The 144,179-nt window shown below is 41.0% G+C and overlaps 5 protein-coding genes and 1 long non-coding RNA gene across 7 annotated transcripts; 4 read left to right on the top strand and 2 right to left on the bottom strand.

Moving 5' to 3' along the window:
* Positions 1-39,381: 39,381 nt before the first annotated feature.
* LOC108718450 lies at positions 39,382-45,355 on the bottom strand. Its single transcript, XM_041566781.1, has 3 exons — positions 45,325-45,355; positions 41,985-42,059; positions 39,382-41,034 (listed from the first exon to the last, which is right to left on the bottom strand). Exons 1-3 carry the CDS (start codon positions 45,353-45,355, stop codon positions 39,431-39,433), a joined length of 1,710 nt encoding a protein of 569 aa, XP_041422715.1. The 3' UTR covers positions 39,382-39,430.
* Positions 45,356-52,466: 7,111 nt separating this feature from the next.
* Positions 52,467-57,889, bottom strand: LOC108718649. Its single transcript, XM_018266972.2, has 2 exons — positions 57,782-57,889; positions 52,467-54,531 (listed from the first exon to the last, which is right to left on the bottom strand). Exons 1-2 carry the CDS (start codon positions 57,810-57,812, stop codon positions 52,922-52,924), a joined length of 1,641 nt encoding a protein of 546 aa, XP_018122461.2. The 5' UTR covers positions 57,813-57,889; the 3' UTR covers positions 52,467-52,921.
* A 10,002-nt stretch (positions 57,890-67,891) lies between these two features.
* On the top strand, positions 67,892-77,885 carry LOC108718647 (oocyte zinc finger protein XlCOF6-like). The gene is made up of 4 exons (XM_018266968.2): positions 67,892-68,016; positions 70,534-70,647; positions 72,551-72,643; positions 74,700-77,885. The coding sequence occupies exons 2-4, from the start codon at positions 70,560-70,562 to the stop codon at positions 76,847-76,849; spliced, it is 2,331 nt and encodes a 776-aa protein (XP_018122457.2). The 5' UTR covers positions 67,892-68,016; positions 70,534-70,559; the 3' UTR covers positions 76,850-77,885.
* Positions 77,886-81,800: 3,915 nt separating this feature from the next.
* Positions 81,801-89,224, top strand: LOC121394519 (oocyte zinc finger protein XlCOF6-like). Its single transcript, XM_041565698.1, has 2 exons — positions 81,801-81,954; positions 86,772-89,224. Exon 2 carries the CDS (start codon positions 86,784-86,786, stop codon positions 88,893-88,895), a length of 2,112 nt encoding a protein of 703 aa, XP_041421632.1. The 5' UTR covers positions 81,801-81,954; positions 86,772-86,783; the 3' UTR covers positions 88,896-89,224.
* Positions 89,225-95,994: 6,770 nt separating this feature from the next.
* LOC108718648 (oocyte zinc finger protein XlCOF6-like) lies at positions 95,995-103,967 on the top strand. Of its 2 annotated transcripts, none has more exons than XM_041565696.1 (4): positions 95,995-96,141; positions 98,483-98,593; positions 99,978-100,088; positions 101,192-103,967. In XM_041565696.1, the coding sequence occupies exons 2-4, from the start codon at positions 98,497-98,499 to the stop codon at positions 103,315-103,317; spliced, it is 2,334 nt and encodes a 777-aa protein (XP_041421630.1). In that variant the 5' UTR covers positions 95,995-96,141; positions 98,483-98,496; the 3' UTR covers positions 103,318-103,967. The 2 variants fall into 2 exon arrangements, with proteins under 2 accessions (XP_041421630.1, XP_041421631.1); XM_041565697.1 differs by having other exon boundaries at positions 96,062-96,141; positions 98,486-98,593.
* A 3,702-nt stretch (positions 103,968-107,669) lies between these two features.
* Positions 107,670-119,899, top strand: LOC121394518. The gene is made up of 2 exons (XR_005961737.1): positions 107,670-107,726; positions 115,341-119,899. It is a non-coding gene; the product is annotated as an uncharacterized LOC121394518 (long non-coding RNA).
* Positions 119,900-144,179: the final 24,280 nt, after the last annotated feature.

Here is a 144,179-nt window from a genome sequence, read left to right as displayed (position 1 = left end):
TAATAATGTTGGAACTGAACTTGCACCCCAGCTTTTACCCATAGGAACCAAGACGCACTAAGTTTTAAGCAGTTAGAAAATGAAACAAAGATTGCATTAGTCGATGTGGATAAATACAGGACCAGCTGAACCTTTTTGGGTAAATTTATTGGTGCGTTTGGAAATGTTTGTAAATAAGCCCCCGGTAAATTATCATTAATTCAGTCACAGTTAATTAGTGTCAAATAAAAATCATGGATAAAAAACATTGCTTTATATTGAGTAGAACAGAACAGAATCATTTAATATAGGATACAAATTATAAAATGAATAATCATTTCAACCTGGCCCTCCTCTATATCCCCTGGGAGACTGGTAAAGCCTGGGCTGATTGGAGGGAACACTCCTGTATTCCACCAATCAGCAAAGAGGAGTGTGAGTACGGCTTTTCAGAAACTAAGAGAAACCAGGGGTTTTTTTTTCAGCACTTTCATTTCTTACACACTTTCAATTTTTTCTTCTTGTTCTATTCTCCCTTTGCTTCCCATATTCCCAATATGCTCTCCCTCTCCTTTTCACGCCTCTCTCTTTTGCCTGCAGGCACCTCCTGGTCAATAGCCCTATGTGCATTTTATGGATCCCAAATCAAGCCTTTCTCAAAACTACTAGTGTGGAGCTGTGAGCTCCGCTGGTGGAAGAAGGGACTGGAGGTGCCTAGTACATAGAACCAGTTGGCTGGACCATGGGTAGAACAACTCTGATGGGTACCCAGGATTCAAGAAGGGCAACAAGCAAAAGCATAGGTTCACATGCTTTGGAAATTTGGAACACTGGTGCCAGGCAAGTCTATAGGCTGTTGGGCCTCCACTTCCAGACACAAAGGACCAAAAAGAAGCCCTTTTTTAGGGGCATCAGAACGGGATTGGGAGAACTGGAAAGCGATCAAGCTAGGAGGCTAGTCCAAACTTCCACTGCAAGAAATTTGTAGGAATCAGTAGGAATTTGCTGCATAATAGGTTTTCTGCCAGGGGTCCAGCTTCCCCCTCCAGTAGGGAGAATGTAATGTCTTGATCATTGGGGGATACATTTTGCTTCAGTCATCTTCCTTCTGCAAGACTGGGGTTTAATGATGGTGACCATGGTGACCATGATGGTGAGCAGGATGGTGCGGGTGATGAACTGGATGGTGCGGGGGATGAACTGGATGGTGCGGGGGATGAACTGGATGGTGCGGGGGATGAACAGGATGGTGCGGGGGATGAACAAGAGGGTGGGGGTGGTGAACAGGATGGTGGGGGGGATGAACAGGATGGTGAGGATGGACTGGAGCAGAATGTTGTGAAGGATGACCAAAACAACCTGGTTTGGAACAGAGGGGGCATAGAACAGAATAGATTAGTTACAACATGAAAAATGAATAAACGGACATTCATGGTATGTTGTGAGAAAGTGTACATACAAAAAGTATGCTGTACAAAAATCCCCATCATCCCCATCAGTCCTTGTCACTGAGGAGCTTCCAGCCTAGAGTCCCTGCCACATTTACAGGAACCAATTAACCTGTCTGTTTGTGTTTGGAAGAAAGTCAGAAGGAAACAAACACACACATGGGAGAACATACCAACTCCATGCAGATAGTACTTTGGATGGAGTGAACCTAGGACTCCATCATTGCTGTATTGCAGTTAGGGTTGCCACCTTTATAAAACATGAATATCGGCACCCCATGACATCAAGGGTATGTGTTGATGATGAAGGGGTGCACCAATGTTGTAGTTAAATTGTTATACCAGTTAGGTGTTGCAGTATCGACTGGATGGAAACCCTACTTGCAGTGCTAACTTCTCTAATACACGGTAAAACACCAGGATCACAGCACAATCAACAAGAAGATTTATTTGGAGATACACTGGTGCCCCAGACAAGGTTTCAGGCTTATCCAAGCCCTATCTCAATCCAAGTGATTATTGAGACCATCAGTGCAGTTAAAAAGGGTTCAACCCCACCCCTTTGTGTAATGTCATCTACTCTTCTTCCATAGGAATCTCTCATGGTGTCACATGACCACATAATCCGAGTGCACGGTTTAGTCCTTATTGTCCATACTAAATGCATAACACATTATAACCTGCCACCGGCATACATATACCACCAACATACATGTATATAACACACATATTTAACTCTTACCACCCATGTCTCACTGAACTCTGCACCAACACTGAGAATATGCAGAAACAATGGGTGATCTATCAATGTGCTACAAAGAAGATGAGAAACGTATTAAAATAACTATGATTAGGAAACACAATACAATCACACCGGTCTGCCAATATACAAAGCTGGGGCATATTCTCTATTTAGTCCCGTTGGCCACATGGTGTCTAATTCACAGATCTAAGATGTTTCCAAATGCGACGACACTCTGAGCTTATCTCCTCTTCCCTAAAGTTCTTCTACAATTTCAATCACTTGGAAATTCAACTGGCTTACATTATAGCAGGCCTCCAAGATAGGGGTGCCACCTGTTCAGTTTTGAACTAGACAGTGTGGATTTCACAAAGGCTCTTCCGAATTTCAGTTTAGGGAAACTGTCAAATAGTCCTGGAATTGGGCCAATCCCCACCACCATGTCATTACCCAGCCCCCTCATCTCACTGCCCCACCTCTAACTATAATCACCCCTCTTCTTAATGTAATCACCCTGTCCCTAATGTAAGTTGCCTCACCTCTATGACATCACTGCCCATATTCGAAGAAGACAAAAGGTGGCAACCGTACTCCAATGTATAGGTATATCCTATAGGTAGATCCCTTTGGGCTGATGGATGTGGATTAGTGTTATGATATGTTAGTTCCCCTTATATAGGCCAGCCCGTTGGGTCACTTCAACTAAATCTAAATTATATTCATGAATATTTTCTTCTCTGGTAACAGACCCCAGAGTGTGGTGATGTGTAAAACAACTCCCTTATATCACAGATATGTACAGGTGCACATTTTAGGCAAGTGAAGGTGCCCACCTTTGGGTGGTATCTTTCTTAAAGGAATCCACATAACCTTTAATCTATATACCCTTCAAATTATTCTCCTGTATGGCACCCTGGGGTTCTTGTATATTACATTTTTAAAAGATATTTACAGTATGAGCAACCTGTTTGCCCGCTGAACTGACAATTATTCACTTGGATTGTGTGGTCACGTAACACAAGGAGAGATTGCAGAGGATGACAACACATAAGGGGGGTTGGATACCATTTTTGGTGCAATTTTCACTTGCCCCCCCCATAAGAAGAAAGCCCAAATGTTGCTTGCGGATCAGCTGGTGGCAATTACAGGATTCCCAAATTATGCCAAATTAATCCATGACCCAGGGTCACACTGTATATACCAAATAGGGCAACAGCTTTATATGTTTTATGCCCAAATATTCATTAATGTTTCCATTTCAATATATTAGAAATATTATAAAACAATAACTCACCTCGTTTGTCCATGTTCCTTGCTTAGGGCCCGGCTCTGGGAGAGATGTGTGAGCAACAAGAGTCTGTTTTACGTTCAATGAGTAACTCTCTCTCTATATATGCTCTTTTTATCTTATATGATCTTCTTATCTAGTCCATATAGTTGTCTCGTGTCACAACTGAGATTACCATCTTCAGCCGGTTGTCAAGAAGCAAATAAACAGTCATAAAAATCATAAAATATTTTAATTGTATTTATATTTGTTCAACCTTTGCATCACACCCAGTTGGTTAAAAGTCAAGAGTAGGGAGAGTCAAGGAATGGGGTAGTCACTTCCTGACATCCAAGAAGCCTCTTAACTCCCAGAATTAACTCCCAACTATTAAAGGCAGATACAATTCTAAGTTAATGTTGTATTTCTTGTATCAATGATTCTAGTGACACAGTATGGAGGTGCTTCCTCTCTGCCTATAGGGTACATGTAGGTTAAATATATCCATGATAAAATAATATCCACAGGACCCAACTCTTTGTGAATGTCTGGGGTTGATTTCTGGTTGTATGTGTAAGAAATACTGCCGATTCCAGCCAACGCCATGGTCAAGATGGCGGCGCCCAGTCCTCCCTCGTGGGCGGTTCTGATGGCAATGCATCAAAACATGTGCAACGTCTTGGCGCCAGCGTAAAAATGCGCAGCGTCTTCGCTCAACGTCAGCATGTGATGCATGACGTCATCACTCTCGTTTGGTGAGAAAACCAGCCTATATAAGACGCCAGAACATTACAGACCTTGCCCAATTATAGGTTCATCTTATTGTGTTCAGCCCTCCAGGCTTTTTGGACCATTTTTGACGCTCTTGGCCGGGTAGCTTCTGCTTCTTCATGGCTGTTACAGATTTGCCAAGGAAATCAAAGTGCTAGCAAATACGCAGACTGGAATAATGAAGCCTACCATGCCGCATTCTATCATGGACTTTCTACTCGGCTGAAAGACAAGCTGGTCTCCTGTGATCTGCACAATCAATTGGATGACCTCATCGCACTGGCCATCAAGATGGACACCCGGCTGGGAGAACATCAGTCTGATAAAGTGAGAAATAGAATGTTTCAGCCCATGCTAGCCCCACGTTTCCAGCAACCCTTACTACTCAGCACACCTGCTGCTTCGTCTCCAATTTCTTCTGAAGAACCAATGCAAATTGGGGGAGTTCGACTCTCTGAACAAGAGAAACAGCGAAGATGTACGGCCAGGTTATGCCTGTACTGTGGGGGCAAAGCTCATTTTGCCTACAACTGCCTGGTGAAATAGGGAAACTCCAACGCTTAGGTAAGTTTGGGGAGACTAACCTGGGTGGAATTGATCCTTTTCCCCAACAAGCTGCTCACAGACTTCTCTTTCCCGTACAGCCTCAAGTGGCTTCAAGAATCATCCATGTGCAAGCCTTCCTGGATTCTGGTGCAGCTGTGAATTTCATGGACAGAACTTTTGCTGTACACCATGCCATACCCCTGCAAGCCTTGTCTGTACCATTACGAGTCCTGGCTATGGATGATAAACCCTTGTCTATGGCTCTCATCTCTCAATCTTCATTGGAGCTACCCTTTAAAGTCGTCACTCTTCACACCGAAAATCTGTCTTTCCTCATCATTGACTGCCCTTCTACACCAGTGATTTTGGGGTTACCTTGGTTGAGCCTCCACAATCCAGTTATCGATTGGTTGGAAGCTCAGATATATCATTGGAGCTCCTTCTGCCAACTGAATTGTCTTCCTCCAACACTCTTTGAAAAGTGATTACTGCGGCTGTAGATCTTCACTCCCAATATTTCATTTATCACGCCTTTGTATGATGTATTCAGTAAGAGGTCTGCTGAGACTCTACCGACCCACCGGTTGTACGACTGCCCCATCAAATTACTTCCTGGCACCAGGGCTCCTCGTGGACACACTTAACCTCTCTCTCTCCTTCCAAAACCAAAGCTATGAAGGAGTACATTCAAGAAAATCTTCAGGAGGGATTCATTCGTCCTTCATCTTCACCAACTGGCACAGGATTCTTCTCTGTGGAAAAGAAGGATGGCAGTTTATGACATTGTATAGACTACCGTGGTCTGAATAAAATCACCTCTACAAATCGTTATCCCCTTCCACTCATCTCAGAGTTGTTCGACCAATTGAAAGGAGCCTGTCTCTTCACCAAGTAAGATCTATGGGGGGCCTATAACCTGATTTGCATCCGAGAAGGTGACAAGCGGAAGACTGCTTTCAATACCAGAGACGGACACTATGAGTTTCTTGTAATGCCTTTTGGGCTCTGCAATGCACCCGCAGTCTTCCAAGATATTTTGCGAGACCTGCTAGGCCAAAGTGTTGTCATATACGTGTCTGGCAGAACATCGTCTTCAAGTCTGTGAAGTCCCCTCTCGTTTAAGAAAGAACACTGTTTATGCCAAGTTGGAAAAGTGTACTTTTAAAACCACCAAGTTCCCTTTTTTGGGGGTACATCATTTCCCAGAAGGGATTTGAAATGGATCCTGCCAAAGTCTCCGCGATCCAGGACTATCCTCTTCCAACTAGCACAAGATCCATACAGAGATTGAACAAAACTATGATGTTGGGAACCTTAAACTTTTGGCTGTCAAACTTGCCCTGGAAGAATGGAGACATTTACTAGAGGGTTCTACTGTTCTGATGACAATATTTAATGATCACAGAAATTTAGAGTATATTCAGACCCTCAAACGATTAAATCCCAGACAGGCTCGATGGGCAATCTTCTTTTTCCATTTTAATGTCATTATCACTTTTAGTCCTGGTTCCCGAAACAAGAAGGCCGACGTCTAGGAGCTTCATTCCAGAAGATCCCTGTATTAAGGACACTGATCCCATTGTTCTCCCAACTAAAATAGTGGCCACTTTGTTTCCCTCCATGGCTTCACAGATCTTGTCAGCCCAGTCTTCAGCACCCTCTAATACTCCTCTGGGAGTGGCCTATGTACAACCAGACCTTTGTCACTCCGTCCTTTGTCAGTCTCATAATTCCAAACAAGCGGGTCATCCTGGAATAAAAAAACAACGGATCTTCTATATTTTCTTGTCTGGTGGCCCACAATTCGAAAGGATGTCAAGGACTTCGTATCTTCCTGTACAGTGAAGATCTCTTCCCAAAGGGCTACTCCAGCCATTACCCATACCCTCTCAACCCTGGACACATCTAGCTATAGACTTTATTGTAGACCTACCTGCTTCCCTGTGTCACACTGTCATCTGGGTGGTGGTGGACAGATTTAGTAAGATGGCCCATTTTATACCTCTATGTAAGATACCCTTCGACTGTGGAACTTTCTAAATTGTTCATACAGCATATTTTTCGTCTGGATTTCCGGCTGAAATTGTGTCCGATAGAGGGTCCCAATTTGTTTTGGAGATCTTTCCGCAAAGCCCTTAACATTTCTCTTCAATTTTCTTCTGCTTACCATTCTCAGTCTAACGGCCCAGCTGAGCAAGTTAATGAAGCACTTGAACAATTTTTGAGATGTCATGTTTCTTTATGTCAAGACAATTGGGCAGACCTCCTTCCATGGGCTGAATTCGCTCACAACAATGCTTTGCATGCTTCTTCTGGAAGATCTCCCTTCTTCTATGTTTATGGTCAACATCCACTGGCTTTTCCTCAAGACCTGCTTCTCACTAATGTACCTGCAGCCAATGACCAAGTTGATCATAAGTTGCAACTTAGTGAAAAGTTACATTTCTCAAAAAAATGTTGCTGACAAGAAAAGAGTCCCTACTCCTCAATTTTCTCTTGGAGAAAGGGTTTGGCTTTCCACCAGAAATATTCACCTCAAAGTTCCAACTCCTAAGCTGGGTCCCAAATTCATTGGTTCTTATTGCATAATTGAGATCATCAATCCGGTAGTTGTTCGTCTTCAACTACCTCCTGAGATGCGGATCCCAAATGTTTTTCATGTATTCTTCCTCAAGCCAGCATGACGCTGGCGCATCAAAACGCGATGCATCAACACATAACGTCAGCATGTGACGCATGATGTCATCACGCTGGACGAAAACCAGCCTATATAAGACGCCAGAACATTACAGACCTTGCCCAATTATAGGTTCATCTTATTGTGTTCCTGGGTGTGATTTATTGATACTGATTCTGATTCTTGTTATTGACCTTGGCCTGTTAAATCGACTAAGAACCTTGCTGCCTGTATTGGCCCTTTTGCCTGGACTTTGATTATTCTTTTGCTTAACCCTTTGGATACCATGAACTGTGTTGGACTAGTTGCTTCCTCCTTGGTCCGCAAATCCTAGTGGAGCCTTCAGGCGCTGACAGTATGTACATGTTTACGAAACATAAACTGAGACTCATTCTAGTCACCCTATGAGATCTATGGGAAGTGGGCTGGAGGTCTTTTCTGGGATTTGGGAATAAATGCATACAGTAGGTAAGTTGTGCCATGGTAAGTCACTATTTATTCTAGATATAGAGCTTGGGTCATGTATAAAAGGTTGATATCTTGGTCTTTGGGGACTTTGTATTTAAAATAAGGTAGGACCAGCAAACATGGAGCATTGTGCCTGATTCATATCCATCCAATGGCCGAGTGAAAGCTCTGGTCTCAGTCCATCTGCCAATCTGTGTCTGTATTTGAAAAGTGAGATGTAGTAGGAATTTCTGACCACGGTCGGACTGGGCCGGGGGGGACACCAGGAAAAAACCTGGTGGGCCCCACCAGCCCAGATCCGCACCATGCCCTTGTTTTACTTGCTGTGACCTCCCTTGTTTGGGCAGGTCACAGCAAAACTAGTGCGATCCTGCACGCATGTGCATACGCGTGGGTGGTGAAGTAAGGGGGGGTATAGGTGGGCCCCAGGCCCCACAGTCCGACCCTGCTCCTGACCTAATTAACTAAGACATTAGTATCTCAGTCTGAGACTGAGGCAGTGGCGTAACTAAATATTACTGGGCCCCACAGCAAATTAATTTTAGGGAACCTAAAATATCCAGAGGTTGAAATTGCTCATTAATAAGGGCCTCATGGGCCCCCTGTACCTCCTGGGCCCCCCTGTAACAGCAGGGTCTGCTTCCTCTGTCCCTGGACTAAACTTTGATATGTTTCAGCCTATGATTAAAGCATTTCTAACCCAAAACGAGCCTTATGGGATACTAAGGTTTTGGCCTGGTAGTGAGGGTAACTTGTTATGGATAAAGGACATGTCCGCTAGTCTAAAGAAATGTGGGAGTGCCATCGCCTGCCAAGTAAAGGAAAATAAACAATACATAAAATTTTATGTGAAGTAAGGAGTTGTTGCTGTTAGGATGTGAAAGCAATAACACAGCTTTTATTGTTCAAGGGATGGTTCCTTTGAACAACTCTCAGTACTCAATTCACCGGTGCTGAAACTCATGCGAAGGTATCACAAGAGTTGTTTCTGCTGTTGTTTCTGTTGTGTCAGTGACCCCCATTTTGAAAGCTGGAGAGAGTCATAAGAAGAAGGCAATTCATTCAAAAACTATAAAAAATAAATATTGAAGACCAATTTAAAACTTGCTTCGTATTGACTATTCTATAACATGCTCAAAGTTAACTTGAAGGTGAACCATCCCTTTAAAACCTCTTTGCAGGAAAGATAGTGGGACCAGGGATAACAGCACAGTGCCTCCATCTAGTGGGCACTGAGGAATTACACCTCTGGGGAGTTCCACTCGGAAAAATAAACCACACAGTTTGTAGTAAACCAATATCACCTTATATACTGTAACAAGAAAAATAATAATAATAAAAATTAATGCATTTGGCTCCAAACCCAGGTTCCTGTTTCCACTTCTTTCTCACAGATCCTCTGGGGCTTCCAGCCAATCAGTTACTTCCCTGCCTGTAACCAGGCTTGATGATGTCACAGGCAGAACAGGGGGAAGGTCTGATACTCTACAGAATATTAATTTTAATCTAATGTAATATTTAATAATGAGACATAAATGTTTGGGAATAGGCTACATTCTACCAGGACCCAGAGTTTCTGTATAGCACAATAGAACAGTTCAGTTGCAGCATGCATAGTGCAGGCCCCCTCATTTCATACAATACAATAAATAAACTTCTGGGGGGGGGGGTTGGCCACAATTTTTTTAAACGAATGTGTGAGGGCGGTCCTAGCCACCAATGTTTTTTAATGGGGGGCCCTGACCACAATTTTTTTTAATTAACATGTGCTGCCTTAGTTACCAATGTTTTTTTATGGGGGGCCCTGACCACCAATGTTTTTATTTTTTATTAATGTATGGGGGGCCCTGACCACCAATGTTCTTTTTTTACTGTGGGGTGGGCAGACCAGTGGGTGGGGCTTGTGTTGGGGTCAGCACGGCCCAGGAAATGTTGTCATATGGGGCCCCATGATTTCTGATGGCGTCCCTGTGCGTAGGTTTCCTCTGGCCCCTCCAATTTCCAACCAAACTCCAACAACATACGGCTGCCACCTAAGATTGATCCACTGGTGCAGGGACTGTATGGTAGTTACTCCTCCGCCTGAGGGTGACACAGATATCATTCCTATAGGTGGACAATAATGTCAGAAAATATTCAGCTGTGCCAGTCCATCAGAATGGTCCCAACCTCACAGTTACCCCCTAAGCATAAGTGTCAGTACTTCCTATTTCATCTGGAGTTGCTCAATTTGCACCAACTTCCCCGGCCTCCAATCAACTTACATCATTCTCCCCAAGTTTTTCCACATGGACAGAAGGCAATATTCTAATTATTCTGTCTCTTTACACACTTGTAATAGCCACAGACAGCGGCACTTGCATTGCCATGACAGTGTGGTGAGTTTCAATGAAAAGTTACGGTCTGTCTTGTAAGCAGCTTCTCCTACTCCCTCACTTTGACCACTGGAGCTTAGAGAATCCAGCTTTATTTTTATGTGTAAGGGGCCCTGCAATGTTCATCTTTTGGGGCCCCTGAACCCCCATTATGGCCACTCTACGTACAGGAATTGGATAAAGACAATGGATTTGTACAGTTATTGAAAAACAAAGTGTAAATACAAAACTTGTCCCTGATGCACTAATTGGATTCAGCTCCATCATTCTGTTCCCAATTAACACTAAGTGATGTAATAACAGATTCAAAGTCTACTCCAGGTCTAACACCCACAACAACCAATTGGATGATTGATTACAAACCAAAGACCCATCAAAACCACACTCAGTCCTGCCCACATTTCCGCCAAAAACAACCTCAAAACTCAAAATCCCAATTGTCCTGGGAAAAAACACTAGTAGGGGCATATTTATTAATATAGGAGACAAATATCAGCGGTGATGTTGCAGGTAGCAATTAGATGTCAACAGTCAGCTACAAGGTTCTGTTTGGGGTCAGCCTGTTCCATCCTGAGACCTGCATTTTGTCTCAGAATGAATAAGTGTAGAAGCCAATCTGTAGTCCATATTCTTCCACATGCCTTTTCAGAGTGACTTTGGATAAAGTGGTTATATCTTTGAAATTTCATCTGTCACTCTTATTATGTGACACAAGAGGTCGACATACTTCATATTATAAATCACATTCACCTTCCTCGGCAGGGGCAGGCCCGGATTTGTGGAAAGGCCACCTAGGCCCGGGCCTAGGGCGGCAGGATTTTAGGGGGGCGGCATGCTGCCCAACCACACCCACATTGGTTCAAAAACACTGGGAATATGCAGGAGATACAATCATTTTTTAAATCCCCATTGCTCCGGTCCAGATGATGAAAATTTGCATGAATAAAGGGGAGGGGACAGGGGCGACAAATGGCAGTGGGCCTAGGGGTGCCCATTATGTAAATCCGGCCCTGAGCAGGGGGAAGCCAAAGAGAAAGAACATGTGGTGCCTCAACGTTATAAAGAATTGCTGACACCTCCTGGCTAGTAATGGAAGAATTTGTGCAGTTTTAATTCACAAAAAATGTGCAAATTTACAGAGAAATTTGCAAAATGGCAAAAAATTTGCTAAACAAAATGAAGTCAATGGGCATCAAAATAATTTTTATATGCATCGATTTTGACGCGAGCGACAATTTTTATACACGCGACTATTTGGTCCAAATGCATTTAAGTCATTGGGCGTCTGAATAATTTTGACGTGCACCAATTTTATTTGAGCAATTCATTTGCTTTTGGCAAAATGCGGAAAATTCACCGCAAATTCATGTCTGGCAAATTTATTTACCTATCATCACTTCTGGCCAAATCTGGAACTGCCAGGGGAACAGTAACCGGAATGGAAAAAAACTCTCCCTCCCAACGCTAAATTAGGCTACTGGCACCCAGAGAGATTTGTCATCCATGTTTCCGTGTTTAAATTTACACCATACTTTGCAACTGTCATTTTTTTCACAGGACAGTCCCAATTTTGCTCAACCCGCAGTTCCTTATTGTTACTGAAATGTCTCAACTTTATGTTTGATCTTCTATCAAAGTATAAATAGTTTATATATGTCAGTATATAGATATATTGGTATGAGTTTGTGTATTTATATATGCTGGGGTTCATTTGGAGGGGTTGAACTTGATCTCTGGTCTTTTTTTCCAACACAGCTTAACTACGTAACTTGGAAAATGATTTAATGTATTCGCCTGTAACTATGAGTTATAGTTTAGTTACTATCTGTATTGTTATTACTGCATGTTAATCACCTTACCATGATTGCTTTTTAATTTTATATTTGATATTCTCTCCCTCCCCTGCTTTTTTTTGCAAGGGAGTGAGAAAGGCATGCTGGTCACATGACCAATGTTCTTGGAGCAGGGAGGAGAGTTCAGTTTGGGTTTGTCAATGTCAGGAACTCCCTGGTTTTGAACCAGGGACCTGTTGTATTCCTGCCACTGTTCTTCCTGCTTGAGCCACAGGGGGCAGTGTGGCAGCAGCCTGACTGATTCTGAGTCTTGGGTGGTTCTCCCGCTCTTGCTGCTGACTCTGGCCATCCTTCTGCTCTGGCTGCTGACTCTAACAAATGTTCCTGGTTCCTGCCATTGCTCCAACTGGTCCTCTGGTTCCTATTGTTGCTCCATGTGGTCTTTAGCTCCTGGTCCGGGTGGTCTTCCAGTTCCTGCTGTTGCTCCAGGTGGTCCTAAGCTCCTGCTCCGGGTGGTCTTCTGGGTGGTCTTCTGGTTCCTGCTGTTGCTCCAGGTGGTCCTTAGCTCCTGCTCCGGGTGGTCCTCTGGTTCCAGCCTTTGATCCAGGTGGTCCTTCAGCTTCTGCTCAGGGTGGTTCTCTGGTTCCAGCCATTGCTTCAGGTGGTATTCCGGATCCTGACCCTGGCGGCACTTCGGCCTCTAAACTTGGTGACTCCTCAGCCTCTGATACCGGCAGCTCATTAGCTCTGGTTCCTGATCCTGGCTGCTCCTCAGCTACAGTTCCTGCTGCCGTATTACTTCTGCCCATGCTTATGTTTTCTTTTTGTTCCGAAATAAGAAGAATTAGTTCCCCCAAACCCCCTCTTTGTTGGTAACCTTGTAACTTTGGTGAATTATTACAATGTCCTTCATAAAAAGGTTACATCTTAACAATTCACAGAACTTTACAGCACTTTGGATGTTACTGTATCTGGGCTATAGGTTTACCGTAACCCTCCTGCCATATATCTATATAACCAAACTGACTCGTATAAGCCAGTCACTCGTATAATGGGTCAATAAAGTGATATCACGTATCCCTGAATCATTAACTGATCCCAACAGTGAGTGGTTTCCATTGATTTTTTTCTTGGTGGGCAGCAATTGATCTGCACAAAAATGAAAGCAACATCCCCCCCATGAGGAACAATGAATGAGGCTTAAGGGGGTCATCTGTGGCTGGTGATCACCACTATACATGTACATAGTTATTCTGAAATAAGAGTCTGAATAGTTCCCCTAACACACTCCTTGTGTAAAACATCACAACATTGTCCTTCATTAAAATATTTACATCTTTATAAGATACAGAACCAGCGCTCTCCAACGCGAAATCTGGTGGATACATAGGCTGAGACTCCTATCCCCTAATGGCCTTAACATAGATTTTAATTTGAGAGCCTTTTTAATATAAATATATCTTGAATTAGTTTAACTTTAACATGTTTCATTTTAGATGAATATAACTGTAATTTTGGATACATTATGAGATAAGCGATAATTAGGATTGGGAAAACCAAGACTTTGTGAACATACTGATAACGTTACAAAATTCAGTGGATTTGGACAATAATGAATGAACAGCAGCAGCACACATCATCATCAAGGAAGAAGCCCATTCAGCGAGAGCTGGCTTTGGTTTTAAAACTCATTTTAAAGAGGAACATTGAGGAACCTCGTGATTAACTACAAATTTACAAGCCAAAACTTCTATTAAACGTGAGTTTATTCAACCACCAGACACACTTCCAGCTGGTATGTGGGTATCTCCTTTTCATTTTTCTTTTTATTAACACAGTACACTCAGTTGATTGTGTAAAAGTATGTTTGAAATGTATTCACTTGGACTTTAAACATATTTATAGCACTGATAATGTGTGTTTGTGCAAAAGAAGCGTGAATCTGTTAAAAGAGAACGCTACACTATAGATTTTCTTGTTTTCCCATTTTTTTTTTTGAGGTACGATTGGTAACACTTTTTGGAACTTTATTTGACTTTGGAGGTTGGAGAGAATCTACACATTACTGAACTGGGAACTACACTTGGTTTGGGACTTTTTTATTTTGTAAGACACAGAACGTTACAATATTTTGGATTTTACTGTATCTGGGGTTTAGTTTTACTGTTACCCTCCTGCCATATACTCATATAACCAAACTGACTCATATAAGCCAGTCACTCATATAATATTTTATATTCTTGAATTATTTAATGAGTTGTTTCCATTGGCTGTTGTTTTGCTGGAAACCAAGAATGACAGCAACATCCCCCAGATGAGAAACAATGACCCCCCTGCCCGATTTGTAAGGGGGTCATCCATGGCTGGTGGACCCCACTGTAGATGTAGACTGTTACATTGTTAATTTGAGTTTAATAATGACAAGTGTTCATCAAGTTTAATTTTTCTTACGCTGCTTCAACTGAAAGTTCTATTTGTCAAGTCTAATGGGCCTGTCTTACAACATCTGTATAGATTATGGTTCACAAATTTGAGTGAAAATTACATTTTGGGCTAAGTTTAGGTTTTCAAACAAAAGGCAGGTGGCAGTAATGTGGGTTCAGGTACAAAAATCGAAAGGGGGAGGCAGTTTACCTTTAATTTCAAGTTTTTTAAAACATTTTCCAGGAGAAATCTTTTGCTGATTAAAGGGATCCTGACATCGGAAAACATGTTTTTTTCAAAACACATCAGTTAATAGTGCTACTCCAGCAGAATTCTGCACTGAAATCCATTTCTCAAAAGAGCAAACAGATTTTTTTATATTCAATTTTGAAATCTGACATGGGGCTAGACATTTTGTCAATTTCCCAGCTGCCCCTGGTCATGTGACTTGTGCCTTCACTTTAGGAGAGAAATGCTTTCTGGCAGGCTGCTGTTTTTCCTTCTCAATGTAACTGAATGTGTCTCAGTGGGACATGGGTTTTTACTATTGAGTGCTGTTCTTAGATCTACCAGGCAGCTGTTATCTTGTGTTAGGGAGCTGCTATCTGGTTACCTTCCCATTGTTCTTTTGTTTGGCTGCTGGGGGGGGGAAAGGAAGGGGGTGATATCACTCCAACTTGCAGTACAGCAGTAAAGAGTGATTGAAGTTTATAAGAGCACAAGTCACATGACTTAGGGCAGCTGGGAAATTGACAAGATGTCTAGCCCCATGTCAGATTTCAAAATTGAATATAAAAAAATCTGTTTGCTCTTTTGAGAAACGGATTTCAGTGCAGAATTCTGCTGGAGCAGCACTATTAACTGATTCATTGAATATAAACATTTTTTCCCATGACAGTATCCCTTTAACATTAATCTCACATTTACAGGTGTGAGCAAAAAGAAATACATTGTTTTTGAATTGTGGCTTAATGATGTAAGGGTTCCATTGTAAGATATTGCCTTTGTGGTTTTGATATTTTCTAGTGTCTGTTCATGTGGTCATGGCAATTGTGTTTTACCCAGAGTATATGGTAATGTATCTGTAATAGGGAACCAGTTGTCCAGGAAACTTACATTCCAAGTCACACCCTTATTCAAATTATACAAAGCGTTTCTTGGGGATGGAAGGGGGGCTGTATGTTGCTACTGGAGTCGTATAACGCATCTCTGTATGGGAGAAACTCACTCAACTGGAATTGGGCAAGTTGGGGGTTTTATCTTTGCGTCTGGTCAATATGGAGGTGATCTGTGGGGCAGGTGTCACAAACCTAATTGTGTAACTGTACATAGTGTAAATATTGTTTTAGTGTAACTGTAATTGCTGTAACAATTACTATTCAATGTATAATCATTGCACTATACATTTATTGGTGTGGATCTTTGTCTGCTTGGTCAAAAAAGTACTCCCACAACCCCATCTGTTTTTTTTTTTTGTTTTTTTGTTTTTTGCTTGCTCAAAAGAACCAAAACCCTAGTAAGAGGGGGTGAGGTATATTATTTTTATCATTATCAATATATCATAATGATGAACCGTACAAGCTTCAATGCTGTGGGATTTCCCTACCACTCAGTTGAACTGAAGAAGTTACTCCGATGGAGGTGAAACATTTCCAAGAAAAATCCAATTGCTTTAGAGTTAATTCTACTAGATACTGTTGGTTCTGATTTTGCTTTCAGTGCACCTTTTTTTATGTAGTAAAATATATCAGATATCTTAGATTTTTAACCTCATTGGTTTTTTATTTGCTCTCCAAAACCTTAAATAGTAGGTGTGAACTTTAAGAATGGTTATGGTTTTCATGAACCCTCTGCTTTAGCCCCTGAGCTTCTCCAGTGTTTCTGTTTTCTTTTTTTTATTACTTTTCCAATAAAGCAAATAGACAATCTAGCTGAATCATAGCATCCAAATGATGTACATACAATCTAGTTTTAAAAGCATTAGAATCAAAGTGAAAGAAACTGAGCACAACTGTGATACTGTCGCCAGAAATTAAAGAGACACAGTTGACTAAATTAAAGTAATGTAATCAATAAAAGAACAAAACAATGTAATGGGATGCAATGGATAGCAGTGGTATTACAAACAGCCTGAAACAAAGAAAAATAATGAGAAATATTACACTGGACATTAGGTTCAACCATTACAGCCATAAACAAGTTACAGTATATCTGTAAAAAGCAGAGAACTTGACATTTATGGCTAGCATCCACATGGTCCAAAAAAGGAGACCTGTTTTAAATGAGGTTCTGCAGTTTTAACCCTAATTGCTTCCTTCCAAGAAAGAAAATTTAACTGGAAAATAATGTCCTTTAAAGAAAGTGATACCTCTGACAACCAAAAAAAAGTAGATAACAGATTTTAATGGCAACAGTGAATAGGGATATTTGGTTAGAAAATATATTAAGCTAAAATTTAAGTAGACCCTCCGAAGCCCATTTTTGAGAGCCAAGATTGATCAAGCATAAGCTGAAGATTTTAAGATAGATAAACCTTTTCAAATCTAACCAAACTTTTCAAATTCTATGGCAACTTCATACATTTACATTAAACTCCTTCCATTTAGGACATAATAAGATTAATTACCTGAGCCGTTAATCTTGTAAAATAGTTTCCTATAACCCAAATGAACCATCTTAAAGTGCTGGACTCTCCAGTCTTCAGAGAAAAAGTGTAAGGCCAAAGGCCTCAGGAGTAGTGAGGACCAAGGGAGGAAAATAACAATGTCCAAGTTCGCAGTACAGTAGAGGATGAGACAGAAGAATGGTCAAAAACAGGCAACAAGATCAGTCCAGGCAGAAGAGGTTCGAAGTCGAGAATTCCAGGCAAGGGTCGGTACACAATAGACAAGAAGTTCGCAATGAATCACACCCAGGAGTAGAAAACTAAACCTATAATTGGGCACAGGCTACAATCCGGAGTTCCCTTATAAAGGCCCAAGTTTGGCGCCAATTTCGGACGCATCGGCGTCATGACGTACGCGCGGACGCGCTGACGTCGGCGACTGACGCGCTGACGTGTGCGACGGACGCCGGCGCCCATTTTTGACGCCGACGTCCATTCCGTCGCCGGCGACCAACCAGGGTGTGGGAAGAAGCTGACATCATCCGTCTGCGTCCGTGAAGACCCAGGGAGCCACCATCTTGGTTATCTGTGCCAGATTCCATTACAGTACCCCCCCCCTAGGGGGGGCCTCCGGACCACCTGGGTTGGAAGGAAATTGCCGGTGGAATTTTTGGACCAGGAGAGGGGCGTGGACGTCTGAATTTCTTACCCAGGAGCACTCCTCCGGGCCGAACCCCTTCCACTCAATGAGGTATTGTAGGGTGCCCCTCGAAATTCGGGAATCCAGGATTCTTTTAACCTCGAATTCCTGATGTCCATCCACCAAGACAGGAGCTGAGGAAGAAGAAGAAGAAGAAGAAGTACCTGCAGGTTTGAGCAAGGAGACATGGAATGCATTAGGAATCCGCATCTCTGAGGGAAGTTGTAGACGAACAGCCACCGGGTTGATGATCTCAGAGATGGAGAAGGGACCGATAAATTTGGGACCAAGCTTCGGAGAGGGGACTTTAAGATGGATGTTTCGGGTGGATAGCCAAACCTTATCGCCAGGTGCGTACAAAGGGGAAGGGATTCTTCTTTGATCCGCGAACCTTTTCTGGACCAGGGAGCTTTTTTCCAGATTGATGACCGTGGCGTGCCAAATGGCTGACATGTGGGCAGCTTGGTCGTTGGCGGCAGGGACATTGGTAAGTAATAAATCCTGGGGAAAAGCCAAAGGGTTAAGACCGTACATACAGAAAAAAGGGGACTTTTCGGAAGAAATGTGTAATGCATTGTTATGTGCAAATTCTGCCCATGGAAGCAGGTCCGCCCAGTCATCTTGGCACAGTGATACATGGCATCGAAGAAATTGTTCAAGGGCCTGGTTAACCCTTTCTGCTGCTCCATTAGACTGGGGATGGTATGAAGATGAAAATTGAAGAGAGACACCAAGGGCTTTACACAGGGATCTCCAGAACTTTGAAACAAATTGGGAACCACGATCAGAGACAATTTCGGCAGGGAAACCATGGAGGCGAAAAATGTGTTTAATGAACAATGAAGAAAGTTCAGGAGCAGAGGGAAGTTTTCGAAGAGGAGTAAAGTGTGCAACTTTAGTGAATCTGTCAATCACCACCCAAATAACAGTGTAGCCAGAGGAGATAGGGAGGTCCACGATGAAGTCCATAGATAAATGAGTCCATGGGCGGGAGGGAATGGGTAGTGGTAAGAGTAACCCTTTGGGAGGGGAACGCCCAGATTTGGATACAACACACACAGAGCAAGAGGAAACAAAGTCTTTAACATCCTTTCTTAGGGACGGCCACCATACAAGACGAGTCAGAAGTTCTGTGGTTTTCTTGACTCCAGGATGCCCGGCCTGCTTGGAGCTGTGGGACTGGACCAACATGGAATGACGGCGTTCAGGAGGAACAAAGGCAACACCAGGAGGGGTTCCTTCAGGAGCAGAAGATTGAACAGACAATAACTGGGAGGCCAAGGATGGAAAAAGAGCAGCGATGATTTTTGTAGGAGGCACAATGGATTCAGGGTCTTCGGAGATGGGATCTTCAGGAACAAAGCTTCTGGAAAGGGCATCCGCTTTCTTGTTTCTTGAACCAGGACGAAAAGTTAAGATGAAGTTAAAACGTGAGAAGAACAATGCCCACCTGGCTTGTCGAGGATTGAGGCGCTTAAGAGTCTGAATATATTCAAGATTTTTGTGGTCAGTGAAGATGGTCACAGGGATCGATGATCCTTCAAGAAGGTGTCTCCACTCGTCCAGAGCAAGTTTGACGGCCAGTAACTCACGGTTTCCAACATCATAATTCCTTTCGGAAAAGAAGGCACATGGATGCAGTTTACCATCGGCAGAGGATCTTTGGGATAAAATTGCTCCTGCTCCGATATCCGAGGCATCTACTTCAATGAAGAAAGGTTGGAGAGGTTCAGGGTGCCTGAGGATTGGGGCAGATGAAAAGGATTCTTTAAGGGACTTGAAGGCTTCCAAGGCTAGAGGAGGCCAATGTTGTGGTTTACCCCCTTTTTGAATAAGAGCAAGAATTGGAGCAATTTTAGAAGAAAAACCTTTAATAAACTGTCTGTAATAATTAGCAAAGCCGATGAATCTTTGAACAGCCTTGACACTGGTGGGGAGAGGCCAATCTTGAATCGCTGAAACTTTGGCTGGATCCATCCTGAAGCCTCGTTGGGAAATGATGTATCCTAGGAAGGAAATGGAAGAAACCTCAAAGGAACACTTCTCCAACTTGGCAAACAGATTGTTCTTTCGAAGACGAGAAAGTACTTCTTGAACTTGAAGACGATGTTGAGCAAGATTTTGGAAAAAAATAAGAATATCGTCCAGGTACACTACTACATACTGGCCCAGTAGATCTCTGAAAATGTCATTCACAAATTCTTGGAAGACCGCGGGGGCGTTACAGAGACCGAAAGGCATGACAAGATATTCGTAATGCCCGTCCCGGGTGTTAAACGCGGTCTTCCATTCATCTCCCTCTCTGACACGAATTAAATTATAAGCCCCACGAAGATCCAACTTGGTGAAAAGACAAGCCCCCTTTAGTTGATCAAACAGTTCAGAGATGAGAGGAAGGGGATAACGGTTTTTGATTGTGATTTTATTCAGACCTCTATAATCAATGCAGGGCCGCAAACCTCCATCTTTTTTTTCTACAAAGAAGAAGCCGGCTCCAGCCGGGGAAGAAGAAGGACGAATAAAGCCTCTTTGCAGATTTTCTTGAATGTACTCCTTCATGGCACTGGTTTCAGAAGGAGACAGTGGATAGATGCGACCCCTGGGAGGCATGGTTCCCGGAAGAAGTTCGATGGGGCAATCATAAGGACGATGAGGAGGCAAGATTTCGGCAGACTTTTTACAGAAGACATCGATGAAGGCTTGATAAACAGGAGGCAAAGAAGAATTAGAAGAAACGGATGAAACTTTAATAATAGACTTGGTAGGTAAACAGTTCTGTTGGCAAAAAGAACTCCAGCGGGAGATCTGAGAAGAAGCCCAATCGATGACAGGGTTGTGAATATTCAACCAGGGCAGACCAAGTACAATGGGAGTAGAAGGACAATCAATAAGGAGGAAGGACAATCTTTCCAGGTGCATGGACCCCACAATAACGGAAAGTTCATCGGTGGAGTGGGAAATTGTAGCGGAGGATAGAGGACGATCGTCAATCGCCAATGCTCGAAGAGGAACAGCCAGAGATCGCAGAGGAATGGAATGGCTTTCTGCGAAGACCTTATCGATGAAATTCCCAGCTGCACCGGAGTCAAGAAAAGCCTTAGAAGAGATCGACTGGGTTCCAAACGAATCTGCACAGGAAGGAGGAAGCGTTGAGCAGAAGATTGGGGAGAGGGACCAATTCCACCCAGGTAAGTCTCCCCAGTCTTACCTAGGTGTTGGCGTTTCCCGGCTTCACTGGACACTCATAGGCGAAGTGGGATTTTCCACCACAGTAGAGGCAAAGTCCAGCAGCCCTTCTCCGAAGCTTTTCCTGTTCGGTCAGACGAGCCCGTCCAATCTGCATTGGTTCTTCCGAAGGCAGGGAAGAGGAAGCAGGAACCGCAGGATTTGGAGAAGACTGGATGGGAGCCGGGTTGGGAAGGAGGGGTCTTTGGAAACGAGGAGCCAGAGTAGGTTGGAACCTGTGGAATCTTTTGGTTGGGGAGCGCTCTCTGTCGAGTTCAGCTTGAAACTCCCTCTGCCGAGTATCCACCTTTATGGCCAGGGCGACTAGATCTTCCCAACGGGATGGAATTTCCCTGGACACCAGATCAGACTTTATACGTATCGCCAGGCCGTTGTAAAAGGCAGCGTGATACCCGTCGTTGTTCCACGAAGTCTCTGCAACCAGGGTGCGGAACTCAATGGCATACTCCGAGACTGAGCGAGTTCCCTGTTGAAGGTGGAACAGGCGTGCGGAGGCAGCAGTGGCACGACCCGGAGCATCAAAGACCACTCGAAGTTCCCGGATGAAAGCTCGGGCATTATCAATAATGGGATCCTCCTTTTCCCATAGAGGCGATGCCCACTCTAGTGCCTTCCCTTGCAGACGGGAGAAGATGAAGCCCACCTTAGCACGTTCCGACAGGAATTGGCTGGGTGCGAGTGCAAAGTGGACCTCGCACTGGTTAACAAACCCACGGCAGGCTGTAGGATCACCACTGTAGAGTGGGGGAGCCGGAATGCGGGGTTCGGTGGCGTGAAGCGGAACCACAGGTGCAGGGGCTGGAGTAGGATCGGCAGGTGTTAACGCCGATAACTTGGCAAGAATGGTCTCCAAAGCCTGACCAAAGTGAGACTGCTGTACCTCATAGGACTGCATACGGGATGCCAGACCACGAAGCGCCCCACCGACATCAGGCGGCGCAGGATTCTCCTCCAACGGGTCCATGGCCCAATTATAATGTAAGGCCAAAGGCCTCAGGAGTAGTGAGGACCAAGGGAGGAAAATAACAATGTCCAAGTTCGCAGTACAGTAGAGGATGAGACAGAAGAATGGTCAAAAACAGGCAACAAGATCAGTCCAGGCAGAAGAGGTTCGAAGTCGAGAATTCCAGGCAAGGGTCGGTACACAATAGACAAGAAGTTCGCAATGAATCACACCCAGGAGTAGAAAACTAAACCTATAATTGGGCACAGGCTACAATCCGGAGTTCCCTTATAAAGGCCCAAGTTTGGCGCCAATTTCGGACGCATCGGCGTCATGACGTACGCGCGGACGCGCTGACGTCGGCGACTGACGCGCTGACGTGTGCGACGGACGCCGGCGCCCATTTTTGACGCCGACGTCCATTCCGTCGCCGGCGACCAACCAGGGTGTGGGAAGAAGCTGACATCATCCGTCTGCGTCCGTGAAGACCCAGGGAGCCACCATCTTGGTTATCTGTGCCAGATTCCATTACAAAAAGTACTTGTTAAAATTATGAATTGAATTAACTAGCTGAGTGGGGGTTATTCCAGAATGAAGATAACTCGATCATTTGAAAGCTATTTCTCTAAAAGGTCCATCTAATGTGATGGGGACCTTAGATTGCAAGTTCCACTGGGGTAGGGACTGTGCTCCCCTCTCTGCTAGTGCCGGAACCCACTTTCCTTGGCCCCGCACTCCTTAGTCATAGGATCTGCTGTATGGTTGTTCTTCCACTGACTGCGGGTACTAACGGATATCATTCCTGTGGTCAGAGTCGGTCTGGACCGGAGGCCCAGACCTGGTCCCCCAGCTGCAACAGAAAAGAAAATTAGCATCATGTCTTATGCGCATGCACGGTGCGTCTTTTGCACGCGGCATATTGATGGAGGCTGCACAGAAAAGAAGGATAGCAGCGTCTCTTCTGCGCAGGGTGCCCGAATTCAGGAGGGGTCTCCAGGAGGGGGCTCTGTGACAGCAGTCCAGGTGGGCCCCCGGGCCCCCCAATCTAACCCTGCCCATGGTGGACATGATGGCAGAAAATAATGTATATCCACCATACCAGTCCATCAGATTTGCCCTACCCTCAGTTGCCCTCTAGGCACACGTGTCTGCTGAATACCCCATGGCTACTAATTATATCAATTACTGTATGTGCCCAGTTTCAGAGTTATGTGCAATAGCTGTATGACTGTAGCACACATAAAATCCACATACAGTGCTGATTGGTCATTTGTTCAGACAGAGCAAAATAATTAGGGATGCACCAAATCCACTATTTTGGATTGGGCTGAACCCCCGAAAAAAAAGTACTTGTTAAAATTATGAATTGAATTAACTAGCTGAGTGGGGGTTATTCCAGAATGAAGATAACTCGATCATTTGAAAGCTATTTCTCTAAAAGCATGAGATTGATTACCAGCTACACACCAAATCTTATGAGATATTTATCTTATATTGAGCAAATCAGGTTTTTCTGCCAATTCAACAATTTGCTTCTGGTTCTCAAGAGTAAAAAGTTTTTTTATTTGGGACCCCAAGGAGGCCACTCTTGATAAAAATATACAAAAGATGGTCCTTTGTCTTTAAACCAAGATGGTCTTTCAACTCTACACACACTTATGTTCCCATTGGCAGTGTCAACACAATACTTTATAAGCAGGGGCTGATTTTTCCTTGACAAAGGGAAAAGGGGCAGAAAAACCTGGTGTTGAGTTTCTCCAAAGAGGCTGTATTGGCATAAAAGGGGTCAACAAATTGTCTAGAGAATAATAAGTACATATTGAGTCCCTAAACAAGGGATTCATCTTATGTTGAATAGGCAATTTACTATGCAAAATAACCAAGATATTTAAGTGATGGTCAGAGAACATTTCAGTCTTAGATTTGTAAACCAATCACCTCCAGAGATCCATTCGATAAGATATCTAGTTATAGATGTCAAATTAAAAGTTCTAAAATTAGGAAGCTTTAAACCACGGACAACATAGTTTAGATAGGGCTATTTTAGGTTTCTTATTGCTCCAAATAAAATTGCTCAGTGATTAATCTATTTTTTTAATATCAGAGTGCTTAATTGAAAGTGGTAAATTAATTAAAGATAAATTCTTTTTTCTAGATTTTTGAAAAATATTACCATCTCCTTTAAGTGGAAATCACCCATCTGGTGCAGAGGGATTGCACCTTAGTAATAGCAGGGGTAATGAATAAAAAGCATAAATTCCTCAAGTATATAGGGTAATAGTTGAGATTTGGGGTTACTGAGGCTTAGTTTGTGCAAGTGGGAGCAAGGTATAGTAACATTTGAGTTCATATTTTTAGTTTTACTAGTGTTGACCTTATAGCTTGAAAAAGAACCAATGTTTTGCAATAAGTTAAAGATTTCTTACAAGGAGTTAACATTTTTAATTATCAATTACAGGTCATTGCCAAATGTTACAGATTTCCAGTGAAATCATCAATCTTAATACCCTGAAACAGATCAAAATTATTTGAAATACTAATTAGTGGTTCAAGGGAAATATTAAAAAGTAATGGGGATAATGGGCAACATTGTCTGGTGTCCCTGCAAATTTTGAATGGAAGGGATTTCACTCCTGCAATCAGTATCTGGGATTCAGGTGAAGAGTATAGATCTCTAATAAAACTATTAAAAGGGCCAACAATCCCAAAAGATTCCAAGCAGTTAAATAGGTGATCCCATACTACATTGCCAAATGACTTTTCTGCATGTAAACTGACAAGAGTGCATGGGATCTTATGTCTTTTGGCAAAGAAAATAGCATGTAGTAAGCCTCTGATGCTTTTGATTCCAGATCTCATTTTTAGAAAACCATTTTGGGTTTCCAAAATCATTTTAGACAAGATAATAGAAAGTAGCTTAATGTCTTAGTTTAATAACAAAATAAGTCTATAGGCAGAGGGGAGGGAATAATTATCAAATTCAAAATAGAACAAGTAGGTTACTGTTTCCTCATAAATAAAATGTCACTGAGTTATTAAGGAAGGGAGAGATTTTATAATTTAACAATTTATATAATGGAGGTAGGCTGTCAAGATTTTTTTCACCGGCCATAAATTCCCCATTTAGACATCTGTGAAGTCTGCCGCGAAATTGTGACAAAAATTTGCAGAGCAAAATTGTTGCAGAGACAAAAAAAGTCGCTATAAGAAAAAACACCCATTGACTTTGGAGTGAGAAAAATTGTTGCACGCGTAAAAAATTGTTGCGCCGAAAAAATTGTCTCCTACCGATTTCAATGCACTTTGCAAAGTTTTCGCCGTTACGCTAATTTTTTTAGCAGTTTGGCAAATTTTTCGGCAAAATGGGACCAATTCCCTAAATTAGCATTATAGTCTAGAGAAGACTATAAAGATTCATAGTAGTCTTTAAAAATGTTAACTAATTTTGTTGGGTTATTGGTTATGAAACCCCATTTGTCTCTAATCTTAATAAGGTTGGATTTTTTTGTTCCAGCATTTAGAAAGATTGACAAGAGCATTGTTTGCCTTATTATTAAAATTAGCAAATTTAGCTTTAGAATAACAAGCAAAAAAGGAATCCCTTAAAGTGTCTCTGTTTCAATTCACTAAAATTGAGTTACATTCTAATCTGGGCACTGTCTGCAAGGAGTTCTCCCCATTTCTGTGTGGGTTTCCGCCCACAATCCAAATACATACAGGCAGGTTCATTCTGATAAATGTGAATGTGATGGGGACCTTAGATTGCAAGTTCCACTGGGGTAGGGACTGTGCTCCCCTCTCTGCTAGTGCCGGAACCCACTTTCCTTGGCCCCGCACTCCTTAGTCATAGGATCTGCTGTATGGTTGTTCTTCCACTGACTGCGGGTACTAACGGATATCATTCCTGTGGTCAGAGTCGGTCTGGACCGGAGGCCCAGACCTGGTCCCCCAGCTGCAACAGAAAAGAAAATTAGCATCATGTCTTATGCGCATGCACGGTGCGTCTTTTGCACGCGGCATATTGATGGAGGCTGCACAGAAAAGAAGGATAGCAGCGTCTCTTCTGCGCAGGGTGCCCGAATTCAGGAGGGGTCTCCAGGAGGGGGCTCTGTGACAGCAGTCCAGGTGGGCCCCCGGGCCCCCCAATCTAACCCTGCCCATGGTGGACATGATGGCAGAAAATAATGTATATCCACCATACCAGTCCATCAGATTTGCCCTACCCTCAGTTGCCCTCTAGGCACACGTGTCTGCTGAATACCCCATGGCTACTAATTATATCAATTACTGTATGTGCCCAGTTTCAGAGTTATGTGCAATAGCTGTATGACTGTAGCACACATAAAATCCACATACAGTGCTGATTGGTCATTTGTTCAGACAGAGCAAAATAATTAGGGATGCACCAAATCCACTATTTTGGATTGGGCTGAACCCCCGAATCTTCTGTGAAAGATTCGGCCGAATACTGAACCGAATCCGAACCCTAATTAGCATATGCAAATTAAGGATGGGAAGGGGAAAACATTTTTTATTTCCTTGTTTTGTGACAAAAATTCATGCGATTTCTCTACCCACCCCTAATTTGCATATGCAAATTAGGATTCGGATTCAGTTCAGCCGGCCAGAAGGATTCTGCCGAATCCGAATCCCGCTGAAAAAGGCCGAATCCCGAACCGAATCCTGGATTTGGTGCATCCCTAAAAATAATAGACAGTAATTGTACAGCTCAGGGTAAAACCCAGTTCTGCCTACACACTGAATTGTCCTGGGAAAAAAATCACTTGGCAGCAATGAGGTACATTGTATTGTTCTTTATTGGTACAATAATTATGATCCCCTCTTTCATTTAAGATAATATTCACATCTTTTTTTTTTTAATCAACATTTTAATATAACAATAAAGCCTATATTTGATTCAGTGCATTTGCACAACTTTTTTACCACCACAGCCACACGTGTATCAAGAATAATAAAGCCTTGAGCTGATTAAAGTCCCGAGTATTTAATTTTTAATTTTAATTTTATTAATATTTTGATTTGTTATAAAATGAAGGCAAAGAGCTGATTGGTCCCTGCTTGGAGCTTAATATGTAAATGAACACCCAGTTAATTATCATCATTTCAATCACAGAACTTGTATATAATGTCATTAGTGTCAAACAAAAACCATTGATAAACACAATCATTTCATAGAAACCACATACAGTATAAGTCTATAAAATGTGAAAGATAAACAGAAATGGGCAGGGGGCTGCAGTACAGGAACAATGTAGAGCTGCACCCATAGCACTTGCTAATGGAACATAATAATCAATGTTACGTTTATGTCTCCCAGGATGGCAGCTTAGCCAGGAAAGGGATAGAATTTGGCATAGCTTGTTGCAAAGATGCTAACCCAAAATCTAAGAAAGACAGGTGTGACTTAGCCATGCTGGTCTCCCCGGTTACACCCTGTCCATAATAGGCCAATCAAGCTCCCTATGGAGGATTTTGGGTGCCATTTTTATACTTTTCAGTGACAGGAGGTTTGGGAAATTTGAGTGCAACTTACTGCACTGTGTGGGGCATTGTGGATGAGCCCGAATTATTCAGTACTGGTATTTAAAATCCTTATTTCACATTACATCAAAGAGAAACAAGAAATTAGGTCTTCATTAATGGTTCAAGAATGTATAATTATATCTCATGTCATCAGAATCCAAGTGCCGGCGGCTTATGATATTTTGTATTGGTATGATGAGGGAATTCTTAATTATAGTAGATATAAAAACAGCCAAACGGATAAAATCATATGAAACAAAGTAGGGGTAGGGGGAGCTAAGTGCAATGTTTAGAGCCATTGCCATGTTTTTTTTCTCCAGAATACAGAGTTTTCCCCAGAATTTCAGCATCGTTGCACCCAAGGGAGCCATGTCTGATGCAGTTGCGGTTGATGCATCCAAATAAGGACAACTGCAATAGAACTGCATATATTCAAAATCTGGTTGCATAATTTCCAGTATTTTGCTTGAGAGAGAGAATTGTGTGATGATTTTTTAGACACCAGTGTGATGCGCCTATTGCTGCAGGGTGAGGAGGGAACCCTGGAGTTATTTCTTGATCTGGTGTTGGTAATTTCCCCAGGGTAGTCTCAACACCCTGCATCAATTAGCACTTTAGTGATTGATTCAAAATGGGAGGAAGAAGACAGCAGCTGCAAGCGCAACTATATGGAGGTGCAAGTCACACAAGCGACTGCAGGGAAATTTGCACAAACACAACTGCAGTAGAGGACGGAAATTACCCAAGTGTCTTACAACTATTTGTGTGTTTGTGGCAGTCCACCAATAAAGACAATGTCCACGCACTATTGATACTATAAGTTTGGGGGTCTGAACGTTTTGAACATTTTATCTGCCAATACACCATGTTGGCCAGAGCTTGATGAGGGAGTGGTCAGTGCAGATGAGGAGTGAGGAGGAGTCTCAATTCATCTTCACTTTCTATGGGCCAATTGGTCAGACAGTCATACCATGTATGGCCACCTTTAGCTAAAGTGCTAAAAAGTAAACGTTTGTCTACAGAACATTTGCATAGAATATTTTTAAGAATCATTGTGTCCAGATAAATTGGGGTGAGCTGGCCTCTCTCATGGTGGTGACATGTAAGTACTTCTGGGGAATTACATTTACAGATAGATACTGAGACGCTTGACCTTGGCTTTGGCTTTTTCCAGTGACTCGATCCTCTCATGAAATCCCGGCTTCCCATCACATTTCTCTGAGCTAATAAGCAGGTCAATATAATCAGCAGTAGAAAGTGGGTTGGATCTTAAGGCAATGGATTCCAGCCGGCGGACACATTGTGCAGATCTCTCAATGAGTTTCATCTCCTCTTCTTCCACTTCTTTAATTTCCCCCAGTAAATTCTGCAATACCATTTCTGCGGTCAAACGCTCTTTACGCGCCTCTTCATACTTTTGTTTCAAGTCCGTAAAGGTTTTTTTGACCTTTCTCACCTCATGCTCCCACTTTTCTTTCTCAATGATGTGGCTGCTCACACTGTGCTCACAAAGTCGGCAAACTCCTAAATTAAACACCTCACATAGGCCAACCATGCAATCAATGGCAATCTTACAGGGATAGTGACAAGTGTCCTCACACTCAGTGCAATTAATGGCATTTTTGTCTGCGGTTACTTTCACCTTTTTGTTTAGCATTTGTACATGCTCAAAATTCTCATTATCTTGAATTTCTTTATCGTGTCGCCTTAAAACCTGCTCACTTTTTGTGATTTCTGTTTCCTTTAGTGCAGCTTGTTGGATTTTACTATATAATCCCTCCATAGTTATTTCAAGCTGATTCGGTTCCATCAACACTTCCTTGGTCAAAACCAGACATTTTGAGTCCAAGTCTTCCAAATCTTTAAACATTTTCTTAGCACTACTGAATCCATCATTCCAGCATGTTTGATAAGCCTCTCTTGTGTCTTCATCCTCCTCCTCCTCATCATCATCAGAATTATTTGCATAAAGAAAGTTGTTGTTGAATTTATAGAACACTGGGGTTCGACCGTGTGTCCTGACAAGTGGGACTTCGGCTTCATTAAGGGCTTGTAGAACGTTAGGCCTTCCGGCATCAGCGAATGTGGCACAGATCTGAATGTTATCCTTGATATCTCTACCAAACAATGAGAGAACAGAGTCAAACACATATTTCTCTGATGTTGTCAAACGATTTGTGGAGGCCTTAACCACAAAGTAGATGCCATCGATATGGTTGATTCCCCAAATTGAAGTGAAATATTCTTTTAATTTCTCCATTGTAAGCTTGTCCTGTTCCATTCCCCTAGTGTCACCAAACCCCGGGGTATCAATGATGACCAGGGAATGTGGAACCCTGAATCCTGCCATATAATTTAGCTGGTAAATGGTGACATCGGAGGTCTGACTGTGAGCCTGACTTTGATTAATTTTCTCATCAATAAGAATGTATCTGTATCCGTCTTTTAGTTCAACACCTAAAATGTAGTTCACTAGGAGGTTGATGAGTTTTGTTTTGCCTGAACCTGTTTCTCCAACCATCATGATCACTTTCTTAGGTTTGTGTAGGTTTCCAGGTCCAAAACTATATTTTTTGTAGTGACCGTCTGTGTGAGCCCTTCTTAATACCAAGTTATAAACAAAGTGACCTCCTCTCTGTATGTTGAGATTTGGATGAAATAGTGAGGGCTCCCTTAGAAACAGTTTTCCAGCATTTCCATCCTTAGAACTGGAAGCTTCAAATCGTTCTTTGACTGCAATAAAATATGAAATAAATTCAGTACCAGCCTACAACATTATAAAAAGCACATGTTCTCAATTTCCATTGTGTGGGTAAATAATGGATCACATACAGGAACTGACACAGAAAGGCAAAGGCAAAAGGCTACTGCCCAAGAGTTAACAGGTCATAGTGTTGTCACCGAGTAACAATCACAAATATGGAGCCATCTGTATGTTGAGATTATTTCACACAGTAAATTAGTTAGGTCTAACCACCCATGACTGAGGTGCAGATACACTAACCCAGGAATGTGTCAGTATCCTCAGCATTGCTTACAACTCCTGATTCAGTTTCACTCAAGCTGGGCCGGTGGTGGTGTGATTCTTCCATAGACACTAGGGATGCACCAAATACTCTATTTGGGATTCAGCCGGATCCCCGAATGATTTGTGATACTGAACCGACTAATAGTCACGTGATTTCCCGTCCTGTCCCTAATTTGCATATGAAATCTATTTGGTTCAATCTATTTGAGTATTACTGTCTCTATCTTTAAAATAATGCATTTTAACTGAATGTGTATTGGATTCATTGTATGTAACAAAATATTTATTTGGGTTAAATGCCCTTTAAGCTGCTTAAGGTGAAAGAAGATACAGTATAGGCAGAAGTGCAGGGTAGAGGAATCATTTTCTGTTGCCATTACTTAGAACAGTACATTGGGCTGGACAAAAGAAAATTTACTCACTGACACCCATAAAACATAAAGGGAAAGTTGGAGGTTCTTGGCTTTCTATAAGTTTCATCAGTGCAAAGGCTGGTTGAACAGTCACAACCCTGAAATGTTTATGAATTGTATTCTCTGTGCCCTGATACTGGTGTTGGACCATGGAGAAGTACCATATTGGTATTATCTGCCTGCTTTAGGACACTGATCCAATTAAGGCTTATGAAGTCACATGGTATAACTTTGTCAACATTTACTGACCCATAGCAACCAATCAGATAAAAGCGTATTTAAACTGCACTGATTGGTTGTTATGGGTTAGTAAATGGGAGTAAATCTGCTCTCTACTCTATTTACTTTTGTATTGCCAAGCTGCCAGTTTAGATAAATGCCAGTTTAGATAAATGTAAAAATGAATCTCTAGAAATGTGTCTAAAACATTAACTGTAACTGTGACCAAATGAGATTAAAGAAGAGTATCACCTTTTTTCATCCAGTCTTGAATCTTTTCGGATTGGCCCCCTCTTGGATTCTTGTCTTTCTTGTCAGGTTCTGTAAATTATACAAAGTTTGGAATTCTAGTGATATGACTAATCTCAATACACAACACAAAGCTGATAGGTCACTAGAATGTTGGGTAGAAACCAGATGACACGTGGTCTAGATGCACCAGCCCCGGACCCTCAGCATAGGGAAGTGGAGAACTGTCAGCAATAAAAATCATTAAAAGGACAGTACAAGGATCTACAAGGTCACCAATGTAAACAAGTGAAAAACTGATTTTTTTTTGATATCAACAACATGTCAAAAGCCTTACGTGTTTTGTGCCATGGGGCACTTAACCATAGGTTCAATCTTAACATGCATGAACTAAGTTGCAAGGAAAACTTGTATTAATAGAATTTAGGGATGTAATAAAATGTTGAAGGCTTGCTACTAGTCCCCTATAGCAGCCAATCAGCAAGCAGTATTGTACAGCAACTCTATGCAGCACTATAGAAGGGAAGGAACCTTCTCACTCAATATTTTGAGGTATTTGAAAGAGCAAAATAATATTTAGGTAATAGAACAAATCAGGTTTGCCTTATGGAAGCTTTGGAGTCTATCTGGCAATACCTATCATGTACAAATGGAAGAATTGTAGGCTACATATTCAACTTGATGTTGTTCTCAATGGTAACTATTTTAGACGGAAGGCAGGATAATAACAACATGTAATAAGAATTACTTATGAAAAACAGTATATTTAGGGCTGAGCTCATGGTGTCCATGAAATACATTTCTCATATAACCCAGGATGGAAGATGTATTCTATCAACCGGCTCTTGGTTGGACAATAGGAGTCAAAATTGCCCCAAAGTATGGGCAGAACATAACTGTTTTCTTACTATGGGTGCAGAAGCAAGATGTAATAATATCCACATGCACCATCCAACCTTCTTGTTTTTGGGAGAACAATGGGGATACAGACCAACTGGAGCCATTAAACCACAATGTGTCTCCTGGCGGGCAATTGTAGAAATCTAGATTTTGGAGAGTAGAGGTAGAGTAGTAGGATTGAGGGACAGCGGTTCCGACATAGTGCACAAAGGTTTGGACTTTGAACCCTATGACTGGATGAACAGAGAGAAGGGCAGATGGGGATTCACTGTTGGAAATGGGAAAATGGGGAATCAGGCACCTAGGGTGAGTGCCAAGCTCACTTATTATAGTCTGAATTGTAGGGCTTTAAGACATTAAAAAGTGAAGATGATTGAGGTATAATAAGGGAAACATTTGGTTTCAGCTCTCAGAATCAGACAGTTATTGCACCGGCTACAGAATTATGCAGGTATAGATCTGTTCAATTATAATTCAATAGTTAGATAACATCTTGGTTCTTCATCTTTTTTATGCTAAATAAAACAGAAAACACAGTAGTACTAAAGTCAACAATCATATTTTGCAATTGATAACAGCATAGGGGACCCAAGGAGTTTTTTTTTCCTCTGTGGACTCCATCTGTTGCTAGGAGTGGATGTGTTAGAATCATAAGGACCCAGTAAGAAGCTGTGTGCCCTAAGTGAAGGGGAACCCTTCAAGGGAAGGGACCCTGTGGATAGAAAATCCTGCTATATAAGTGGTGAGATATACAGGGTTGCTAGAAAGAGCAACCTTGTAGAGTCCATATAATGTGGGGTAGCTCAAGTGAGTAGGGACTCAAGAACTTCTATGTGTAATCCCTTGGAGCACACTTGAGAAAGCCTTGAGACAATGGGATGGTCATTGTCAAATGGTCAATCCCTGAGGTGTGTGAGTCAGCCCCAAAAGAACTCAGTGTGTGCGTGAAGACTTTACAGATTGAGAAGACCCTGCTAAAAAATTGTTTATCTGGTTCAAGAGCCACTGAAGCCCTTCATTGTTTTACTAGCGATGTGCATTGATCCAGTCCAGCCTCATCAGACTCTCCTCCAACTTATATGAAGGCTCATATGAGAGAAAGGGTCATAAATATAACAATGTTTTGCCAGAAAGCAGCTGGATTTAGGCAATGCAGTGAAAATGTTGTTTACAGGACTGAGTACATTTAAGACCTGGAAAAAATGCACTGGGCATTAAATGACCTCCAAATATGAGTTCTTCTTCTACTTGGCCACATGATGGAACAGATAGTATGTACACCTTTAATGTCAGCAGATTGGCCTTTTATTGTTTTTTTCAAATGAACCAAAGTATCAGTTTAGCAGAGTCGGGAGTGGGACCTCCTCTGATACTCAAGTTACATAAGGAAACGGCTCTGTACTGTTGATAAGACCAACCCTAGTGTGTGTGTGTGTGTGTGTGTGTGTGTGTAAATGCGATAGGAACATTAGATTGTAAGCTCCATTGGGGGGGGGGCTGATGAGAATGATGTATGATCTTTGTGTAAGATTGTTGCTATATGAATAAGATTAATAATAAATATTTCTGTGCCACATTGTGAGGAACCCTACTCTACTCTGTTTGAAGGGATGTCCATTTGCCCTCAATGCCAGCAAAATAACTGGCTTTTTCCAGACCACAATCCTCTGGATATTTTATGCCCAAATGCTTATTAAAGTCTCCATTTTAATCTTATAAATATGTAATAAAACAATAACTTACCTTTCTTGCCCTCATTTTTGGAGCGCTCCATGGTCTTTGCTTGGAGAACCTGCTGCGGGACGGCTGCTGAGTGACAGATCGGAGAGCTACATGCGTTTGTGAGGTTTTACTTTAATGAGCAGCTCCCCAAATGCACTTTCACTTTTAACTAGTCAATAGTGTTGTTTGATTTAAAGACCAAACTTACCAGCTTTAGTTGATGAAGAAGAAGGCAAGCAGTAAAGTCATAAACTTTTGCTTATAAACCTAGATTTATTTAGACACTGAATGCCACTGAGTTGGTTTAATGTCAGCAATTGTGGATAAAGGTTGGAATGTAGAAGGTCAGTTACACAGGTCACTATATGATAAGTAGCATAGGGCTACACTCCCACAATGAAAATGTCACTGAGGATGGACACTCTCTTGTTGGCCTCCCATTCCCTTTAACATTTCTCTCCTTCCTACCCTTACCAGGGACCCTTGTCACTTCTACATATTCTTTATATCTGAATGACAATTCAACAGCTCCACCATCTCTCTGCAAATGTGAATCATGTTTACCAACCTCCCTCAGTTATACAGTATCCCTGACCCTGACTTTATTTCTGACTTTAATTCTTTCTTCTTCTGTACTGACAACTCTGTAATTATTGGCATTCACAATTAGCATTACTGACTTGCAGCAATGGGGTCCTGAGTTTCTGGCAAAATATTGGGAAGGGGTTTGTTACAGTGAGAATTAGATGTGGAATTGTCTCCCTGAATCAGTGGTACAGGCTGATACATTAGATAGGTACAAGGAAGGGTCGGATGCTTTATTCACCAGTAGCTCCTCCCAGCAGACAGGAGGGAGCCAATGAGATTAGAGGGAAAGGGGTGTTACAGGGAGAGCTGGGAAGTGAATCAGTGGTACAGGCTGATACATTAGATAGGTATAAGGAAGGGTCGGATGCTTTATTCACCAGTAGCTCCTCCCAGCAGACAGGAGGGAGCCAATGAGATTAGAGGAGGGAAAGGGGTGTTACAGGGAGAGCTGGGAAGTGAATCAGGGGTACAGGCTGATACATTAGATAGGTATAAGAAGGGGTTGGATGGTGTTTAGCAAGTGAGGGAATACAGGGATATGGGAGAGAGCTCATAGTACAAGTTGATCCAGGGACTGGTCCCATTGCCATTTTGGAGTCAGGAAGGAATTTTTCCCCCTCTGAGGCAAATTGGAGAGGCTTCAGATGGGTTTTTGCCTTCCTCTGGATCAACTGGCAGATAGACAGGTTATATATACAGTAGACTTAAAAGGTTGAATGCAATGGAGTCTTCTTTCATTCTACTGTGATCACGCTGGGCAATATCTTTATGCTTCCATCATGCCTTAAAATTTCTTTATGGTGCAATTGTGGTACTTGATTTATAGGATATTATTTATTACTAGACATTAAGCCCGTTAAATTAACGGGTGCTAGAACATATTTAGTCAAACATTTATAAAAACAGACGGACACAGGGACCGGACGAATTCACCAGAGACGGTCCGTGGGGCACATGTGCAGTAGCGCAATCCCACGGACACACGGACTGGACGCAGAGACACTTCAACTTTATTATATAGGATAAGCGCACCCTCGGATGGGTGAAAGTTATCATTCCTGATGGTCTAATGTGACATTTGCTCACAGAGACAATATTATCTCTCAAAATATGCCCAAAGTAGAAAGAAATGTACTACTTTGGGAAGCTAGAGGTCTTGGTTTTGCTTTACGTGTCTCTGAATTCTCTTGTTTTCTTTCTATTGTGTGGGTACTTATACTGCTGAGCAGTGGAGTCAGGAGAATTGGAGAGTGTGGAAGTACATGTACTGAAAAGAATAAAAGACCAAACACAGATCTGCCTACACCCTCCCCTAACAACAGCCCAAAACTCTGTAGCCCAAAACTCAGAATTGTCCTGGGAAAAACGTCACTTGGCAGAACTGAGGTAAAGTCATATTGTTCTTTATTGGTGCAAATAACTTTGATCCCTTGTACTTTTAAACACACATTTTAATCAACATTTTATTGTAACAGTAAAGTGTGTTTTTGATCCAGTGCATTTTCATTAACAATTAGGGATGCATCGAATCCAAGATTCGGTTCAGGATTCATCCAGGATTCGGAATTTTTCAGCTGGATTCGGATTCAGCGGAATCCTTCTGCCCAGCCGAACCCTAATTTGCATAAGCAAATTGGGGGCGGGGAGGGAAATCACGTGACTTTTTGCCGCAAAACAAGGAAGTAAAACATGTTTTCTCCTTCCCACCCCTAATTAGCATATGCAAATTAGGATTCGGTTCGGTATTCCGCCAAATCTTTCACAAAGGATTCGGGGTTTGGCCGAATCCAAAATAGTGGACTCGGTGCATCCCTATTAACAAATCTTCTATTTTTTGCCCCCTATGTATCAAGAATAATAAAGCCTTGAGCTGATTAGAGTCCTGGGTAAGAAGCATAACGTGCCCCCCTTTACTTTGTAAAAACCCTCACCAGCCCACCCCGGAGCACTGAATGGCACTAGGTGGGGCAGGAGAGACACAGGCAGTAAGAAGGGTATGACGGTAAAATGCTGAATCTTGTGCCTCTGTATTGTACTTACTTCACTGTCTTGGGTCTCATTTATTAACATAAGCACTAAATTGTACCTGTGCTGGTGCCCAGAACAACCAATCAGCAGTGAGTTTTGATCAGTTATAAAATGAAGGCAAGAATCTGATTGGTTCCTTCAAGTGAAATTGAAACCTATTATCTATTAACCGCCAATAATTATAATTATTCCAATCACATAACCTGTATATAAGTTCATTGTGTCAAATAAAAATCATGGATAAAAATTTCATAAGATACGTGTAGAATTAGGCAAAGCTTGTTGCAGACTTTCTTGCTAGGGATGTGCGAATTTTTTTGCCTGGCTTGGATTTGTGGCGAAATTCTGCATTTCACCGTATGCAAATTTTTCTTTAAACTGCGTCAAAAATACGCAGAGACAAAAAAGTTGCCAAGCCAAAAAAGCCACCACATGTCAAAGTTGGAAAAAATTGTTGCGCATCAAAACATTTTTGTTGCCTATTGAAACAATGCGTTTCGCAAATTTGTTGGACAGATTTGCTGATCACTATACTAATCCAAATCTAAAGAGATCCTGCTGTGGTTTAGCCATGCTCCATAGTTACACTCTGTTCTGCCGTACCTTGACTCCATTTCACCCAGGCTATGCCCCCCAATACTCTCCCTACTCTGAGAATTTTGGGTGCCATTTTTATGAATTAAAAGTTAAGATTTGAGTGCCAATTACTGACAGTGGGTGACTGGGCTCTTACAACAGGTGACAGGGTTTAAATCAGGGACACTCCTAAAATTATTCAAAAAACCAACTCAGTGATAGAAATAAAGGCAACTATTGCTTGTAAATCCATGGTATCTGGTTATATGTAATAATTAACTGAACAAACAATTTAGCAGTGTCACACAAAAATTTATATCGGTTACAGATACTTAAAATCATTTAATCAAGAAAAATTCAAAACACAGCAAACAAGGGGAATTGTAGTGCCACATGGTGCCCATGCTCCACTCTCCTTGTTTTGCGCCATTGGACACTTCATAAGAGGAGGTGTAGAATTCAGGAGTCATTTCCTTTATATAACTCTCCAATTATAATTTATAACAGTGCAGGGCCATACTATAACCTTGATTGATGTATGATTATAATTGTAGGGTATATAAAGGAAAGGACTCCTGAAATCCCATGTTAGTTGACATGTCTGTCATAGAGAGAACAGTCAGTAAGAAGTCTATTGTACCCCTGTAGTACTTCTAGTGTCTTACACCTATCTGTGTGGCGATGGCAGCCCAACAATCATGACCAATGTTCGCGGACTAAAAACATTGGTCAGTTCGGGAATGAGTAATAGGTCAGTGCAGATGGGGAAGTGAGGAGGAGCTTCAGCTCTTCTTCACTTCCTGCAGGCCAATTGATTAGAGAGTATACCAGATGTCCCCATGTATGGCCACCTTTAGGTAATGTTCTAAAAAGTAACATTTTGTCTCTAGAACATGCTTAGAATATTTTTAACTGTTGTGTCCCAGATAACATGGGGTGAGCTGGCATCTTTCATTATGGTAACTTAAAGGGCATGTAAAGGCAAAAAAATAAAATCCCATTTTTACTTTCTTTAATGAAAAAGAAACCTATCTCCAATATACTTTAATTAAAAAAAATGTGTACTGTTTTTATAAGAAACCTGACTGTATGCAAGTGTCAGGATCAGCCCGGGACTTGAACTCTAGTTGCGCTTTTCTGGTCACTACAGCATTTACCTCATGAGCCACTGGGGGCTCTCGAGCTTTGCTCAGGGCTCAGTCATTGAATGTATTTTGTTTGTTCCTGATCTGCTGACCTAAACCTTGAAAACCTTGAAAGTAATAGTAGGTTTATTGGCAGCCAAAACAAAAAGGCAGAAACAGGCAAAAAAAGACCAATCAAGGTATCCACAAGGTGAGGGAGAAAATGGGGATCACAGGAACAAAAGGTACTCACTCAGGAAACAAGGTAACAAGGTTTTCAGGAACAAGCCATTCAAGGTTTTCAAGGTTTTCAAGGTTTTCAAGGTTTTCAAGGTTTTCAAGGTTTTCAAGGTTTTCAAGGTTTTCAAGGTTTTCAAGGTTTTCAAGGTTTTCAAGGTTTTCAAGGTTCAGGTCGGCAGCTCAGGAACAAACAGAATACATTCAATGACTCAGCCCTGAGCAAAGCTCAGGGCGGGGTTTATAAAGGGAAGGTGATTAGGAATGGGAGACACATGAAGGTAAACGAGGTGGGTGGAAAACACTGTGAACAGGCAGATAACAGAAACATTAAACACAAGAGTTCAGGACCAGTCCCGAGAGCCCCCAGTAGCTCATGAGGTAAATGCTGCAGTGACCAGAAAAGCACAACTAGAGTTCAAGTCCCGGGCTGATCCTGACAGCAAGGAAATTCTCCCTTCATTTACTGCTGTGGATAGGAATTGTCAGATGGTCCCTAACTGCTGAACAGGGAAACAATCATACTTATGAACAGCAGGGGGAGCCCCCGCCTTACTTCCCAGCCATGCAGAAATCAAGCAGCTTTGTTTATGACGATCCCTAAGCAGCCCAGATCACACTGAGCATGTGCACAGTCTTGGTCTTGCAAAGATGTATAACAAAGTTACAAGATGGTGACCCCTGTGGCCAACTTTGAAAGCATAAATCATTTGTTTGATTAGACTTGTGGTGCAGTAAGTTCATGTTTATGTTTAGTATACAAAATACAGCCTTATTCTATTTTAGACTTTACATGCCCTTTAAGTACTTCTGGGGGATTACAGATGGATACTAAGACGCTTGATCTTGGCTTTGGCTTTTTCCAGTGACTCTATTCTCTCATGAAATCCCGGCTTCACATCACATTTCTCTGTGCTAATAAGCAGGTCAATATAATCAAGAGTAGAAAGTGGGTTGGGTTTTAAAGCAATGGCTTCCAGTCGGTGAAGACATTGTGCAGCTCTCTCAATGAGTTTCATCTCCTCTTCTTCCACTTCTACAATTTCCATCAGTAGGTTCTCTAACACCATTTCTGTGGTTAAACGCTCTTTACACGCCTCTTCGTACTTGTGTTTCAGGTCCACATATGGTTTCTTGGCCTTTCTCACCACATGCTCCCACTTCTGTTTCTCAGTGAAATGGCTACTCACCTTGTGCTTACAAAGGCGGCAAACATTTTTATGTGTAAACACCTCACATAGGCCAACCATATAATCAATGGCAATCCTACAGGGATAGTGACAAGTGTCCTCACACTCCCTGCAATTAATGGCATTTTTGTCTGCAGCTATTTTCATCTTTATGGTCACCCATTGGTCATACTCAAAATTCTCATTATCTTGAATTTCTTTATCGTGTCGCCTTAAAACCTGCTCACATCTGGTCATTTCCGTTTCCTTTAAAGCGGCTTGTTGGATTTTACTATATAATCCCTCCATAGTTATTTCAAGCTGATTCCGTTCCATCAACACTTCCTTGGTCAAAACTAGACTTTTTGAGTCCAAGTTGTCCAAAGCATCAAACATTTTCTCAGCACTTTTGAACCCATCTTGCCAGCATTTCTGAAATGCCTCACTTGTGTCTTCCTCATCATCATCAGCAAAATCATTTGCATATAGAAAGTTGTTGTTGAATTTAAAGCACACTGGGGTGCCACTGAATTTCCTAACAAGTGGGACTCCGGCTTCATTAAGGGCATGTAGAGCTTTAGGCTTCCCGAAATCAGCGAATGTGGCACAGATCTGTATGTTATCCTTGATATCTCTACCAAACAATGAGAGAACCGAGTCAAACACATATTTCTCTGATATTGTCAAGCGATTTGTGGAGGCCTTAACCACAAAGTAGATGCCATTGATATGGTTGATTCCCCACTTTGAAGTGAAACATTTTTTTAATTTCTCCATTGTAAGCTTGTCCTGTCCCATTCCCCTAGTGTCACCAAACCCCGGGGTATCAATGATGTCCAGTGAATATGAAACACTGAATCCTGACATATAATTTAGCTGGTAAATGGTGACATCGGAGGTCTGACTGTGAGCCTGGCTCTGATTAATTTTCTCATCAATAAGAATGTATCTGTATCCGTCTCCTGATTTCACTCCCAGAATGTAGTTCACCAGGAAGTTAATGAGGGTTGTTTTGCCTGAACCTGTTTCCCCAACCATCATGATCACTTTCTTATGTTTGCTTACGTTTGCAGGTCCAAAACTATATTTTTTGTAGTGACCGTCTGTGTGAGCCCTTGTTAATGCCAAGTTATAAACAGAGTAGCCTCCTCGCTCTAAGTTGTGATTTTGATTAAATAGTGAGGGCTCCCTCAGAAATAGAGGTTTTCCAGCATTTTCATCTTTAGAATTGGAAGCTTCAAAAACTTCTTGGGCTGCAATAAAATACAAAATGAATTCAGTACCAGCCTCCAATATTATGATAAAACTTTCTCAATTTCCATCATGTGGGTCAATACTGGATCACATCACACTGAAAAGCAGGTGAGGCAATGTCTCCTGGTAGAACAGCTACTAACCAGGTGTTAGCAGATTGTAGTGTGTCATTGAGTAACAATCACAAATATGGAGCTATCCACAACTTGTGTCTCATTCCCTTACCCTTTAAATTGTAAGCTCTTTTGCACAGGGCCTTCTTCACCCTTTATAATCAGTACTGGTTGTTATGTATATAACTCTGTATGTTCTATGTATGTAATTCATATGATTTCTTTGTACAAACAAACAGTGCTGCGTAATAAGCTGGCGGTCAAAAAATACATACTAATAATAACAATAATAACTATGCTGCTATACATGTTCATTAGGGATGAATTAGGGATTAATGTTCATTAATGTTCATTAGGGATAAAGCACTGCGTATCTTGACAGCGATATATAAATAAATGATGATGATGAATTGCACATGGGCTTGGGTTCTGTTCTGTCCCCCAGCTCCTGGGACAGAAGAGCAACTACATACTATTCATAGGAGCCATCAGTACTGTAGAATTCCCAGAGTGCAGTGGGCCTGCCATAGAGATCAGATGGGTTCTGTTGCCAATAAAGAGAATTGTACAATGGACTGGTCAAAAGAAAATGTACTCACTGACACCAACATAAAACATATGGGGAAATTTGCATTGTATATAAATTGTATTCTCTTTGCCCTTATACTGGTGGACCATGGAGAAGTACCATACAGGTATTATCTGCCCACTGTAGTGCACTGATTCAATTTATGAAATCACATGGTATATCAATATTTACTGACCCATTAAACTCTTGAAATGTGACTAAACTTTAACTGTGCTTGTGCCCAAATGTGATTAAAGCAATGTATCACCTTTTTCTTTCCAATCTTGAAACATCCAGTTAATTCCTTTGCCTGCTCTTGGATTCTTGTCTTTCTCGGCGAGTCCTGTAAATCATACAACATTATGGTGATATGACTAATCCAGATGACACATGGGGTCCTGCTGCACCTGCATTAGAAGCGGAAAACTGCCAGCAACAAAAATAGGTAAGTTGAGGAGTGAGGATTAGTGATGGGCGAATTTATTCGCCAGGCGCGAATTCGCGACGAATTTGCACGATTCGCGGCAGGCGAATAAATTCGCGAAACGCCCGCGAAAATTTGCGGAATTTGCGGCGTCAAAAACGGGCGCCGGCGTCGGAAAAACGGGCGCTGCCGTCAAAAACGGGCGCTGGCGTCATTTCGCCATTTCGCAAATTTTTCGCCTTTTTCGGCGAAGCGAAACGGCGCAAATTCGCCCATCACTAGTGAGGATCCACAGTGAAAACAGATGTTAAAAAGTAAAAAAAATGTTGTGCCGAAGGAGCACTTAATCATAGGTTCAGTCTCAACTTGTAGGAACTAACTTACAAAGAAAGCTTATACTGAGAGAATTTAGGGGGTATGTAATCAAAGGCTGTAGATTTGCTAATTATCATATATATCCAAGATATATAACTATGATATAGGATTCCATATTTGTCCGAATCTTTCATAAAGGATCCGGATGAATCCCAAAGAGTATATTTGGTGCACCCCTAGTCAGAATGGTACCAAAGTATGGTCAAGCTCTCGTTTCTGTATTTACATTATGTGATTCATGTTTTCTTTCCCTGGGAATGAGCAGAAGCAACATGTACGTACATCGACATGCACAATCCAACTATGTTTCCAAAACCAGGTTTGCCATTTGTTCGGTGCACAAAGGTTTGGATTGAATCAGCAGAGAGAAGAGTAGATGGGGAATCACTGTGGTAACTTGGGTGTGTGCCAAGCTCAATTAATGAAGGTTGAATTGTAGGGCTTTGGGAAACTCAGGGGGCAGATTTTAAGTGTGAGATTAGAGTCACCACAACAAGAACTCACTCACTTTCTATTCATTCCTATGGGTTTTTAGAAGCGTCTTATCAATGGGTGGAAGTTATTGTTCCCCATTTGATAAATAAGCTTCTAAGAATTCCATTCCAGGAATGAAAAGCAAATGGGTGAGTTTTTCTTTCAGTGACTCAGTGGCCATACATACACATATATGATCATATGAAAGAGAGTTTTGTACAATATTCAGTGTTTGTATGGTAGGAGACGAGGCAACTGATATTGGCAAAAGCCTTGGATATTGGTTGCCTTGTCCATCAGACAATTGATCATAACTATAGAATAAGTCCCCGTTAAGAAGTGTTGTGTAGGGTAACCCTTAGTGAGAAAAGGGACCCTGTGTATAAGTGGTAGACAGTGGATAGCAGATCCTGTTATAGGAGTGGTGCGATAATGAGGGTAGCTAGAAATAGCAGCCTTGTGCTCCACTGAGGACATATAGTGTGGGGAAATTCCCCAAGTGGTACTCAACAAGTGTAGGGGCTCAAATGGGAAGGAACTCAAATAATTATGCGTATAATCCCTTATAGCACCCTTAAGAAAGCCTAACACAATTGGTGTGAGTCAGCCCCAAAGAACTTGTGTGTGCCACTGTAATATTACACATTGAGAAGAACCTGTTGTAACCAGCATGTTTATTAATTGTGGCTCCTTACATTGTTCCACTACTAGCAGTGTGCGTTGAGAGTTCCAGTCCAACCTCATCAGACTCATCCAACTAATACCAGGGCTCATCTTGAATGTCAGCAGATTGGCATTTTATTGTGTTTTTCAGGTGCACCAATATATCAATTTAGCAGAGTCGGGAGTGTGACTTCCTCTGATACTCAACTTAAATAGGAATATAGGGAACAACATGGCACTGTACATATAGGCAGGTTAATTGGCTCCAGATAAGACTGACCCTACTGTATGGGGCAAATTCACTAAGATTCGAAGTTGCGCCAGGCCCAACTTTGCTGAGCTTCGCCGCACTTCGCCAGGCGTAGTTTCGCCAGCGCTCCGCAAATTCACTAAAATCCGAAGTTGCGCACAGGGGTAGCGTAAGTTTGCGAAGTTGCGCTAGCGTTGATTCGCCAAGCGAAGCAAAGTTTTGCTAGCGATGGTTTATTTGCATACGGCGCCAAATTCAAATTTCAATGGAGGAACACGTATCAGCACTACAAATGCCTAGAAAACCTTCAAAACATCAAATAAAAATTTTATTTTGCCCTACACATGTGCCCACTGTCTAGGTAAGTTGCCATGAGTCAGGAAATGTAGGGGGGAAGGAGGGGAGCCCCAAAAAATTTTTCGATCTTTTTCAGCCTATCACCCATAATGTAGAAAACACACCAGTGTTTTTTGGGACTTAGAAAAAATTTTGACTTTTTTTGAAGCAATCCCTAGCGTAACGAAGGAAGTCTAGCGTAAAAGGTAGCGTTCAGTACACTGCGCGTTAGTGAATTTGCGTAGTTACGTCCGTAGTGAAAATTCGCCAGGCGTAAGGGTGCGAAGTAACACTAGCGAATCTACGCCAGCATTCGTTAGTGAATTTGCGAAGTAACGAAAATGCCCAACGCTAGGGAATTGACGCTAGCGTTCGGCGCTTCGGCGCTTAGTGAATTTGCCCCCATGTGTCTATAAATGTGATGCAAACATTAGATTGTAAACTCCACTGGGGCATGGGTTGATGGGATTGATGTATAATCTCTGTTTAACATTGCCACTATAAAGGTATAGGATCCATTATTGGGAAATATGATATGCCAATTTTGGGAAGGCCATCTCCAATAGGTCTATTTTATTAAAATATTTCAGAAGTTCAAAAAAATATTTCTCACTGTTATAATAAAACAGGAGCTTGTACTTGATCCCAACTAAGATATAATTAATCCTTATTGGAAACAAAACCAGGTCATTGGATGAATTTAGGGGGTTATTTATTAAAGTCCAAATGGTAAAACATAAAAAATTTTTCACTAGAGAACTCGAAGTTTTGGAGGTAAAACTCAAATTGTTCAAGATTTGTTATATCACGATGCGGCCCAAATGGGAAAATCTGCCATCTCAGACCTTCGAGGTCCTTTATAAGTCAGTGGGAGAGGCACATATTTCAAATTGAAGTTATCAGGGTCTTTGGAGGGTTTCGCCAGAAAATCCGACTTTTTCTGGATTTTCAGGCAATAAATAATCGAAATTGGGAAAAAAAGCAGAAAAATTTAAGCAATTTGGGAAAAAGCCCGACTGGTTATTTTATATCCAACTGATTATTAAAGTTTCCATTTTAATCTCATAAAAATCTAGTGCAACTTACCCTTTTTGCCCTTATGTAAGAAGCGTTCCATGGTCTTTGCTTGGAGAACCTGCTGCGGGACGTCTGCTGAGGGACAGATCTGAGAGAGTTTGTTAGGTTTCACTTTAATGAGCAGCTCTCCTTATACACTTTCACTTTTAATTAATGAATAGTGTTGTTTGACGTAACAACCAGAGTTTGATCAAGAAGAAGGCAAACAGTGAAGCCATAAGTTATTGCTTTCACCTTTGTTTTTTTCAGATATTCAATGTCACGGAGTTGGTTAAATGTCGGTAATGGTGAATAAAGACTGGAATGTAGAAGGCACTATATGGTAGGAATTATAGGGCTTCTCTCCTAGAATGATAATGGTAATGAGGCTGGACTCTCTCATGTTGGCCTCCCATTCCCCTTAGCTTTCCCATTTTCTCTTTTCTACTGTCACTAGGGACCCCTGTACCTCTACTTATTCTTTATTGTTAAAGGGATACTGTCATGGGAAAAAATTTTTTTTCAAAATGAATCTGTTAATGGTGCTGGTCCAGCAGAATTCTGCACTGAAATCCATTTCTCAAAAGAGCAAACAGATTTTTTTATATTCAATTTTGAAATCTGACATGGGGATAGACATTTTGTCAATTTCCCAGCTGCCCCTGGTCATGTGACTTGTGTCTGCACTTCAGGAGAGAAATACTTTCTGGCAGGCTGCTGTTTTTCCTTCTCAATGTAACTGAATGTGTCTCAGTGGGACCTGGATTTTACTATTGAGTGTTGTTCTTAGATCTACCAGGCAGCTGTTATCTTGTGTTAGGGAGCTGTTATCTGGTTACCTTCCCATTGTTCTGTTGTTAGGCTGCTGATGAAAAGGAGGAGGGTGATATCACTCCAACTTGCAGTACAGCAGTAAAGAGTGATTGAAGTTTATCAGAGCACAAGTCACATGACTTGGGGCAGCTGGGAAATTGACAATATGTCTAGCCCCATGTTAGATTTCAAAATTGAATATAAAAAAATCTGTTTGCTCTTTTGAGAAATGGATTTCAGTGCAGAATTCTGCTGGAGCAGCACTATTAACTAATTCAATTTGAAAAAATTTTTTTTCCCATGACAGTATCCCTTTAATGACAATTCAACAGCTTCACTGTATCTCTCTGCACATGTGACTCATATTTACCAACCTCCCTCAGATATATCCAAGCCTGACTTCATCTCTGACTTTGATTTCTAACCTTCTTTCTTCTTTTGTACTGCCAACTCTGTAACTATTAGTATTCACAATTAGCATTACTGACTTGCAGAACTGGGTTCCTGAGTTTGATTCCAGCCAGAGAACAATCTACAGGACGTTTGTGTGTACAGGCAGATTAATTGGCTCCTACAGAAACTGACCCTAATGTGTTCTATGAATGTAACATGGATCATAGACTGTAAGCTCCACTGGGCAAGGAATTCTATCAGCACTATCATAATAATAATTGCATTATTTGCACGCAACCCATAATCAATATGCTAATGGCTGAAAACATTCTGTTGAAAGGATCAGCAGCCTTAGCCAATTCAAAAGCTCCACCTTCCGACCTGAGTTTGCAAGAGAGACATTGCTTGGCAAAAGATGCAAGTGTCACCATTTTGCCATCAGATAAAGGGAGATGTATGGTATTTCTGAACACTTCAGACTACCACTCTAGAGTGGCCACACTTCTCGGCTACTTCAGTACATATAAACAACTCAAGAAGGACCCTACAAGCAGCTACCAGAAATAGGTTATAGACTGCAACAGATTGAGAAGGACAAGGTCATCAGTCTGTCTTTGTACCATCTTCTCTACCAAGGTGAAGCCACTCCATGCATATATGGACTCCCAAAAACACACAAGGAAGGAGCCCTCTAAGGTCAATTGTTAGCAGCATTACACCACATTTAGACCTCCATGGACTTTGTCAACATGAGGTAAAACTGGAGACTGATGAGACAATAGTGTCCTATAAAGTTACATCTCAATTCCCTTGCATACTCACATCCAAAGCAATCGGAACAGTGATGAAACAGCTGAAACAAGATACCACCCTCTCTAGCAGAACAAAGTTGAACCCAGATCCTTACTGGACTTGTGCCTTAACACCACTTACTTCATTTTTTATAGTCAAAAATTTGGCTGTGCCATGGTTTCACCTGTTTCTCCAATCGTAGTGAACCTTTACATGGAAGGAGTGTAAAAGAAAGCATTGAATATCTTCACGGGAACAGTGCCAAGTCATTGGTTCAGATATGTGGATGACACCTGGGTCAAAATTAAAGCACATGAGGTTCAAGCTTTCACTGAACACATAAACTTGGTAGATGAAAACATCAAGTTCATTAAGGGGAACATGTAAAAGACAGCAACCTAAAAGAGCCAACACCAAAACACATGAAGAACCATGTAGTCTATGCTGTGCAGTGTAGTGACGAGTTCTCCAATCTATACATTGGGGAGACAAAAAAAACACTCTGTAAGAGATTGGTCAATATAGAAGGTCTAACTCCTCGGACTAGACTCAGCACTTTCAGTCTATCTACATCTCAAGCAAAACAGACACTCCTTTGAGGACAACAATGTGCACATTTTGGATTGACTGATGGTTTGAATGATGGTTCTCCAATCAGCATAATCAGATTATATACCCTGCATTCTTACTCCTATCAACATAATCAGATTATGCTGATTGGAGAAATAATCCAGAATATATAACCACAAATATTTTTGTACAGTACATTCTGAATTGAGAAAGCCAGTCGAATGACTAGCCAAACTTATTCAAGGAAAAAGTAATATACAGCAAGTCCAGTTGATTTGACATATTACTATAGATATTCCATGACCTGGAAGTGTGAATTGTTGTGAAACCACTGGGGAAAGGATGTCAAAGCAGCATTGTACGTTTATGACAAACGGTGTTGCAGGCCCCCTTCTCTGTTCATGGATGGTTTTTCCCACTTGGCATTAATGGCCTCTTTCACACCTCTTTCAAACTATTTTTCTTCTATACAAATTGGCTCAGAACATCACTGTCAGCAGCATACTAAATATTATGGACTACGTCTTTAATTCTTCCAGGCCAACAAAATTTGTGAGGTGCCCACGTCCTCTAGTATAAGGAACTATGGGGGTTCTATTAACTGAAGGGAAATATTGGTTTATGTGCAAGTCATTGGCAGTTGCGGTTGGGGAGTGGAACCGATAACACAGTTATTATTATTAAACAATACAGTTACGTTGGTGCATTATCAGAATGTACATGGCGACACCACAACATCACAACACTTTGGATATTTACTATAGCTGTGCTGTTGATTTACTGATTTTTCTCTCCCACCAATGTTATGTACAGTCAGGTACTGGGCAATGAGTCTCTATGGAACATCACCGATCCCTAAATCATTATCTGATCATAATGATTCATTATTTTCATTGGCTGTTGCCTTGGTGAGTATTATCTGATGTACAGTACAAGCCAACAACACTTGAGTCTTTGTTCAAAGCAATGCTTCACAGCTGACGAATTAGTTTCTCTCCACCGGGACACCAGGAAAACTCCCGGCGGGCCCAGGTGTCAGTGGGCCCTCTTGTTTCAAACCATTTAGCATTTTTCATGATCCTTACCTATTCCTTTATGGGGAAAATGCTTAATAATGGAAAAATATAGTAAGTAGATATAAAAGACTAGAAGAATAAAGAGGTTAAGAGAGGAGAGGAGGAATAATAGTTTGGAAAGTGGGCCCACGGTCTAAGGTCTTCTGGTGGGCCCCTGGCATCCCAGTCCGACACTGTGGTTATTTATGGAATCAATAGCACCTATAACTCCTCTGGAAGTCTGGCCCAAAGTGCCAAAACTACCATCCAGCAGACCCTTTGACCCAGGGGGGGACCCAGACTGCCATGGGATCTGGTGTATGGTTTACCCACCCCAACCTCTAAAACCACTGTAAATTCCCAGCCAGTGGGTGAGCAGACAAGAGAGCATCGAAGAGGGGACAGAAGAAGAGAGAGCATGGGCAGTTGAAGGTGCCAGCCAGGCCCCTGAAGATATTTTTTTGTGGGGCCTCCTCTAATTCGACCACTGTTGGCCACATGCATCTTTGTGCACAGACCTTTAAGTAATACTGTAATGCTTAAGGCTGATGACACATGGGGAATCACACACCCAAAAATACCCCCTTGAGATGAATGGCAATCACCATCAGTAAAAAATGTGAATTTTGAAGAAACAGTAATTTCATACAATTCAATGTGTACCTGTGTTTTCAGTTTTCAGTCAGTACAGAGTGAGACAGACCAACCAACGTTTTACATTTAATTCAAATTTGTTTCAAAACTAGACTTTGAGGCCACACGTGGGATCCATTCCAGCCACAATCCCATTGATTTACATAAAGCTTCCTGACTCCACTGATACTGAGGGTTCTTGTCCCAACAAGGTACATTAGAATGTTCACACGCTGATAGTCTGTACTGTCTGTGTCAGGTGATTTCCATTTAAATAAACCTCTTTTGCAACAGAAAAGCATTTGCAAAGTGCTTCGAGAAACCCCCCCTGAATTGTTTATGTGATTTGTATTGATACAGTACAGTTAGGAGACATATAGTGTAACTGAAAATTCCCCTAATCTTGTATGTAATAATGAATCATATATGGTGCTGGTTTCACTTTGACCTAAAAATTAATATTATCTTTAAAAATAGCCTTTTTATTGGAGCTCCCCATAGATGTTCTCTTGTCTCTGTCTGTGTTTCCAAGGAGGGGTGGGCGTGTCCTAATGGTCCCTACCAGAAGCACAGTAGGAGGGGAACAGCCAATCACAGCCCTGCAGTCACACAAGCACAGACAGGCTTCAGTTCCCTATCAGGTCCTGCTAGCTGCTGATTGGTTCCTGTCCTACAGTGCAATTTGCTGAGTGCCGTCGGCTCCCCTGCACAGCCTGGTAAAGGAGGCAGCAGCAAGTGGAACATATGGGTGGAGCTAGTAGGATTTTTAGAGAGATTTTCAATAAATCAACCAGAAACACAAATCAGCACATTCCTTCCATATGTAGAGGAGCATATTGAACTGACATATTTTTGTGTATTATAAAATGACAAAAAATTGGCATGTGCTTTTTTTGGCATTCCATTCTGCAAAGCCTACATAGCTTAAATTCTGTTCTTAAAACCTGTTCTTTGTTTTGGTCAAACTCTGTTGGAATGTAAATCAGGGACCTCAACTCTCAGTCCCCTTTCTCAGCTCCACTTCTATCCCCACATATTCACCCCTTTACATCACCATCCCACCTATGCTCCTAACATCACCCCCAATGTGGGTATATTTTATGACAGAGGTTTAACAGTATCTGCCTTCCCTAATATACAAGTGCCAAATCCCAGTTGCCTATTTGACTATTTATATTCAGTCAATTGTGATTCAGTTTCCCCTGTATAAACCTGTCCCTTTACTCACTGGCCTAAACATTGTTCCCTGTGCACTGGGGCCTGACCTTAATCTCTCCTTTATCCTTATCATTACACTTATATTTAGCCTTTCCTCCCCTGCACATTCCTTACTTTGTCTGAGAATCTTTAGTTTTCCTTCTATCCTTCCTCTTCTGTGTCTGTTTTTCTCTTCACCAAGATGAGCTTTGTATAAACAAACTGCTCCTTTCCCTAAACTGCCACCTTTGAAACAAGAAGCATCTCATTATACAGAGATTTTTATTCAGCAGCTTTCCAGTTTGCAATTGCAGCAATCTAGTTGCTAGGGTCCAAATTCCCCTAGCAACCATGCATTGATTTGAATAAGAGACTGGAATATGAATAGGAGAGGCCTGAATAGAAAGATGAGTAATTAAAAGTAGCAATAACAATACATTGTTTGCCCTTTACAGTATTTAGTCCTGGTAACTGTAATTCTTTCTTGGTGCTGGCCCAGCTTGCCATCTACCCATAAATGATATGTAAGTTCAGCATGCAGTAAAGTGAGGAGAAGACAAAGCACAAGCTGTATAGGGAGAGGTATTAGTAGCAGAAAGAAGGAGGTTATACTGCCACGCTATTGGTCACTGGTGAGATCTCATACTGAACATTGTATTCAGCATTAAGGCCCAAGCCTACAGGAAGATATTCATAAAACAGAAACTTCTCAAAAAATTAAGATTATGGTCTGAATAGTAAAAAGGCTTCAAGCCCTTTATAATTACAGATTAGAAGAAAGAAGAGGCAGAATAGGACAGGGAAATTCAGATAGATTGATGAAATAAATACAGTTTAAAGGGGACCCGTCAACCAAAAAAAAAATTCTATTTTATCACATTAGTCAAGCAAAATTAACTTTAATTACACAATATAAATGATTTGAATCTTCTTTCCTCCAGTCTGGGAATTCATAATTATAACAAGCAGGCAGGAGCCATTTTGTGGACACTGTTATTAAGACAAGTCTTGTATCATCTCAGAATCTTGTTTGTGCACCAGAATGGGGGACCTGATGTCCATCCCCATGTCCTGGTTACACAATTAAATGGTGAAGAGATTGGGGGGAATGTGGGGAGAGCAGTGACATGTAGGAAGTGCTGAATGGAAAGTGAAAGTAATTGCCTAAGGCATAGAGGAGGGGCAGACAATATTTGATTGACAGCTGAGATTTTTAAATGAGCTTACAACAGCTATGAATGCTTTAATAAAAAATAGAAATTGGATTTCATGTTTAATTTAAAAAGGACTTTTATTATACAGCTTTTTATGTCTGGGTGACAGGTCCAGTTTAAGAGGGAAGCTGTTTTCAAACGCACACGATGACTAGAACCAGGGCATCTCTATAGGGTTGACACATGGCTGCCCATTTTCAATACATCCTGTCCGGGGTTTTAGCAGCATTAACAAAAGTAGGCCCAATTGTATCTGTGTGATGTCATAGTCCTGCCCCAATGTCACCAACCTGCCCCAAATCATGACCCTGGCCCCCCAACATCAGCATGCAGCCCCCTATGTTGTCATCCCACCCCTATTGGGTTCTGGCCCCAGCAAAAGTGTCAACCCTAGATCTGGAGCCTGAAACCCATTGTTTCTTTCCCTGAAGGATTTTAGGCCCTTAACAGCATTCATCTTCAGGGTGGTTCTGATGTGAAATCTCAGCAGTAAAACACATCCACAGCAGCTTAAATGATGTCATTTAATAAAAGCTTGTTATATAGTTACAGGAACCCTCTACAGAATGAATTAGTGGTGCAAGTATACAAAAATTCTTCTCAACAGGGGACATTTCAGGATGAAAATATCCTTTTCAGGTTTCAGCACCTTGACAGTGCAATTTATTTCTACATAAACTGTATTATTAAAAAGAAGATAAACCTTTAATTGAAAGTCAAACTTTTAATTTTTGCTGCAAAACAAGAAGTAACAAAGGGCCTCACTTACTCATGGGGCAAAGTGCAAAAAATATCTGAGCAAATTTTATAGCATATTTGCATTTGGCACCTGAAACTGAATAAATTAGGCCTCAAATATGTTCTCAAAACCTTCATTGAGCTATAATGCGTATAACACAAATTTGAGGTTGGATTTCTGTAGGAATAATTTGTGGAGCATCTGTGATTCATCTTCATGTTTCACTCTGAATCTCTTATTTCAGTTGCAGTCAACTGCAGCGCAACTGCCTTAACTTTGGCTTTCTCCAGGGCAGTGATCCTTTCCATGAATCCAGTTTTAGCTTCGCATCTCTCTGCACTGATCAGCAGGTCAATATAATCAACCATGGACAGATTCTGGGGCCTCAGGGCAATAGCGTTCAAGCTCTGGAGACAACGTACGAACTTCTCAAGAAGTTGTGTTTGTTCAGAACTCAGTTTTTCGATTTCTTTCTTCAGTTCATCTACCACCTTTTCCGCCGTGACCTTCTCGTTGCTTGCCTTCTCGTATTTCTCCTTTAGGGCTGCGTATGTTTTTCTAGTAGATATGACAACATCTTCCCATTTGTATGATTCACAGAAGTGGCGACTCACGTCGTGCTCACACAGCTTACAAGATCTGTTCCAGTAGAAAACTTCGCACAGACCAGCAATAAAATCCAAGGAAACCAGACAGGGATGGTGGCAAGTGGACATGCACTCATGGCAATTAATTGAGTTTCCCTCTACGTCTCTTCTTTCCTTTACAGTTTCATGTTCCTCGTACTCAAAATTCTTATTTCTTTTAATATCCTCTTCATGCTGTTTCAGTATCTGTTCCCTCCGTTCCAGTTCGTTTTGTTTGAAATCCACCTTCTCAATTTTTGAGAGAAGGTCTTCTATGACTATCTCTAGTTGTCTTCTCTCCATCAGCACTTTGTTAGTTAAGATCAAACTCCTGGACATCAGTTGTTCCAGAGATCGAAGCATTTTCATCAAACTTGATTTCCCCATTTTCCAGTTTGCATTATTAACCAATTGACTGTATTCTTCATCCTCCTCATCATCATCAGCATTACTTCCACAGAGGCTGTAGTTATTGAACTTAAAGTATTCAGGGTCACCATTGGCTTTTTTAATACATGGGACCCCAGCTTCGAGGATAGCTTGTAACACTCCTGGCTTCTCCTGGCCAGAAAACGTAGTGCATATCTGTATGTTATTCTTGATATCTTTGCCAAACAATGACAGAATAGATTGAAACACATAATTCTGTGATTTTGTCAAACGATTGGAAGATGATTTAACCACAAAATAAATACCGTCAATACGGTCAATTCCCCACTTGGAGCTAAAGCATTCTTCTATTTTTTTCACTGTTAATTCATCTTGCTCGAGCCCCCTGGTGTCACCAAACCCTGGTGTATCAATAATGGTGAAGGAAAATGGGACTACAAATTCTTCTGTGTGATTTATTTGGTAAATGACAACTTCTGAGGTCTGGCTGTGTGCTTGGCTTAAATTGGTGTTCTCCTCAATTAGCTGGTATCTGTAGTTGTCCTCAAATTTCACACCAAGAATATAATTGACCAGAGCATTGATGAGAGTCGTTTTACCTGATCCTGTTTCTCCAACCATCATGATCACTTTCTTGGCTCTCTCAATATTTACAGTTCCAACTTGATATTTTGCATACATGCCATCTGAGTAGTTCTTTTTTAAATACATTTTACGAATTGGATGGGCTCCTCTTTCAGGGTTCTCCTTTTGCACATATGGCAGTTTATCCTTATCTTGTTCTTGAGATTTTGTTTCTTCAGATTGTCTTCCATCTGCAACCAGGCAAAAAAAAAATAGATATTGCATAAATAAACTGTAATAATGATTTTAATAACTCATATAGTAACATAGTAAGTTAGGTTGAAAAAAGACGCATGTTCATCAAGGTCAACCTTTTAAGTCTATATATACCCTGTCTAACTGCCAGTTGATCCAGAGGAAGGCAAAAAACCCATCTGAAGCCTCTCCAATTTGCCTCAGAGGGAGAAAAAATCTTTCCTGACTCCAAAATGCAATGGGTCCAGTCCCTGGATCAACTTGTACTATGAGCTATCTCCCATATCCCTGTATTCCCTCACTTGCTGTATTCTTATACCTATCTAATGTATCAGCCTGTACCACTGATTCACTTCCCAGCTCTCCCTGTAACACCCCTTTCCCTCCTCTAATCTCATTGGCTCCCTCCTGTCTGCTGGGAGGAGCTACTGGTGAATAAAGCATCCGACCCTTCCTTATACCTATCTAATGTATCAGCCTGTACCACTGATTCAGGGAGACAATTCCACATCTTCACAGCTCTCACTGTAACAAACCCCTTCCCAATATTTAGCCGGAACCTCTTTTCTTCTAATCGGAATGGGTGACCTTGTGTCAGCTGGAAAGACCTACTGGTAAATAAATCATTAGAGAGATTATTACATATATATCCCTTATATATTATTATATCCCTTATATATTTATACATAGTTATCATATCACCCCTTAAGCGCCTCTTCTCCAGCGTGAACATCTCCAATTTGGCCAGTCTTTCCTCATAGCTAAGATTTTCCCTTTACCAGCTTAGTTGCCCTTCTCTGTACCCTCTCTAATACAATAATGTCCTGTTTGAGTGATGGAGACCAAAACTGTAGGGCATATTCTAGATGGGGCCTTACCAGTGCTCTATACAGTGGGACCCCCTCCTCCCGTGACTCTCTGCCCCATTTAATACAAGTCAAGACCTTATTTGCCCTTGATGCTGCTGACTGGCATTGCTTGTTACAGACAAGTTTATTATCTACAAGGACTCCAAGCTCCGTCTCCATTATGGATTTGCCTAGTGCAGGTGCATGACTTTACATTTATCAACATTGAATCTCTTAGCTGCCCAGATTAGATGATAGATGATAATATCAAACATCTATCATGCTATTTGCAGAATGTAGGCCCCAAGAGAGCTGCTGATATCTGTGAGAGGAACCTCTTCCATGTGCCAGCATGGCCCTTTGCTTTTAATCGATCTAAACTGGGTAAATAGAATAGGCTGCGCAAAATAAATAATGTATCTAATATAGTTAGTTAGGCAAAAATGTAATGTATAAAGGCTGGAGTGACTGGATGTGTAACATAATAGCCAGAACACTACTTCCTGCTTTTCAGCTCTCTTGCTTTCCACTGATTGGTTACCAGGCAGTAACCAATCAGAGACTTGAGGGGGGGCACATAGGACATGGGAATGCTGAGGATCAATTACAAACTCACTGACCAGTTATGACCCATGTGCCCCCCCCCTTATAGTCACTGACTAACTGACTATAAGAGAGAGAGCTGAAAAGCAGGAAGTAGTGTTCTGGCTATTATGTTACACATCCAGTCACTTCAGCCTTTATTCATTACATTTTTGTCTAACTAAATCAGAAATATTTTTTATTTTGAACAATTTATCTATTTATCCAGTTTTTATTTTTACTGTGAACTGTTCCTTTAAGACAAGCAATGTGAGTAAGGTCAAGATAAAGCAGAAAAAGCTAGATTCTGATTCCTCATCATTAGATTGGCTGGTTAGGTAGGTTCAAGAATTTCTCAGAAGCAGTCAATTTGGAAAGGCCAGTTTATTTTGTTTGGCATTGTCAGTGCCCTTCCCTTCTTTCTCTAATAAGCATCTGGGGGTCAAGCAAGTATGTTTTATACATGTGTGAGCTTATTATTAGATCTGGTATAGTAGGTTGTAGGAATCTCCATTGCAGTTGAGATCTAGGGAAGCTTGAGAACTTGATAGGAGATAAGGAGAAACCAGGATAGGAGAAAGGGGGTGAAGAAACTATATACTGTAGGAGACCTTGGCATGGATGTTGTAAGCTGTTTGGTCTGGTAAATTGTTTGTTGCAGTAGTGTTCCTAGAGGGGGACGGGCCCTGGTGCATGACGTGCAGCCGGGCCCCGCCCCCTCCGTACGGCCCACATTTTCAGTGTCGCGCGGGCTGCCGGGTGGCCCTGAGGGGGTGCGGGCCCTGGCCCGCTCGCACCCCCTGTTCCCTCGGTAGTTCCGCCACTGGTTTGTTGTATGAACTGTTAAGGATAAGTTAATAAATGGTCAGACAGGAAAGACATGTAAAAAGTTTTATTTGTCCCTCTTTACAAAGTACTAGTAAGACCTCATCTAGAATATGTAGGATGAAGAGAAGGACCAGTTATAGTTCCACAGTCTGACTGAAGAGAAGGACCAGCTATGGTTTCCAAATCAATAGAAATTTTTGGTGGTCCCTCACTCCATATGTTTCAGGGTGTCCTCAACAGAGTAGTGGCCCAGTCCAGCCACAAAACTTTCAAATCAGCTTAAAAATGAACTCTTGAGACCCACAGCAAATTCAGCGTAATTTATTTCTCACAACATGTTTTGGATATAAATATCTTTCATCAGGTGCTTGAACCAGTTACGGTTCCACAGTCTGACTGAAGAGAAGGACCAGTTACAGTTCCACATTCAGACTGAAGAGAAGGACCAGTTATGGCACCATGGTCTAATACTCAATGGTATAACTTGTGTTTCATGAGTCAGCCTTGGACAAAAACATTGAGCATCAATCACAGATATTATTTTATTATCTCTATTCATTGTAATTATTTATACTCTGTCCATAAAAAGAGAGGAACCCATCATTAACTGGGAAGTTCACTTTTCAATTGACCTTTGGCATGATAACATTCTGAAATAATTTCTTGTTATAGGTTTTTATTTTTTGTCATTTTGAGTTATTTAGCTTTTATTCATCAGCTTATATGGTTGCTAGGGTTCAAATTATCCTAGCAACCATGTATTGATTATAATGAGAGGCTGATACATAATAGGAGAGGGACTGAACAGAATGAAGAATTATTAAAATAGCAATAACAATGAAGTGTTGCCTCACAGAGAATTAGTTTTTTTAGATGTGTTTTAGTAGAAGTCAAATGTTTGTCAAACTATAAAAGGAAAAATAAAGCCAAATTGAAATGTTGCTTATAACATAAGGTGACCCCCCCCCCCATAAAACCTATGAATCACCTCTTCTCCATGATTGTCTCTGGCTGATCATTTTCTGTTCTCCGGATCTTTCAGACCCTTGGCTGCTTCTCTGGGACCGATGTGGAACTAACAGAGTTTACAACTTTCGGTTTTATATTTACAGTGATGGGTCAGCAGATAAACTCGTCACATGTTGGCTATTGGGAAAGAGGGGGGAGACCGAAAGTCTCCTGATTTCACTTATTAGCGAATCATTACCCAGCCAGCATTCCAGTTAGGAAGACGTGCTAAATAATATAACTTCCCAAATGCTAACATTGGATTTAGGATTCAGACGGCTAATGAACTGCCCTGTGCTCTAATACCCCATAGTGTTCAAGCACTCTAGGCAGCCAAACACAATCTGATGAACTCTATCATCATGTATGAACTGTATCAACCTTAACTTCTGTATCAATTAATTAAACCTTCCTGTCAGTTTGCATTTCTAGGAATCCTTCTGGATTATATACGAATTATTCTTAGAATTAGTATAATTAAGTAAATTATTGTTGTTAACATTTCGGGCACATACCCTTTATAAAGTAGGAAATATTGCCTGATTTTTGGAACAAATAAACATATTTTAACACCAATCAGAGCACTGAAGTGTTATTTCTCTGGACTATACAGTTACCCTTGCAGGGGGGATAGCAGCCGGCACCCACTGCTACAAAGAGCAACTGGTATAGTAGAGTATTTCCCTTTTTTATTGGTATAAAATAGGAATATAATAGAGATAAATCTGCTGTTTAGTTTATAGTCTTATAGAGAATGAATAGTACAGGCAGAGATTTAATCCTATACTTAAATATTGAATATATGAATAAATAATACATTGAATATTGAAATATCAAAGTTTTCTCATCATTTCAATCAAACAAACTCCCGTCCACGATTTTACCTTATTTATTAATAAAATAACTGGAGTGGGACAAATTACTCTGTTCTTGTTATCTTTCACCCCTCTGATCTTGTCAAACTATATTTAGAGTCCATTACTATGACTTTAAAAAATCTCTCCCAAAAATGTTTACATTTTTAGCACATTTTTGTTTTTACTATTTTGAATCAATCTGCTTATTTCTCAATATGGTAGTAAGACAAAACAGAGGCGCCAAAAGGATAAAGGCGCCTGGCGTGTTTTTACAAAGACACTGTTGTTTTTGTTCCCGTTCCATATTGCCTGATGAAGCAGGAAATGCCTGTGAAACGCGTTGCAATACTGTTTTTTGAATAAACTATTATTGAAAATTACCACTTTCGTTGGTGTCTGCTTGGAGGAGGTAAGTTCATTACTACCTCCTCTGAATTACCCATTGGGTTTTTAAGTGCTTTTAGCTATTTTTATCCTTTTGGCGCCTCTGTTTTGTCTTACTACTATATCGAGTCCACCCCGAGTGGAGCGGTATCATCCCTGTTTTCTTCTTCTACAGAGAGCGACGTCCTATTCCTGAGTGGGGTCAGGATAATCTCCCCACCTGCCTATACAGTGGTTGCCTATCGGTAACCCTGGTTTGTGAGTATTAACTTGTTTACTCTTCCATTCCTCCTTGTAAAAACATATTACACTATTGGGGCTCTTGGTGTTCCTTTTTGTCTCCTGCTTATTTCTCAAGAATTTTACCAGGCTTTTGTATTAGTTTCCCAGAAATTTGCATTCAACTCCATACTTAGAAAAGACAATAGCCCTAACTGATTTTACTGCAAATGGGGGACATTGTATAAATGAACTTATTTACTTACAGATCTTTTAAAAAAGCCCAACCAGAGGAATTTGAGTTTTAGTAAATAACCCCCTAAATGTTAATAAAAGCAAAGTTTAAAAGCAGTTGTTGAGTCCATTTGTAAAGCTACTTACTTTGTGTACACTATACAGAACAGAAAATGTGTTGGAAATAAGGTGCAGTGTTATGGGACACAAACACGGTCGTTTACACCCACAAGTGCAGCTGCAGTACTTGGGTCAATATGTGCTCCTTGCACTTCTATATAGTTGTGCCGCCGCCTTCCTTCTGTTCCAAGTCAGTGCTGTTGTACCTACTCAGGGTCGGAACTAGGGGTAGGCAGAAGAGGCACATGCTAAGGTAGAGGGGTGCCAAGCAGGTACCTCTTCTGACGCCTCCCCTAGTTTGGACCCTTGTGCTTCCCCAACTGCAGCAGTAATTCGGCGTGTGTGCACTTCTGAGTATGCGCACTTCCTCGTCGTGTGCGCTCTTCTGCTCATGCCCATTTGCACTCTTTCCCACAAATGCATTTGTTCGCAGGAAGAGCGGCATGGTCGGCCATGTTGCCTAGGGTCGACGGGCCGACTTGGCCCAGTTTTGAGCCTACTGACGCATGAGAACCCTATAGCAAGCACCAACTCTGAATGAGGCAGTAGCTCTAGGGTTCCCACAGCGCCCTGCGTCAATAGGAGCAGTGTAGTTAGATCTAAAAAATCGCATGCAAATATCACTCTCATAATATCGCAATTGTGTTCATTTTGACACATCGCCCATAATTGTGTCTGGTGCAACTCACCCTGCAGTCGCAAGAATGCTGGAATTTGGGGGAGAAATGTTGCATTTTTGAGAAAAATAAAAAAGCATGCTGACTGTATTTGGATTTTGCACTTTTCTGGTTGCAGAGGTAAATGTGCTCTGAAATGTCACTGTTGGCTTAGTAGTACCTTGCAAAGTGGTTTATGTTTACTGGATGGCTTGTGCCATGATAGTGTCAGTCCAGGGACATTGAGGGCACCTGCTGCCAGTGACTGTCTCCTGTAACATATATATACACCCCTAGCACCCCCAGCAAACCCTGCACAATGCTCACACCCCTGCCAGGCTCTGCGCAGGAACTCAGGACAGCAGCACCCACTAATGCTGGGACCACAGGGGTAATCCATTCAGCCAGTCTGACCGGGGATGGGTTGGTGTTTTTGTCCAGTGACAGACTGGTATTTTGGCAGAATATGGGTGAAATCTATGCGTGAGCGCATTCAGAGACGACGACGACTATTGCATGCTGCACGGCTGCTCCCTGCTTTATTTATAAAATTGTTCAGTATCACAGCCAATAGGATCACTCCAAGGCTGGTAGCACTGCTTGGTCACATCATTTGGAATCTGCTGCAGGACTGAGGGCACTGCCAATGATGCCCCATACTAGTTGGCTTGATAAAGGGCCCAAAACGATGCCCTTATCTTGTATTTACATGAGCTAAATAAAATACAAATCCACTTATTTTACTCCAATCAGTGTGCTACTAGTTTATTTCTACATTGGATACTGGACCTGTTGGGCAGGAAAAGGTCATCCAGATCAAGCACCTTACACCCATAACTTGTATATACCAGAAGGGGCGAACATTCCAAATTCTACAAACATGATGCCCCATAGAGACCTCAAAGTGCCTTCCATGACCCCACTAGTGTTCTATCAGAATTAGGATTTTGCATTTCCAAACAGTGACAATAAATATTTCTGGTGGTCCATTTAGTGGACCTGTCATCCAGAATGCTCTGGACCTGGGGTATACCGGATAAAGGACCTTTCTGTAATTTGGATCTTCATACCTTAAGTCTACTAGAAAATCATGTAAATATCAAATACACAATAGGCTGGTTTTGCTTCCAATAAGGATTAATTATATCTTAGTTGGGCTCAAGTACAAGCGACTGTTTTATTATTACAGAGAAAAAGGAAACCATTTTTAAAAATTTGGATAAAATGGAGTCTATGGGAGATGGCCTTGCTGTAATTTGGACCCTATACCTGTACTGACAAATTATGCCACAGCGCAATTGTGATCCCTACAAACACTGATACGGGATCCATAGTAATAAAATGTTCAAAGTTTATGGGGGTCTAAGTCCTCCAATATATCCAATAAGATGATTCTCCATAGTAGTAAATGAAGAAAGTTGTCAGAGAGAAGGTTCTGGTGTTCTTTTGTTTGGGAAAATCAATAGAAACAGTACTCGCTTTCATTTTACATTTAATAATTTTAAAGATTTACTTGGCCTTTAATATACAGATTCAGTTCTTATTTGTGGTTGTAGGTTTGCTAGAAATCTCTGTATCAAGTGCGGCATCGGGTTAAATGAGCCATCATGAGTTCTTGCACAATTGTGCTCTACACTGGGAATTGTAATCAGAAAAGGGAAGTCACTTGGATTCCGTCTGTAAGAAACAAGAAAATCCCCTTTAAAGGACGATAAAAACATAATAAACAATATTTTGGCTTAAAATAGCTAAAACCAACTAGTAGAATAAAGTATGGGCTACATTTGACCCTCTTTAAACCGGATGAGCCTTCGATAAGTGGAAGGAGCACATGAGCGTGTTGTTAAACTACATCTCTATACTGACAAAGTAAGATGTAAAATAAATGAAAACGGACACCAGGAGTTCTTGCATAAAAAGATAAGAGCAGGCTTTATACAGGGTTGAGAATACTCACAGTTCATAAGGTAGGTGAAATAAATGCAGGTACAATCACAGGTGTAGCAGATGCAGCATAGATGACAGAACTGAAGGAGTTGAAAGTTTCAGCTTCCGGGTTGTCAGTAGCTCTTGGGGTCCAGATAGATGCAGGTTTATTACAATAACCTGTTTCCCTTGTCAGTACGGTGATCCGTTCACTACAGGCAAGTAGAGTCTGCGGTAGAGCTACTCCCTTCTATCCTCCTTGGTGGAGCTCAAAGCTGCTCTTACTAACTAAAGCTCACTAACTCACAATCTAGAGAGTGCTATAACAGTGGCTATCCTGAACACTAGTTTACTTCATTCATGGGGTCCCTGTACATTGACTTCTCTAATGAAGGTTGTCCCCTTAGGGCCTTATTGGGACTTCCATCAATCCCAGCATGCACTGTCTTCACTCACAGAAGGATATAGTATAACATTGTGTTTTTAGTCAGCACATTACCAGGGAGAAGTCTGTATTTAGGTCTGTGTCTGAGTATGATTTGTTACACTAGAGTGTTACCAGTTGTAGAGAACACACAGTAACAAGTTAATTTGGACTCAGGGCTGATGCTGTAGCTCCTGTGTCTGTAAGAAGAGAAACCAAGGGACCATTTACAGTGTTGGAGTGGGGGTAGTGGGGCCCACTGAAAAACTCGATCATAGGACCCACCACTGCAGCCTCACCTTCCCCCTTTCTAAGGCTCACCCCTCCTCACGAATACCAGTGCCAGTACCAGTACCAGTGCAGATTATTACCACTCAGTGCATTCCCCTAGTATGTGACTGCTGCACTACCCAGCCTGCCGTGTGCTCTGGCCATGGAGGCCCAACTGGACCGGGGCCCACTGGATTTTCTCCCAACACACCATTGGGCCAGTCCGACCCTAAACATTTCCCACTCAAAACCTCTCAAATCCTTGTGTCTGCTCATTTCCACCACTCAGTAATGATAAAAACTCTAGGCTGGGAGATTAAAGGCGCTGTCCACCTTTGAGTTATCTTTTAGTATGATGTAGAGAGAGATATTCTGAGACAATTTGCTATTGGTTTTCATTTATTATTATTTGTGTTTTTTTGAGTTATTTAGCTTTTAATTTATGAGCATTATAAATAATTTTGTAGCTAGAGTCGAAATTTCCCTAGCAACCATGCATTTATTTGAATAAGAGACTGGAAAATGAATAGGAGAGGACCTTACTAGAAAGATGATAATACAAATTAGCATTAACAATGAAAAAGTTGCTTAGAATTGGACATTCTATAACATACTAAACGTTTACTTCAAGGTGAGCCGCACCTTTAAGAACATAAATGATTTGAGTGGTGGATATGGGAGTGGGGGCACCCCTTATTTTGAAAAATGTGGGACTACTTTGGGAAGATGAAGTAACAAGATGTGAAGAATAAAGTACAGATCAGCCCATCAGCAATTCGTTTTTCTCTGTTCTTTCCCCTATCCATTTCCTTCACAAGCTACTCAGTCGGTGAGCCAGACATTGTATAAACCCGTGCCTTAGGCTTTGTCTGCTGCAGTGGAACCCCCATTTTACTTTTTTCAGGGGACCAGGATAAAATTATGGAAAAACCCGGAAATTGCAAAATCAGGAAACTGTGTTGATCAACTTATTGATGGAATGGAGGGGTGTGTGTATGGCTGCTGGGTTTTCATTTGGAGGGGTTGAACTTGATGGACTTTGTCTTTTTTCAACCCAATTTAACTATCCAGAATCACAACATAATGCACGTGTATTTAATTCATTAGAACCCTGGCCTCATGGGGACAACAGAGTCAATGCTGGTGTTACTGGCTTTAGACTTATTCCTCATGGAACAGGAAAAGGAAATGAGAATAAAAGTAACAGGTTGGCTGAACAACAAAAGGATTAAAAGAACTACAAGAACAGAGAAGCTAAAATGGACATTGATATAAAGAGGACTTTAACATAAACTGTCTGCACAAAGAACAAAGAGAAGTGTGATCTCTAGTGCCCAGAGCACCATCAAACCTTTTGTCTGTACAAAGTGTGAGAGACGACTCTGTGGCAACGAGATCACAAACGTATTCACACTGGGAGGCCATTTGTCTGTGCTGTTTGTGGGAAATACTTCTCACACAGAATTGTCCTTCCAAGATCACCAGTGGCTTCATACTGGGGAGAAACCATTCACCTGCACTCAGTGTAATGAAAACTTTCTGTACAAAACATATGTGTGTTCTCTGTTTGGAAACAACTGAAGAGCAAACTCACTTCTAATCAACACATGAAAACTCACAGCAACATAAAACCTTTTGCCTGTTCTTAGTGCAACAAATCCTTCCCATCCAAGGTCAATCTTTACATGCACCAAAGAACCCACACTGGAGTGAAACCATATACTTGTAATGAATACGGACAAAATGTTTTTTAACTTGAAGCATGTTCCATTCACCACCACTCCTTGTAATCCATTCTTCAGTCAGATCTATATCCAGGTACAAATACTATGTTCAAGGTCAACATTCCTTAATTTAACCAGTAACCTTATGTGTAGCACTGTATCAAATGCTTTAGTAAAGTCCAAGTACTGTAGATCACATCCACTGCTATTCCAGAGCCGAGGTCCCTGCTCACCTCCTTATAAAAGGCATTTCAATTAGTCTGGCAAGATCAGTTACACATAAAAACATGCTGGCACAAACTCATATTATTATTTGCAATGAAGCCACGTCTCTTGGCATCATGCCTCATTCATAAGGTTAAAATTAGGTTAAAATTAGTAATATAACGCAAGTGTCAGTTACATTTTTTTTACATATAATATTGTATAAAATACACTTTTTTTGTTTAATCAGTGTTTTATTTGTTTTGTTAATGAGGCTTTTACGCTTTTGTGCCCTGACTACAAGATTCTAATCCCTATTAATATGATAATGAATCCCCAATGGGAGACCTACAGGAGGTGGGAAATGAAGACAGGGTAAACAAAGCAGAGCAGATTATTGATCTGACACACAGGGAAGAGTTATACTGAACTTTACTCATTTTTAAAATGTTGGGAGAAAATGTTCTTTACAATGTCGTTTTTGCGCCATTTTTATTTCATTTGAAAGACAAACTCATAAGAGTGTCTCTCTTTCATTAAAAACTGAAAAGTGGCGGTTGAGTTGTTATTTAGGTGGATTTCTGTTTGTGAATATGGAAAAAGTATTTTACACTGGTTTACCATCACTTGTACTCAGAAAAATGGTCTATCTCCACTTTTGTGAATTCCCCCTCATAGTGAAAAAAAACAAAAAAACACAGCTGTCTCTCTTTCGGCATTACAGAGTTCTTTCAGAAACAATCAGGGGTAATGCAAAACCTGTGCGTGTATTTGGGTGGTGCTCAATCTGGAAACCTTGCGGCAAACCTTGGTTTCAGTAATCCGTATATAGTAGAAAATCAGATGGCACACGCTCTGGCAAATGTGCAAAAAACTTGTCGTTTATTGAGATCCGAAACATGTGTGGATCTCAATAAACTACAATTTTTTTGCACATTTGCCAGAGTGTGTGCCATCGGATTTTCTTTCACAAACATCCTAAATCAATTGAGAATGTTTTAGCTGATTTATGGGCTTGTACTAATAGAATATTGTGTATATACACAAGAGGACTGAGTTATTGTCCTGCTGATGGTGTTGGGTATCCCGCTGTGACCAGCAGGTGGCGCTGTTGTAACAAAATTCATTCATATTAACAGTACATGTATCCCTTAATATCTTGGCATTAAAAATAAATAAATAATGAATGTACATTGCAAAAGTGTTTAGAATAGTCCCCTCATCAATTTTACATTCACTTATTTTAAAGGTTTAGTTATCCTTTAAATCTGGAATGTGGCTATTTGTAAGTAAAGGAGGCCATACATGCACTGGTATTATTGTACAAAACAAATTTTCATACCATATTCAGTAAGTAACATAGGGACAGGTTCACTAATGGGCGAATTTTCACTAGCGTCAGCTTCGCACCTATTGCACCAATTCAACAGGCGCATATAAGATAAGAAAACGCTAATTCACAAAAATGCAAAGCTTCATCCCGGACTTTTCGTTATCGTTACTTCGGCAGTGTGAGCATTTCATAGTGAAGATGCACTAGCGTTCGTTTGTGCCTAGCGCTAGTGATCTTGCGCTCAGGTCAATTTGCATATGGCGGGTAATTTAAAGTCGTATGGACGTCTTTATTATAAATGTTGGTGCAAATGCTTGAAGCACTTTTTCAAATACAAGTCCAGGGAACCTTAATAAAGACAAGAGAGTTAATACAATGCCCTTGACACGAGCCCACTGTAAAATGAATGTTCCATATGTTATGAAATGTCTGGAGAAAACCGGTTACCCAAAAAAAGTTTGTCAGCCAAAAAAAAGCTTAAGTCAGGACTTTTGCAGGCAACTATGCCTCAAAAAAGTAAAAGTCGCCAGCGTTTTTGGAAGTTTACTGCATTTTCGGCTCACAGGATATGATGTAAGTGACAGAGGATTGAGGAAGATTTCGCTGCTTTTTAGCACTTTGTCTGGTCTGAGCTGGCGAAATCAACTCTGGCGAAAGAGGTAACGTTCAGTAACAGTGGCGTAACTACCGGGGGAGCAGGGGGTGCGATTGGGCCAGGGCCCCCCCAGCAGCTCGCACGCCACTCTCTTCTTAGGGAAATGCAGCTGTAAATGCGGCCGTAAATGCGTCAGTTTCCGGCCGTTTGGAGGGGGCGGGGCCCAGCTGCACGTCCCGCGCCAGGGCCCGCCCCCCTCTAGTTATGTCTCTGTTCAGTAAAATCCGCACTTTAGTGAATTTGCAGAGTAATGATTGATAGAGTGACAGTCCCGTTCGCTAGCAAATTGGCGCCTGCGTCTGTTAGTAAATTGGCGATGTCCCTGCGGGTGGCAACGCTGGCAAAAAGTCACTAGCGTTAGCCACTTCTACCCTTTAGTAAATCTGCCTCATACAGTGGGGAAAGTGTATCCCATGGATGGGGTTTATATCCGGGTACAAAAGACCTGGACTGTTTCCTCATACACTCTCACACACTCTCACACACTTTTATACACCATATTAATACCTATATATATATATCTTGGTATTGTTTTGGTAGGCTGTCAGTTATACATTTGACCGGATAAACACGTCTATGTATTTTCTGTAACATATTTCCACACACTTGTACTTACACACAGAATAGTCTACAGACCCCCTGGCAGTCAGTGTCGGACTGGCCCTCAGGGATACCAGGAAAACTCCCGGTGGGCCAAGGTGTCAGTGGGCCCTCCTGCTGCTAAATATTTGGTCTATTTCATGGTCATTACCTATTTCTATGAGAAATAGATGGAATAATGGATTGTAGTGTGTAAAGAAAAGAGATTAGGAGACTAGAGGTTGAGTGAGGAGAGGAATAATAATATTACTAAGAGTGGGCCCTTGGTCTAAGATTAATTGGTGGGCCCCTAGTCAAAGGTTTTTGGGTGGGCCCCTGGTGTCCCAGTCCGACACTGCCGGCAGCAAAACAAGTTACAAGCCACAGAGGATAAAACAAATGAACTGGGAAACAAACATTTGCCCACCAGAAAAATATCCCCCATCCCCTTTATCAGTGACAACCGAAATTCGTTAGTAGATAGGAAACAACAGGTGTTACCTCTCCCCTCCCCCATCCCAGAGCCATTTAATACTTCATTGCCTCCCCCCTCAGTCACATTTGGGATCCAGCAGTTGCTGCTCAGAGTCTGGGAATTGTGTTTGTTCCCATCTCCTGCCTGACTGACGGGTAAGTCTCTCCCTATTCCTTGTCCTTTCCTCACAGACTTCACTTGGGGACAATGTCGTACTGTGCGGGAGACAGAGAGCTGTGGGACTTTGGGGGTCTGTTATAGAAGCTTTGCTGGGGTCTCAAGTGGAGAAACATGTGGGACTGTTATAATAGTGAAAACTTTTTAGACTAATATTTAAACATTCAAACACCACAGAGGCAGCTCCCAGTCCCTATGGCAATGCATGCTGGGAAAGATCACATGACTGAGGCCTCCTCTCAGGATAAATCCCTGTCAGAATGGGCACATAAACAGCAGCCAGTGATAGGGACTGATAGGGGGACATTGGGCTAAAGTCTATGGGGGAATGGTGCAGTGAGTGAGTGGGACGTGGGCTCCTGGGCTGTGTGTATATGGGGGGAGGCAGCTGCTCTGTCAGGGGTGGAACATTTAGGAGGTGGAATGGGCACATGGATAGTAAATGAGCACATGGAGTTCCTGAGAGAGTTCAAGTTTTCTTATAAGTCACACAAGTAAAGCTTTATTTGGAGGGAGGATAAAACAATGGTGATATTCAGCTCAGATAGTGACAGCAGGACAAGATGGAGTCAGTAGGACAAGACAGAAATGTAGAATAAAGAAGCAGACAGTGATATTCTATAACACGCCGCCGTTAACCTTTTTTTTTATTTTCCACAGTGGGTTTCAGTCAATCACTCAAACTGTTTTGCCTTATGTGTTTAGTACTTTCAGTGTTAGGGGCAGATTTACTCAAGGGCAAAGCGACTAATGATGTCGACGATTCGCCTGCGCTAACCGCTTTCAGGCACTTCCCCTGGACACAGGCGTAACTTCGCTAGCAAAAGAAATAGACATTAGCGCTCATTCGCGCTCTAACGTAAGGCAAATTTTCGTTTTGGCAAATGGACGTTACCCCGCAAATTCACTAAGATGCGGATTTTACTGCACATTACCTCTTTCACCAGCTCAGATCAGGCAAAGTACACTGGAGTGTATATATCTTCCTCATTCTTCTGTTACTTTCATCATAAGTCCCAAAAAACGCTGGCGTCTTTTCCTTTTTCCCGAGTGATAGGCTGCAAAAGTCCTTAAATTTTTTTTTGGGTAACCAGGTTCCCCTCTACATTTCCTAACATATGGCACATAAACTATACAGTGGGCTCATGTGTAGGGCAATATAACAACTCTATTTTATTTTATTAAGGTTCCCTGGCCTTGTGTAGTGTAATGTATTTGATGCAACATATACGTCCATTCAACTTTATAATTCCCCGCCGTATGCAAATTAGGCTGAGCGAAGACCTCTAACGAAGTTGTGCTAGGCAGAATTGAACGCTAACACATCTTCACTTTGAATTGCTCACATTGCCGAAGTAACGCTAGCGAAAATTCGGCAGCGTTCGGCGCCCTGGACACAACTTTGCATTTTAGTAAATTAGCATTGTCCCCTCTGAGGAGTAAACTGAGCAGGATTTGGATTTGGTCAAATCCTTCTGCCTGGCCGAAACAAATCCGAAATCGCATGACTTTATGTCACAAAACAAGTAAGTAAAAAATGTTTTCCCCTTCCCATCACTAATTTGCATATGCAAATTAGGATTCAGATTTGGTTTGGTATTCAGTAATCTTTCCCGAAGGACCCAAAATAGTGGATTTGGTGCTTCCCTAGCTATTATAATGCCCTGCATATGAGCCCACTGTAAAGTTCCATATGTTAGAAAATTTATGGAGAAAACCGGTTACCAAAAAAAATTTGAAGGACTTTTGCAGCCTATCACTCTGAAATAAGGAAAAGACGCCAGCGTTTTTTTAACTTTGATGCATTTTCCACTGACAGAATATAATGTAAATGACAGAAGACTGAGGAAGTCCTATCTACTCCATTGCATTTCGCCTGGTCTTAACCGGCGGAGGCAAGTCTGGCGAAAGCGGTAACGTTCAGTAAAATCCACATTTTAGTGAATTTGCGGAGTGCAAATGATTGCTAGCTCCTGTCTCTTTTGCAAGTGAATTGTCACCTGCGCCCGTTAGTAAATTGGTGATGTCCCTGCCGGCAGTACCACTAGCAAATGGACGCTAGCGTCAGCCACTTTGCCCTTCAGTAAATCTGCCCCATAGAGTTAGTCCTCTCATGTTATTACTAAAAAACTGGTGATGCCGAACTACAACTCCCCAATGGACTATAAGTCCCTTCCTTATGTGAAAGCAACAGGGGCAGCTGGTATTAGTGCTGCAATCTCACCCCTCACACTTCTGTGCTACCTTGTTACAATCCCATGATGCACTGTGGGACCGTCACAAGAGGGCGGCAGCAGTAGCAGCAGGATTTGGGAGAGGTTAATATCAACAGGGTGGGATGTTGCAAATGAAAAGTCCTAAACTTCTGCCTCATTCACCTTAATACTGGCAGTGGGTGCACTGGGGCAAGTGGAATTTAACATGTGACCATTGTGTGACGTTGTTTATACTGTAAATAACTGTATGTTGGTTCCAATAATGATCCTTTCTATCAGTAAAATCAGAGCTTAGAAGCATCCGGATGGAAGCAGATATGGACCGAGGACTCTCCTTTCCGGGGGAAGAGCGGATTCAGATCTCTAGAGACATCATGGATTGCCAGTTGTTAAGTGAGTAATGAGACACCCCTTGCATCACACAGGCCGTATATACGGAGTTTTGATAGAGGAGTTACTGGCCAATGTCGGGCACAGGTGTTCTAGCACCAAGGTCAAACAGGAAAATGCCACTCAGGATTTTATCTGTCCTTTGTAGTGTAAACAGGGGTGCTTCACCAATGAGGCGAGTTGAGGCTGTCGCCTCAGGCGGCAGCGCCCCACTAGGTACCAGGGGCAGCAAAAATGCTGCTCCTGGTACTTTAAGAGCGAATTTCCGAGGGAGGGGGGCAGCAGCAACTGCTGCTGCCTCAGGCGGCGGAGGGGCCAGGATCGCCCCTGAGTGTAAATAATGTTCTTTTCAGCTACTCAAAGTTGAAAGTACCCTAGAATTATCTCACCCGGGCTGACCCATTGGGCTTTTCAGTTGGGGGTGTGCTCTTAGGGGGTTATTTATCAAAGTCCAAATATCCGAACTTCAAATAATTAGTAGATTTCGGAGCAAAAAAAAAAAACTATGAATTTTTCGAGATTTATTAAAGTCCGATGGTATGAAAACTCCGAATCCGAAAACCCAGCATCTAAAATCTCTCGGGGTCCAGTATTAGTCAATGGGGAAGGTCCCAGTGTTTGCGCTGCTGTCAGTACCGATATCCGATGATTTTGGGCTAAAAAGTTTAAAAACTACAAAAAATTAGTAGGTTTTTTGCGGAAAAGTCCGAAAAATTCGTACTGTTCGGGCAAAGCCTAAACGTATTGTTTTTGAATGATAAATAGGGTCCATTTGGGAATTCGGAGTTGCTCGGTTTTTTATCTTAGAAATGCTGAGATAAATTCGGACCTTGATAAATAACCCCCTTGATGTTAGCAGCTATGATGCTCCTATATACCCCCCACAGATCCTGAGGGGTACATGCATCCCAAACATCCGCTCAGGATAAATCCCTGTCTTCTCCCTCCCCTACTTAATACGAATGAGTATATTTGGCTACTGTTTACGCTTACCATGGGGTCAATTTACTAACATTCACATTTCTATTTCTCTCATGAATCTCTAAAAAGTTGTGGGTTTTCTGTATTTCTCAAACTCTAACAATTTGAAAAACGAATTTAAAAATTTGCCAAACCAAAGCAGCCACATTCCAATAGCAGTTAATGCGCTTATCCTATTGGACCATATTTAATCAAGTCGGGCATTTGAAAGGTTTCCTGATTTTGTTTTTCACTCTATTCGTATATTTTAGCTCGCCGGTCAGCATTTTTTTCATTCATGCTTTTTATATACAGATCTTTTAATAATTTTCATGGCATCTGTGGTTTTTAAAAAAAACTCTATCCCTGATATGTAATTAAAAGCACTACGCTTGGCCAGGAGCAGTGGCTCAAAGCAACCAATAAGATGGTTGCTTTTAAGCAACATCATCAGTAAATGATGCCTGCTGATTGGATGCTATAGGTTACTGCTCCTGGGCAAACTAAGTGAGGCTCATTTATAAACACTGGGCAAATTGCTCCTGGGCAGTAACTTTATGGCAACCAATCATATGATTGCTTTCAGCTGACTGAAATAAAGCTAATCACTGATTGGTTGCTATGGTTTACTGCCCAGGTGCACATTTGCCCAGAGTTTATAAATGAGCCCCAGTGTCTTTTATTACATAACTCCCTAAAAGCAAGATGAGACTGTTGAAAAATAGTCCTCCGAGTGTGCGCTCTGATTGGCCACTCTTTACCCAGAATTTATAGGGCAGGTTCATTTGGTATGTAAATAAAAGGGCTTATTTGCATTAGTTTCCACAACAAATAGACCCCTGAATAAGTGAATTTAATCACCCCCAGTACTGAGCTGTACAGACTCACGCAAAGGCCTGGAGTGGACAATAATGAGTTAAATGTTGCATGCTTTTTGTTTTTGCAGGTTTTCCATTGGTCACATTGGAAAGGATAAAATCCGACCCAGTGGAAAATCACACAAAAAGGGATGCTGTCCAGGGGAAAAGCGCACAATTAAGTGAGTATTACAAAATGCCTTTCTATGTATCTTGTATAGTAACCACAGTCATGCTATAAAATTAATGCTTTTAGGCTGTATTTGGGTCTGTGTCTGAGTATGATTTGTTACACGAGTGTGGTAGGAGTGTTACCAGTTGTAGTTGTAAGAAAAGAAACCAAGGGACCATTTCCAGTGTTGGAGTGGGGGTAGCGGGGCCCACTGAATCATAGGACCCACCACTGCAGCCTCACTTCCCCCCCGAGCTAAGGCTCACCCTCCTCATGAATACCAGAGATTAATAATACTCAGTGCATTCCCCTAGTAAGTGACCGCTACACTACTCAGCCTGCCGTGTGCTCTGGCCATGGAGGCCCAAATAGGGTTGCCACCTTTTCCAGAAAAAAATACCGGCCTTCCTATATATTTATCATTTTTTCCTATTAATAACATTGGGATCAACCATTATTTTTACCGGCCAGGCCAGTAAAATACCGTGGAAAGCCATTTTTCATTTTCCCCAAGCCTTTCCAGAAATCGAATGCCTCGTGTTGGTTGGAGGGGTCGGCAACTCTCCCAAAATACTATAACTTTTCTGGTTATGGTAAAATACCATAATGGTAAAATACCAGCCAGGTGGCAATCCTCGGCCCAACTGGACGGGGGCCCACCATGTTTTCTCCCAACACACCATTGGGCCAGTCCGACCCTAACCATTTCCCACCCCAAACCTCTCAAATCCTTGTGTCAGTAATGATAAAAACTCTATGGGGTATATTGAAGTTAGAGATCACCACAGTCCTCTAAAGTGAAAATCCGAGACTCTCCATTCATTTCTATGGGATTTTTAAAAGATTTTTTTTAATCAGAGGAAGGCAAAAAACCCATCTTAAGCCTCTCCAATTTGCCTCAGAGGGGATAAAATACCTTCCTGACTCCAAAATGGCAATGGGACCAGTCCCTGGATCAACTTGTACTATGAGCTATCTCCCATATCCCTGTATTCCCTCACTTGCTAAACACCATCCAACCCCTTCTTATACCTATCTAATGTATCAGCCTGTACCACTGATTCACTTCCCAGCTCTCCCTGTAACACCCCTTTCCCTCCTCTAATCTCATTGGCTCCCTCCTGTCTGCTGGGAGGAGCTACTGGTGAATAAAGCATCCGACCCTTCCTTATACCTATCTAATGTATCAGCCTGTACCACTGATTCACTTCCCAGCTCTCCCTGTAACACCCCTTTCCCTCCTCTAATCTCATTGGCTCCCTCCTGTCTGCAGGGAGGAGCTACTGGTGAATAAAGCATCCGACCCTTCCTTGTACCTATCTAATGTATCAGCCTGTACCCCTGATTCAGGGAGGCAATTCCACATCTTCACAGCTCTCACTGTAACAAACCCCTTCCCAATATTTAGCTGGAACCTCTTTTCTTCTAATCGGAATGGGTGACCTTGTGTCAGCTGGAAAGACCTACTGGTAAATAAATCATTAGAGAGATTATTATATGATCCCCTTATATATTTATACATAGTTATCATATCTCCCCTTAAGCGCCTCTTCTCCAGAGTGAACATCCCCAATTTGGCCAGTGTTTCCTCATAGCTAAGATTTTCCCTTTACCAGCTTAGTTGCCCTTCTCTGTCCCCTCTCTAATACAATAATGTCCTGTTTGAGTGATGGAGCCAAAACTGTACGGCATATTCTAGATGGGGCCTTACCAGTGCCCAGATTGCCAGTTAGTCAAGATCATGTTGCAAGTGCCACATCCTGGATGGAATTAATTGGGCTGATAGTTTTGTATCATCTGCAAACACTGATACATTACTTACAATACCCTACAATTGACACCCAAGGATGGGGGGACAAGCACTTGCTGCTGGATGCTGTCAAGGCCAGCCAGGAAGGTACATGGGATCAAGTATACAGTAACCGCTTTGTCTTGGTGATATTAAAATTTAAGATACAATATGGCTGAAAACTCACAGCTATTCCTGTCTTTATTCCTTTGTGTTGTTATTATGTGTTTATAACATCCAGAATCACAACATAATGCACGTGTATTTATTTTATTAGAAACCTGGCCTCATGGGGACAACAGAGTCAATGCTGGTGTTACTGGCTTTAGACTTATTCCTCATGGAAAAGGAAATGAGAATAAAAGTAACAGGTTGGCTGAACAACAAAAGGATTTAAAGAACTACAAGGACAGAGAAGCTAAAATGGACAATGATATAAAGAGGACTTTAACATTACGAGGTGAAAAAATTATAATTTCCTCATTAATTCATGAAAGTCATAAACTGTCTGCACAAAGAACAAAGAGAAGTGTGATCTCTAGTGCCCAGAGCACCATCAAACCTTTTGTCTGTACAAAGTGTAAGAGACGACTCTGTAGTAAGAGGAAACTTCTCTCCCACAAACGTATTCACACTGGGAGGCCATTTGTCTGTGCTGTTTGTGGGAAATACTTCTCAGACAGAATCATCCTCCAAGCTCACCAGTGGCTTCATACTGGGGAGAAACCATTCACCTGCACTCAGTGTCATGAAAACTTTCTGTACAAAAGAGACCTTCATCAACATCAGCAAATCCACCAAAAGCACAAACCATATGTCTGTTCTACATGTGGGAAACAACTGAAGAGCAAACTCACTCTTAACCAACATATGAAAACTCACAGCAACATAAAACCTTTTGCCTGTTCTGAGTGCAGCAAATCCTTCCAATTCAAGGCCCATCTTCACAGGCATCAAAGAGTCCACACTGGAGTGAAACCATATACTTGTAATGAATGTGGAAAAAGTTTTTCTCAGCTTGGAACGTTAAAGGACCACTGTCAAATTCACACCGGTGAAGAGCCATTTGCTTGTTCTGAATGTGGAAAAAGATTTAAGTTCAAAAAGACTCTTCGATTGCACCTGTTGTGTCACACTGGGGAGAAGCCATTTTCCTGCTCAGAGTGTGGTAAATCATTTAGATTAAAGTCCAATCTTCAAACCCACCAACGTGTTCACACCGGAGAGAAACCATTTGAGTGTATAGAGTGTGGGAAATGTTTCCGGATAAAGACTAATCTTGAGTCACATCGACTAACCCACACTGGGATTAAATCATTTGAATGCTCTGAGTGTGGGAGGCAATTCAGTCGCAAGTACAGACTAATTCAGCACCAGTTAATTCACACCGGGGAGAAGCCGTTTGAATGTGCCACGTGTGGTCAACGGTTTAATCGCAAATTTACCCTCAATAAACACCAGTTAGTCCACACTGGAGAGAAACCCTATGTCTGTACTGAGTGTGGAAAGGGCTACAAGGATAAGAGGGGCCTAGTCACTCATCTTCGGACTCACACAGGAGAGGCAGGTATTCCTTGTACTGAGTGTAGGAAAACCTTCCTATCGGAGAAAAACCTTAATATCCACATGCAGACTCACACCGGGTTGAAGTCGTTTGCCTGTAAAGAGTGTGGGAAATCCTTCTCACATAAGGCATATTTTGAGACTCACAAACTAATGCATGCTGGGATAAAACCCTTTGAATGTACCGAGTGTGGGAAGCAGTTCATGCAAAAGCGACTTTTAAAAAGTCACCAGTTAAGTCACACTGGAGAGAAGCCTTTTGTCTGTCCGGAGTGTGGGCAGGGGTACAAGAAAAAGCAAAGCCTCCAAAATCACCTCCTCTGTCACACAGGGGAGAAACCATTTGCATGTAAAGAGTGTGGGAAAAAATTCCATGTGCAGAAACAGCTCAATAGCCACAAACTGACACACAGTAAGGAGAAACCATTTGTATGCTCTGAATGTGGGAAACAGTACAAAGACAAGAAAGGACTCCAAAAGCACCAGCTAACCCACACAGGGGAGAAGCCTCATGTCTGTACTGAGTGTGGGACAAGTTTTAGAGATAGGCATCAGCTCAGGATTCATCTTCGCACTCACACTGGAGAGACGCCATTTAAATGTGAAGACTGCGGGAGAGTTTTCTCTACAAACCAGAACCTCAAGGTCCATAAAGTGACACACACTGGAGAAAAGCCATTTACCTGTGAGAAGTGCGGCAAGAGCTTCACACAGAAGACGAATCTGAGCACTCACCAGCTGACTCACACTGGGGAAAAGAACTTTAAGTGCGAGGAGTGTGGGAAATGTTTCTCCCGTAAAGATTCCCTTAGGGTTCATCAGCGGATTCACACTGGGGAGAAACCATATAAATGCAATGAGTGAGAGGAAAGCTTCTGCCGGAAGGATCTTCTCCAGACTCATGAGTTCACCCATATTGGAATAAAAACGTTCAGCTGTGAAGTGTGTGGGGAAAAGTGTCTGCGTAAGTGCAGCCTTAATAAACATCAGCACATTCACAGGGACACGAATATGGATTACTGGTCTGATACAGACTCTGAGCAATCCCTATACACTGATAAATCTACTCAATAGATGGGCATAACTTACTCATGGGGCCTAGTGCAACTCAACTTTCTTAGGGTACCTTGTTTTTTTTCTTTTGTGACCTCCTATCATGTCTATAAGGGGGTAAAGGGGGATATTACGAGATGCCAGCAATGTTTGCAACCAACTCAAAACTTATTTCTATAAGTATAAATTTACTGTATACAAAACCTTTTAATATTTTTGCAACTCTAAAAACAAACCCTTGCCCAAATGATACAGACCACCAACTCAGTAAGAGAGGACATTTGTAAACCAATAAAACAAATGTATCTCCTAGGGAGCTGACTTCTCTAATTTTATGATGTAATTAAATATTTTATATATTTTTAACTTTTTAAAACTTCTCCTTAAACCTTTTGTTTTCCCTTTGATTACTATGTATTTGTTGGAATGGATTTTAAGCGTGGATTTTGAATTATATTGTGGAGGAGGTTTGATGCTCCTTATAGAATTCTACACCCTCTGCGTATTCATTTCTCACATACTTTATCTGTTTGCTTTAATTAGGTCTTTAGCAATTGCAGGTGCTTCAGCTTTAGGCTTGGGCCACACAGGGGCGAAATCCACCCGCTGAAATAAGCTCTCTTCTCTGCATTGAGAATCGTGTGTCTCTGCATTTTGAGCCGAATATGGAAAAGAGAGGAGGCTTCTGCCTGGAGTAGGGCTAAAATCAGCCAGGGGATTTCAGCCCCTGTGTGGCCATAGGTTTAGGGATTTCCAGAATCTCTAATTTATTATTTTATGACCTTGTAGAAATAATAAACGTGTTTTTGTAAAATTTTTCTTTCTTATTAAAAGATACTAAAATGTACAATTAGTGTTCATCTCTCCAAGGTTACTCATGGGGTACAGTGACAAGGCTACAGATGTTACTGGTAGCTTTGGATATATAGAACCCCCAACCTGAGTTATTGCAAAGTCTATAAAGACCTATAACAAGGTGGCTATGCAAGGGCTGATAAAATCTGCCAATAGACCGAAGGAGCAGTTTATTGGCCCATGTATGGAACCCTCCTATAGTCCTATCCAGGGCCGTCATCAGGGGGGGGCAGGGGGGACAAGTGTCCCGGGCATGAAAGGGGTCCTGGCAGTGCTGCGGTTTTGAAAGAGCCGGGCCCCCTTTGTGAGTGCCGAAGCCGTTGGCCCATTTTTGAAGTCCCGAACAGCCGAAATGCAGAAGTGCCGAACAGCCGAAGGACCCAAAGCCATGGAAACAGCTGAAGCCGATCTCCCGAAGAGGCGAAAAGACCCAAAGCTACGAAAATAGACAAAGCCGAAGTCCCGAAGCGAAAAGACCGTAAATCATGAAAACAGCTGAAATTGAAGTCCTGAAGCATGGAAATTCCCAGAAGTCATGAAAGGAGGTGAAGTTGAAGTTCTGAAGCCACGAGTTCAATTCTACTGAACACCAATTTGTGTTTGTTGTTTTTTTTTAATCCCCTGGCCAACAATGTATTATTTTAATATTTTATAGGCCCCTGTTACCAATTTTTTTTTAACTTGTAAGGGGGGCCCTGGCACCAATGTTTTTTTAAAAGCCCTTTTCCAAAATCAAGGACGTATAGCGGCTATTCTGCTGCTGTCTTAACGGATACTAGAGCCAGTTCACTTTTCCCCCACCTGCCCTTACAAAGCCCAGACCTCAAGCTCCTTCTCAAGGACCAGCACTTTTACTCTCTTTCCCTCCCATTCTTAAAAGAGAAAGACTTGAAAACAGTTCTAAAACCCTGTTGCCCAAGGACATATTTATGTAAATGTGGGTCCTCAAATACACATGTACATCCTGGTTATAAGGGTTCTTTAATTACAGACAGTTTGAAATATACCTTTATTTACAAACGCTTTTCCTACACAAATCTAAAGTCATAACAAATATGTGAAACAACAAACACAAAGCAATGCTGGATCTAAATAAAATATATAACAGAGATGATATAATGTGAATATTTTGTATCTAACTAATGAAGATATTTATGAGAATGGCTTGATTTCAGTTAATAACTTGCTCCTCTCTGAAATGCCCCTACATATTTATCAGTCTCACCAGTGCCCCATCAATCTACACATCAAGGGTCGGACGGGCCAGGCCAGAATCCTAACCGGCGGGGCCCCCCACCCAAAAAAAACTATTTACGGAGCACCGGCTTTTGCGCATGCACGTTGGAGTTCGTGTATATGCCCCTCGCGCCAGAGTTTGCGCAATGGCATGGGGGCCCCAGGATTCAGTCTGGGATTTGGCCAGGATTCTGCCTTTTTCAGCAGGATTAAGAATCCTTCTGCCAGGCCGAACCACTATTTTGGATTCGGGCGAACCCCTGAATCCTCCGTAAAAGATTGGCCGAATACCAAACTGAATTTGAATTTGCATATTCAAATTAGGGGCGCAAGGGAAATCACATGACTTTTTGTCACAAATCAATTAACCACTAATTTGCATATGCAAAACATATTTACATATGCAAACTAGGATTCCGATTCAGTTTGGTATTCTTTCACGAAGGATTCAGGGGTTCGTCCGAATCCAAAATAGTGGATTCGGTGCATCCAAGGGCGATTCTTGCTATTATGCCGCCTGAGGCAGCCTTCTTTCGCCGCCCCCACCCCTCCCCAGCCTTTAAAGCGCCGGAGAGGGCAGGGGCGGTCCGCGACGTTTAGTGCAGAGAGCGCAATAGCGCTCTCTGCACTAGAAGAGCCGAATTTCCGGTTTGAAAACCAGGGGGGCGCTGCCGCCTGAGGCGGGTGTCTCAACTCGCCTCATTGGTGGAGCGCCCCTGGGTGCATCCCTAGAAACAACATTATTTTTTCAACAATCTTCCCTTCTAGAGAGTATTGTGACCTCTTCCCTGGTCAGAACTGGACCTAGAGGTACTGGCGCCTGAGGCCGCCCACTCTCTCCTTCACCAATCCAAGGCACATGCCTATGCTACCTACTCCTATTGGCAGTCTATTCCTGGTGCAGGTGGTGATACATGTATTGGACCTAGGGTTGCCACCTGGCCAATATTTTACAGGCCTGACCGGTAAAAATGATGCGTGACCCCAATAGGGAAAAAAATTTAAATATAGAGGAAGGCTGGTATTTTTTTCTAAAAAAGGTGGCAACCCTAATTGGACCTGAATGCTCAGGACTGGATAATGGATCTTTCTGTAATTTGGATCTTCATACCTTAAGTCTACTAGAAAATCATGTATACATTAAAGGAGACAAATTGTGTAAAAAATAAGAATGTACCAGTGCATTATACCCATTTAGATATTGAAGAATTATGCTTAAAAAAGTAGTGTTTCAAGCTGATTTATTGAATATTTCTGCAAAAAACCTAAGAATCCCTCCCTTACCTTTGACTTCCTGTTCTCTGAATTCCCAGGCTGTGCAGGGGAGCCGGCGGCTCTCAGCTCACTGCACTGTAGAACAGGAACCAATCAGCAGCTAGCAGGACCTGATAGGGAACTGAAGCCTGTCTGTACGTGTGTTTGACTGCAGGGTGTGATTGGCTGTCCCCCTCCTACTGTTTTTCTGGCAGGGACTGTTAGGACACGCCCACCCCTCATTTGAAACACAGACAGGGACCAGAGAACATCTATAGGGAGCTCCAATAAAGGGGCTATTTTTAAAGATAATATTAATTTTTAGCACCATGTAACAGCAACACCATATATTACTTATTATTGCCTACACAATTAGGGTTTTTTCATTTATCCTTTATATCTCCTTTAAATAAAGCCAATAGGCTGGTTTTGTATCCAATAAGGATTAATTATATCTTAGCTGGGATCAAGTACAAGATACTGTTTTATTATTACACAGAAAAAGGAAATCATTTTTGAAATTTTGGATTATTTGGATGAAATGGAGTCTATGGGAGATGGCATTTCCGTAATTCAGAGCTTTCTGGATAACAAGTTTCTGGATAATGGCTGCCATACCTGTACTGTAGCCCAAACATTTGCATATTAATGAAGTGTCCAGACCTGTCTGTCTACATGACCTGGTTATTCATGAACTAAGTCTGGACAGTCAATGAATATGCGCATGTGTCTGACTCAGCATGGCCTCCTACACTGGGAGTTGGCTCCCAAAATAACCCAATTTAGGGAAATACGCTTTTGTTTCACCAAAAAATTGTCCTTCTGATTAACAGGAGTCTGCCACTTCCAGAAGAAGTACGACGTAGCCCAGAAAAGTTACCCAGACAACTAGGGAGGGAACTTTAAAGTTTCTCTTATTTAAAATAGATAAATAAAACATAGATATCAAACACAGCAAATAATACAAAGCCCAAGCCACAGAGGCCAATACACAAACTGTAGGGTCAGACTTTCCTCTCACACAGACATTTCTTATTTGCTGCCTCAGAAACGGACCCCGTTCCCTCTATTAGGGCTCTTACTGACGAGCGGTTGCAGCTGCGCTCCCCTGCGTTCCGTTTTTCTGCGTTCACCGCAGGAGATCGCAGGAATAGACGCATTACGTTTTTCCAATGGGGCTGTACTCACACAGGCACATGTAGGTGCCGAACGCAGGAAAAATGCAGCATGTTGCGTCTCAACCTGCGTTCGGCGGCTATACGCGCCTGTGTGAGTACAGCCCCATTGGAAAAAACATAATGCGTCTATTCCTGCGCTCCCCTGCGGCTGAACGCAGAAAAACTGAACGCAGGGGAGCGCAGCTTCAACCGCTCGTCAGTAAGAGCCCTAAGTAACAAGTTGATTCAATCAAGAGTTTGATAAAAAATGAGGAAAAACAGGTTCCTCCCCCTCCCCCATCCCAGAGAGCAGGAAAGATTTCAGTACCTCCCCCTCAGTCACATTTGGGATCCAGCAGTTGCTGCTCAGAGTCTGGGAATTGTGTTTGTTCCCATCTCCTGCCTGACTGACGGGTAAGTCTCTCCCTATTCCTTGTCCTGTCCTCACTTCACTTCATTCTACTCTGTAGGGGAGAGAGTTGTGGGGCTGGAGGGGTTATTAACGTTGCTGGGGGTTCTGAGTAAAGAAACTTGAGGGACTGTTGACAAAATCAAACAAAATAATGTAGGAATGTGACCAACTGATGCTTCATACACTCATGTTTAAACATTCAAACGCCACAGACGCTGTTCCCAGTCCCCGTGGCAATGCATGCTGGGAAAGATCACATGACTGCGGCCTCCCAAACAAACTAAAATCCTCTCAGGATAAATCCCTGCCCGAGGTTGGCAGATTTTTCACCAAATTGGGCTACAAATGTAAAGGCCTGAATTACAAGTACAAACTAGCCAAGCTATGGATTTGGTCAATTTATATATTATTTATTTTGGATCTTTGGCTGGTTTGTACACCAAAGTTTTTCTTTCCCCTAATGTACCTCTCCCAGTGCATGTTGGGTAATGTAGTTTTTGTTTAGCAATCAGCCCAATGCCAAAGGGAATATAAAACTACAATACCCAACATCCACTGACTGGTGCAGAAAGAAGCTCCTTTTTTCTTTTGCTGCAGTTGTAGTTTCTCAGTCCCAATTTGTCTCTGCGCTACTACCTGTTGCATTTGGTATGTGATTGTACAACTACTTTGTAAGGTGATGTGGGGGCTGCCGTTAGTTTCTGCAGTTGAAAGGATGAGGAGCTCACTTTGGGAGGCAACTGTGTCTGTCACAAAGGGCTCCATGTGGTATTTGTGGGCTTTGGACAAAGATTTTGCAGCATTGGCTGTTAGTAATTGCTAGTAACAGTTAGTAAGTGTTGCTTAGTCTGCGTTAATTCAATAGTCTGAATCCCATTTCTTGGATACCTACATGTTTTAAAGCTGGAGCCGGCAGAATATGGCAAAATAAAACCAGCATCGGACTGGGGCCCCCTACCACCCCAGACATAAAGAGCCCCCTCTAGCCCCCCCCCCCGGCCCTACCTTCTTTTTCTTTCAGCCGTGCTGGGGGCCAGGGAGGAAGGTCAGAAGCCGCTTCTGCACGAGGACCAGGTCTGGGGCCCTCTGTTTTTTTTGTCCCGGTGTCCCATCCCACCATCCCATGAATAAAACTACAATAATCAGGGCAATATCAGTCATCCCGTTGACTAGAGAGTAGCCAGTGATTCCAGGCTTGAGAGATGTAAGAGAAGCCATATTTCACATATACTTTTATTTTACTTTTAATTGTAAAATTAGCTCACACGATGCAGAGGTCTTTGCACGCAGAAGAGCAGCACTGCAGCCAGAATAACCAGCTAGATCTTGTTGGTCCCCCCCCCCCCAAAAAAAACAAATCTTTTGTGTGGGCTACAGCCCCCCAAATGCACTGCAGGTTTATTCCTTATGTGAAAACTGCAGGAACTCAAACTTATGTACTTTCTGAGCATTCTGGATAACAGGTCCCATCAGGGCTGAATTTGTATTTCCGACACTCCTATTCCGGCCTCGGTCTGTCTGCTCCCCCAAACCCCCTGCACGCCCCAGTTGTGTATGCACGCACACTTTCCCTGTCACTTTCGGCACTGATGACTGCACACGCAGGCAAGTTAATATGAAGTTTTTTATTGTGCCCAGTCCTCTGTGCATTAAAAAAATGATGCGACTGGACGGCATGCCGCCCCTGGAATTGTGCTGCCCTAGGCCCGAGCCTTTGTGGCCTTGCCACAAATCTGGGCCTGGGTCCCATACCTGTACTGCCCAATTCCGGGTGATCTGGCACCCAGCTCAGAGGCTATTGTAAGCCAAATGATACTACTATTATTAATAGTTTATTTATAAAGCACCAGCATACTCCATAGCTCTGTACAACAGAAGGGTAATACCTACAGTTACATACAACTACTGATACAGGAGATTAGGGCTCTGATGGTTAGAGCTCACACTAATATACATGTATGATTTCTAATCCATTATTTAACAAGCGACACAGTAATTTAAAGGGGTGGGTTAACTTTTATTATGTTATAGAATGGCTAATTCTAAGCAACATTTCAACTGGCTTCCATTTTTTTTATTGTTTTTTAATTATTAGCTTCTTCTTCTGACTCTTTCCAGCTTTCTAATGGGGGTCATTGACCATCTTAAAAACAAATGTTCTTCTTGTTTTTGCTACTTTTTATTAATCCTTTCTATTCAGACCCTCTCCTATTCATATTTCAGTCCCTTACCCACATTGATGCATAGTTGCTAGGGTATTTTGGAACCTAGCAACCAGATGGCTGAAATTGCAGACTGGAGAGCCAATGACTTAAAAGCTAAATAAGTCAAAAACCACAAATAGTAAAAAAGGAAAACCAATTGCAAATTGTCTCACAATATCACTCTCTACATCATACTTAAAGTTAATTTAAAGGTGAACAACCCCTTTAAGGAGCTCTTGGGTTGTGTAGCAGGAACATCTAGACATTAAATACAATTACTGGGCAGGTTAATTAATTAATAACATATATTCTAGTAAGGTCAGACAGTGGAACACTGGTTGGATATGCGCATGCACATGACTTGGGACCCACCTCTGGGTGCAGCTATTTTGGCTCATGCGCATTTCCAATCAGTTTCTTGTGTCTGGGGCAATAGTTCCCCTTTAAATGATGCCTGTTAATTCTGGTCACATTGGAAAAGATAAAACCCAATCCAAAGGAATATCCCCCCACCAATGCCCCTTTCTGATCTTACTAAATTAGTGCTACCCTGCCTTCAGCAGAAAGCACACTCTTCTCCACATTAAATCTAGAAGTCCATTACCCTCTATGGCAATTTTTTTTAATACTTTGTCTCCAAATCTTTTAGTCCAGTTGGACCCTGGCTGTAGTATCGCATGCATCTATTGGGCTAAGAGGTATGGAGGAGTTTAAGGGGTTGTTCATCTTTAAATTAACTGTTAGTATAATGCATAGCGTGATATTCCAATTTGCAATTGGTTTTCATTTCCTATTACTTGAGTTTTTGAGTTATATTCAGCAGCTCTCCGGTTTGCAATTTCCGCAATCTGGTTGCTAGGGTCCAATTTACCCTAGTAACCATGAATGCATAATAAGACATGGGAATATGAATAGAGAGCCTGAATAGAAAGATGAGAAATAAAAAGTAGCAATACATTACGTAGCCTTACAGAGCATTTGATTTTAGATCAGGCCAGCGACCCCCCAACTGAAAACTGAAAATCATCAGAAGAAGGCAAGTATTTTAAAAACTATAAAAAAGAAAAATGATGACCAATTGAAAAGTTGATTCTATTTAACCACATTTCAAGGGTAGATTTTATTTCCATTGAACATTCTAGTAGGAGCAGAGTGCATGAGAATTCTGGTGTGCTGACCCAAACCTGTCTCGCACATCACTACTCGGGACCATTTACTGAAAAGTTAAAACCAGGGATATTATGGTGATCACAAAGTTTATGGCAATCCATTCAAAATATTTGTTTTAACTGAATTCCTCCCCAAAAACATGGTCCTAATGTGGCCTTCGGAGAAACCCAGATAAATGTCCAGGATGATTGATCCATAACATACTGGTCCAAGAGGTGCCAAAGCAACTGACGGTAATCAGCCTTCCTCATAGCTTCTAACAAGATTAAATACCCACAATTGGAAATAAGCATTCATGTCCCATTCACTTTTTAGATTGAATACCCTCATGGAAAGCCAGGCAGGATTTCTCAGGTTTAAGCTGTAACACTAAATATTTGCTTATCATTAGTAGCACTTTGCTAGGCCTTAGAACAGTGATCCCCAACCAGTGACTCACGGGCAACATGTTACTCACCAACCCCTTGGATGTTGCTCCCAGTGGCCTCAAAGCAGGGGTTTATTTTTGAATTCCAGGCTTGGAGGCAAGTTTTGGTTGTATAAAAACTAAATATAGTGCCAAGTAGAGCCTCTTGTAGACAAATAAAAAAAAAAAATAGGGAAATCAGATGTTCAATCACAGCCCTTATTTTCCACCAACCAGAAACATTTTCCATGCTCGTATTACTCCCCGACTCTTTTTTTACATCTTAATGCTGCTCACGGGTAAAAAAGGTTGGGGACCCCTGTCTTAGAATGTCCTTTTGCCCAAATGCAAGACTGAGTAGAGGGACAATGAAGTAGAGAGGACTTCTGCACAAGCAGAGATACTGAGGTGGTGGTAGGACAAGCAGAATTGAGTAAAAGGGACACTATGAAGTTAATGACACACAAAGTATACTGTGGATTAGAGTGCTGCGCAGGTCCATTTTTTAAAAAAAAAAATCCGCAATTTCACCCGCATGTTTCTGCTACCCGACCCCGCAATAGGGCAACTGACTTTCCTACCAGGGGGACACAAGACCGGAAGTGACGTCACATGCCCAGAAGTGATGTCACTCTCCTGTGCCGAATCTTCCCAAAAAATGTAGGTAATGGAAGAACCACAAGGGTGGTGGGAGGGATCAAGTCCACACCTTTGTTGGGTACCCAGCTGGTTTACACATGGACTACCCTCATGGCCAAGGAATTGGGGACTTTTTGCCCGAAACCCGATCACATTGCGTGTATTCCACAGGTACCCAACCCGATGCAGCTCTGTACTGTGGGTATCTGAAATATCACCTACATGAGCAGTAACCACGAAGACTGCAATAGACTAATATTGAGTCTGATGTTTTATCTTGGTGATGTTGTGCCAAATGCTTACATCAATAACATGAATGACCAAATCCTGCTTTTTTTTATTTTTTGTGCCTTTATTCTTATATGTACATAACATATTGCATGTGAATTACCTTTTTCAGAAACCTGGACTAATGGTGAGAACTGGAGAACCCCTGGTGTTGCTGGATTTAGACTCACCTAGGGTGCAGGAAAAAGCAATTGGTTGGAAGAACTACAATCCACAAAAAGCTACAATGGACAAAAATATAAAAAGTACTTTACGATTAAAAAGAACAAAGAGAAGTGTGATCTCTAGTGCCCAGAGCACCATCAAACCTTTTGTCTGTACAAAGTGTAAGAGACGATTCTGTAGCAATGGAGAACTTCTCTCCCACAAACGTATTCACACTGGGAGGCCATTTGTCTGTTCTGTTTGTGGGAAATATTTCTCAGACAGAATCATCCTCCAAGCGCACCAGTGGCTTCATACTGGGGAGAAACCATTCACCTGCACTCAGTGTAATGAAAACTTTCTGTACAAAAGAAACCTTCATCAACATCAGCAAATCCACCAAAAACACAAACCATATGTCTGTTCTACATGTGGGAAACAACTGAAGAGCAAACCATCTCTTGATCGGCACATGAAAACTCACAGCAACGTAAACCCGTTTGCCTGTTCTGAGTGCAGCAAATCCTTCCGATTCCAGACCCATTTTCAGATGCACCAAAGAATCCACACTGGAGCGAAACCATATACTTGTAATGAATGTGGAAAAAGCTTTGCCCAGTGTGGAGTATTTAAGATCCACTGCCAAATTCACACTGGTGAAAAACCATTTGCTTGTTCTGTGGAAAAATGTGGAAAAAGATTTAGGTCAAAAGTGGGTCTCCAGGAGCACCTGTTGTGTCACACTGGGGAAAAGCCATTTTCCTGCTCGGAGTGTAAGAAATCCTTTAGATCAAAGTCAAATCTTTCGAGTCACCAACGTGTTCACGCCGGAGAGAAACCACATGAGTGCGAAGAATGTGGGAAATGTTTCCGGATAAAGGTTAATCTTAAATCGCACAGACTAACCCACATCGGGATGAAATCATTTGAATGCTCCGAGTGTGGGAGAAGATTTAGTCGCAAACACGCACTAATTGAGCACCAGTTAATTCACACTGGGGAGAAGCCATTTGAATGTGCCACGTGTGGGAGAAGGTTTAGACTTAAATGTAACTTGGATAAGCACCAGTTAGTCCACACTGGGGAGACGCCCTATGTCTGTACTGAGTGTGGAATGGGCTACAAGGAGAAAAGGAGTCTGGTCGCTCATCTTCGGACTCACACAGGAGAGGCAGGTATTCCTTGTACTGAGTGTAGGAAAACCTTCCTATCGGAGAAAAGCCTTAAAAACCACATGCAGACACACACTGGGTTAAAGCCTTTTGCCTGTAAAGAGTGTGGGAAATCCTTCTCAAATAAGGCATATTTTGAGTCTCACAAGCTAATGCATGCTGGGATAAAGCCCTTTGAATGTACCGAGTGTGGAAAGCAGTTCCTGCTGAAGCAACTTTTAAAAAGTCACCAGTTGATTCACACTGAAGAGACACCTTTTGTCTGTCCGGAGTGTGGGCAGGGGTACAAGAGCAAGCAAGGCCTCCAAAATCACCTTCTCTGTCACACAGGGGAGACAAATTTTACATGTAAAGAGTGTGGTAAAAAATTCCTTTTGCAGAAACACCTCAATAGACACAAACTGACACATAGTTCAGAGAAACCATTTATATGCTCCGAATGTGGGAAACGGTTCAGCCGCAAAGATGGACTCCGAATGCACCAGCTAATCCACACAGGGGAGAAGCCTTATGTCTGTACGGAGTGTGGGACAAGCTTTAGGGTTAGACCTCAACTCCGAATTCATCTTCGCACTCACACTGGAGAGACGCCATTTAAATGCAAAGACTGCGGGAGAGTTTTTGCAACAGGCACAAAACTCCAGGTCCATAAAGTGACACACACCGGGGAAAAACCATTTACCTGTGAGAAGTGCGGCAAGAGCTTCACACAGAAGGCGAATCTAAACACTCACCAGCTGACTCACACTGGGGGAAAGAACTTTAAGTGCGAGGAGTGTGGGAAATGCTTCTCCCGTAAAGATTACCTCCGAGTTCATCAGCGGTTTCACACTGGGGAGAAACCATATAAATGCAATGAGTGTGAGGAAAGCTTCTGTCGGAAGGATCTTCTTCAGACTCATGAGTTGTCTCATACTTGAAAGAAACCATTCAGCTGTAACAGTGTGTGGGGGGGAAAAAAGGTTTTGTTTAAGAGTGGCCTTAATAAACATCAGGACATTCATATCAAGGACAGTATTGTGAATGAATGTACTGATCCAGAGTCTAAGAAATCCCAACTTCAAACTGAACACTACCAATGGGTCTGTCACTGGTCTCACCACTGAGACTTGCTACTGTGAGGGCTCTGCTATGAACTAAAGAACTACATATACTCAATAGATGGCTATAACTTACTCATGGGACCAAGTGCAACTTACCTTTTCAGGGGGGAATTTGGTGCTTAAAGAATTTGCTTGTCTTCCAATTACACCTCTGTGTAATGTCTTGTTTTGCTTTCGTCAAATGGGATACACTATGGACTATGTCATGAGTGATACTCCCTGTGTAACTCAGCCTTGTGCCTTTATATGGTCACAGAACCCCTTAGGATATACAGGGAACTCTGAGTATCACTCATGTATTATAAGGGATAATGTACCCCCTACTGTAAATGATAAGGATATTAGAAGTCACTGAGGGGTTGTTCTGTGACCATATAAAGGCACAAGGCTGCAGGCTGAGTTATACAAGGAACTCTGAGTATCACTCATGTATTATAAGGGATAATGTACCCCCTTCTGTAAATGATAAGGATATTAGAAGTCACTGAGGGGTTGTTCTGTGACCATATAAAGGCACAAGGCTGCAGGCTGAGTTATACAGGGAACTCTGAGTATCACTCATGTATTATAAGGGATAATGTACCCCCTACTGTAAATGATAAGGATATTAGAAGTCACTGAGGGGTTGTTCTGTGACCATATAAAGGCACAAGGCTGCAGGCTGAGTTATACAGGGAACTCTGAGCATCACTCATGTATTATAAGGGATAATGTACCCCCTACTGTAAATGATAAGGATATTAGAAGTCACTGAGGGGTTGTTCTGTGACCATATAAAGGCACAAGGCTGCAGGCTGAGTTATACAGGGAACTCTTGAGTATCATATTATAGGGGATAATGTACCCCCTACTGTAAATTATCCCTTTTAATAAAGGAGTAGTGTTGCCACCTTTCAGTTCGTCTCATTCTAGGCTGGGGGTGGGATGGATGATATCACGGGGGCTGGGCAGGTGACATCAGGGGCGAGGCCAATACATTAGGGGCAGGAATTTAACACATTCTACTGTGCTTCTGGGGAAGGAACACTAGGACACACCCACTGCTTATTCGCAGACTCTGAACAGAGAGGATGTATGAAGGGCTTATAAAAAAGTGTCATTTTTGTTAAAGGTAATCTTGTATGCCCAAACATAAATAAGAATCCATGTATTCTTCGTTGTTACTTATGTGATAAGGGTGATTTAAAAAAAAAAAAACAGTTAAAAAAAGGTTTGGTATCCTCCCTCATCAAGAACCAGAAGCTACAGCAGGACACAATAGGGTAACATACTGCAGGGGCCTAGCTCTATTCCTTACAACCACATCCCAGGGGTAGAATATAAAGGCACAAACCATTAAAGCTTTCACTGCAGAAGAAAAATAAACATCTAATTCCCTGACATGCAGGATAGGTGGAAAGAAGATGCCTAAAGGAGCTTTGATTTAGAAAGTTTTGGAGATTTAGGGGTTTCTGGACAGGTGACTAGATCTGAACTTTGTGTCTGTGACTAATCTACTGTGTGTGACTGCTATCATTGAGCACACACCGTAGCACTGAAAGGTCCTTCTCTTGGCCATAGAGCTGGCAATCAGGTTACATATAAACTAGTGGTGTGCATATGTGCGTCAAAGTATTCCTTCCTCCCCTGTGCCTGCCTGAAATCCTGTTTTATATGGCACCTGACAAGCAGGGCTGGTCCTATCAAATGTGGGGCCCAATTGGGACCATGTTGGCGGGGCCCCTAGAGTTGGGGGCAGGCCAGGCAGCATCATGTGCTGGGGGAAATATTACCTGTGCTGCCCTCTGGTGCGGGGCCCCCAGAGGTGCGGGGCCCAATTGGGCCCAATTGGTCCAATAGGCCTAAGGCCGGCCCTGCTGACAAGTCTTCTCCAGTGAATGTCAGAGATCTGAGGCAGAAACATCATTTGAGAGCTCAGGGTATATCTGGTGATGTCACTAAGGTGGAACAGAACTTTTAAAAACCTGCTCTACCACCTGCCCACAAAAAACCGCTGTGCACTTGTCAGTCCAAATCTGTCCTATTCTTGGTTAATCTCTCAGGCAGGGCTGGAGGCCAGACAAGCTTGCAGAGAACAAGAGCTTAAAGCAGACCTGTCACCCAGACATAAAAAGCTGTATAATGAAAGGCTTTTGCAAGGTAAACATAAAATCCAGATCCTTTTTTTTTTTTTTTTTTTTTTTAAATTAATGCATCCATAAATGTGTTTAAATATCTGAGCTGTCAATTATATATTGCCTGCACCGCCTCTATGCCTCAGGCATAGAGGCAGGGCAGTCAGTAACTTTCACTTTCCATTCAACTCGTCCTAGATGTCATCACATTCCTATCATTCCCCCTCCCTCTTTATGCTCTATAATCGTGTAGGGCACTGATGGTGTGCCACTTTGGCACATACACAAGATTTTGTGGTGATACAACTTGCTTTAAAGTGGACCTTTCACACAGACATAAAAATCTGTATAATAAAAGTCCTTTTCAAATTAAACATGAAATTCAAATTTTTTATTGTTTTTTTATTAAAGCATTCATAGCTGTTGTAAACTCTCAGCTGTCAATCAAATAATTGCCTTAGGGCTTAGGCAGACAATTACTTTCACTTTCCATTCAGCACTTCCTACATGTCACTGCTCTCCCCACATTCCCCCCAATCTCTTCACCATTTAATTGTGTAGCCAGGACATGGGGATGGACATCAGGTCCCCCATTCTGATGCACAAACAAGATTCTGAGATGATACAAGACTTGTCTTAATAACAGTGTCCCCAAAATGGCTCCTGCCTGCTTGTTATAATTATGAATTCCCAGACCGAAGGAAACAATATTCTAATAATCTATATAGAGTAATTAAAGTTTATTTTGCTTGGCTAATGTGATAAAATAGTATTTGTAATATTAGGTCCCCTCTAATAACAGTGTCCTCCATAAAATAGCACCTACTTCCTTGCTGTGATTGTGTAATGCTAAGTCTGAAGAAAACATTTAAATATATATAGTATAAGTAAAGTTTATTTTGCTCAACTAACATGATAATGATTTGGAATTATTTCTTAGTGTGGCAGCTCCCCTTTAAAAACCGGAAACACAAAAACAACCTTAGTCTGCCTACCAGAGCAATGTGAAGGGAATAGACATAGCGGAACTTTCACCAACCTGATAATTATTGAGTGGGCACATCATTTGCCTAACCAGCCTTACCTGCAGCCAGGAAGAAGGGGCAAGCGTACATGGAATTACAGCAATAGCTATCCAAAAACAGCATCATTTCAGAACATCAAGAAACAGATTTAATCGGTGGGATTAGCATAGTACCTGATCTGTCTGGCAATGGTGTGGGTGTTCATGGAGGGGCCACTGTGTCTGTTTTAAGGCACACTTTGTACATCTAATGCTGCTCTAGTTTTGTAAAATAGGCTTGATATTTAGGGGTGTGGGCATGGAGCGAGTAAGTCTTGAACTATGTTTCATCAAAAATAAAGAAAGAAGGCGCACACCCTTTTTAAATTAAATTACAGGGTGCTAATCCATAGGTGACTCCCCATAAGGGTCTCCATGTAATATGTAACTGCTGCAAGGAATGGATAGCACACCCAAAGCCAAAATTAATTTATTATTATTATTATTAAATTATTATTAAACAAAGCCAAAATTAATTTATTATTATTATTATTAAATTATTATTAAACAAAGCCAAAATTAATTTATTACAAAAAAGAAAAAAATCGAACAGAAAAAAATACACAAAACAAAATCATAATGAGCCCAACGCGTTTCGACCTTAAGGGTCTTCATCAGGGGCACAAGAATAAACAGAAAATCAAAAAGGCAGGCTGCCTGTTAGATTTTTTTCTTTTTTGTAATAAATTAATTTTGGCTTTTTCAAATCGGGTGTGCTATCCATTCCTTGCAGCAGTTACTGAACTATGTTTCACACTGCAAAGTCCAGTTAGAAAGTTAACTCTTTGCATGTGGCCATGTTATAGCAGAAGTTTAAATAATGCTGATTTTTGTGCCTTTCAGATTTTCCCCTTAGTTTAGTTTTGAGTAAAAAAGGTGAAAAAGGCACATATTTCATAGTAGCTACCAGGTCTGGACTGAGAATTAAAATAGGCCCTGGCATTTCAGGTACACAGAGGCCCAATCAGCCCATATAGAAGCCCATATATCAATTCAGGAATCGGGAGTCCATATAATTATTTAACCAGGCCGAAGGGACCCACCCCAGTTCCAAAGGCAATCAATTACAGAAAGGTTTATATCAAAAACGTTATAAGTCCCAAGGCCTCTTAGAGTAAAAACAAAATTAATTTATTGATATTCACATTTAAAAAAGTATCCAGTACATACTACCCCACATATCCCACCTTACGCGCTTCGCACCCTCCGGCGCTTAGTCACCTATGACTAAGCGCCGGAGGGTGCGAAACACATATAGAAGCCCAAACAGCCCCCACCAGCCCACTAAATAGTGACTTTCTATGGGACCTTATAGCAGCCCCTCTGGCATTTGCCAGAAGCCACAGATTGCCAGTCCGGGCCTGGTAGCTACACTCTGAAGAATACAATGAGGTTCTATGCAGCTTATCTATTTGATAGCTCTGGAATTGTGCTTGTAGGGACTCCTTGTGAAAATGTGCACTGCACCTTTGCAAATATGTTGTGTCTTTTTGCAGTTGCTACATATAAAGCACACACTTCCACTCAAAATCTGTCTGGCTATTGAAAACCCATGTACCCAATGACACATTGTATTCAACAGTAGAGTATACATTGTAAATAAAGGTCCCATCTGCAACTCTCAGACTACTGCTGAACTACAACTCTCAAAACCTCTCCTTAATGGGAAAGGGGCAATTTATTTAAACTGCCACATAACAGGATCATGGCGGGGGGGGGGGGGGGGGTTGGGGATTAAATGTCCTGATGTACCAGAAGCAACAGATATCCATGTGGTTCTCCCAGCCGGGGCTGAGCCATAATGTCTGACAAAGGGTCGTGCCCTGAAACTAAATAACAAGTATGAGTCTGCAGCTGCCAGACAGCCCAGGAGAGCGGCAGAGAATCGGCAGTTGCAGTGATATTAAACACCATTGTGTTCCTGGGGCAGTTAAAAGGAAAAGCCCCGGGGGGGGGGGCAAGTGCCTCCCAAACTATATTTAAATGGAACCGTATTGTTAAGACTTAGTTTTTTTTCCCACTGGAGCTGCAGACTAATAGAGAACACTGAGCAGAGCTGGGCCTAGAGGTAATGGCGCCTGAGACAGCTCCCACCCAGGAATGTTTCTGGGGTTATTGCCTAAGGTTACAGCTTTAGTATTGGAGTGAGTGGGGGGGGGCAAAGCACTCTCTGAACTACAAGTGCGGAATTTCCTTTTTTTTTAAAATTGAATTTTAGCTCTTAATGTTATAGACTATAGAGGCTTTTTGCTATCCCTGAAAAATGGTCAGTTGGTCACTCACTGCTGCCTGTTCTCACTTTGCCTCATGGCAGGAGCAAACCTGCTCCCACCACCTTCCCAACCCAATACACATGCCTATTCTTCCAACTAGTTCTGGCTACGGCACCGACTGTCTACTCCTGGTGCAGGAGGACATACTGTGGCCCACACGTGAATACTAATTAAGTGTCCAGACTAGCTCTGTATACACAATGCATAACCTGGTTTCAGGTGACGAGCATGCGCATACTGAGTGAGCCTGGACAGTCGCTTAATAAGCACATGCATTACTACTCTGGGAGCTGCCTCCCAAAATAGCTCAATATTTGATGAGGGCAATTCAGGGAAAGATGCTTTTGTTTCCCCATCGGGAGTGACAGCTACAGCCAGGGGATCATCATTAACTGATAAGTGTCCTTAAAATAAAATAACATTTGTAGCACTTGCTGTGCCAAAAAAAAAGGAGTCTGCCATTTCCATAAAATGTACAGTGTCATCCTTAAGAATATAATTCCTTGAAGTACAGCACCACAAATTTTCTTTAAATAAAAGATGCCTTTATTTGGAACACTGGCAGGACCTGGATAAGCAACGTTTTAGGGTAGGACTCCATGAGCGATTTTGTTGCGATCCGACGCACTGCGACAAAACGCATGCAACAAAAATAAGGTAAGAGATAGAATTGTTGCATGGTGTCGCAGCGCTGATCTGTCGGATGCAGATGCAGTGTCTGCATCCGACAGTCGTATCGCGTTGGATCAACGCTGCGACACCATGCAACAATTCTATCTCTTACCTTATTTTTGTTGTATGTTGGATTGCGACAAAATTGCTTGTGGAGTCCTACCCTTAGGCTACACAGAACCCTTTTTCAAGCTTACCAAACACTAAACAATACAGATTACTGGCAAAATCGTTACACATTTGTTACAACAGGTTTGTTCCAATGTCATAAAGGTATATCCCATTAACTCTTAGAAGACAGCACAACCAAAAGCTAGCCACAGTTCTAAAGTATCTGTTAGGGCTCTTACTCATGAGCGTTTTTACCTGCGCTCCCCTGCGTTCTGTTTTTCAGCGTTCAGCCGCAGGGGAGCGCAGGAATAGACGCATTTCATTATTTCAAATGGGGCTGTACTCACACAGGCGCCGAACGCAGGTTGAGACGCAACATTCTGCATTTTTCCTGCGTTCGGCGCCTACACGCGCCTGTGTGTAACTTTGAAAAGAAAATCCTGGTGTGCATCAGCATTCTATCACTATATATATATATATATATATATATATATATATATATATATATATATATATATATATATATATATATATATATATATAGTCCACAGAGGCCATTATATAAACTCTAGGGTCTGACTTTCCTCCACACACACATTTCTTACTGATCAATTCATAAACAACCAATTGCCCAGCAGCCATTTGGCCCCACCCTCTCTGTTAGTGACAAGTTCAATCAAGAGTTAACGACAGGTGGGTCACCTCCCCCTCCCCCATCCCAGAGCCATTTAATACTTCATTGCCTCCCCCCTCAGTCACATTTGGGATCCAGCAGTTGCTGCTCAGAGTCTGGGAATTGTGTTTGTTCCCATCTCCTGCCTGACTGACGGGTAAGTCTCTCCCTATTCCTTGTAACTTGTGGGACTACTATAATATTGTAAATGAAATACATATAATAGTGTAAGAACCAACATTGTTTATATATAAAAAAAAAAAAACGCTACAGGTGTTGCTCTCAGTTCCTATAGCAATGCATGCTGGGAAAGATCACATGACTGTTATCCTGAGAGGATTCTAGTTTGTTTGTGATGCTGTACCACAGTCATGTGATCTTTCCCAGCATGCATTGCCATAGGGACTGAATGGGCACATAAACAGCAGCCAGTGATAGGGACTGATAGGGGGACATTGGGCTAAAGTCTATGGGGGAATGGTGCAGTGAGTGAGTGGGACGTGGGCTCCTGGGCTGTATGTATTTGGGGGGAGGCAGCTGCTTTGTCAGGGGTGGAACATTTAGGGGACACTGGATAATAAATGAATACAGGACATGGAGTTCCTGACAGAAATAAAGTCTCCTCATAAATCACACAAGTAGATCTGTATTTGGAGTGAGTGAGACAAAATGGCAACAATAAGGCCAGATAGTGACAGGGCAAGATGGAGACAGTGATGTTCTATATCTGCCCAGTCTGTCATTTAAGTTGTTTAAGCACAGGATTTTACTTACTCGAGGATTGGATATATATCTATATATATCTATATCTATATCTATATATATCTATATATATATATATATATATATATATATATATATATATATATATATATATATAGTGAATAAAGTACCCCCTCTTGTAAAATATAAGGATATTATAAATTACCGAGGAGTTCCAAGATCATATAAAAACGCAGGCCACGGTCATAGAACTCCAAGGTAACTTCTAATATCCTTATATTTTACAACAGGGGGTACTTTATTTATTATAATACACAAGTTTCAGTGAGTCATGTGGCAGAAATGACATAACTAAGCTCCGAATATAACTAATGACATCACTGTTTATAAAGATATACGTTACAAGATATTCATGGCTCTTGTGTATTATATAGTGAATAAAGTACCCCCTCTTGTAAAATATAAGGATATTATAAGTTACCGAGGAGTTCCATGACCATATAAAAACGCAGGCCACGGTCATAGAACTCCATGGTAACTACTAATATCCTTATATTTTACAACAGGGGGTACATTATTTATTATAATACACAAGTTTCAGTGAGTCATGCGGCAGAAATGAAATAACTAAGCTCCGAATGTGACTAATGATATCACTGTTTATAAAGATATAACTTATATAAATGTATAACGTGTCATGTGAGCAAGTGTATCCTTTGCTTTGTAATGCCACTGGCCTGTACCGCTGCCATAATGCAGCTAAACATTTAGTCCTTGTTGGTCCCCTCAAAACATTGTCTTCTTTTATTATCACAAACCAGTCACGTGGACTACAGCTCCCCTAATGCACTGGAGAATAATTCCTTATGTGAAAGTAACAGTGACAGCAGGTATTAATGCTGCAATCTTATCCCTCACACTTCTGTACTATCTTGTTATAGTCTTCTACTATTGGGAATTCCAGCAAGCAAACAATCCCATCATGCACTGTGAGACCTTCACTGACATTTGGGCAGCAGCAATTAGGAGTCAGTATCAGGAGTGTGGAATGTTGTAAAGCAGAAGTTCCTAATGTTTTGCCTTGTGCACATTAATCGGGGCAAAAAATCTGTTGAGTGATGTTGGTTTTTGTATAAAATACACAAAGAGCCATGAATATTCTGTAAATGATATAGTGAATAAAGTACCCCCTCTTGTAAAATATAAGGATATTATAAGTTACCGAGGAGTTTCATGACCATATAAAAACACGAGGCCGAAGGCCGAGTGTTTTTATACAGGTCATGGAACTCCGAGGTAACTTCTAATATCCTCATATTTTACAACTGGGGGTACTTTATTAATTATAATACACAAATTTCAGTGAGTCATGTGACAGAAATGACATCAGAACTCACCGTTTATAACTGATGACATCAGAACTCACCGTTTATAAGGATATAATTTACAGGATATTCATGGCTTTTGTGTATTATATCCTTATAAATGATGCTTAGTGATGTCATCAGTCATAATTGGAGCTTGATGATAGAATTTCTGTCAAATGACTAGCTGCAACTTGTGGATTATAATAAATAAAGTACCCCTATTATAAAATATGAGGATATTATGTTCTTTCAGAGTTCCATGACGTATAAAAACACTCAGCCTTCAGCCTTGTGCTTTATGTGGTCATACAACTCCTTGGTAACTTATAATATCCTTATATTTTACAATAGGGGGTACTATATTCACTATATGTATGATGTTAATGCTTTGCTTTCATCATTTTAAAGAAGAGACTAGAATAATGCGACTGGATGCAGATATTGAGCCCAGAGTCTTTTTCCCTCCGGGGGGAGAGCGGATACGGATCTGCAGTGACATTCTGGATTCCCAGTTGTTACGTGAGTAATGAGAGGCCATTCACACACACACAGCTTTCTTTCAGCGGTTTGATTGATTTTGAAGTTAGGTATTGTGGCACCCAGTTCAGTGGCTCTTGTAAACCAAAAATGATTATTGTTATTAAAAAGTATTTATAAAGCGCCTGCATACTCCATAGCTCTGTATAACAGAAGGGCAATACCTACAGTTAGATTAAGGACCTGCTGGTTAGAGCTTACACTAATAAACATGTATGATTTCTAAGCAAATAGTGCAGCAAGAACTTTCAGATATTAAATACAATTACTGGGCGGGTTCATTCATTAACATATATTCTAGTAAGGTGAGACAGTGTAACACTTGTTGAATATGCGCATGCACATGGGAGTCGCCTCTGGGTGCAGCTATTTTGGCTCATATGTCTGGGCCAGTCAGTGAATATGCGCATGTGTTTATGCCCCACTTGTAGTTATTTTGTACTTCCCTCTTGTACACTTTTACTTTTACATAATCTTAAATATGTATCATTGCACCAACCACCTTTTCTCCTCCCATATGACACCTTTATTCTGTCAATTTGTACCATTCTCTCCCTTACAGATTATCATTATTAACCCTTCTGCTATCATTCCCTGCCCCCACCAATGTCTTTCTTATACAACCTTATTTTTCCCTATCTCTCTCTCTCCATAATCTCCTGCCTTAAGTGGGAAGCATCTATTGGTCTGTACAGGTATGGGGGAGGCCATGAGAATCATGCCTTTGCCTGTGCCTGCTGTGTTGGATACAATTATATTGCAATGTCCTAAAGCAGACCAACTAAAACAGGAATGAAGAGGCTACACCATTGGTAGCCAATGACAAATGCTGTTGCTCCAACCATAAAAAACAAGTTAATTCAGATTTTCCTTCAAATAGCACCCAAGGCAGGAACCACTGCTGTCTTACACTAGTTCTGATCTGATCCTGCTACTTCCAGGCATGGTGACCTCAAGATTCAGTTTTGATTGGCTCTTGTCTGATCCCAGTAGCTCATTTGTTCCACACTGGAAAGTTCATGTGCCGATGCACCTTCACATTTCACCTGAGCATGAGCAGAACTAGATGGGCCACTAGATGGATTGCTTCTTTCATATGAAGTTATCTAATTTATATACGATATTCACATTCCAAACACAATCTTTGATTGGACCTTGTTTACCCTGAATTTAAAGAGCAGGGCCTGATGTTACAGTATGTGCAAAAAATGGGCCTATGTGCATTCGTTTCCCGACGCACCTATTGAGTAAGTAATAATAATCCCCAGAATCAAGCTTTGCAGAGTCCAAAGCAAAAGAGGCGGCAAAGGCCAAACAGACGGTAAACGACAATAAGTTAAATGCTGCCTGTTATTTCTTGTTGCAGGTCCCTCAGTGGTCACATTGGAAAGGATAAAATCCAATCCATTGGATCATCACAAAACTAGTGGTGCTCTGCAGGACACACGACACGCAAAATGTGCTGAGATGCATGCCAGTAAGTATCACAGAATGTCTTTATCATTTATATTCTATGTATATTTATATTATGAGAAGGTTCTGCTATATTGCTTCTTTATATGGCACATTACATGAGTTTGTTGTTTGTTTAGAACAGTCTGGTGCTAGTAGGAGCAGAGTGCATTAGAACTTACATACAGAGCTCGCCAACACCTTGTGACTCCGACACTTCATAGCTTGCATGTCTGACTGGTGCTTCAGGGTGCCAACAATAGGGGAAACTGTTTTAGGTCCTTATTCGAAGAGGCATGGTATGAAATTTACTAATTGTTGCACAGGAGCAAGTCCATTTAGACTCAGAACTGCTGGTGTAGCTCCCATGTCTAGAACAAAAAAACCCAAAGGGCCATTTACTGACAAGGACACACCAGGAACATCATAGATATTACAACTTTTATGGTAATACATTCAATATATTCAGTTTATAATGAATTCCTCCACAAATACAGATAGATAAATGTCCAGAGTGATTAATCCAACAGTTTCCAGGGCTACTTAAGGTGAAGAGCCCCCCTTTGCTTCTAACAAAGTTAATATTGCATAAATACCTTGGCAAGAATATCTAGAATTTTGAAAGAAGCATTCATGCCACATTCACTTCCTAGAGTGCCTACCCTGGTGGGCAGCCATATAGGCTCAGCTTTATGGTTTGAGCTATAGCAAAACACAATATATTTTCTTATCATTAGTAGCACTTTGCTAGGGCTTAGAATGTCCTTTTGCCCAAATGCAGGACTGAATTAAGGGACAGTCAGGTGGTGAGAACTTATATATAAGCAGAGATACTGAGGCGGTGGTAGGACAAGTGAAATTGGGTAAAAGCAACACGATAAGGTTAATGACACAAAATGTATACTGTGGGTATCTGAAATATTACCTACATGTGTGGCAACCATGATGACTGCAATAGACGTATCCTGATATTTCATCTTGTGATCTTACCTTGGGAAATCTATTAAAACAACGTGGCAGCAAACTCCCAGTGTGCCAACAACATGAATGACCAGAGTCTTCTTGTATTCTTTTGTGCCTTTGTTCTTATGTGTCCATAACATATTGCATGTGAATTAATTTTATTAGAAACCTGGACTTACGGTGAGAAGTGGAGGAACCCTGTTGTTGCTGGCTTTAGACTCGGTTCCTATGGAAAAGGAAAAAGCCATTGTTTGGCTGAACAACAAAAGATTCCGAAGAGCTACAACCAACAAAAAGCTGCAATGAACAAAAATATAAATAGAACTTTACAATTAAACAGTCAAAAAACTATAATTTTCCCATTAATTCAGAAGAGTCATAAACTGTCTGCACAAAGAACAAAGAGAAGTGTGATCTCTAGTGCCCAGAGCACCATCAAACCTTTTGCCTGTACAAAGTGTAAGAGACGATTCTGTAGCAACAAGGAACTTTTCTCCCACAAACGTATTCACACTGGGAGGCCATTTGTCTGTGCTGTTTGTGGGAAATACTTTTCAGACAGAATCATCCTCCAAGCGCACCAGCGGCTTCATACAGGGGAGAAACCATTCACCTGCACTCAGTGTCATAAAAGCTTTCTGTACAAAAGAAACCTTCATCAACATCAGCAAATCCATCAAAAGCACAAACCATATGTCTGTTCTACATGTGGGAAACAACTGAAGAGCAAACTCACTCTTAACCAACATATGAAAACTCACAGCAACATTAAACCTTTTGCCTGTTCTGAGTGCAGCAAATCCTTCCGATTCAAGGCCCATCTTCACAGCCACCAAAGAGTCCACACTGGAGTGAAACCATATACTTGTAATGAATGTGGAAGAAGTTTTTCTCAGTTTGGGACATTTAAGGCCCACTGTCAAATTCACACCGGTGAAGAACCATTTGCTTGTTCTGAATGTGGAAAAAGATTTAAGTTAAAAAAGACTCTTCAATTGCACCTGTTGTGTCACACTGGGGAGAAGCCATTTTCCTGCTCAGAGTGTGGTAAATCATTTAGATTAAAGTCCAATCTTCAAACCCACCAACGTGTTCACACCGGAGAGAAACCATTTGAGTGTATAGAGTGTGGCAAATGTTTCCGGATAAAGACTAATCTTGAGTCACATCGACTAACCCACACTGGGATTAAATCATTTGAATGCTCTGAGTGTGGGAGGCAATTCAGTCGCAAGTACAGACTAATTCAGCACCAGTTAATTCACACCGGGGAGAAGCCGTTTGAATGTGCCACTTGTGGTCAACGGTTTAATCGCAAATTTACCCTCAATAAGCACCAGTTAGTCCACACTGGGGAGAAACCCTATGTCTGTACTGAGTGTGGAATGGGCTACAAGGATAAGAGGAATCTGGTCGCTCATCTTCGGACTCACACAGGAGAAGCAGGTATTCCTTGTACTGAGTGTGGGAAAACCTTCCTATCGGAGAAAAGCCTTAAAAACCACATGCAGACACACACTGGGTTGAAGTCGTTTGCCTGTAAAGAGTGTGGGAAATCCTTCTCACGTAAGGCATATTTTGAGACTCACAAGCTAATGCATGCTGGGATAAAGCCCTTTGAATGTACTGAGTGTGGAAAACAGTTTCTGATAAAGCAGCTTTTCAAAAGTCACCAGTTAAGTCACACTGGAGAGAAGCCTTTTGTCTGTCCCGAGTGTGGGCAGGGGTACAAGAGCAAGCAAGGCCTCCAAAACCACCTTCTCTGTCACACAGGAGAGAAACCATTTGCATGTAAAGAGTGTGGTCAAAAATTCCTTTTGCAGAGGAACCTCAACAGACACAAGCTGGTACACAGCATGGAGAAACCATTTGTATGCTCTGAATGTGGAAAACAGTTCAGCCGCAAGGATGGACTCCAAAAGCACCAGCTAACCCACACAGGGGAGAAGCCGCATGTCTGTACGGAGTGTGGGATAAGCTTTAGGTCTAGACATCAACTCAGAATTCATCTGCGTACTCACACTGGAGAGACCCCATTTAAATGTGAAGACTGCGGGAGAGTTTTCTCTACAAGTCGGAACCTCCAGATCCACAAAGTGACACACACTGGGGAAAAGCCATTTACCTGTGAGAAGTGCGGCAAGAGCTTCACACAGAAGGCGAATCTGAACACTCACCAGCTGACTCACACTGGGGAAAAGAACTTTAAGTGCAAAGAGTGTGGGAAATGCTTCTCACGTAAAGATTCCCTAAGGATTCATCAACAAAGTCACACCAGGAAGAAACTATGAGTGTGAGAAAAGCTTCTGCTGGAAGAATCATCTTCAGACTCATGAATTGACCCATACTGGAAAGAAACGATTTAGTTTTACAGTGTGTGGGGAAAAGTTTTTGAGTAACTTGAGTAACATCAGAGCATTCACAAGAGGGATGCTAATATTGAATATTAGCAATAGGTCTGCACTGGTCCTCACCCCCTGTGATGTGCTACTTAGAGGTATTGGTATGAACCAATGAAATTACATTTACTCAATAGATGGGCATAGCGTACTCATGAGGCCTAGTGCAACTCAACTTTCTCAGGGAGTGTGATCCTTATCTGTCTTGCCCACTTATCACGTCTATGCCAAATAAAAGGGAAAGATGGAATATAAGGGCTCCTCAAATTCTACCTTCCAGAAACAGTGGCATCACAAAGAGCAAACTCTTCCATAAATGATGCAGAACCCTTGATGAGGACATTTGTAAACCAATAAAACACATGTATCCCACTGCAGCCAGTAGAGAGCAGACTTCCCACTGATCTGATTTTTTAATGCAAATTCATATTTCTTGGCTGAGGAAACATGTTTTCTCCTTTGCATTTTTATGGAAGAATTTTAAGAATAGATTTAGGATTGTGTTTTCTCTCTTTTTAATAAAGAACAGTATTTGGAGATTCTTCCAAGTCTGGACTCTTTTTTGTCATTGACATTCACTATATGAAACCTGATGTCCAGCTTCCATACTCACTCACTCATAATAGAAGCAGCTGCTGTTATATCAACAACCATACTGACTTAAATATATGTCACATGTTCTGAATCATAAAGCACCTACCTGTTTGGCCCCGGCATTTTGTCAGGGCCAGCTTGATAAATTCATGCAAGATGCATGAATATGTTGAAATATCAGTCACCCTGCAAGAGTACCCAGGGCACAAATAAGCACTCACCCCCAAATCTCCCCCTAACTGACCTTCAGACTGGGCCCTTTTAGCTCATAACAAGGTTACAGATATATAGAAACATTGGGGTAACAGTCACCCTGCTATAGTTCCAGGGGTACCCAGGGTACAAATAAACACTCACCCCAAATCTCCCCCTAACTGACCTTCAGACTGGGCCCCCTTAGCTCATAACAAGGTTACAGATATATAGAAACATTGGGGTGTCACCCTGCTATAGTTCCAGGGGTACCCAGGACACAAATAAGCACCCACCCCAAAACTCCCCCTAACTGACCTTCAGACTGGGCCCCCTTAGCTCATAACAAGGTTATAGATATATAGAAACATTGGGGTAACAGTCACCCTACTATAGTTCCAGGGGTACCCAGGGTACAAATAAACACTCACCCCAAATCTCCCCCTAACTGACCTTCAGACTGGGCCCCCTTAGCTCATAACAAGGTTACAGATATATAGAAACATTGGGGTGTCACCCTGCTATAGTTCCAGGGAACCCAGGGTACAAATAATCACTTACCCCAAATCTCCCCCTAACTGACCTTCAGACTGGGCCCCCTTAGCTCATAACAAGGTTACAGATATATAGAAACATTGGGGTGTCACCCTGCTATAGTTCCAGGGGTACCCAGGGTACAAATAATCACTCACCCCAAATCTCCCCCTAACTGACCTTCAGGCTGGGCCCCCTTAGCTCAAAATTAAATAAATCCATGTGTTCCTCATCATTACCTATGTGACTATGGTGATTTTTAAAAAATACAATACATCCCTTTAAATAAAAAAAAATCCATCAGGAAGCAGAAGCTGCAGCAGGTACAATGCAGCATAACACAGTAGGGGACAATGCTTCAGGGGCTTAGTTACAAATACAACTGACAAGCAGATCCCTGGGTAGTACATAAAGGGACCCTGTAGGAACAAAAACAAAAAGAAGCATCCCGTTTCCAAACTGACATGCAGGGTAAGAGTAATAAAGGGGCTTAAAGGGGGCTTTAATTAATAGGGACAAGAGGAAAGTAATCGGATACAAACATTGTGCCTGTGCCTATTCCACTGTGTGTAACTGCTGTAATTTGGTCACATAAAGCAGGACCACACACACAAGGCCCTTCTGTTCGGCACAGAGCTTGCAATCATGTCAATTACTGTATACAGTAGAGATGTGCATATGCAGCTGAAATTTACCAACTCAGCGATAGGCATGGACATTACTCATGTTATACCTGGTGATGCCCACAACACATAGCTGTGCAACTGTCGCCCCAAACCTGTCCTGCCCTTGGCTAAACCCACAGGTTTCAGACTTTAATAATAAATTACAAGTTCTGGCATGCTAGGGTTCTCTATTGAACAAATAGAGGTATAACATAATGTTCAAAATGTTCTATATGCATGCTCTTGAAGTAAAAAATTATTTTATTATTTTATTAGGTCATGTTATATTAAAACCAACCCACATGGAGTCTAAAGCATTTCATACTTACCTAGCACTTAGTCATAGTGCCAGGTAACCAAACAAAATTAAATTCATGCACACAGTATGTACGGCCAGCTAAATAATAGAGCCAGAACTACTTGGGCCTTAAGCAGTAGATCATACATATTTCACTTAAATCCATAATGATTTAACATAGTATCTGTGATTAGGAACGATTGCTAACAACTTGCCAGCTATTTAAAATGATAAAGATGCACATGATAGTGATAAAGTGTATTTGAGGAGGTTGGTAAGAAGGGGAAAACCTTATAAAAAGAATCACGAGACTGAGGGTGATGATAAACACAGATTAATGTGATTTGATAATATAGCAAAATCATAATGACAAAGTAATTTATGGCCAATTTAATTATTACAATGATAATGGCTTTATGGTTAGTTTTGTTGCAGGTCAGATATGGATAAAGGAAAGTCTTCCCTGGCACAAAATGGACTGCATTTTTCCAGCCCCATCTTGGATTCCTCCTTGCTAAGTGAGTAAGCATAAATATTACTACACTTGGTCCAATCTGTGGCAGTGCTGGTACCACTTTAGGGAGATACCGGTAATCAAAGGAATGTTATATAATGCATTGCTTGTAGAATAGAAATAACATGACTTTACTGTATCTAATAACTCGGTAGCATGAGCTAATATGGATATAGTAACCTCCCTATTGTCCAGCATTACCTTATACGAATTCGGAGCACCTTGAGTCCTGAAGTGAAACGTCTGGTAGAAGATTTTGCTATGTGTCTGCTGATAGGCTTGGGTTGTGGGTCAGTGATAGTAAAAATGTTCTTTCCAGGATTGGGTTGGGTTTGGCTTCATTTACTTAGACCAGAGCAGATCTCAACTCGGTGTTGGTGCTTGTGGCACTAAAGCATTGGTAACTTTGTTACACATTGGTACCTTTTAAACCTTGGGAAATGCATCCTTTCCTTTCAACTAATTAGGGTACAAAATATGGATTCTTTGTAGTCTCCGCTCCTTAGTTCACATTTTTCATGGTCAGTTAGAGGGTTAGGACTTAAATGCTACTGCTCCCTTGCCATTGCCATTAGGAGCAATGCAGTACCTGGTTCAGTAAATGTGGGAGATGGGTTTCACTTGCCCAGAATAAAATTCCCCACCCCGTGTTTAATCCTAAATTTACTGAGCTCAGTAGCAACACTGATACCCAAGTGAGATGAGTTTGTTTTAGTTGAATTTTGAATCATTTCAACAGGTTTCCCAGTGGTTAGACTGGAGACGATGCAACTGAAATTAATGGAAAGATGAAGGGAAAGCTGCAGATCTAACTCACCCAGAAGGAGGGAAACATTGTGAGCTTCAAATGAGTAAATGACCCATATCTTCTTGATATGTAATGATGTTGGAATACTTTTCATCTTGGAAGAAACAAAGGCAAAGTCCCATTAGCCCCTAGGAACCTCCCTACGCAAGGCTTATGTATAGCTTGTTTTATAGAAATCGATGCCCTTATACTTTTCTCAAATTTCAATATGCATATTAGAATTTTGGTTGGGCTTTAAATACCACTCCATGGGACAAATACAAAACTTCATAGTACACTTGCACTTAGGTCAATTTTAATATAGCAGATATATATATATATATATATATATATATATATAAATATGTTGTATATATATCTTTATTAGAGATGTTGGTGCAACTGCTTGAAGTGGCCACTTATTATTACACATGTCCAAGGAAGCAAAATAAATATGAAAGATCCTCTAATGCTCTAGACATGAGCCCACCCTAAAACAAATGTGGCATGCCCCTAAAATGGTTGAAAAAGTTAAAACAAACATTTATTAATAGTTACAACTTTTAAAGACAATGCAGCTTAAAAATATGAAAAAAAAAATCAGTTTTTTTTATGACATACAGGATATGATGTCACTGACATAAGATTGAGGAGGATGTAGCTTCATCTTATCAGTTCGCCAGGTCTAAGCTGGTGAAGGAAACTCTGGCGAAAAAGGTAACATTCTGTAAAATTTGCAGAGTAACAATCGTTCACCTGAGTGAAAATGCACCTGGCGAAAGGGCCCAAAAGTTGGCAAAACTGCACTAGCTACGGTATCTTTCGCTAGTGAATTGTCCTTTACGCCTGTTAGTTAATTGGCGATATCCCTGTAGATGGGAATTTTTTCTAGTGACGGCTACTTTGCCCTTTAGTATATCCTCCCCATATGTTTGGTGCCTTGTTGGTGTCAAACATCAACACATGCTCTTCTATCTGACTCACTACTTGAAGTGGTTTTCTTTTATTGCACATTCTCCAATGGGTTCCATCACACATCACCGAAATACACATGTGGTATTTATTTCATAGTATATATTACTCCTGTGCTTTTAAAGTTTAAATATTTAATTTGATTTTTATTGCTGGATGTAGTATCCCAAAATGTTTCTGTTGGGCTCTACTAATGTGAGATATCATGGAGATATCAATAATGAAAGCAAGCAACATTGGTACAACATTTGGCCATTTCATCTACAAATACCTTGGTAAATAAACAACCACAAATGTTGGATAGGTAAATGAACAGGTACTTCCCATTGCATATGGGGAAATATAAATTTTCTACTTCCTATATAATTGCAATGCATTGATTGATATAATGCATGGACAAAAGTAAAACTAATAGGTAATACTATAACTTTGTGCCAGCATGGTTTTAATAGTTCAAATTTAATATATTTTTGTGAGCAGGAACCTCGGCTCTGAGATGGCAGTGGATGTGATCTACTTGGCCTTTGCTAAAGCATTTGATACAGTGCCACACAGAAGGTTACTGGTTAAATGAAGGAATGTTGGCCTGGAACATAGTATTTGTACCTGGATAGAGAACTGGCTAAAAGATAGACTACAAAGAGTGGTGGTAAATGGAACATTTTCTAATTGGACCAGTGTTGTTAGTGGAGTAGCGCAGGGCTCTGTACTAGGTCCCTTGCTTTTCAACTTGTTTATTAATGACCTGGAGGTGGCCATTGAAAGTACTGTTTCTATTTGTGCAGATGAGACTAAATTGTGCAGAACTATAGGTTCCATGCAGGATGCTGCCACTTTGCACAGTGATTTGTCTAAACTGGAAAACTGGGCAGCAAACTGGAAAATGAGGTTCAATGTTGATAAATGCAGGTTATGCACTTTGGCAAAAATAATATAAATGCAAGTTATACACTAAATGGCAGTGTGTTTGGATTTTCCTTAATTGAGAAGCATCTGGGGTTTTTTGGGGGGGCTCATTTATCAAAACTGGGCAAATTTGCCCATGGCCAGTTACCTATAGCATCCAATCAGTGATAAGATTTTTGAAGTCAGCTGCAAGTAGGACAATGAATGCAGCAATCTGATTGGTTGCCATGGGTTACTGTCCATAGGCAAATTTTCCCAGTGTTGATAAATGACCCCCAAGCTATCTAATGTCAGTGTCATTCTGTGGCTACTAAAGCAAATAAAGTTCTGTTTTGCATAAAAAGGGCATTAACTCAAGGGATGAAAACATAATTATGTCTCTTTATAGGTCCCTGGGGCAGTTTTGGGCTTTTGGACTATAAATGAGCTGTAGAGACTACAGAGATGTACAACTAAACTGGTTAAAGAAGATGCCAAATATGAGGGGAGACTGACAAGGTTGGGGTTGTTTTCTCTGGAAAAAAGGTGCTTGCGAGGGGACATGATTAGACTTTACAAGTACATTAGAAGACATTATAGACAAATAGCAGGGGACCTTTTTACCCATAAAGAGAATCACGTACCAGAGGCCTCCCCTTCAGACTAGAGGAAAAGAAGTTTCATTTAATCTCAAAAATTAAAAAAAGGATGGGTTGGCCAAGTAGTATACTCTCCTGCAGTAAAAAAAAAAGGGGGTGTAGCAATTTTGTTTCATAAATCCTTAAATTTACAATTATTGAATTCAGAAAGTGACACTGACGGTAGATTTGTAATAGCTGAAGTACTGTTGCAGAATAAGATTTGGTATATGGGTTCATTGTATGCTCCTAATTCAAGTAAGGAAGAATTTTATTCTCAGATTGCCAAAAAATAGGATCTTATCCGCAGAATAGGTTTATAATTGGTGGGGATTTCAATGAATCTTATTTATGGCCTCTAGATAAAAGTGATCCAACCCAAAAACAGTCTTTTAGAAAGTCCAAATTATTGAAAATCAGATGAAGTTAGTAGATCTTTGGCAAATTTTAAACCCAACAGAAAGAGATTTTACTTTTTTCTCTCATCCTCATGGGACCGGGACTCGAATTGACTATTTGTTTTCCTCAATTGATGTACTTAATAAAACTAGATCAGCTCATATTGGGAATATTAATTTGTCAGATCACGCCCCGGTCTTGATTGAGATTGAATTAGGCCCTTTACCGAAATCTTACATTCCCTGGTCATATCCTATCTTTCTTAAAGACAAGCAAGAGTTTAATGTAAAGTTGAAAGAGAGATGGAATTTATTCCTTCGAGAAAATATGCAATATCAGGATGAGAAATCTAATCTACCATTATTATGGGATACATGGAAAGCTGTAATCCGGGGTGAGATCACTTCTTATAAAATTCATTTTATGAGAAAAATTAATAAAGAATTCATATTCCATTCTAAAGCTCAGAAAAGGCTTATTTAAATTTTATTATGCATCCATCTAGACAACATAGTGAGGAATATAAAGAATCTTTGGATAAACTTAAATATTGGACTAACCTGAGAGATCAATCTTCATTGGCTTTTTTATTTTAAATCTCCCACTATTGTTAAAGCACTCAGATGTGCAGAAGATGGATCAAATTCTAAGTAATTTTATCTGGCATAACAAAAAAGCAAAAATGTCTTTATCTAAACTTAGGAAACCTAAATGCTTAGGGGGACTTAATGTTCCAGATTTTAGAAAGTTTAATGTTGCTGCAAACACTAGATATATTGTTCAATGGTTGTCTGGTAGAGAGAAATTCACAAATCTAGATTTGGAACAATTTTTAGACTCAAAAGAACATATTATTTCTTCTCTACATAGAGGTTGGTCAGAGCAAAATATTGATATTAAAAGAAACCCAATATATAGAGATACATTCAGTACTTGGAAAATTTTATGTAAACAGAATAATTTAAATTTTAATGTTTCACCTTTCTTATCTCCTTTTTTTTGGGAGGTTTCCCTAAAAAGGGAAGAAATATTGTCTCTCATAGGTGGAGAAGATTTGGTATCTTTCAAATTAGTGATATTATTGATCCGGTTTCAGGAGATCCTCTTTCTTGGAACAAAATTAAAGAACAATATGGTCTTTCTGAGAAAGAGAGGTTAAGCTATTTGCAAATTAGACAAGGTTTTCAGCTAATTGATAACAAAACAAAATCACAACTAAATCATCATCAGTTTTATGATTTCGTAGTGCAATTAACTGAAGATCTCAAACTAAACAATATTTCATGGATCTCATCACATCTTCTAAACCCTATTTCTAATGATTTTGATCCACTTGATAATTCAAGTAAAAAATGGTCTGTGTTTTTAGGGATAAACATTTCTTCCAAAGATCTTTTGAGATCGTTTCAGAATTTTAGAAAGAATGTACTTTCTGAGAGCTGGAGAGATCAGCAATTTAGATTCATTCACCTGGGTTATGGACAACTATTTCAAGAAAATAAAGATTCTCAGAAGGTTTCTTACTGTCCGAAATGCAAAGAGCAAAATGTTGATTTTTTTCATTATATGTGGGTGTGTCCATTTATCATAACTCTATGGGAGAAAATTACACGTTACATTAAAGGAGTGGTCAAGTTAGATATATTGTTGAAACCCCAATATGCACTGTTAGATCTTAAAGATTCGCTTCAGTTATCACAGAGTGGTTCTTCTGGGAAGATTACAGATGAAATACTGTCTTTTTGCTGGCTGGTTATGGCTGCTACTCGAAAGTCAATTTTTTTGTTTTGGATTAAAGATAAAACCCCTTCTTTGAAAGATGTAATTTCATATTTGCATAAGCTATGTATGCAGGAAGCTGTTAGATTTAGGATGGATGATTCTATTCAAAGAAATAAAGTTAAAAACAGATGGTCCCTGTATATTTCATCTTTAGATGTTTCTAAAAAAGATTTTATCCTTAAACTGATGGGACAAGATGATCGCTAATGAATGATATTGGTAATTTTATATTTTCTTTTCACTCACATAACTATTCATTTGTCATTATTATATGAAAGTGTGTTAAAACTATTTGTACTGACTTCCCATGTCTTAATTACCTTTTAAAAAAAGTACGGGTCTTTTTGTTTTTGTTTTGTTTTGATTTGTTTTTGGTTATTTCATGGTTTAGATTACATGAAAACATTTCTTGAACTTTACTCATATGAATTATTCTTTTATTCCATAATATGAATGTTCATATATTTAATTCATTGTATTTTCATGAAAATTCAATAAAAAGAATTTTAAAAGAAAAGAAAGAAGTTTCATTTAAAGGAACAGAGTAGGGGGTTCATCACAGTGAGGACAGTGAGGTTGTGGAATGCACTGCCGGGTGATGTTGTGATGCTGATTCAGTTAATGACTATAAGAGGGACTTGGATGATTTCTTGGACAGACATAATACAAAGGCTATTGTGATACTAAACTCTATAGTTAGTATAGATATGGGTACATATAGTTTATGTAAGTGTATAGAGGGGTCAGTGTGAGTGAATGTATGGGTTCTAGATTTAATTTGAAGGGGATGATCTTGATGGACTTTGGTCTTTTTTCAACCTAATTTAACTATGTAACTATGTCTGTATGTTGTTTGCTACAGTCTCCACCGCACATGAGAAACTGACTAAAATTCCACTGTCTTTGACAAATAAAACCCAGTCATCTGTTATAATCTATTCACATGGAAACGTGTAAGGGGGTGTGAAGCGATGAAGAGTGTTATGTTTATTTCTTTTTGTGTGGCAAAATGTGCATGTATGTAAAATGTATATATGTTTAAGTGTGTTGGATGTAATTTCTGGGAATCACCAATAGATGGCAGCAGAGTTCTTTAATTTAATTTTAGGTGTATTTTTTACCCCGGCCACCAGAGGCCACTGTGAGACCGGAGAAGGGTATAAAGGAGGTGCATTGCCCAAGTGAAGCCACTTGATAGGAGGACGTGGCCGGAATAACATCTCCTCGCAGGGTAAGTGAGACCCAATGGCTTAGTTTATGAGAAGTTAGAACAGGAAAAATTTAAAGTGAGTGAGCACTAGGTGCACGAGGCCATGAGGGCATTTAGTTAGGGCAGTTGTGGCCCCATCAAGGAGGAAAGTGGAATTAGTTTCCTACGGGCACATGAGGGAACCAGCAACAGTTTAGGACTAGGTAGGAAGGACAGCAACGCTTCAGGCCAGTACTTGGATAAAAAAGGGGCCTAACCTGGAAGAGTGTAGGGGTATCACCCTGAAGGTATCGGGCCACTATTGGAGAGTGGGGGGATATGGGTGGTGTATACACCGGACCACTAAGCGGTTAGGTGGGATCCAAAGTCCTAAGGAAGGCGTGCCTATTTCAAGAGAAACTAGTTTGAAGGAAAATGTGTAATTAACATGTCTGAAGAAGCAAATGGTGGAGTGTGAACATGTGCCTGAATGAAGAGCTTCTGATGTGTGTTGTGAATAAAATCTGCTGTTTAAGTTTTCCATCATGTTCCGTGTGGTGAGTACCTGTTGGGTTTACTTCCCCTTTAAATCTGGAAGCCCCTCCCACACATGGCTTTTGCTCATGCCATTACTAAACATATACAAGTTAAAAAGACTGATGATACTAGCTGGAGACAGTGGAGAACCTTGCACTTATTCAGTCTAATATTTTTCTATACTCCAGCTCAGGACCCCATGAGCAACTTCTTCTTTACTTACTATTATATTTGTTTTTTTTAAAATTTATTAATTGATGAATTTGCACACTTGATTGAAATCTATGAATTTTCAAAAGTATATTAGGGATGCATCGTATCCACTACACTGAACTGCTTTTAACAAAAAAGTAGGCAAGCCGATGATAGGAATGCGCACTTAAGAGCTGGGTCAGTGATTGTCGCCCCATTGCCTTTTTAAAGCACAGTACAACCGGGAGAGGTGTTTTATTTCATTATTTATATGTAAAACATCATTATCTTTGTCAAGGTCAGATGTGTTATTGGAGGGGGTAGAAGTGTCTCCGTTCCAAATCCGAATCCTGCTGAAAAATATTAAATACTGAACTGAATCCTGGATTTGGTGCCTCGCTAGTTTATATACAATGGATGACTAATTAATCAAGATGGGGAATGTGCAATATAGGTTTATTAATTGCTATATGAATTTGTGTTTTTGATTATTTTGTAATTAATTGCGGCTTTATGAAGTACTTTTAGTATAAGTTGTTAAGTTATCAGAAAGTTAGTTAAGGGATCACATTCAAGATTATGTATTGGTATAAGGCGGGGTCACCAACCTTTTTTTTTTTTTACCTGTGAGCCACATAAAATGTAAAAATAAGTTGGGGAGCAACACAAGCATGCGAAAAGTTCCTGGGGGTGCCACATATGGGCTGTGATTGGCTATTGGTAGCCCCTATGAGGACTTGCAGCCTATGGGAGACTCTGTTTGGCAATACACAAGGTTTTTAGCTAACTAAAACTTGCCTTCAAGCCAGGAATTAAAAAATAAGCACCTGTTTTGAGGCCCTTGGGAGCAACATCCAAGGGGTTGTAGAGCAACATGTTGTTCATGAGCCACTGGTTGGAGATCACTGGTATAATGGATCAGCATGTCTTTATAACGGACACCTCATGTCACATTTACCGTATATACTCAAGTATAAGCCAAGGTACCTAATTTTACCTCCAAAAACTGGGAAAGCTTATTGACTCGAGTATAAGCCGAGTATAAGTCTAGGGTGAGAAATGCAGCAGCTTCTGGTAAGTTTCAATCAAAAAATTGAGGGTTTCTGTTCCCATTGGAGGTGCTGGCGTCTCGTTTTTGGACGCCGACGACCATTCTTGAATGCCGGCGACTATTCTTGGAGACTATTCTTGGACGCCAGCGACTATTCTTAGACGCCGGTGACCGTTTTTGATTTATGTGATATAGGTGATGGACAATGGAGTCACAGTAAATGAGGTCTTTAATTTGTTCATGGAGGGCAAACTAGCAGATGAAACAATGTTGGGTGTTTTCAACCCCTCATTTTAAATTATTCTGCCCCATTGCCAGTGTAAATAAACATATGTAACACAATTACTGTAAAATGGACATTCTAAGGGTGCCCCTGAAGCTAAACTTTCAATAAGCATTCAATGCAGGTGGTAGATGGAAGCGCCACTATTCTCGGTAACCATATTTTTAAATTGCCCATGGGAAGTCGCTGCACTATTATAAATAGGGTGCCATTTACTGAAAGTTTGGCTAAGATCCTTTTTTAATTTTCTTATTTTAGTTTCATCCATCAATAAAACAATAATCACTACTCAATGATAAAAAAAAGATTGACGTACCTGATCCTAATCCTTGATTAATCATTAACAAGCCCATGGTTTAAGTGCTGTATTTATGAAATGTACAATTTCTGTTTATCCTTCCAGAGAACCGGCCTACTACTAGTGATGCCTCGACATACAACTTAATTCCATTTGGCAAAAACGTAAAGCAGAAACGGAACAAAAGTAATGAGTTTTCTCAAAAGCCAGAAGTTCTGAAGAATCTCAACTCAACTAAAACTCATTTGATAAGAAGAATAAAGAAGATCCAAATGCATCAAAGAGATAAAAATACAACTTCCCAATTAAAAAGTGTTAGTACCAATATAATTGCCCACAGCATAAAACAAAAGAAACCTTCATCAACATCAGCAAATCCACCAAAAGCACAAACCATATGTCTGTTCTACGTGTGGGAAACAACTGAAGAGCAAACTCACTCTTAACCAACATATGAAAACATTGACGATCAAACAAAGTCTTGCTCGGCACATTCTAATTCATAAAAATATAAAAGCTTTTTCCTGTCCCGAGTGTGGGATATGCTTCCGACTGAAGGAATCTCTTATTAGGCACCAGAGGGTCCACACTGGATTCAAACCGTATTATTTTCCCAGAAGGAAGAACTGAAACTCCACAGTCAGAGTCATATAGGAGAGAAACCATTTGTGTGTCCTGATTGTGGAAAGAGATTTTCATTAAGAAGCCTTCTCCTGACCCACCAGTCTGTTCACTCAGTGGAGAAATCTTTTTCCTTTTCAGAGTGTGGCAAATAATTTAGATTAAAGCCACATCTTTTGAAACATCAGAATATCCACACTGGAGTGAAACCATATGTTTGTCCTCACTGTGGGAAAGACTTTATTCAGATTGGAGATTTTAAAAACCACTGTTGAACCCACACAGGGGAGAAACCATTTGTTTGCTCTGAATGCAGAAAAAGAATTTCAGTAAAACACAGTCTCCATGGTCACCAACTGATTCACACGGGGGGGAGAAACCTTATGCTTGTTCAGAGTGTGATAAATCATTTAGAGTTAAGTCAAATCTTCAGATCCACCAACGTGTTCACACAGGAGAGAAGCCATTTCACATCAGCTAACCCACACGGGGATTAAATCATTTGAATGCTCTGAGTGTGGGATTCAATTCAGTCGCAAGTACAGACTAATTCAGCACCAGTTAATTCACACTGGGGAGAAGCCGTTTGAATGTGCCACGTGTGGGAGGAGGTTTGTCTTAAATGTAACTTCAAAATACACCAGTTAGTCCACACTGGGGAGAAACCCTATGTCTGTACTGAGTGCATCCCCCTGACGGCTGTAACTACTTAGCCATCGCTCCATCCCCTGTAGATTCACGGGAGTGCTCCCCTTTTCCTTCTGCAGATTTGTTGCCTGGTTTGCCTTTTTTAAAACATCTGGCGAAGGGGTGCCCCCCCACCACAACCGGAACATTCGTGCCGGAATCTGCATGTGTTCCGCCACCGGCACTGTCCCTCATTAAATTGAAAACATACCGGCTTCCCTTCTCTCGTGCTTGCCAGCGAGCCGGACTTGCTGAGCCCGCTGGCGCACCCCTGAGAGGGGTGGGCCCTTTTGCGGGCCCATCAGCTTCAACCATAAATGTATGTCCTTATAATGCCAACGCATGGTGGGGTGCGCAGCCTTCCGTTGGCGAAAGTGCTCATCGTACCTCCACCATGCCTATCCCCCAAAGTCTCTGCTCGCCGACCAGATCTCATCCACATAGCAGAAGTGGGATGAACACAATTGGGGTTGTTTTTCCCCCAAAACCCCGGCATATATGCAAAAGGCCATTAGCCAAGTCCCAAATGTTTTCGGGATCTTTCTATATCGCTTCTTTTCCTCCTCCTCACGCTTTTTTGCTTTCTCTTTATCCTTCTCTTCATCCACATCTATAAAATCTTCCCTAGGGAGTAACGAGTACAACTCTATAAACTCCCCTTTCCAAATCTCATCTTTCACCTCGGGCTTAAGGTGAACCCCCCCAGGGGACCCGCGCAGCAATAGTATGACCCGCCTAAGGCCGTGTCCGCGAGTTGGACCCCCGCACCTGTTACACCACTTGTAGCTACCGTAGTAGCCTGCTGCCCTGCAGGGTCCGCCACCCTCACCCCCGTACCGGGTTGTTCCGTCCCCCCAATGGGTGCGGGATGCCAGAAATCACTGTTGCCTGCCCTTCCGTTCTAGAGGGGCTTGCCCCTCAGATGGGGCCCAAGGGGGGTGTTCCCCCTTTACCGGTCTCCCATGATGCCATCATGTCTCTAATCCCCTCAAACAGACCCAACAATGATCCCTGCACCCCACTAGTACCGGCTTGCGCTAAGCCTACCCGCTGCGACTGTAACAATGGCAAAGCAGTGTACTCACCACCCGTAACAGCCTGGGAAGTCTCTTGCCGTTGGTCTGGGCGTCCTGCCTCTGCTATGCGGTCCGCTGTCTGCGACACACCTGCAGTGTCCTCCCTGGCATGGCCTTGCTCTGTAGTATTATTACTGGGGCGTGATGGCAGCCAGCTGCGCGTGAGGCCCTGTCCTGGGAGCTGTCCGAGTCTGAACCCGGAAGGCTGTTCTCCTGGTCCTGTCTCTCTGGCCTTGTTGAAGGTGCTCTCCCCAATCTCCCTGGTCCGGTGTCCTGCTGGGAGCCCTGCTGTTAACTGGGTCTCTCCTGGAATGCCCCCTTTGCTCCCTGCCCTGTCCAGATGCCCCAGCATGAGCACTGTTCTGGGCTGTCATTACCCCCTGTCCCCATGCAGCTGCTGCCTGGCTGTCCAGAGACCTCCCACTGGAGCTGGGAGAGGGAGAAGCAGCGTGCCCAGTTTGCCTGTGGGGTGAGAGAGGGGCCCTACTAGAGCCGCCTGGTATTGCAGGAGGTTCATTAGTGGCCCCCTGTGCCTGCCCCCCGGGTCCCTGTGAAGTGCTTTTACTGTGTGATGAGGGCTGGGAGAGCAGGGGGGGAGAAGTGCTAGAGCACAGGCTCCACCCCCCTGCTCGTGCTGCTGCTGGCAATGGAGGAGTGCGCTCTCCCGCGCGGCCTGTAGCACTGCTCCGGACACTCCGACCAGCTGCGTTGGGGGGGGGATTGGGAGCCCCATCGTTCCTCAGGGCTCTCACTGTCCGTGGGCTAGGACTGACTGTGCGCCTCTGCTTACCCGACGCCTCAGGGCTGAGGCAAGCTAGGGGCCTGCATCGACACTGCCGCCTGCTGGGAGATGACACAGCGCCGCCCTGGGGGTCACTGATGCCCCCAATTGATCCCACAGCCAAGCAGGGCCATTTTTAACTGCCTGCTACCTCAAGATCTCCAGCATGGCTGTGATATCAGAGCTAGCCATGCTGCTTCACCTCGCTGCTCCAGAAGGATGGCTGCCAACCAAATCCCCCTGGATCCACCCTGCTGGTAAGCCCTCCTTAATTCCTCACCACCAATCCTAACCCCCTTATTTGCCTAAAGCCTGCTTAGCCCGGTCAAAGCTTCTCTCCCTCCACTTTGGCTTGTCCAGGAAGCCCTATTATATGGACAAATAACTCCTCGGTGACTTGTAATATCTTTATAAATTACAGTAGGGGGTATTTTAATGATGACCTGATGTTACAGATTCTATGGTTACTGTAAGTGACTCTTGAGTATATAACCCTTCCATTTACTCTTGATTCTCAGCCATTTAAGGAAGAGGGCGCTTCCCCCAGGAGAGAAGGGAGCAGTTTTCAATGGCCGCCCCCCTCCCATGAGCACAACTGATCCCCCCATCCCCCGCTGCTCCCCTCCCATCAACTTCATTGTCTCTTCAGACTCCGCCTCCCAGTAGGAAACGCAGTCGCTTGGAGGGAGTTGAGGTAACACTTGTGGAAATGTTGCGTTGCCTTGTGGACGTTCTCACAAAACAAAATGCAGAGAGTAAAGTAGAAGATTGTCCGGATCTCGTTTTCCTTAAATCCATGCTGCCGGGTATGAAGTTGAGATCTTCCAACTCATTGTCAGCTATATCCCACACCAACCTCTTGTACCCTCAGTACCCATCCCCCCTCCTAATCACTCCTACCCTCCATTCCCTATGCCAACACCCCCCACTCTATTTGGCTGGTATAACTCCCCTCCCCCATACCAAGGGAACCCTCCTCCTACAGGCTCGGCACCAATCCACTACCCAGGCTTGTAACCCTTTTCCTTAAAGGATAAGTAAACCTTAAAAATAAGTGAATGTAAAGTTGATGAGGGTGCTATTCTAAGCACTTGTGTAATGTACATTCATTATTTGTTTCTTTTATGTTCCGAGATATTGAATGATACATGTACTGTTAACATGAATACATTTTGTTACAACAGCGCCACCTGCTGGTCAGTTTCCCACCAGTCTGACATTCCCAATGCTGCAGATCTGACAGGAGGTGGGGCTTAATGTTACTGGGTGGAGTTATAAAAGCATCATGGGATGGGTGCAACTACACGTATCCCCCGTGACCTGGAGGCTTGCTCAGTGTCTGTATACATGAGAAATATTATTTCCACCAGTGCTGCTATAACTTGTGTTTCAGCCAATATGTTAATATTTTAATGTTTGTACCTTAAAGTATTGGATTTTAATCTTGCATATTGGGACTTTACATATTGGGACTTTACATACTGTTACGTTAAGGATTCGTCTTTTTATATCATACAGTTTGGGTTTCTGATTTAGTACTTGGGTATACTCTCTCCAGAAAGGAGTATTTCCAGCATCATTAGGGTTAATTATGGGGTACCCTTGGCACAGTAGAACAGATTGGAGATTTATTCAGGGGCAGCTATGTGACTGGGGGTTCAGTGTACATGGGCCCTACAAGGAACAGTAGCCAAGAAATTTCGGTTAACCGCACACCTACAAGGAACAGTTCAGTGTAAAAATAAAAACTGGGTAAATAGAACATGCAAAATAAATAAAAAATTCCGATATAGTAAGTTGGCCAAAATGTAAGTGATTGGATGTTTAACATATTTTGCACAGTCTTATCTATTTTTACACAAAACTGTTCCCTTACAGGAGAAGGAAAGCTACGGAGGCATTTTATTGCAAATAGATTAGCTGCAATAGTGCAAGTTAGAATGCTATATTTATTCTGTAGAATGTTTTACCATACATGAAGCTCTCTGTTTGTTTAGGATAGCAGCTGCCATATTAGCTTGGTGTGACATTAGCAGAAAAAGGAAAGGGGGGAGAGGAGCAAACTGAGCATGCTCAAGCCCTAGCCCTGGAGGTTTAAGCTGAAAACAGGAAGTCTGATACAGAAGCCCATGAGTACACAATAGAAGGAAAGAAATGTGCTGTTTCTTTTGACAGAGGACTCAGAGCAGCATTACTTTGAGGGTTTACTGGTATATTTAGGTGGATCATTCTGATCAGGCTTACTTAGTTTTAACCTTTCCCTCTCTAAGTGTAGGGCCCCTGTACACTGAATCCCCAGGCACATACCGAGCCCCTGAATAAATCTGTTTTGTTTTTTTTTTAGTTGAATACTGACCTGTTCCTTTAAAACAGGCAGGTTGTAGGTTTATTTCCCCTTCAACTTCTCCTGTACTGTCCAAGAAAAACCCTTTTTTAAACTAAAGGCTTTTTCAACGTCACTGCCTGGTGCTGTCTATTTGAGAATTGTGTCTTAGTTCCCCTTCAAGACAACTTGGATCTGGACCTTCTTCATTTTTGTTAAAAGGCATTTCTTGTGTGATTCCCGTTCCTGTAGGACAGTGAGTGGATCTGCCATGTTGCACAGCTCCTCAATGTGACGGATCTTCCTGGACAGCTCGTCCTTCTTTATTTCCAGCTGCTCCATCAGATCAGTGAGTGTGAGTGAGAGCTTCTCTTTCTGGCTGGAGATGTCACTCAGGAGTCGCTTCTCTAGGGCTTCCAGCTGTTCCCTGATGTCTCTAAACAGGGCAGTGACTCTCTCTGTCTCACCGGCTGCTTTTTCTGCCACTTCTCTCCTGCGCTCCTGCAGTCTCTGGGTTCCTCTCTCTCTGGCCTCAGTTTCTCCACAACTTTCCTCACTTTCTCTTTCTTCTTCTCAGAGGCCTCACTCAGCAGCTCCATACATAACATGTACATGGGACATTGGTTCTAAAGAAGACAGTTCTTATGTAAGGTTAGCAGCAAAAGCTGAACAAATACCAACATGTAACCACAAATGACTGTTGTCAGGGTACAATGGGGCAACTAGAAAATACTGGTCCTCACATCAAAGTAATTGTAGGGCTCGATCATCCGGCAAATGATCAGTTTCCCACAGAATTATTATAATTGCACATTAGGTGGAACTTCTGCTTCCAGTGAAATCACTGGCTCTACTGTTTCTATTGTTATATTAAGGGGAAAATAATACGATTTATAATTTTTTGAATTGCTTTCTATTTTTTGAATGTGACTTTCATGGTGGCCAAAACTACAACCGTGTATCTGTGCACATAATTTCAAGTGAACTAAATAAGAACTCTTTCTAATGGTAAAGTTGGGGCCACACATTTAGATTTGATCAGGGGCTTTTTTGGTCAGTCACATAATGGGTCTCTATGGCAGGAGCTATGGATAGAGCTGTACTGGAGTATATGAAACTGGCACTGCTCTGTCATCTGTTCTGGTGCATTATACATATAATTATGGAGAAATCTGTGAAGTATTTTATTAGCCTTCCCAAATACAAAAATCATCTCCCCCTCCCCACAGATCTTGCAATGGTCACCCAAAAGCCTGAATCATATATGGCAGCAAGTACAGCCCCAGAGAGTGCCGAGAGACTGGCGAATTGCTAATGTGGTGCCTCTATTCAAAAAAGGATCCCGTTCTCAGCCTCAAAACTATAGGCCAGTTAGTCTGACGTCAGTATTAGGAAAGCTTTTCGAAGGGTTAATAAAGGATAAGATACTGGACTTCATAGCAAATCATAATACTATGAGTTTGTGCCAGCATGGTTTTATGCGTAATAGATCTTGCCAGACTAACTTAATTTCTTTTTACGAGAATGTAAGTAGAGACCTCGATTCTGGGATGGCAGTGGATGTGATTTACTTAGACTTTGCTAAAGCATTTGATACAGTGCCACACAAAAGGTTACTGGTTAAATTAAGGAATGTTGGCCTGGAACATAGTATTTGTACCTGGATAGAGAACTGGCTAAAGATAGACTACAAAGAGTGGTGGTAAATGGAACATTTTCTAATTGGACCAGTGTTGTTAGTGGAGTACCGCAGGGCTCTGTACTAGGTCCCTTGCTTTTCAACTTGTTTATTAATGACCTGGAGGTGGCCATTGAAAGTACTGTTTCTATTTGTGCAGATGATACTAAATTGTGCAGAACTATAGGTTCCATGCAGGATGCTGCCACTTTGCACAGTGATTTGTCTAAACTGGAAAACTGGGCAGCAAACTGGAAAATGAGGTTCAATGTTGATAAATGCAGGTTATGCACTTTGGCAAAAATAATATAAATGCAAATTATACACTAAATGGCAGTGTGTTGGGAGTTTCCTTAAATGAGAAGGATCTTGGGGTCTTTGTAGATAACACGTTGTCTAATTCTGGGCAGTGTCATTCTGTGACTACTAAAGCAAATAAAGTTCTGTCTTGCATAAAAAAGGGCATTAACTCAAGGGATGAAAACATAATTATGCCTCTTTATAGGTCCCTGGTGAGGCCTCATCTGGAGTATGCAGTTCAGTTTTGGACTCCAGTCCTTAAGAGGGATATTAATGAGCTGGAGAGAGTGCAGAGACGTGCAACTAAACTGGTTAGAGGGAGGGAAGACTTAAATTATGAGGGTAGACTGTCAAGGTTGGGGTTGTTTTCTCTGGAAAAAAGGCGCTTGCTAGGGGACATGATTACACTTTACAAGTACATTAGAGGACATTATAGACAAATGGCAGGGGACCTTTTTACCCATAAAGTGGATCACCATACCAGAGGCCACCCCTTTAGACTAGAAGAAAAGAACTTTCATTTGAAGCAACGTAAAGGGTTCTTCACAGTCAGGACAGTGAGGTTGTGGAATGCACTGCCGGGTGATGTTGTGATGCTGATTCAGTTAATGACTATAAGAGGGGCTTGGATGATTTTTTGGACAGACATAATATCAAAGGCTATTGTGATACTAAACTCTATAGTTAGTATAGGTATGGGTATATAGAATTTTAATTAAAAGTAGGGAGGGGTGTGTGTATGGATGCTGGGTTTTCATTTGGAGGGGTTGAACTTGATGGACTTTGTCTTTTTTCAACCCAATTTAACTATGTAACTATGTAACCAATATTAGAATGGGATTTACCAACAATATGTTTGTTTTGGGGGAAATCACATGGGCAGCTGCTTCCTTGTTTGGTTGTAGAATGATGTTCCCTTATTTTGTATAACGAGATACTTATCAGTAAAGGTTCTAATTGTGTCATATTAAAAATGCAAAAAATCTATTAATATTATAAACAAGATAAGAAATACAAACATATACTGTATATATATTTATTTATTTAATATAAAAATAGATTACAAAAAATATAATCTTTTTATCCATCCATAACTGCTCCATCCCTGTGAGAAGGTGGCAAAGACATCAGTGCAAAAAGAGCCAAAAACAAACGGGACACCTCTTATGTTTTGCACAATCATCATCATCATCATCATCCATTTGTATTGTGACATATTCAGGAATGGAAGTTCTGAAATTAAAGAAATATAAATATATTAAAACATATTTCTGTTGTTAAAAGCCCTGACACAAATCAATAAGTTTAATGAAGCTAAAAATAACTATACAGAAATACAGCAGCTTGATCTTCTGAGTAAAGTCATGAAACATTATAAAAGACCCATTGGCCATTCTAATAATCAAGTGTTAATAAAAAGAGGCAGGAATCATTTATTAACAGTTTAGCAAACTCACCTATTATTTTTTCCACTCTTATCATCATCATCTTCTATTTGTATTGTCACATATTCAGGAATGGAAGTACTAAAATAAAAGAAATATAAAAATATTAGAACTTTCTTCTGTTGTTAAAACCCTTGACACAAATCAATAAGTTTAATGAAGCTAAAAATAACTATACAGAAATACAGCAGTTTGATCTTCTGAGTAAAGTGATATATTTCTGTTACATTTGATCTTCTAGACTATAATAATGTAAATATTATTAACTACCCACTGGCCATTTAAATATATAAATGTTAATAAGTGAGTTCCTATCGTAAATATTAATGTTAATAAATCTAATTCTTTGCAAGTATATGAAAAGCAGGAATCATTTATTAACAGTTTAGCAAACTCACCTCTTATATTGTCCACTCTTATCATCATCATCTTCTATTTGTATTGTGACATATTCAGGATAAGAAGTATCATCATCTTCTATTTGTATTGTGACATATTCAGGATAAGAAGTATCATCATCTTCCATTTGTATTGTGACATATTCAGGATGAGAAGTATCATCATCTTCTATTTGTATTGTCACATATTCAGGATGAGAAGTATCATCATCTTCTATTTGTATTGTCACATATTCAGGATGAGAAGTATCATCATCTTCTATTTGTATTGTCACATATTCAGGATAAGAAGTATCATCATCTTCTATTTGTATTGTCACATATTCAGGAATGGAAGTATCATCATCTTCTATTTGTATTGTCACATATTCAGGATAAGAAGTATCATCATCTTCTATTTGTATTGTGACATATTCAGGATAAGAAGTATCATCATCTTCTATTTGTATTGTGACATATTCAGGATAAGAAGTATCATCATCTTCCATTTGTATTGTGACATATTCAGGATGAGAAGTATCATCATCTTCTATTTGTATTGTCACATATTCAGGATGAGAAGTATCATCATCTTCTATTTGTATTGTCACATATTCAGGAATGGAAGTATCATCATCTTCTATTTGTATTGTCACATATTCAGGATAAGAAGTATCATCATCTTCTATTTGTATTGTGACATATTCAGGAATGGAAGTATCATCATCTTCTATTTGTATTGTGACATATTCAGGATAAGAAGTATCATCATCCTCTATTTGTATTGTGACATATTCAGGATAAGAAGTATCATCATCCTCTATTTGTATTGTGACATACTCAGGATAATAAGTCCTAAAATAAAAGAAATACAAAAATATTAAAACACATTTTTGGTGTTAAAACCCCTGACACAATAGTGCAATATTCCTTTATTTATGTTCATTTATGAACAGTTCAGCAAACTCACCCCTTATGGTTTTCATTCTTATCATCATCAACCAGTTTTTCTAACTCTACTGGTTTGTTAACCAATTCTTCTTTTTCATCATCATCATCTTTTTCTTCTTCATCATCATCATGATAAACTACTGTTTCTTCTATTGTTTCATAATCATCATCATCTTCTGTTTGGCCTATCAATGATTCAGGATCAGAAGTCCTGAAATAAAAGAAACATAAAAATATTAAAACTTTCTTCTCCCTGACACAAATTAAAAAGTTTAATGAAGCTAAAAATAACTATACAGAAATACAGCAGCTTGATCTTCTGAGTAAAGTGATATATTCCTGTTACATTTGATCTTCTAGACTATAATTATGTATTAATTATCACTGAGCCACTGGCCATTCAAATAATCCAGTGTTAATAGGTGAGTTCATATTGTAAATGCTGATGTAAATAAAGCTTCATTTTTTGCAATTATATGAAACCCAGGAAGCATTTATGAACAGTTCAGCAAACTCACCCCTCATGTGTTTCACTCTTATCATCATCAACCAGTTTTTCTAACTCTACTGGTTTGTTAACCAATTCTTCATCATAATCATCATCATCATCATCTTTTTCTTCATCATCATCATTATCATCATCTTCATCATCATAATCATCATCTTTTTCTTCTTCATCATCATTATCATCATCTGTTTCTTCTATTGTTTCATAATCATCATCATCATCTTCTTTTTCTTCATCATCATAATCCTTATCATCATCTTTTTCTTCATCATCATCATCATCATCATCATCATCATCATCATCCTTATCATCTTCTTCATCATCATCATCATCCTTATCATCTTCTTCATCATCATCATCATCTTCTTCATTTTTGTCATCATCATCATCATCTTTTTCATCATCATAATCATCATCATCATCATCATCATCTGTTTCTTCTATTGTTTCATAATCATCATCATGATCATCTTTTTCTTCTTCATCATCATCTTTTTCATCATAATCATCATCTTTTTCTTCATCATAATCCTTATCATCATCTTTTTCTTTATCATCATCATCCTTATCATCTTTTTCATCATCATCATCATCATCATCATCATCATCATCATCATCATCATCTTTTTCTTCTTCTTCATCATCATCTTTTTCTTCTTCATCATCATATTTTTCTTCTTTTTCATCATCATAATCATCATCATATTTTTCTTCTTTTTCATCATCTTCATCTTCTGTTTGGTCTATCACTGATTCAGGATCAGAAGTCCTGAAATAAAAGAAATATAAAAATGTTAAAATTTTCTTCTCCCTGACACAAAGTTTAATGAAGCTAAAAATAACTATACAGAAATACAGCAGTTTGATCTTCTGAGTAAAGTGATATATTTCTGTTATATTTGATCTTCTAGACTATAATCATAATAATGTATTAAACTCTATTGGTACAATGTTATATATATTCTAGAATGCCGTGTACCACATATTAAAAAACAGCAGATTATTTATATTGCCTATAAACTATTAAGAAACATAAATAAATGGAGTAAATAAGAATGATGGAAAACAATAATACTTTCCTAACATTTTTAGATATTATTAGTATTTTATTGTTTATATTATTATATTGAGTTTAGTTTTAATATAAACTAAATTATAAATGATAAAGAAAAAAGTTACAGACCTTGTAGCGGCTTTAGATTCAGGCAGCATAGACTGCTCTGTTTTCTTTTCTTCATTATAAAAAGCCTTCTCCATCTTCTTCATACAATAATATTGAAACCTGCACAAGGGAAGGATACAGGTGTTAGAGTTAAAAGTGCTCACACTAGATACTTATATATTAGTGTAACAGGGATTCAGTTCTTACACATCTATAATGACCAAGCATAGCTCTTATACTGCCATAAGAATGTTCCCTTTCCAAGGGGTAAATATATTTGAATAGCACAAGCCCTGTTGTTAAATTGGTACAAGACTGAGCCCTACCCAGTAATTATACTGTCATATTAATAAATCCTGCCAATTACTTGTATTGCTATCAGAGTAAACCTAGCGCTTATGCTTAAAAAACAAAGCAATTAAAAACCCAACACTGATTTTGGCATCAAAGTTGCAGTTCTTTTATATCTCTTGCATGATTCTCTTTTTGTGTGAGGTTGAGAATAAGGGTGGGCATTAAAGAATGTGATAGTTAAAGAGAAGCAACTTACCATCCAGCAGCTCCTAGCAAACATATTGTCACTAGAGCAGCAGTAATGACAGTATTTTCTATATAATTCCATTGGTTTTCTGTAGACTGATCTGTATTGCTTGATACTTGGTCTGGCCAAATCTTCTCATTCACTTTAGTTTGCTGATGTGTTTTAGAATTATCTGCAAAAACAAAGACAAGTAAAAATCATCACATTTGGTATATTTGGCCTTTAGCATAATTAACACCCATAAAGTCCCACTGATGTTTTCTAATGATAATTCCAGAAGGATAAACACAACTAGTTGAAAGGTTGTCCCTATATAAGTCCTATAGCAGTGAACTCACACCCCCACAATATACATTTATGCACACACATAGAAATGTGCTCCCCTCACAAACATATTCATACATGGGGGAAATTTAAGAATATCTTGAGCTACAAAAAAACACACATGAGTTCCTAAACTCTCAATTGGTTTGTTCCCTCCAATTCCCTGACTTCCTACTAAGCAAGTGTTTTTCCTCAAAAAAAAAAACTGCTCTGCAGGTTTTAGGTTTTTATATGATTTTTGTAAAAAAAAAAGATTGGCCAAAAGTCAAGGTATTTGAGTTTAGGAACACTTGCCTGTTCTAGTCCCCAAATGCTTGACCCCAAAGGCTTCACTATTCTAAGATTAGCCCCATAGTCCCATGAATACTCACTGCAATACACACACATTCATGTCACAGGAAACTTTTATCTCTACACTAATTGCATTATGGTAAAGTAATGGCCAGTTACAAGTTTACTTTACTGTTTTCACTATCTGTAAATGATATTAGATGCTATTCATTATGTTCTCTGCTCTATTATGTGCTGATTACTATTTTTATCAGTGTGCAGATTTATATGGGCCAAAACTGTCAAATTTGACTAGGGAATTGTTAAAATTTGATTCTTTTTTTAAAAAAAAAAAACTTAATCATACTCTGGCCCTTTAAGAACACAAATTTGACTATTTGCCCACTAAAACCTGACGATTTAATGTTTAAGTCAATGGGAGACGTCCTGGGATAAATTTGAAGTGCTGTGTTTGAGTTTTTTTCAGAGAAAAAGCTTGAATTGATTTTTTAAAGCTCGAATCAAATTCGATTTTGACTTTTTGGGTTGATCCTATTCACCGGAGTTTCAAAAATCCTAATTTTTTAAATAAATTCCGATTGGTCAAGTTTGGAGTTCAAGGGAGTTCAAGGGAGTTTTAAAAAACTCCCATGCATTTGAAATTCAACCCTTGATAAATATGCCCCTAAGTGTTATCAGACTAATAAAAGCAAAATTGATGTGACAAAAAAGTGTCATTTTTAAATGCAAGTGACATTTCTCTACTTACCTGATTGTGTATAAAAGTAATGTAGACATAGTCCAACAATAAGTATGAACATATGTAAATATGTGCTGATCATCTCCATTTCTGTAGATTTAAAATTCTGTTGAATAAAGAAGAAATGAAAGAAAATATAAGTAAAAATACAAGTAAAGGGATCCATCTCTAGACACAATATATTTTATTAACGTTGCTCAGGTTTCTTGAGAAATATTCTTTCTGCTCCGTTGTTTTTTTAATATAATTAACCAAGATTAATTGTTCCCCAACAATCTCCACAATAGTAAATCGGGGGTACGTTATCAAAATTGAAGATTGTTTTTTTTTTCCTCAATTTAAAAAATAATAACATGGAAACAAAATATAAACATAAAAGGAATCATTCTTGGCCACATTCTAAAATTAAGTTACGTAAGTAACTACGTTAAGTAGAACCTCCATTCTAGAACCTCCATTTTACATTACATGACATTATGGGAACAGAAAAAATGTGTAAAATCCAGAAAAATATAAAATTGAGGAAATGTGTTAAAGCAAATTAAGGTTAAAATCTTCAAAGAATATACATACTGGAGTCAATTAGAAATACAGTACAGGTATGGGATCTGTCATCTGGAAAACCGCTATCCAGAAAGCTCCCAAATAACACAAAGGCTGTCTCCATAGACTCCATTATAATCAAATAAATTAAGTTTAAAGAATGATTCTCTTTTTCTGTGTAATAATAAAACAGTCGCTTGTACTTGATCCCAACTAAGATATAATTAATCCTTATTGGAAGCAAAACCAGCCTATTGGGTTTATTTAATGTTTACGTGATTTTTAATAGTTACAGGTATGGGACCTGTTATCCAGAATGCTCGGGGCCTGGGGTTTTCTAGATAACTGTAAACTTTAAATAAACCCAATAGACTGGTTTTGCTTCCAATAAGGATTAATTATATCTTAGTTGGGATCAAGTACATGCACAGAAAAAGGAAACAATTTTTAAAATGTGGATTATTTGGATGGGAGATTGCATTTCCATAATTTGGAGATTTCTGGATAATGGGTTTCAGGATAACAGATCCCATACCTGTATATGCTAAGAAGATCAAATTGCATTAAGATTTAGTTATCCGGAATACCCCAGGTTCCAAGCATTCTGGATAACAGGTCCCATACCTGTACTAAATGAACCACATAATGAGAAGTTTCTGCATATAGTCTATGTAATCCTGCTTAATAAGCACAACCAGCTTAGGTATAAACATGTGATTCCTGCCTATATTCTCTAACATCACATTGGAAACAGGGGGAAGTCACTTACCGTAACTCAAATTTGGTGTTTAATGAAATAAAGTTGTTTTGTTGTTTAGTCTCTGCTTGTCGGCTAAGGCAAGTCCTGTACCTTCAGCTGAAAAGCACAAACTGAACAGAAACAGAGGATGTGCAACAGGATAACTTTAATGCAACTGTGATGTCATAGTGGTTGCTAAGTAACTAGTGTTAGTGACCATTATGACATCATATAACTGTTTAATGTAAAGAGATCTCCCTTTGCAAAGGTCAATGACCTGTCGTAAGAAATTCCAACTGTAAACACATCCCCCTTTACTAAGGTCAACGACCTGCAGTATTAAAATGCTGTTTGCTTTACTCATTTTCTAGGCTTTATTTTAATGAGTGTATGTTGTTAGCTCTCTGACAAGACTTTAGATATCACAGTATAGGCCGACCCTGGCAAAGGGCCATTTGTTTACTGTCCATTTCCCAACATTAGATCTATATGCAATATAGTCACTTTCACAGGCAGATTTATTAGAATTCAATGTGGCTATTTCCTGAAGGATACCCAGTAGTACGACTGGTTTTATTAGCAAAGCACTGGCACATGCACCAAAGCCATTTTGGGTTTTTTAAAAAAATGAATTTATCCATCAAAATTGATCCAAATACTTTGAGCAGAAGCAACGTGAAATATTATCTGTAAATCAGATTCTATAGGTCTGCATTGTAAGAGCGGTAATTATCTGTATCACTCATTAAAAAATGGGTATGGGACCTGATATCCAGAGCTCGGATTTTCCGGATAAGAGGTCTTTCTGCAATCCGGATCATTATTTGGATCCTCTACCAAAGAATCATTTAACTATTAAATAAACCCAATAGGACTGTTTTGCTTCCAATAAGGATTAATTATATCTTAGATGGGATCAAAGGCAAAGTATGTTTTATTATTACACAGAAAAAGGAAATTATTTTTCAAAATGTGAATTATTTGAGTAAAGTGGAGTCGATGGAATACGGTTGGATAAATATCCCCCCATGAATTTAGAGCTGGTGCAGATAAGACGTGTGATCCATTGCTATATTGGAATCTAGAGAAGTCACTTACCTGTAATATTGAAATGTAGTAGGTATTGAAATAAAGTTGTTCTTTGTTGTAATTTGTGCTTGTCTGCTGAGGCACGTCCACCACCTCGAACTGAAAAACACAAACTGAACAGAAACAACAGAATGTGCAGCTACATAAAGGTGGTTCAATTGTGATGTCATAATGGTGGTTCAATTGTGATGTAATGATGGTGGTTCAATTGTGATGTCATAATGGTCACTAGCAAATAGTGATAGGCCCCGCCCAACTGTCCCCCTGCCTGCTGCCTCTTCATCCGGGCTGTAGAATCACTCGGCACTGTAGAAGCCAAATAGGCAACTAGGCATAGCTGATAGGGAACTGCAGGGTTGCCATTGGCTAACACCCTCCTGCTGTGCTTCTGTCAGGGACCGTTGCAACATGTTCACCCTTCAACTGAAACACAGACAGGGACTATAGCAATTGTATAGGGAGCTTTATTAAAGGGACCATATTTATATATAATGTTAGCTTAGAGTGAAGCAGACATATATTATTCATTATCACCTACAAGATTGGGGGGGGTCACTTTTGCTGAATGTCTCCTATAAACCTTGTGAAGTGAACGCCATTTAGTGGCTAAAAGTTAAATTGTGTTGATTGTCACTAGATTGTAGCAGTGTGTACAGGTTATCTGCAGAACAAGCAATAAACACAGTTGTGTTCAATTCCCACTGGCCCAAAACTAAGGACTGAATTATCATTTTGTTACAATAAATAAATCATCATCCCTGGAAGACTGACATTGAGTTGCACTGAAACACGACATTTATTGCCGTCACTTTTATTCAACATATTGAGCTACAGTTTAACTCCAGTAACCAACAATGTGGCTCAATTATCAACCTCAATAAAACAAAAAACAAGTTCACCTTTAAGTTAACTTTTAGTATGTTATAGAATAGCTAATTCTAAGCAACTTTTCAGATGGCCTTCATTTTCTCTTTTGTATAGTTTTTGAATTATTTGCCTTTTTCTTCTGACTCCTTTTAGCTTTCAAATGGGGGTCACTGACCCCATATTAAAAAAACAAATGCTCTGTAAGGCTACAAATGTATTTTTATTGCTTTTTATTACTCATCTTTCTATTCTGGCCTCTCCTATTCATATTCCTGTATTTCAATTAAAGCACTGCATAGTTGCTAGGGGAATTTGGACCCTAGCAACTAGATTGCTGAAATTGCACCGGAGAGCTGCTGAATAAAAAGCTAAATAACTAAAAAACCACAAATAATAAAAAATGAAAGCCAAATGCAAATTGTCTCAGAATGTAACTCTCTACATCATATTAAAAGTTAATTCAAAGGTGAACAACCTTTAAGGAGTAGTATGATGTATGAGAGGGATATTCTGAGACAATTTGTAATTGGTTTTCATTTTTTATTATTTGTGGTTTTTTGACTTATTTAGATTTATATTCAGCAGCTCTCCAGTTTGCACTTTAAGCCATCTGGTCACTAGGGTCCAAATTCCCCTAGCAACCATGCATTGATTTGAATAAGAGACTGGAATATAAATAGGAGAGACCTGAAAAGAAAGATGAGGAATAAAAAGCAGCAATAACAATACATTTGTAGCCTTACAGAGGATATTTTTACATGGGGTCACTGACCCTCTGTTTGAAAGCCAGAAAGAGTCAGAAGAAGAAGTCAAATAATTTAAAAACTATGGAAAATGAATAATAAAGACCAATTGAAAAGTTGCTTTGAATTGGCGATTCTATACCATATTGAAAGTTAGCTTAAAGGTGAACCACCCTTTTAAGCAAAAATACCCTCAATTTGTCCCTCTCGTGCGTATTCTTTCCTTTTAGAAGGTCTAATCAGTGTGATCACTTTATCAAGGCTTCCAAAAAACTTTTGCTCCTTTTTCCTTCTGAGCGCTATCAATATGTGATTGATTTAAATCCAACTCCACAGAGCGGCGTCATCCAGCAAAAACTGTCAAATCAGACAAACACAGAGGGGAAAATCGATTAGAAAGTGAAGTGGTGCCCAAGCATTGTGTTATATAGCAGCAACATCTAGTGGAAACACTATTTCACATTTACAACTTTTATACTTTCCAATGAAGAAAGACAACTATGTATAAAGGAATGAACATCTTGCATTGAGCTTATAGTACCCAGGACACAATTCATTATTTTAACCTTGAAACTTAAGGAGCTTGCGGTCGTCCAGTCATTTGTACAATGCAGAAAAATACATGTATTTGCTTTGTACAATATGTATATGTTATGTATAACTGCACTGGGGCAATTTAGTAGCCACACTATTAAATCAGCCACCAACTGTCAGCCTTAAGCAAGTAACTGCTAGCAGCAAAAGCTATAGTAGATACAACTGAAGCAATGCTTGCACTTATATGTAGCAGCTATAGTAGATACAACTGAAGCAATGCTTGCACTTATATGTAGCACAAATAACACAACTTTCAGGGCTAATGACATGTGCAAGCTCTTCTCCTGTACAAATAGGCTTTTTAGTTTGAGTTAAATTCTAGTATGACGTAGAGAGGGATATTCTGAGACATTTTGCTATTGGTTTGAAGTTTTTATGGCTTTTGAGTTATTTACCTTTTTATTCTGCATCTCTCCAGTTTCAGCAGTCTGATTGCTAGGGTCCCAATTCCCCTAGCAACCATGCACTGATTTGAATAAGAGACTGGAATATGAATAGGAGAGGGCCTTACTAGAAAGATGAGAAACAAAAATTAGCAATAACAAGTGTAGCCTTCTAGAGATGTTTAGTAGATTTGGGTATAGAGCATAGTAAACATTGAGGCAGATTTACATATGGTCGAATATCGTGGGTTAATTAACCCTTGATATTCGACTGCCAAATGTAAATCCTTCGACTTCGAATATCGAAGTCGAAGGATTTACCGCAAATAGTTCAATCGAACGAGAAATTGTTCAATCGAACGATTAAATCCTTCGAATCGTTCGATTCGAAGGATTTTAATCCATCGATCGAACGATTTTTCTTCGACCAAAAATTATATAGAAAGCCTATGGGGACCTATTTTTTTGAGAAGTCTATGGGGACCACATTGCACCTCGGTAGGTTTTAGGTGGCGAAGTAGGGTGTCAAAGTTTTGTTTTTTTTAAAGAGACAGTACTTCGACTATCGAATGGTCGAATATTCAAACGATTTTTAGTTCGAATCTTTCGATTCGAAGTCGTAGTCGAAGGTCGAAGTAGCCAATTCGATGGTCGAAGTAGCCAAATAAATCATTCGAAATTCGATGTTTTTTTTAGTCCTCTAGTGACCAAACTGAGGTACAGCTAAAATACTTCAAAAAAATCTCCAAAACATACTGATAAATTTAAAAAAGTACAAATGTATTACATCTTATAAAACATCAAATAGACCCCTCCTGGCGCCTATTGCGTTTCATGCTTACCTAGCATGGCGAGATTGCCTATGACTAAGTGCTAGATAAGCATGAAATGCATTAGGCACCATGAGGGGTTTATTTGATGTTTTATAAGATGTAATACATTTGTACTTTTTTTAAATTTATCAGCATGTTTTGGAGATTTTTTTGAAGTTATTTAGCCTTCTAGAGCATTTGCTTTTTAGATGGGATCAGCGACGCCCATTTGAAAGCTGGAAGGAGTCAGAAGAAAAAGGCAAATAATTATAAAACTATAAAAAATAAATAAGGAAAACCAATGGAAGAGTTGCTTGGAATTGGCCCTACTATTACATACTAAAATTATACTTAAAGGCGAATCACCCCTTTAACAAAACTATAACCTAGAAATCAGAATCCGAAAATACTCTCGAATCTGTCAAAGTCATGTAGAAATATAAAAACAGTGCAACTACACGACTCATACAGACTGTGATAAAGTCATGTAGAAGTCAATGGCAGATGTCCCTGGAGATGTTTCTTGACATTGTGATCTGCGCTGCTTTTCATCCGTTAAATTCGAGTTGTCACGGTGACAATTCGATAAAGCTGACTTTTCGGAGTGGTAATTCAAAAAATTGCATGTTTCAAATTGACTCGCAATGTTGTTTTTTTTTTGCCACTGATTTTTTAGATCTGATTTTTTGATAAATTATTTAAATCTGTGGATGGGAGTTAGTTCGACTTTGTTTTATAATGAGAAAAATGCAAGTTTTAGTAAATACCCCCCTAAAAGTTGGCAAACACAAAAAAAGTTATTATATTATTTTCATTTTTTAAACTCATCAAATAGAAATGCAAAGATACAACTAGTTTGTTGCTTGTTTCACCCTAACTTCTACCAAGTTGTAACTCAATGTTGACCATCTCAAATTTTCCTGTTATCCCATTACTATGGTCACAACATTTTTAGCACTTGCATTAACCCCCTAGTAGTGTCCCAATTCCCTTTAGAGAGCTCAGCAGGATGTAGAGTCTAAAAACCAACGTACATGACATTTTGTTAATGGTGACGTATTCAGAAACAGTTGGACATAGTTTTTCAAAAAGCAAGGGCAAAGTCCAAACATCTCCTTTAAAGTTGTTTTAAGGAACTGAAATGAAATCCATACAAGTCACACACCTGTTTTTCACAAAAAGATATCTGACATGAATTTTAGTCTGAAACACCCAGAGAAAATGATATACTGCTTCCCCACATTCTGTGCAGGTGAATGGTTTCACCCCGGTGTGAATCCTCAGGTGTTTTTTAAGGGCGTGTTTTTCAGTAAAACTTACCCCACATTCTAATCAGGTGAATGGTTTCTCCATAGCGTGACTTTTCTGGTGACTATGAAGGTGGGCTTTTGAGTGAATGATTTCCCACATTCTACAGGTAGATGGTTTCTCTCCTGTGTTCTTTCCAAGTTCAAACATTAAAGACAATTGTTTCCACATTCTGAGCAGGTGAATTTTCTGTTGACTTTGAATGTGTCTCTTTACATAAAACAACTTCCCACAGTCTGTACATAAATAGGATTTCTCCCCTGTGTGGAGTTTCTTATGGTTAGAGAGGCCACTGCTTTTATTATAAGTGTTTCCATATTCTGTACAGCTGAATGGGAATATAGATCATCTGTAAGGAAATGAATATATTAGAGGAATGTTCCTGAACTGCAATCTTTATCATAATCAGAGAATGGAGTTTACATTGTGTGTGTGTTTTATGATAAAGCCTCTCTCTCTCTTTCCTTTTATTGAAAGGGTTGGAGATATAAAAGCACAACATGAACTAAATCAGATATTTCAATAAAGTTGCTGGGTTTATATATATATATGTGTGTGGCTAAGCTAAAAGGGGTAAGTGACACCTAAGTGCTTCCCACTTGGAATATTTAGAGGGTGGAAAAAGGTGTGACCGTGGAAGAGACCTTAGGTGAGTACTAGGGGGGACATAGGGGATGGCTAATTATTAAGCTTATCTAACTAAACCAATTTATATTGGATAGTCTGTTGATAATGATCACAAGGGAAGTTCTAGCACTCATATTGGCATTGGGAGCTGCTCTGCATGTACAGTGCTTAACTAGACTGGATGCCATCAACTTCTATATATATATATATGCTATGAAGGTAGGTTCTATATAGAGAAGGTGGGTGTCGTTATCAGGATGAGACCCACCTTGTAGCATGTGAGACTCCCAGTGTAGGAATATACTGCACACAGACACCCCACACCCACTGCTACATACCTTAGCCTGCTGCCCAATCACCAACTATCTGCCAGTATCACAATCATCATATTTATGCTACAACTGAACCCACAATAGCTCAGCTGGATAATTCACAAGTAAACACTGCATGGGTTCTATTGAAGAGCTAACGTTGCTGACATACAGTAGAATGTCTTCCTCATTTACTGGGAAACTCTCCCTTATGTCAGATGTTTGTGGGTGGGATTATTATAAGATAAGGATTTTGTGTTGTCACATGAATAAGTGAATGGCCATAAGGAAGGCTAGGGGACAGAAACAAAGTGCCAGCTGGAGAGCCGAGGTCTAGGAAGCTGACAGAGAGAGCTGTCCAATAGATGGAGCAAAATGTCTGTGAAGCATATACTCATGTAGAGCTGCAGAGTGAAATATGTCTTTTGTTATCACATTGCCACAGTCATAAAAATGATAAAGGGTAAGAGTTACACAAAACATGTTTAACAAACAACACACTGCAGCGCAACTCCACAAGACTATACACTTCACTCACTGTTCCCTGGATCTTCATTAAATTGGGCTTTACAATGGGGCTGGTGTGGGTTAAAGGTGGGAAGGGATGTGTTTGCTTGAGAGACACCACAGACTGTGTACAACTTTGCAATTGATTGCTCTGGTATCTATAGCATTGCCAGGGGAACTCACACTCATACCTGTCTCACTGGCACAAGCAGGGGGATAATTACTATCAGTGTTACACACACACTCCCTGTCTACTTACCCCCATCACTAACTGGTACTGCTAAACTTTCCACTGGGGTCACATGATCTTCAGGGTCCGGTTCTTCCTCCTTTATCTTTATCTGTAATATTTCTGATTCAGCCAATGGGGAAGCTGCCAGTAAGGAAGAGACAGGTGTGAGGAAAGCTGGGATTTTTTTAACTCCTATAAAAGGGGTTGTTCACCTTTAAATTAACTGTTAGTATGATGTAGAGATTGGTATTCTCAGACAATTTGCAACTGGTTTTTATTATTTGTAATTTTTGAGTTATTTAGCTTTTTATTCAGCAGCTCTCCAGTTTGTAATTTCAGTCTTTAGTTGGGTTGCTAGGGCCCCAATTCCCCTAGCAACCATGCACTGATTTGAATAAGAGACTGGAATATGAATAGGAGAGGCCTGAATAGAAAGCTGAATAATAAAAAGTAGCAATAACAATACATTTGTAGCCTTACAGAGCATTTGTTTTTCAGATGGGGTCAGTGACCCCAATTTGAAGGCTGTAAAGAGTCAGAAGAAGAAGGCAATAACTATAAAAAAAAGAAAAATGAAGGCCAGTTGAAAAGTTGCTTAGAATTGGCCAGTCTATAACATACTTTGTTAACTGAAAGGTGAATCACCCCTTTAACAAGGAATTCCTTGCACCTCTGTATTCAGCAATAGAGAGTTACAGTCTCACTATATCCCTGGCACATGAGCAGCCACAGTGAGCCAACAGCCTCCCTTTATTTCATTCCATCTGAAATGCCGTGTACAGGAACCCGCTGCAGATTTATCAGGAATATGAATAGGAGAGGCCTGAATAGAAAGAGGAGGAATAAAAAGCAGCAATAACATTTTGTAGCCTTAGGCTATGGGCTCACAGGCTGAAGGCTCCGGCCTGCAAACACACACAGGCTGAGAGAAGCAGATCTGCTCAGTGTCCTGCTCCATTCACTTGAATCAGCCTGTGTCACATACAGTGGAACTGAGATCAGCCCAAATACATGAAAGGAGACATCTCAGGGCTGATCTCAGTTCCACTGTATGTGACACAGGCTGATTCAAGTGAATGGAGCAGGACACTGAGCAGATCTGCTTCTCTCAGCCTGTGTGTGTTTGCAGGCCGGAGCCTTCAGCCTGTGAGCCCATAGCCTTACAGAGCGTTTCTTTTTAGATGGTCAGTGACCCACAGTTTGAAAACGAGGGCCTAGTTGCTTAGAATTACCCTCTATAACATCTGTCCCTTGTTCTGCTGACAGGCCCCACACACGCCTCTCCTGGGGAATGGGATCACTCAAACTTGCAGCAAAGCCATAAAGAGAGGCTGCAGCCATTAACTAGGATGAGGGGATCTGTGGGAAAGTAAAACAATGTCTCCCTGTTGTTTCATAGAACTATTCTATTAGTGCATTTAAACAAACAAATATCACCACAGGATTGTGCCTCAGAAGCCCTATGAACTGTGTATTTAGCAAACTCTCTAGTGTCTGACAATCACTGTTACTGAGGAGAGAACTTCTCTCTCACAGACATTACAGCAGCAGCAGGAGGAGGGAAAATCAATTTCCCAGCAGCCCAGGGACACAGGAAACAGGAAGCAGTTACAGGAAGGTTCAGCCTTTCCCCTGAGAAGGCAGCTCCGCCCTTTAGCCAATGAGCTTGTTTGGTTTGAGACCAATGAAATGATTGTGTGTCAGAGTTGTCCCTACTGCACAGACACGGCCATGTTGCTGGTGGGCAGATGCTAATCAGGAGAGCTGGCAGTGCAGGGTCAGTCACACGTGGGCACCAGATTAGAGACAAATGGGATTTGAGTGTCAGTTAAAGGGATGTGTCTGATGAGTTTGACTGTTTTCTGCTTGTTACTGAGTAGAATTGAGAGTGGATGAGAGCAGTGCATGCTGGTTAGTTCCATCTCTTTCCTGTCACACAGCTGATGTCAAGCTCAGGGACACAAGGGCCCCTCCCCCAGGCAAGTCACAAAGGATTGGGTCCCATGTTGAGAAATGACACAGACTTGTGATTCCTTTGTGTGAGGAGAGTTCACTATTGCCAGTATTTATGTAGTAATGAGGTTATTGCTCACTGCTCCCTCAGCTCTAGTACAACTCCCAGTATCCCAGCAGCAGTGGAGTAGGATGCCGGGAGTTGTAGTTCAGACTATACAGGGGGTCCCAGTTCAGAGGCCTGATATGAATGCTAGAAATAGTATATAGTTGTTACACAATGGAATCCTCGGTCATTTCTACTTTTATCTCTTTGCCACGAGGGGCCCAAGTGTTTTACTTCTGGTCTCACTCACTGACCCAAGTCCCATCCCCCCATTTCTATTCACATAAGTGGCCTCTGTCCTGGGATAATATCATGGTCTTGTCATTAATATCTCACACCTACAGGGGTAACACAGACTTGGGGGACCCACTGACTCCCATTAGGAGACTATTCACCCTTGTATTCTGTGCTGGACTGGGACACTAATAACCCACCAGAGATCCTGATATCAAGGGCCCACCAGCTGGAGCCCTACAAATGTTTCTTCCTATTGGGAACAACTCTGGTACCCCCGTTCTTGAGGTTCATTGTTCACATGGAACGGATTAATATAGCCACGACCCTACTTATTTTACCCTCTACATAAACGTTCACCGAAGTCTATGGAATACATATGTCATGTGAAAGTTTAGTTGCTCCAAGAACCATCACTTTACTACAAAATATATCATGTGAATCCAAGTGCAAATCCAAGTGCCACTGTGATTCCTTCAGTTCCATTGAGCAGAAGAAACAGTAGCTTATCTGAAAGCAGTTCCATTATGAAGTGCTGGCTCTTTCTGGAAGCTCAGGATCAGGCACAATGTACTTGGATGGCTCCGACACACCAATATTACAACTAAAAGATACATTTGTTGGTTCAGGAATAACATTTTAAATGTTTACTTATAAAAATACAAAACCATAAAATCACGACAGAATTCTGTCATCATGTTTATATACCTCCTGGGTGAAAATGGAGGTTGGAGAAGTCAGGCAGGGAAGAATGGCAGCTAAACTCCAATATAGAAGCCAATGACAAAACAAAAGAGAAATCACTTTATATTCAATGGTTTTAATAAAAGAACCAAGAGAGAAACATGGAGAGATCTTTGGCAAAGAATGTTGCGTGTTTAGAACCTGCTTCACCCCTTTATAAAGTCATTTTTAAAAGCAATTAAAATGAGTCACACAATTAATTCCCAAACACTAAAACTGATTCCAGAACAATCAGGGCCCCCAATAAAAAAAAGGCCAAGGAACACTGGGGTAGAGTTGTTATGTTATATCCTCCAACCTCCCAACCCATAAGGCTACGGGGCCCATGGAATCCCTGTTAGAGCGTTAGCTCCAGGAGCCAGACATAGGCCACTGATTGGCCGTTTGCTAAATCCCCATGATAATGTGAGAACTGCGAGAGGCACATTCACTAAAAGAATCACACTATGAAAACCAGAATTTCTCTATTTCCGCTGAAGAGAAGAAACACTGAATGCAGTTTAATGAAGGAATAAAGTGCTTGAGGCAAACAAATGTTCATTAGACAGAGCTGCTCCCGGCCAAAGTGAGAATAATGAAGGGCAAAAATGTTCTCCTGGGCTACAGATTGGTTGGCTCCCCGGCCCTTTAATCGTCAGCTCAACTGCTAAACACAAGTAACGATCCCCCTTATTATTTCTACCATGTTTCTCTGTATTCCAGCAATATGTAGCACAGTAACACCAGGCGCTGGATTCATTACGTTTCATCTTCTCTCTTTCTTTCATGATTGATTTGTATAATACAAAATATCAAAAAGTGTCTTTTTCTACTGATTTATAGAATAAAGTCACCCAAATGTTCCCATTGGCTGCTTTCACTGGCTCTGTGTGTGTGTGTGTAATTCTCACTCATACCTGTCTCACTCATACCTGTCTCACTCATACCCGTCTCTCTCATACCCGTCTCACTCATACCTGTCTCACTCATAACTGTCTCACTCATACCCGTCTCACTCATACCTGTCTCACTCATACCTGTCTCACTCATAACTGTCACTGATACCCATCTCACTTATACCTGTCTCACTCATGGCCCGGCCGGGTCAACGGAAGGACGCACCACTACTGCAGGATTGGTGAATTGGAGGTGTGCGGTAGGAATCTAAAATCATCACTCATACCCGTCTCACTCATACCCGTCTCACTCATACCCGTCTCACTCATACCCGTCTCACTCATACCCGTCTCACTCATACCCGTCTCACTCATAACTGTCTCACTCATACCCGTCTCACTCATACCCGTCTCACTCATACCCGTCTCACTCATACCCGTCTCACTCATACCCGTCTCACTCATACCCGTCTCACTCATACCCGTCTCACTCATACCCGTCTCACTTATAAACTGTCTCACTCATACCCGTCTCACTCATACCCGTCTCACTCATACCCGTCTCACTCATACCCGTCTCACTCATACCCGTCTCACTCATACCCGTCTCACTCATACCCGTCTCTCTCATACCCGTCTCACTCATACCTGTCTCACTCATACCTGTCACTGATACCCATCTCACTTATACCTGTCTCACTCATACCCGTCTCACTCATACCCGTCTCACTCATACCCGTCTCACTCATACCCGTCTCACTCATACCCGTCTCACTCATACCCGTCTCACTCATAACTGTCTCACTCATACCCGTCTCACTCATACCCGTCTCACTCATACCCGTCTCACTCATACCCATCTCACTCATACCCGTCTCACTTATAAACTGTCTCACTCATACCAGTCTCACTCATACCCGTCTCACTCATACCCGTCTCACTCATACCCGTCTCACTCATACCCGTCTCACTCATACCCGTCTCACTCATACCCGTCTCACTCATACCTGTCTCACTCATAACTGTCACTGATACCTATCTCACTCATACCCATCTCACTTATACCTGTCTCACTGATACCTGTCTCACTCATACCTGTCTCACTGATACCTGTGTCACTCATACCTGTCTCACTCATACCCGTCTCACTGATACCCATCTCACTTATACCTGTCTCACTGATACCTGTCTCACTCATACCTGTCTCACTCATACCTGTCTCACTGATACCTGTGTCACTCATACCTGTCTCACTCATACCTGTCTCACTCATACCTGTCTCACTGATACCTGTGTCACTGATACCTGTCTCACTCATACCTGTCTCACTGATACCTGTGTCACTCATACCTGTCTCACTGATACCTGTGTCACTGATACCTGTCTCACTCATACCTGTCTCACTGATACCTGTGTCACTCATACCTGTCTCACTCATACCTGTCTCACTGATACCTGTCTCACTCATACCTGTCTCACTGATACCTGTGTCACTCATACCTGTCTCACTCATACCTGTCTCACTGATACCTGTGTCACTGATACCTGTCTCACTGATACCTGTGTCACTGATACCTGTCTCACTGATACCTGTCTCACTCATACCTGTCTCACTGATACCTGTGTCACTCATACCTGTCTCACTCATACCTGTCTCACTCATACCTGTCTCACTGATACCTGTGTCACTCATACCTGTCTCACTCATACCTGTCTCACTCATACCTGTCGCACTCATACCTGTCTCACTCATACCTGTCTCACTCATACCTGTCTCACTCATACCTGTCTCACTGATACCTGTGTCACTGATACCTGTCTCACTCATACCTGTCTCACTCACACCTGTCTCACTCATACCTGTCTCACTCATAACTGTCACTGATACCCATCTCACTTATACCTGTCTCACTCATACCTGTCTCACTCATACCTGTCTCACTCATACCTGTCTCACTTATACCTGTCTCACTGAGAACCTGAGTGCCCTCACTATGCTGCTGCTGAGATTGGATAGAGGCCACACAATAAAAAACCAATGAGATGGAGCTGTCACTGAGACAGAGGGGGTGTCGGCCATTTCATTGGTGGGCAAATATTACTGTATTAGAGATTCCTGCTGACAGTTGCAGAGCCGGGCCAACCCGGCCAGGCGCCCTAGGCAACCTGGCCGGTCATGGTGCCGGCTTAGTGTGTGTTGAATTGCGCATGCGTGAAAGTACGCGACAGCGCGCAAAAGTAAGCGCATGCGCGCAAACGCTTTTAACGCAAATTACCAGCGGCAGCCAGGGAGCCACACGACCGGAAAAGGGGGTAGGGAAAGAGCAGGTATGTTCCTGGCACCCCCTCAGCTTTGCGCCCTAGGCACATGCCTACTCTGCCTACCACTAGTTCCGGCCCTGGACAGTTGCTAGCTTCCCTTTATCTGTGAGTTACACCCAGGGGTCCATTCCCTCCCTACCAGGGCAGC

This window comes from Xenopus laevis, chromosome 6L, assembly GCF_017654675.1.
Source record: "Xenopus laevis strain J_2021 chromosome 6L, Xenopus_laevis_v10.1, whole genome shotgun sequence".
Classification (NCBI taxonomy): Eukaryota; Metazoa; Chordata; class Amphibia; order Anura; family Pipidae; genus Xenopus; species Xenopus laevis.
Note: the sequence above shows the minus strand (reverse complement) of the source record. Positions and strands in the feature narration are given on the sequence as shown.

Coding starts and splice junctions, on each gene's coding strand:
- LOC121394519 (XM_041565698.1), top strand. CDS start 86,784: ATGGTGAGAACTGGAGAACCCCTGGTGTTGCTGGATTTAGACTCACCT.
- LOC108718450 (XM_041566781.1), bottom strand. CDS start 45,355: ATGGAACGCTTCTTACATAAGGGCAAAAAGG. Junction 42,060..45,324: donor CTTACATAAGGGCAAAAAGG/GTAAGTTGCACT, acceptor TATGATTTACAG/GACTCGCCGAGAAAGACAAG. Junction 41,035..41,984: donor TCAAGATTGGAAAGAAAAAG/GTGATACATTGC, acceptor ATTTTATTGCAG/CCCAAGAAGTTTTTGAAGCT.
- LOC108718647 (XM_018266968.2), top strand. CDS start 70,560: ATGGAAGCAGATATGGACCGAGGACTCTCCTTTCCGGGGGAAGAGCGG. Junction 70,648..72,550: donor CATGGATTGCCAGTTGTTAA/GTGAGTAATGAG, acceptor TTGTTTTTGCAG/GTTTTCCATTGGTCACATTG. Junction 72,644..74,699: donor GGGGAAAAGCGCACAATTAA/GTGAGTATTACA, acceptor TTATTTTATTAG/AAACCTGGCCTCATGGGGAC.
- LOC108718648 (XM_041565696.1), top strand. CDS start 98,497: ATGCGACTGGATGCAGATATTGAGCCCAGAGTCTTTTTCCCTCCGGGG. Junction 98,594..99,977: donor TCTGGATTCCCAGTTGTTAC/GTGAGTAATGAG, acceptor TTCTTGTTGCAG/GTCCCTCAGTGGTCACATTG. Junction 100,089..101,191: donor ATGTGCTGAGATGCATGCCA/GTAAGTATCACA, acceptor TAATTTTATTAG/AAACCTGGACTTACGGTGAG.
- LOC108718649 (XM_018266972.2), bottom strand. CDS start 57,812: ATGATCAGCCAGAGACAATCATGGAGAAGAG. Junction 54,532..57,781: donor GAGACAATCATGGAGAAGAG/GTGATTCATAGG, acceptor GCCTGGTTGCAG/ATGGAAGACAATCTGAAGAA.